The sequence below is a fragment of the Larimichthys crocea genome, chromosome X (genome assembly GCF_000972845.2).
Source record: "Larimichthys crocea isolate SSNF chromosome X, L_crocea_2.0, whole genome shotgun sequence".
Classification (NCBI taxonomy): domain Eukaryota; kingdom Metazoa; phylum Chordata; class Actinopteri; family Sciaenidae; genus Larimichthys; species Larimichthys crocea.
The window spans coordinates 26,283,987-26,394,896 of NC_040020.1; the positions used below are offsets into that span (position 1 = coordinate 26,283,987).

Sequence of the window (110,910 nt, forward strand, 5' to 3'; positions counted from 1 at the left end):
CCTTCTTTTCTCTACGAACTCTGCTCTGTCTTTCTTCTTCTTCTCCGCCCCTCCCCTCCTTTTCCCTCTTTTTTTCCTGCGTTAACACTTGTTTTTTGTCCTTACTGTTGTATACACAATATCTGAAATTATTTATATTTAACATTTAATCTTGTGTCTATACTAACCAGACCCTGAAATGTAGATGTGACATGAGGTTTTCCTGAATAAAGCCGCACTAACGTGTACATTACACGTGAACATATAGCCATTACATATATATAATTAAACTTACTATTATATTATATTATATTTATTATATTATATTACTTATATTATTATTATATTATATTATATTATATTATATTATATGAATATTAGATTATACCGATTAGATACCGAACATAGACACCAAAGGGTCGGCCCACTTCCAGCAGTTTCATAGTTTCTCCGCACACAAGATATGACCGCGCCGCAAGGGAGTCAAGCGTGGGAGCGTGGCTAATGTCGGCGATGCCTCGAACGTTCGAGGCACGCCTCGATCTGCGGCGACATTCTCCGAAAAGTTGTATAAATAGTAGCCAGTTCGCTGGATTTTGCCACCAGCGAATTTTTGCTGCGCCTGCGGACTCCGCCTTGGGAATGGCAAGAATTCCCATCGGCGGGGACGCAAGTTCGGCTGGCTGTAACCGACCATGTGCGTCAGCATACCGGCACCTGTGCCGACGCCTACAATCGCCGGTTACTGCGCGGGTGCGGCGGCGACCGCCGTGGGAATGCAAGAATCCCTCGGCGGGACGCACGTCCTGGCTGTACACCACCTACCCGGCCATGTGACGGTCGGCACAACGGCTCGTTTGGGCCGGCGCTACATCGCACGGGTACTGGCCCGGATTGCAGATGCGCCGGGGGACTATCCCCGGCGGGCATTTTTTTTTTTAAAAATCTAACTGCCTCAAATATAAATCTAAATGTTACACACACACACATATATGTATGTGTTTGGTGTGTGTATACTATATGTATGTGACACACATCACCCTACATTTGACGTAAATCTTAGTGCTCTTTATTCAGAAAAACCTCAGTGTCACATCTAATTTCAGGATCCTGGTTATTATAGCACACAGGATTACAATGTTACATAATAAAATCATTTCAATTTTATCATCACCAGAACAGTGTACCACACATTAGTAGCTGTAAACCTCTCAGCATTAGAAAAATACATACGTTGGTTGTGCTTTACTAAGGAGTAAACATTTATAATCATTCACTTAAAGTAATCAGTTGTTTTTGTGCATGCGTTGGTTCCCAGTATATTCAGTGTAGTGTGTGAATGGGTGTTAAGGAGACATTAACTTAAAGAACTGTGTAGAAAGGCGCTGTATGTGAAGTTCACTCATTTCCTGCTATTAGTTTTACGGGCAGCTATGCCTTATCCAATATGGCGGCGACGTCGACGTACGATTCAGCGTCAATGCGGGCCGTCTAAGTCTGTTTATATTTTGTCATCGCTATGGTTCCAAACCTTGTGCTAAGGTCACGAAGCGAATTTTCTTTTTTTTGTTCTTTCGCGGCTCCTGGTTCATCGGTTCGGTATCCTGTACAACGCGCCATTGACAACCAAGAACACAAGAGACAAAGATAGTCAAATGTAATAATGATGCGGCAAAGCTTTTAAAACCTACCCATGATGACGGCAAGCCACATGGACCGTCGCAGGTATTAATTATATTAACACATTAGACGAAAACCTCACTGTCTGTCCGTATACTGTCACACATCATGTGCCAGCACAAAGGCTGCACGGAGAGCCGTACCCAAGGAGACATAAGCATGAACCCATTCGACTTCAGCTGGGCCAACTGATTAAAAAAAAAAAACGAATTAAATTTTATGAGTATGGTAATGGACATTTAGGCATGTGATAAAATCTGGGACCCTATTTAGCGCATGATAAGAACTACCAAATATTATAAAAGGCTTAGCGCGGGGAAGGTTGCATAGTGTAGTTTCGGGGATGTTCAAACGTATCGGCCATGGGCGGCCAATAGGCCGCGGCCCCGGTTCTATTGTATCGGCCCCCCCGCAACTTATTTATGCCTGCTAGGATTGTCAGTTACTTGTATGGCTGCGAAGATTTGGCTTTTTTTGGTTGAATAATCCGACTTTGAACCTCTCAGGACATACCCCTGATGTTATTATATCTGCAGATGGTGAACAATATGACTTCTGGTTTTCTGAATAAAGAGCACTAACTGTACATTACACTTGAACATATATAACCTACATATAAATAATTAAATAATAAATTTATATCTATTATAGTAATATTTATATTATATTATATTATATTATATTATATTATATTATATTATATTATATACCGCGTACACATAGCACACAGAGAGGCCACTGCCGCATAGTCTCCGCCCCCAGAGGGCCCGGAAGGGCGTCAAGCCGTGGGAGGCGTGGCTAACTGTAGGCGTGGCTCGAAATCGTTCGAGTCCACGCTTCTATCTCGGGCTGCATTCTCCGAAAAGTTTATAGATAGGCGCCAGTTCGCTGAATTGCAAGCCAGCCGAAATTTTTGCTGCGCGCTGCGGACTCCGCCGTGCGGAATGCAAAGAATTCCCTCGGCGGGGACGCAATAGTCGCTGGCTGAATCCTGCCATGTAGCGTCGGCACATAACCGGCTGTGCCGACGCCTACATCGCGGTTTACTTGCGCGGGCGGACGCCGCCGTTGGGAATGCAAAGACTTCCCCTCGGCGGGGACGCACGTCCCTGGCTGGACCGGCCCATTGTAGCGTCGGCCACACGGCCGGTTATTGTGCGGCCGCTACATCGCCGGGTATGCCCGGGTGCAGCGTCCCCGGCGGCCATTTTTTTTAAAATCTACATGCTAAATCTAAAATCTATCTAAATGTGCCGTTCACCGTCACCTGCGCTTCAGTACGCCTTTGTTAGGAAATGGAGGTGCTCTTTATATACAACCCATGCTCTGTGTTTACTGTGTTCACAGCTACCACGACAATAATGCTAAAGTTGATGGTTTCAAAACCGTATAATCCTACTAGTATGTGAGCTTTATCGGTATTTAAAATGTATAATGTATCCAAACCGGACATCCTGGAGCAATGTTGGACGATATGAGTATCATAATGAGAGCTCTAGCCAAAAGGACACAACTGAAATATGAGTAGGCAAAGAAATGTAAAGGACAGAACAGTACACAGTAAAAGTTATGGATTTTGTCATGAGCAGTTTTATAGCTCTTTAAATACAGCTGGCTCTTCCAGTTACTCCGGACACATCAATAAATATAAGGGCACTGCAAAAAAAAGTCGGGCGACATCCTTTAACAGAAAACATCACTATAGTTGACATGTGCCTATCCTTTTGCAAGCTTGTTAAAAGTGAGCATTACTTTTCAACATAAATTAAATATATTCAAATTTCTTCACTGTTAGAAATGTTATTTGTGTAGCGTTTTAATTCAAATGAATGTGGTTTACAATATACCTTTTCATAGCAGCCATTTGTGACATGAATAGAAGGGTCAAAGACACAGGTGTTCCCAATGACATAATTAAAGTCCACATGTTGCAGCAGAGACTTTCCACTGAGCCAACATGTAGCACAGCAGCACCCTGACTCTGTTTGACCTGAATGGAACCAAACCTTAATTATTAGTATTGATAACTCTGTGTGTTATCCTATTTCATGCCAAATGGCTGCTGTGAATTATCTATGGTCTATGTTTACTGACATACGCCCAATTTTGGCATTAATCTCCTGGGAATGGATGGACGTTAGTGCTCTTTTTCTGAATACAGAGCACTAACGTTTACATACCGTGAACATATCCACATACATATAGTAGATCACACACACACACACACACACACACAATATATATATATCATATAGTATACACACCACACACACATATAGTATGTGTTTTGTGTGTGTGATACTATATGTATGTGACACATACACATACATTTGACGTAAACGTTAGTGCCTCTTTATTCAGAAAACCCCTCATGTCACATCTACATTTCAGGATCTGGGGTTTATTATAGACACAGATTAAATGTTAAATATAAATATTTCAATATTTATCATCACAGTAACAGTGTTACACACATTAGTAGCTGTAAACACTCAGCATTAGAAAAATACATACGTTGGTTTGGTGCTTAAGTAAGGAGTAAACATTTATAATCATCACTTTAAAAGTTACATACGTTGTTTTTGGTGCCTGTTTGTTTCCCAGATATATTAGTGTGTGTGTGAATGGGTGTATAAGAGCATTAACTTAAAGACTTTGTAGAAAGGCGCTTTATGAAGTTCAGTCCATTTCCTTGTATTAGTTTACGGGCAGACCTGCCTTACCAATATGGCGGCGACGTCGACGTACGATTCAGCGCTCAATGCGGCGTCTATGTATGTATATAGTCTATGTGTTCAAACCTTGTGTAAGGTCACGAAGGAATTTATTTTTTGTTTTTTCGCCGCGTATCATGGTATCGGTTCGGTTCATGACAACGCGCCATGACAACCAAAGAACACAAGGAGAACAAATGAGTTCACATGTACATAATGATGCCGGCAAAGCTTTTAAACCCCACTTGATGACGGCAGCACATGGACGTACGCAGGTATTTAATATATTTAACAACATTAGACGAACCTACTGTCGTCCTTTATACTGTCCACATATATGGCCAGCACAAAGGCTGACAGGAGCCGCTACAAGGAGACATTAAGCATGAACATTAGTCACTGGGCCAACTGATTTAAAAAAAAAAAAAACGAATTAATTTTATGAGATGGTAATGGACACTTAGCATGTGATAAATCGGGACCATATTAGGCATGATAGAAATACAAATATTAATGGTATAGAAAGGTTTAGCACTAGTGTAGTTCGGGGATGTTCAAATACGGCATGGGGGCCAATCACGGCCCGCGGTCATATTTCATGAGGCCCGAACATTATTTATGGCCTGCTAGGATTGTCAGATACTGTATGGCTGGAAGATTTGGCTTTTTTGGTTGACATAATCGACATTTGAACCTCTAAGGACATAACTGCTGCTGTTATATATCTGCAGATGCGACACAAAATATTATTTTTGAATGATTTTGTTAAGACAAGAGCAAGAGCGACAGTTTAAATTAATGTGAACAAACTTTGCATTACTCATAATAATCATGTTTATGAAAATAACATGAGGTTCAGATTTGTATCAACTTTATGCAAGTTTAACGTGTTCCAGACAATTTATTCTTTGTTATCAGACTGCAATGTGAAAGAAAGGAAGAAACTGTTTTTTTTTTTATAGATTGTTTCACGCCGATGGCTTGATTTGGATACATCAAATCAGAAATACTTTATTAATCCCCACAGGGAAATTGTTTTTGTTACAGCAGCTCCCAAACGGTAAGTGAGATAGTAAGTGATAGCAAGAAAACAATAGCAGAAAACAAAACTTTAACACTATACGATAATCCTATTTTAACACTATATACACATGTCTAAATAACAGTTGAATAAAACCAGTAACATTAAAAAAAACCAAGTGAAACAGTGAACTATGCAATAGGTAAGTCTAAAACCTTATAAAGAATTTAGTCTTTGAGAGACTGTACAGAGAATAGACACGATGTGTTTAAAGTGCAGTATGCAGGCGTAGGAAAATTGCACTTATTTATTGCACAAGCCAGTTTCAATAGCTGCTGGACTTGACTTGGTGTGTCGATATTTTGAGGGAGGAGTTGTAGGACAACATACATTGTCATTTAAAAAAAAAAGAAAAAAAATATCATTGTGGCAATGAAAACAAATTGTTACGAACATTTGTGTGTAACTTTTATTGTTTTTCCTTTTTTAAATGTTAGTATTAGCCCCCGGGCATGTTCACATTGTCATATCCTGTTGAAGTAATGCTCAACTTTTACCAAGGCTTTCAAAAGTATAGGCTACATGTCAACAATAGTGATTTTTCTGTTAAAGTATGTAGGCCTACTTTTTTTTGCAGTGCCCTTATTATTTATTGATGTGTCCTGAGTACTGGAAGAGCAGCTGTATTTAAAGAGCTATAAAACTGCTCATGACAAAAGCCATAAGCTGTTACTGTTACTGTTCTGTCTTTTACATTTCTTGCTTACTCAGTATTTCAGTTGTGTCCTTTTGGCTAAGAGCTCTCATTATGATACTCATATTCGTCCACTGGCTCAGGATGTCCGTTTGATACATTAAGTACATTTTACCGATAAAACTCACATACTAAGTAAATTACGGTTTTTGAACCATCACTTTAGCATTATTGTCGTTGGTAGCTGTGAACACATTAAACACAGAGCATGTTTGTATATAACAGAGCACCTCCATTTCTAACAAGGCGTACCTGAAAGCTCAGGTGACGGTGAACGCGCACATTTAGATTTTATTTAGCATTTAGATTTTAAAAAAATGCCGCCGGGGACTCTGCACCGGGCAGTACCCGGCGATGTAGCCCGGCACATAACCGGCCGTGTGCCGACGCTACATGGCCGGGTACAGCCAGGACGTGCGTCCCCGCCGAGGGAATTCTTGCATTCCCAACGGCGGCGTCCGCACCGCGCATAACCGGCGATGTAGCGTCGGCACAGGGCCGGTTATGTGCCGACGCTACCTGGCAGGTTACAGCCAGCGACTTGCGTCCCCGCCGAGGGAATTCTTGCATTCCCAACGCGAGTCCGCAGCGCCAGCAAAATTCGCTGGCTGGCAAATATCAGCGAACTGGCTCCTTTTATAAACTTTTCGGAGAATGCAGCCGCAGATCGAAGCGTGCCTCGAACGTTCGAGCCACGCCCATTTAGCCACGCCTCCCACGCTTGACTCCCTTCCGGGGCCATCTGGTGGCGGGGACTATGAACGGCAAGTGGCCGCTCTGTGTCTATGTGTACCGGTATATAATATAATATATAATAATATAATATAATATAATATAATATAATATAATATAATATAATATAAATTATTAATTAATTATTTATATGTATGTATATATGTTCACGTGTAATGTACACGTTAGTGCTCTTTATTCAGAAAACCCTCATGTCACATCTGCAGATATTAACAGCAGCAGTTATGTCTTAGAGGTTCAATGTCGATTAGTCAACCAAAAAAGCCAAATTCCAGCCATACAGTATCTGACAATCCTAGCAGGCCATATAATGTTCGGGCCTCATGAAATATGACCGCGGCCGTGATTGGCCCCCATGCCGTACTTTGAACATCCCCGAACTACAATAGTGCTAACCTTTCTATACCTTAATTTTGTATTTCTATCATGCCTAAATATGGTCCATTTATCACATGCTAAGTGTCCATTACCATCTCATAAAATTAATTCGTTTTTTTTTTTTTAATCAGTTGGCCCAGCTGAGCTAATGTTCATGCTTATGTCTCCTTGTAACGGCTCCTGTCAGCCTTTGTGCTGGCACATTATGTGGACAGTAAAAGGACAGACAGTAGGTTCGTCTAATGTTGTTAATATATTAATACCTGCGTACGTCCATGTGCTGCCGTCATCAGGGTGAGGGTTTAAAAGCTTTGCCGGCATCATTATGTACATGTGAACTCTCTTGTCTCCTTGTGTTCTTTGGTTGTCATGGCGCGTTGTCTGATACCGACCGATACCATGATACCGGGCGAAAAAACAAAAAATAAAATTCCTTCGTGACCTTACACAAAGGTTTGCCATAGACTAATAGTATACATAGACAAGACCCGCATTGAGCGCTGAATCGTACGTCGACGTGTCGCCGCCATATTGGATAAGGCAGGTCTGCCCGTACTAATACAAGGAAATGGACTGAACTTCATAAAGCGCCTTTCTACAAAGTTCTTTAAGTTAATGTCTCTTATACACCCATTCACACACACACTAATATATCTGGGAAACAAACAGGCACCAAAAACACGTATGTAACTTTTAAAGTGATGATTATAAATGTTTACTCCTTATTAAGCACCAAACCAACGTATGTATTTTTCTAATGCTGAGTGTTTACAGCTACTAATGTGTGTACACTGTTACTGTGATGATAAATATTGAAATATTTATATTTAACATTTAATCTGTGTCTATAATAACCAGTCCTGAAATGTAGATGTGACATGAGGGTTTCTGAATAAAGAGCACTAACGTTTACGTCAAATGTATGTGTGTGTGTCACATACCTCTAGTATACACACACAAACACATACATATATGTGTGTGTGTGTGTACATTTAGATTTATATTTAGCATTTAGATTTTAAAAAAAATGCCGCCGGGGATAGTCCCCGCGGTCTGCCACCGCGGCAGTACCCGGCGATGTAGCGCCGGCCAAAACGGCCGTGTGCCGACGCCTACATGGCCGGGTTACAGCCAGGGACGTGCGTCCCCGCCGAGGGAATTCTTGCATTCCCAACGGCGGCGTCGACCACCCGCAGTAACCGGCGATGTAGCGTCGGCACAGGGCCGGTTATGTGGCCGACGCTACTGGCAGGTTACAGCCAGCGACTTGCGTCCCGCCGAGGGAAATTCTTGCCTTCCCAACGGCGCGTCCGCAGCGCGCCGCAAAAATTCGCTGGTGCAAATATCAGCGAACTGGCTCCTATTTATAAACTTTTCGGAGAATGCAGCCGCAGATCGAGCGTGCCTCGAACGTTCGAGCACCTACATTAAGCCACGCCTCCCACGCTTGACTCCTTCTGGGTCATCTGGTGGCGGGACTTGAAACTGCAAGGGCCGTCTGTGGTCTATGTGTACCGGGTATATAATATATATAAAAATATAATATAATATAATATAATATAATAATATAAAGTAATATAATATAATAATATAATATAAAATATTAAATTTGTTATATATATGTATGTCTATATGTTCACGTGTAATGTACACTTAGTGCCTTCTATTCAGAAAACCCTCATGTCACATCTACATTTCAGGGTCTGGTTATTATAGACACAGATTAAATGTTAAATATATATTTCAATATGTTATTATCACCGAGACCAGTGTTACACACTATTCGTAGCCTGCTAACACTACATTAGAAAAACAAAACATACGTTGGTTTTGTGCTTAAGTAAGGAGTAAACCATTTATCATCATAACTTATTAAAAGTTACATTACGTTGTTTTGGTTGCCTGTTTGTTTCCCGATATATTAGTGTGTTGTGGTGTGTCTGTGATGGTTTTGTGTATAAGAGGCTTAACTTTAAAGAAGCTTGCTAAAGGACGCTTTATTGAAGTTCGTCCACTTTACTTGTATTATTTACGGCAGACCTGCCCATTTCCAATACGGCGACTGTTGACGTATCGCGACCAACGGACCAACCCAATCATGCGGCGCCCGTCTATGTATATATGTCTATGGTTGAACGATACGTTTATTTAATTTGACTATTCCATATAGATCAGGTGAACAGGCTGTGTGTGTGTTTGTCGCTGCCAGAGGTAGCGCTGGCCGAGCGTCTAAGGCGCTGGATTAAGGCTCCACGTTCTTCGGGGGCGTGGGTTCGAATCCCACGCTGCCAAGATTTTGTCATGAATATAAGGCTGACATGGACTGTAAGACTCTCAACAATGGCCGCTGTAATCAAGTCATAACTGTTGGAAATTGAGCTGCCAAACTCCTACGGCACTAAAACAGTACGTGAAGTTGCCAACCAGAACGAGTCAATCTCTAAGCTTCCATATTAAGTACCCAATTTTTAACGCAGAAATAAACATGTGTTACAAACAACAAACTGGCCTACAAAAACACTTTTGGGTTCTATCATTCATAATTCCTGTTCAAAGGCGCTGGTTTGCATCCTCCCACTGTCAGTATTTTATCATGACTATGTCTGAAAGAATACCAACAAGTACCAAGACATTGATCATCATAAATGTAAAGAGAATACCTTACTACTTCAAACACTATGGAAACAAGACATAGATGTGACCTGTTCAAACGGTGTCCTTTAACCCGCCAAAGTCCCGTTATAAGTCGCCATGATCAGGATATACAGTATGTTTGTGCAGAAACTTAGAGTAAGTAGCGTAACAAACAGTGGAGTAACAAAATAAAAAAACAAAAAAACAGCGGCAATCTCCATGGCTGTAAAATGAATAAAAACAAAATTAAAATTAATTCTCATTTGATTTTGTATACTGTATTTACTTGTAGTCATATATATGATTGGAAATAATTGTTTCTAGTGTTGCTTTAGTATGGTAGCGTGGCCGAGCGGTCTAGAGCGCTGGATTAATGGCTCAGTTCTTTGCGGGGCGTGGGTTCGAATCCCACCGACTGCCAGGGTTTGTCATGATAATACATGTCTGTCTTGCAGTGCTGCCTCTTGTTGACAAACAGACCAGTGGGAGTTTGGAACCTGTTTAACAATTGCTGCTTTAAACTGTGCCTAAAGTTGATATGGCACACTTATAAATGACGATTATTCTGTGTGGGCATATTGGCCTGTGGAGCATTATTCACTCACCGCTGCCTTGAATGTCGCCTGAATGATGTTGCTGCCATTTAGCAACGCACTCCAGTCTCAGACTGCTGCTTTTGTCCGCGTTGTAGGTCGTATGAAGCTGTTTATTACTGTCTCCCCCTCTCAATCTTTACCCACAGCTTACTCATGCATGTCCACACAAGATAGGCCTATCGATTTGAATATCTCTTCATTTTCTGCTACACCGCTGAGATTGTGCTTGGCAGTACCCAAACCACACTAACACTTGACCCACACTATGCTTCCGTCCAACCACATTTTGTTGTTAATACAATAGCTTATTGATTGTAAACCACGACTCATGTGACTTACCATGGGGCAAGCGCTCTTTTGGCTACTTATACACAGTCAGAGACACACAAATCAGACACAGTGAGTGGGAGACAGTTATAGAAGTTCTAATGTGTTTAATGGGGTTCGATTTTGAGTTTAGGTCACCCACAAAAAGCAGGAAGGACCGTGACAGCGACCACAGTTAACTATGTCATTCCAGATGTGTGTGTGCTCTGTGCTGTGTGTGTATTTGTGTGTGGTTTCTATTTTCTGTCTCTCTCTGCATTGGACTGCCTCGTTCATACACATATTCCTATTACTATATACAACTTCTTCACCCACACTACAGTATACTGTTAGATGTGCTATCTGTACATTAGGATAGTTTTTAGAACGACCAAGAAGAAGAGGAGCCCGAAAATATAAACTCACAATGATTGGTTCTTGTTAACTCCTTCTTTTTCATTTCTTAGAGTTGTCAACAGCACAGTTAGTACACAGATGACCAATACAACGATATTTAACTTTTGGAAGTGTTCAATCTGAGGCAACTGGGCTGCCATGAAGATGTTTCCCTATCATCCAAGAAGTTCTTCAGTTCTGACTGACGGATAGGAAAACCAGTATATAGCTCTGTTAGGATAATGAACCAGGGTCCATTTCTCTTCGTTGGTTTGTTGTGCTCCTGTCTCCTGTGCGACTGTTGTCTAAGGTTGTTACCATCAACGAGATCCTGGTGTGACACGTGTAAAGTCACCAAACTGATAACGAGTGTTAATGTAACTTGAAATCTGGTTCAAAAACACAGTTATATAATACATGGGGAAAGTGGTGTCTGAGCCCTCCTCCTTTGTTGAGGGATGGTTTCTCTACTTTTACATACGGAGAGCCTCCCATCCAAAATGTGAAATCATGTCACTAAACGGGCCCTAGTGTAAGCCCTGTGTTTTGGGGGGGGGAGCCCGCATGTAGCGGGCTCTTGGTTTACACCACTGGTATCGGGCCTGTGCACTCCTCACTGCATTGATATTGGCCTGATTACATCCCTTTAAATAATTCCCACCCGTTAATCAGCAACTGAAGAGCGCATCTTGCGGAGGAGAGGTGAAATGTCTCACAGCTAGAGAGCCTAGTCCAGCTGCCTCAATTTAATCTTCTCAAGAGAAGAAGACCTGGACGAACACTTCATCAGATTAATCATTTAGTGACTGAGAAAATAAATCTGAACCTCATTGATTATTGTTATAATCAACCACTTTTAGCTTTCTAACATTAAGTCTTGCTCTTATATCATTGTAAATTGACATATCTCTGGGTTTTGGACTGTTGGTTCAAAACAAAAACAAGCAATTTCAACTGTCATGTGGAGCTCTCTGGAAAAGTGATTGTGTTATTCACTTTTCTTGACATTTTGTCTACACGATGCCAACTATTTTGTCTACTAAAGTCTTTTCTTACTTTCTCCACTACGAAAGGGCAGAAAGGATTTCTCTTTTTTAATTTCTCCTCTCCACAAGTCACTTCTTGGTTTATCACAGTGCATCCTCCCTCCTGTACTCTCCTCTCAGGACCGGCGTGGTTCTTCTGTTGGCAGCCACAGTTCCAGAGCAGTATCTCTGGTTGTTGTTGTGAGCAACTTCGTAGTTAATCTTCTTCCAGCCATGTCATTTACCGCTCTTTGCGAGATGTGCAGGCTCTAAGTTGTAGGCATGAACTCTGAACCATCAGTCACTGATGTTGGCACACCTGCCATGAGTTTGGATTCAGTGAGATGACGGCTCTCGGTCTCGCATCAGGATGCTCGAAAGGAATGTGCAGGTTGAGTCCCCCACACGTGGTTGCTCCTGTGCTTGTATCGGACGGCTGCTGGTTCTGGTAGTTAGTAGCGGTTTGCGGTAGTAAGATGAGCTGTGCGAAGAGTCAGAGGCGGCTTTATGAGGACGAGCCGGCCTTTAGTGCGCAGCCTTTCTGTTTTTCTTGAACACGTGCATGCCAGGACACCACCATCCTCCAGCACGAACGAAGTGAAAGAGCGCCAAAAGTAAAAAGACCAAGCATAGGAGTAGCTTTCTTGTTGTTCCATCTGTGTCTGGGTCACCTGAGTTGGACTGATACTGCTAAGTACCAATGTCCCAATGATGTTACTGAGACCTGGCAACAGGTTAGAGGGATGGGTTAGCTGGATGATGATACTGTTGTAATTGGGTTTTTTGCATGGCGTTACATTTGTGTGCGTTCTATGACCTGCAGAGACAAGAGAGTATACCGCGCTGAGGATGACATTTGTAGCCGGAACTTGCTGAACTGCTGGCAGCTACTCACACACCTCCAAGAAATAAAACTCTACACTGGGATGGGGAACGAGGCTGCGGTCGTACTGCTCACTGAGGATAAGACCAGGAGAGGAAGAATGGAACGGAGGGCATCGAATAACATTTAATAAAGGCGATTTGTTTATAGTTGTTAGATCTTCGTTTTACTTGCAAAATTGTTACCCACGTAGTAATACTTCTGCAGCACTGCTCGTAGTCTGCATCCTCAGCAACAGGAATTTCAATGGTCTTTTGCCAAACACCTCGAAATGTTCCTGCAGAAAAACAAAGACGTCGTACATGGCGACAGTACAATCCAGTTTATACCTTTGTTTGGCATCTCTTTGCTCTATTAATGACATCCAGAGAGTATATTTTAGAAGTCACAGTGTCTTTGACCGGAGGCACATTTGCTTACTCTCTAAACAGTGATTTGCTGAGATTCTAAATGTGATTTCCGTCAATGGGTCTGTTGTTGTATTGGATTTCTTTGTTCCTGCTTTATATAATCTAGCTTCAAGCTTACCTGAATCTTTATCCTTACATTTTTGGCATGTCAGAGAAACACTAGGCCCGGTTGATTAAATCCAATTAGTAGTTCCAAATATTATGTTGGCCTCAAATGAATCGATACCCTTCTGTGTCGCCATCATCCACCAGGATATTGTTATTGCATTTTGAGTGGTTTGACCCTAAGACTGATTTTTATCGTCAGCACCCTTGGGCGAGTTTTAGAGGAATTAAACGTAGTCCTGATTCGTATTTAAAATAAAATGTATCATACTCACAAATTGACAATAGTTGTTTTTTACATTAAAAAAGGTTAGTGTCGCCGAGCGGTCTAAGGAGCTTGATTAAGGCTCCGTCTCTTCGGGCGGGGCGTGGTTCAAAATCCCACCACTGCCAATATTTCTCATGAAATATGCTCTGCAAGTGCATAACAGTACGCGTCACTAACTAGGAGTTGTAATCCGAGACAGAATTGTAGAACAAAACATTCATAATAGGTCCAAATACATTATGTAGGATATTGATGTTCCTCTCTGCGTTCAGATCACTTAATCCAGTGCCAGAAAACTCCTGTGGAGCTCTATTTAGCCATTCTTTCTTTCAGTCACTGTTTCGGTTTTAATTATGTCTTTAAAAATATTTTTATATCTCACTTATAAATATATTCAAATTTCTTCATTGTTAGAAATGTTATTTGTGTACGTTTTAATTCAGATAAATGTGGTTTACAATATACCTTTTTCATAGCAGCCATTTTGACATGAAATAGAAGGGTCAACAACACAGGTGTTCCCAATGATACTAATTAAAGTCCACATGTTGCAGCAGAGACTTTCCACTGAGCCAACATGTAGCACAGCAGCACCCTGACTCTGTTTGACCTGAATGGAACCAAACCTTAATTATTAGTATTGATAACGTCTGTGTTTATCCTATTTCATGCCAAATGGCTGCTGTGAATTATCTATTGTCTATTGTTTACTGACATACGCCCAATTTTTTGCATTAATCTCCTGGGAATGGATGGACGTTAGTGCTCTTTTCTGAATACAGAGCACTAACGTTTACATTACACGTGAACATATACACATACATATAGTATAGTCACACACACATCCAATATATACATATAGTACACACACACACACATATATGTATGTGTTTGTGTGTGTGTATACTATATGTATGTGACACATACACATACATTTGACGTAAACGTTAGTGCTCTTTATTCAGAAAACCCTCATGTCACATCTACATTTCAGGATCTGGTTATTAAAGACACAGATTAAATGTTAAATATAAATATTTCAATATTTATCATCACAGTAACAGTGTTACACACATTAGTAGCTGTAAACACTCAGCATTAGAAAAATACATACGTTGGTTTGGTGCTTACATAAGGAGTAAACATTTATAATCATCACTTTAAAAGTTACATACGTTGTTTTTGGTGCCTGTTTGTTTCCCAGATATATTAGTGTGTGTGTGAATGGGTGTATAAGAGGCATTAACTTAAAGAACTTTGTAGAAAGGCGCTTTATGAAGTTCAGTCCATTTCCTTGTATTAGTTTACGGGCAGATCTGCCTTATCCAATATGGCGGCGACGTCGACGTACGATTCAGCGCTCAATGCGGCGTCTATGTATATATGTCTATGGTTCAAACCCTTGTGTAAGGTCACGAAGGAATTTTATTTTTTGTTTTTTCGCCCGGTATCATGGTATCGGTTCGGTATCATGACAACGCGCCATGACAACCAAAGAACACAAGGAGACAAAGATAGTTCACATGTACATAATGATGCCGGCAAAGCTTTTAAACCCTCACCCTGATGACGGCAGCACATGGACGTACGCAGGTATTTAATATATTTAACAACATTAGACGAACCTACTGTCTGTCCTTTATACTGTCCACACATATGTGCCAGCACAAAGGCTGACAGGAGCCGTTACAAGGAGACATTAAGCATGAACATTAGCTCAGCTGGGCCAACTGATTAAAAAAAAAACGAATTAATTTTATGAGATGGTAATGGACACTTAGCATGTGATAAATCGAGACCATATTTAGGCATGATAGAAATACAAATATTAATGGTATAGAAAGGTTTAGCACTAGTGTAGTTCGGGGATGTTCAAAGTACGGCCTGGGGGCCAATCACGGCCCGCGGTCCTATTTCATGCGGCCCGAACATTATTTATGGCCTGCTAGGATTGTCAGATACTGTATGGCTGGAAGATTTGGCTTTTTTTGGTTGACATAATCGACATTTGAACCTCTAAGGACATAACTGCTGCTGTTATATATCTGCAGATGTGACACAAAATATTATTTTCTGAATGATTTTGTTAAAGACAAGAGCAAGAGTGACACGTTTTAAACTTAAATGTGAACAGACTTTGCATTACTCATAATAAGTCATGTTTAAAATGAACATAAGGTTCAGATCTGTATTAACTTCGTGCAAGTATAACATATTCCATACAATTTATTCTTTGTTATCAGACTTCAGATGTGAAAGAAAGGAAGAACTGGTTTTTAGATTTGTTCACGCCTGATTGGCTTAGATTTGGATACATCGGAATCAGAAATACTTTATTAATCCCCACAGGGAAATTGTTTTTGTTACAGCAGCTCCCAAACGGTAAATGAGATAGTAAGTGATAGCAAGAAAACAATAGCAAGAAAACAAAACTTTAACACTATACGATATCCTATTTTAACACTATATACACATGTATAAATAACAGTTGAATAAAACCAGTAACATTAAAATAAAAAACAAGTAACAGTGAACTATACAATACGTAAATCTAAAACCTTATAAAGAATTTAGTCTTTGAGAGACTGTACAGAGAATAGACACTGATTGTTTAAAGTGCAGTATGCATGCGTGAGGAAATTGCACTTATGTATTGCACAAGCCAGTTCAATAGCTGCTGGACTTGACTTGGTGTGTCTGATATTTTGAGGGAGGAGTTGTAGAGACAACATACATTGTCATTTAAAAAAAAAATCATTGTGACAATGTTACAGAACATTTGTGTGTAACTTTTATTGTTTTTCCTTTTTTAAATGTTAGTATTAGCCCCCGGGCATGTTCACATTGTCATATCAGGCCCTCTCTTTTTAAAGCAGTCTGCTGCAGTCACTCATCTTGACTCTCTGTCTACTCTTTTTAAAGACGTCTGCTGCAGTCACTCATCTTGACTCTCTGTCTACTCTTTGGAAGAAGTCTGCCGGATACATCCGGTTCCGTGCGGCGCCATTTTGATGAAACAGCGAGGAGGGCAGCAGCAGCTCGGGATAACCGAAATGGATTTTTATGGATTTAAATCGAAGATTATCTTGGATACGTAACTTTCATCGTGTCATTATGGAGCATAGCGGTGAGCCGAAGAGGAATCTTTGCGTCCTGACTGCGTAACTGGTGGATTTTTTCGTTGTTGTTGTTGTTGTTAGGCTATTCGACAGCAGCTAACATTGTTAGCCGTTAGCTTGTGTTAGCCTCGAGTTCACGTTGTGTTTGAGCGGCGAGCTAACGCTGGTGTAGCATGTTAGCCCGTAGCTACATTTAACGTTTGCACGGTAGATTACGGTTTCAGTCTATAACACCCGTGGACACGCTTCCACGCACATTTCCGTGGACTTTTTGTGGAGCTCGGTAGTGTCTTGTCTTGACTTGAATTATAAAGAACTGTTACCCAACAAAAAAACAAAAAAGGCAAAACATTACCCACACGGACTGATGCTCACGAAACCCCAGGCCCGCTGCTGCGAGCGACGCTAGCGGCCCCGGGGATTTCCACCACCACACAAGGACAATTCACGACGGACTTGGCCTCGTTTTACACCCATGTGATAGGTTTGCGGTGTGCTGCACGGACTCTTTTGGATTTGGTGGCATCCTGTTTGTGTTTTGTCGGACTGTGACGAACTGACGAGGCACACTGCGCCGCTCCATGGCGCTCTGGTCTCAAACCTCGAGTATTTTTCTTTGGCAATAACAAGGACTCTGTCGTCACCTGCGAGCTGAAACCCTTCCTTTATCCTAGTCCCTTCTTTGTCCACAGTGTTTTCAGCGTATTTAAAAATAAGGTTTACCCCATTAAAGTCACCAGATTTAGCCTCCTGTGTTCAGTGTTGACGCTGTTTTTATTTTGTTCTCATACCAGGCCTGTGTTTTTTTTTCTTTTTCTTGTTGCTTGATTTGACTTAAGTGCTTAGACTTGTTTAAAAAAAAAAAAGAAAAAAAATGTCGTGTGTTCACTATAAGTTTTCTTCCAAACTGGACTACAACACAGTCACTTTCGATGGGCTGCATATCACGCTCAGCGAGCTTAAAAGGCAGATTATGGGCCGAGAGCGCCTCAAGGCCACAGACTGCGACCTGCAGATCACCAATGCGCAGACGCGAGAAGGTACGCTATCAGCTCACACGTGACTAAATGTTTGACGAACTTGTTATTCATTATTTTATTTTTTATTTTTTTGGAAGAAACAGGAGGCGATTGGGTTTGTGGTGAAAGGAATGTCAGGGATTGGGGATTAGTCTCTGGTTGTGTTTTCATACTAAATAAATAATATTATAATAAATATGCCAGTTGTCTCTTTAAATATGTGGTGATCCTGATCTTTTAAGATGTCAGAACACATAATAATTACTTAACATGCAGTCTAACATCATTGGTAGTAACTACCCAAACTAGCAGGTCATTTAGAAAAAAAATCTGGAAATCTATGAAGGTAGGATGTGTATTGATTTATATTACCGTATGGTTACTGTTTTCACATCTTTTAGTTGGGGAAAAAAAAGAGGGTACGTTCAGACAGGATCGGGTGATAAATATTCACAGGGTTGTTCGGCAGTGTGTGTCTGTTTGTGCCGACTGTAACCGCTGTGAAACAACCAGAAAATAACTTGATCTCGCTGACTAACCAACGTTATTGATGTCAGTGCTCCCTGTCTGTGTCTCGATCTCTCTCTTTCTCAAACCAAACCCGATGCTTAAGTAGTGAGAACACAACAGGTAGAGTATCAGAGTTTAAGTCCATGAATCCACCTGGATGGTTTGGTGCGTTTGACCGGTCTGATTGGCGGCCGCTTCCAAAAGTTGGATCACGCACCACTCTGACTTAAATGAATGGAAAAACCTGTGTTTTTGCCACAGCACCAGATTCTGTCTGAATGTACTCATAGTAAGCTGCTTTACAAATTTTCCATCTAACATCTAAAGATGCCGGATTCATTCTTTTGTTGGTAGTGTTGTTTACGTGTCATTGTGTTGTGTGTTTTCCAATGAGTTGTCTGTAATGTTTTGCAGAATACACAGATGATGAAGCCCACATCCCAAAACACTCATCCGTGATCGTCCGCCGTACTCCGATTGGTGGAGTAAAACCTGCTGGCAGGACGTTCATTGTGTATGTATAAAATTACTATTATAGTCTTTATTGAGTGTTACATTGAGTATTAATTTGAAGCCATAAATAGAAACAGGCAGTTGAGGTATGTCAACAACTGATGGTTTCTCTCTGTCCTGTGTTTTCTTTCTGCAGAGATCGTTCTGACACAGCTGTGGTGGGATCTTCTAGACCCGTATGTAAAACAAACCCAAAATCAACTCTCTCTCTCCTCCTCCTCCTCCTCTCACCTCTCTCCCTCTTCCCCTCTTTCTGGCTTTAGTCACCTTTCTTGAGAACATTCTGTCAACAATAATTGAGTTGTGTGTATCTTCTGTTCACTGTGTGTTGGCTACATTTGTGTTGAGATCTCAACCTCTATATGTCATTTGATGTCTTTCTGGGGGGGTTTCCTTGAGTTACAGTTAAAATAGTTTGTTGTTTCTCTCTTTAAAAAAACCCTGGGTTTCTGTTTTTGAAATTAGCGGATTAAAGTTTGAAATTGTGGCTGAGTGAGATGAGGTTGAGAAGAGAAACAACAGACTAGCTCCGATTTGTTTTTTCAATGCTCTGAACTGACTAAATGTTGAACTGTTGCCACTTTATACCTGATTGAGAAACCATTTAAACTGTGACTGTATTTCATATTGAAATGGTTTTGTAGCCTGCTTCAGGCCAGGCAAATGTATTTTAAAGGGGTTTGTAAAAGGAAAATATGGTATTTTTGTATTATAATTCATTGTCATTTTATTTTCTGTGAAAATATTCTTATTTATGTGGTTTAAGAACCCAAATGAAGTAAAGTGTGGCTGGGATTTATTGTAATTAACTTTACAAGACGAAAGTTGTGAGTGGAAGAGACTCTATTAGTGAGTTTTATTTTGAAAAGCTTACCCTGCTAAACTTTAATTTACTCAAATCTGTTGTTCAGTAACATCTGCCAATGTCAATTGTTTTGTCCTGTACTATTTCACCATGAAGATGTTCTATTCTGCTTTGAGTATGGACTGCACATAACCCTTAAACCTTAAAGGCTCACAGGTTTCACCCTCGTGAGTTCAATGCTCAGATTCCCAAGTGTCTGTTTTTTTTACAAAGACACAGGTACTAGTTCAAAGCTAGTTTTGCTAAGTGGGATACTACTATGACTTGGCCACTGACATATAATGTTGTGACACGATCACAAAGTACTATGACACATTCTCAGTAAAGTTAATATATATTGTTAATCTCTGGAGGCCTTCCATGGTTGCTGCAGTGAGAAGTATACTGGTGTAGTGTGTCCTGTAAGCTGTAAGCTGCAGAACCTGTCAATAAAGTTGTTCAGTGGTTCAGTGTCAGAACCGCTTGCACCAGATCCCTGTGTGTTCCCTCCACAGCACTCTGCAATACCTAGTGTTTCCGCCGCTGTCTCTCTCTGTCATGCTGGACAACCCACCCTGCCTGTTTGTTTATTTACTTATAGAAAATTATTACAAGAAATAGGCAGAGCAGCCTTTTCGTTTGTCTCAAACATGACTTTCTTTTTTATTTTACTTTTTTTTTTTTATCCGTGCACAAGACTTAATTCTTATGATTCCTTGACTCCTGACCTCCATTAGAGACATCCCTCCACTTGCTTTCACCCTTCACTCTGTAGTTGTGTTTTAGGGAACAATTTGAAGGAACACCTGACAGCTCTCGTTGGTTTCTTTTTTGTTTTTCATCAGGTCTTTTCTTTAAAGAAAGAGAGCATTTGTGTCTTATCAGCTCTACATATTTGACACTTTGCAGTGTTTGCTTCTTTTTTTTTATTGAAACAGCTTGGCACCACACCGTGCTATCATTAGTTTGCAGAAAGCAGTCTTGAGCTTGTTTTGATGAGTTACTAACTCTTTTGACAAGCCCATGCAAAAACCTAAATCAGTGCGGCCTGGTGAAGGGAAACTGCATGCTAAAATTAAATGTCAGGTATTCCTTTGATAAAATTGCCCTCTTCCTACTGTAGCAGGAGAAGCCTTAGGATATTTACAGAGGGATGTGCAAGGAGTGTACATTTTGATTGTGCTGATGAAGGCCGAATAGCAAGGAAGGTCTGAAGTATTTAAACAGGTGGACGTTATCATAGCCACAATTTAATATAAGCAGATCTTGGCTTGTATATAAAAGAGTAGAAACTGGTATACGTTTGCTTTACTTGTTAAATTTTATGCTGTTTAGCAGCGTTGAAGTTCTCTAAGATTTCTATACTGGGACAAACGATCATTTCGATTTTCCAAAGAAAAAAATGCACAAGTTGCATTTTCTATATCTGCCGTAGTACTTTAATATTGTCTGGCAAGGGAGTAAACATTACCTTCAGCAGATTTTTTTTACAGTTACTTAATGGACACAAAACCGATTCTGTCTCTTTAAAGTTGCGTTATCTGTAGGTTAAATCTCCTTTTGGATCATTTCTTAATTTATTCTCCGAACAGTTCATATCTCTTCTGTATACAGTTAGGCACACAAATATTTGGACAGTGACATCGTTTTTAGGGGTTGAAATGTAATTGGACACATTTTCATAAATGTTCATTTAAAATCCTTTTGCAGACAGTGACCACTGATTGGTTGAACTTCACTGGATTCTGGGTTTTCTTCTCCTTGACGCTTTGCCAGACTTTTACCGCAGCTGTCTTTAGCTGTTTGTTCATGGGTCTTTAGATTTGTCTTCAGCAAGTCAATGCATGCTCCATCAGGTTGAGATCAGGTGATTGACTCAGCTATTGCAGAATATTCCACTTCTTACACCCTTTAAAAAAGATATTGGGATATTGTCCATCTATACGGTAAAGCACCATCCAATCAACTTTACTGAAACTGGCTCAGTATTGGCAGACAGTATGTCCCAACACACTTCATCTGCTTCTGTCACATCATCAATAAACACTAATGACCCAGTGCCATTGCACGCCCATGCTATAACACTGCCCCTACTCACCATCTTTTACAGATGATGAGCTGTCCAGGCCTTCTCTATGCTTTTTTTCCCTTCCCATTATTCTGGTACAGGTTGATCTTAATTTCATCCGTCCAAAGAATGGTATTTCTATTCTTGAGGCTTAGCAATGGTTTGCACCTTGTGGTGAACCCTCTCAATGTGCTCTTGTGAAGTCTTCTCTTTATGGTAGTCTTGGATAATGATATGCCTTCCTCCAGGAGAGTGTTCTTCACTCAGCTGGATAATATTAGGGGCTTTTTCTTTGCCACAGAAAGGATCCTGTGATCATCTGACACTTTCTTTAGTGGACTTCCAGGTCTTTCTGTGTTGCTGAGCTTAGCAGTGTGTTCTGAGTGTAGAGGAACTGATGATTAGGCTACTCTTAATGTCCTCGCTATCTTCACATGCATTGAGAACTCCTTTGACCGCAATGTTGTGGGTTCACAAATGTAAATGCAACACACGGAATCAACTCTGTGGCATGTAGCTGCTTTAATTGATAAAGAAATAGTAAAAGAATAGCCTGCACCTGTCAGCGAAACTGCTTTTGCGTCAACCGTCCAATTTCTTTTGGTCCCTTTTCAGAAAAGCGATGGCTAAAGCTGTGAACCTTTTCATCTATTTGCATGTGAATCCTGTCAAATTAAAGCTGAGACTAAATGTCACTGTCCAAATACGTATGTAACGAACTGTGAAGAGACACAACCTTAGATGACGCTTTTGCAACATTGACCTCTTAAAGGATAATGACACAGTGCTGTCAGCAGAGGGATAAACATCGAGCACAAACATAGTAAACATGTCCTGATCGTTTAACTGCATTATTTCATGCACTTCTTACTAAACAAATGTTTTAATTTCGTTGCGCTGACTTAAATAGAGACTCGGGGACTGGACACGTGGTGGGGAACTATCTGGGCTCTTATCTTCCACTGTATGTCTATTACATATTATGTTAACATCTTTAATATCTGTACTCTGATTCTCCTGCAGACCGATTCTTCTCCGTCTATGTCACTTGCCCAACTCGCCAAGGTACTGTTTGTTTACATGCCGGCTGTACTTCCAGCCGGCAAAAATATTTCTTGAGTTGAATAGGTGTGTCCTTTTTATGTATTTATTTATTGTTCTTGCTGGCTTGACGTCGTCCTCTTCTCTTTTCCCCCCTCTCTCCATGATGTGTTGTAGACTGCAAACCTGGTTGATGCAAATGCATCAGAGGAGGACAAGATTAAAGCCATGATGTCTCAGTCCAATCACGAATACGACCCGATACAGTTAGTATACACAAATTCATCTTTACTTGAGTAAAGTTGAAACTCATGAATCGGCTTACAAAACAACATTCCCTATAGTTTAAAAAAATCTATCGATCTTGTCTCTATAGTTACTCCAAAAAGGCAGTTGGACCTCCGCCTGCGCACTACACATGCTTTCGTTGTGGAAAGGCTGGCCACTACATCCGACAGTGCCCCATGCTGATGGTAACTATCGTGCATATTTTCATTTTCATAGTCAGCGTAACTGATACAGTGTAACTTCTAAGAAAGTGATGTCTGCTTTTTGGATAATTGTTTTCTTTTTTTTATCTTTTTAGGTTCAGGATAAGAGTGTGGAGGGTCCCAAACCAGTAAGGATTAGTAAGGGCATTCCTCAGAGCTTCATGGTGAAAGCAGAACCAGGCACCAAAGGAGCCATGTTGACCAGCACTGGAGAATATGCTATACCTGCTATAGATGCGTATGTGTCAAACACACTTTGTTTGTCAGGAACAATTTTGTACCCGTGTCTACAAACACATACTGCTGTTGTTTTCTATTTGTGTGTAACCTCGTCCTCAAAATGAAATGTGTTATTACAGGGAGGCGTATGCGCAAGGAAAGAAGGAGCGCCCACCGTTTGTTCCACACGACCAGTCGTCATCCGAGGACGATTCAGACCCGATCCCAGATGAACTCCTGTGTCCGATCTGCAACGACCTGATGACTGACGCTGTAGTTATACCCTGCTGTGGAAACAGTTACTGCGATGATTGTGAGTTCTCACCGTTGATGTGCATTTGTGCATTTTGCACAAGTCTTTGTCGAGCACAGAGTTATCTCAAGGGACTCTACTGTCTATATTTTGGTCTGTGTTTAAGTGTTTATTTTGCAACAACTTTCAACAGTTATTTTTTGGGACAAATCCACTGTGGAAATGGCAGAAATGTCCATTCATCCAACAGTAGCCTCTCTAGAGTACTGCAGCCCTAGGACATGCTGCATTTCTAGTAATTGGTGAATTTCTCATTCTTGATGGTTCAAATTTGTCTTGCTGTTATTTTCCACAGTATTTTGTGCTGAGTCCATGTCTCTGGGATTGTTGAAAGTCCCTGGAGAAAAAAATGCTTAGATATAGATATAGAGATATAGATATAGATAGTTTAAGCAGGTTGAGGGGAAGTCAAGAATGTGTATTGTCATAAGATATATGTATATAAAAGGTAAATTATCTCTAATTAAGGACACATTGTTTTCAGGTATCAGGACGACCTTGTTGGACTCAGAGGAACACATCTGCTTCACATGCAAACAGTCAGACGTTTCACCCGATAACCTCATCGCCAACAAGTTTCTTCGACAGGTAAACACATCAAATGCATTTTAATACGTTCCATTGTTTGGTTAATTTAGCTCGAATTAAAAGCAAAAACACATTTTTGTAAATGAATCCCATCTGTTGTCCTTCATGCAGGCTGTGAACAACTTTAAAAATGAGACTGGATACACCAAACACGTGCGCAAGCAGCTCCAAAATGCAGCCCCGCCTCCACCGCGCCCTCAGTTGGTCAGGCCTCTGCACTCGAGACAGCAGGACCCGCTGCTAGCCAATGTCACTCACCCTCCTCCTACAAGCGCACCCTCCACTGCCCCTCAAGTACAGGTGCCGCCCCCTGCACCTGCACCTGCACCTGCACCTGTTTCTGTTGCTGCTGCTGCTGCCGCTACCGCTACCGCTACTGCTACTACTGCTGCTCCCACTCCTCCTCATACTGCTGCTATCGAAGGTCAAGATAATTCGCCAGCCCCTCCACCTGTTGTCGACCACCATTCTCCTATGCAGTCCACCAGCCAGGGTGAACCACCCCCACCAGGGTAAGTTTAGTCTAAAATCCAGCATGAAACCGCATAGACAACTGAAGAGCCCTTTTTAATGGGTCATAATGTGTTTCATGTTTCAGTGAATCCGACCCAGAACCCACTGTGACAACAGACTCATCAGGAGCCTCACAAAGTGGATCACAGGTGAGTTATGCTCATGAGTGTGCCGATATTCTGCCGTCACTTATTTCTCTTTTTTGGCGACCTTAAAGAAAAGTAAATGTGTCAATACAAGCTCTGACTTTAGAGCTAAGAGTGATTAAAGTGGGAATGTCATTTTTAAGGCTTTGTTCAGGATACATTGGATCAGAAACAGAAGTCAGGTTGAGCAATGGGACCAGATGTTTTATTTTTGTAATTTTGTAAAATTAGTTTGCACCATGTTAAGCTGAAAACCATCCTCAGTCCATACCTGTGAATCCCTGAACACCAAACTGTAACCTCTCTTGGAGTAACTACATTCTTCCTCTCACTGATTTTTCCTGCAGAACTATCATTTAAATATTGTTGGCCACCCGCCACCTGCAAGGCCACCTCACCCTTCAGGTAAGAGATGAATAATTTAGGCTATTTGAGCAGATTAAGTGAGCTTGACTGAAAGACATTTAGCAACTAACAAACCGTCTCTCTGCTCTATTAGGTCACCAGTCACGGCCCCACCACTCCTCTCAGAGAGGAGGAGGCAGACACTGGGAGAGGTAAGACCCGTCTGTGGAACAATCAAAGTTAAAAAGTTTGTATTGCAATATGCGACACTCACGGTTGTTTGTGTGCCTCCCCTCTTTGTACCAGGTCTTCTTACAGAAGTAGAGGAGAGCACCCCTCCTCTCACCTCCAAACAGCTCCACCCCCTGCACCTGTTCCTCCAGTGTTCCCAGCTCCTTCTCTCTACCCACCCCCACTACAGTACCCCCCATACACGTCTGGCCCTAGTCTTATCCCGCCTCCTGCCATCAGTTACCAGCCCCAGCCTGTTTATGCCCCTGGACCACCAGTGCTCAACCCTCCCTGGGTTACCTCTGGTGCACAGCCCCCTCTTCTCCCTCTTCCACCCTCGCTCTCTCAGCCCCCCCTCTCTAAGGAAGATTTCTACAGACAGCGGCACCACCGACAGGACAAGTGAGTTGTTTCTTTTCCAGCCACATCAGCTTATGTGGAATTTACATGTAAAATGTGTTACCTGGGATTATGAAGTTTCACACTGAGTAGTTTTGAAAGTTTCAGTGTTTTGTCTGTGTCCACAGAGTCACATCCAAACTGGATGAATTCACTAAAGACTTCCACAAAGAGCTGATGAAGTACAGAAATGCACCAAAGAGACGAAGACCGTCTTATTCTAGGTAACGTCATATCAAAATTGGTATTAGTTCTTACATTAATTACATATGCATAATCCTTTAAACCATTTGTTACATATTTTGCATAATCTGCTTTCGTTCTTTCTCTCATTGTTTCCCTCTCAACCATTTCATTTTCTAGGTCCCGGTCATACAGTCGTTCTCCATTCAGCCGTTCTTACTCCCGTTCTAGATCCAGATCGAGATCCAGGTCAAGATCCAGGTCTTATTCTTACTCCCCCAGTCGATCCCGCTCCCGTTCACGCTCCCATGGCCGGTCTTATCCCCGCTCCCCTTATTCCAGACGCAACGGACGCAGCTATGGACGTTCACGGACAAGGTCCCGCTCTCGTTCGAGGTCTTATGGGTATCGGCGCTCTGGCTCACCACGGTCTCCTCTCTCCTACCGGGGAGGGGGTTGGGAAGGCGCAGAAGCAGCAGGACCTTACAGGTCAAGATCACGGTCTCGGTCCCCTGGTGGATACCGGAGCCGCAGCCCTGGTGGACGGAAACCACCTCCTCGGGAGTTAGCACCATATGAACTGAAGGGTCCGAGCCCTGGTGGCCATGAGCGCTGGGATAAGTATCGACAGTGGGAGAAGGAGTACGCAGACTGGTACAACAAGTACTACAAAGACTATGACAACCAGCATCCCTCAATGCACCACAGAGCTCGTGGCAGCAGAGACAGGGAGAGGGACAGGATGTCTCCGTTATCTAGAGATTACTCCCCCCAGGGGAGAGGAAGAAGAGGGAGAGAAGACAGAGGTGCTCCACCTCACCATCCTCCATCCTCTTCTTCATCAGGTACCAAGTCCAGTGGCAAAGTTCTGAAGACAAAGAAAGTGAAAAAGAAGAAGACCGGGGACGAATCAGAACCGTCACACCAGTCGATGGACAGAGGCGATGCTACGCCAGTCAGAGATGAACCGATGGATGAAGTCCCCTCACTTGTTAAAACGCCTCCCCTGTCCTCAAAGCCTCAAGCTGGTACCGCAACCACTAAAGCTCCAGCCAGTAAAAACACAGCTGCATCCGTTAAACCCTCAACCAAGTCGACATCAAAGACTCAGTCAGATAAAACTAAGAAAGAGAAGGGTCAAAAAGTCAAAGCCAAAGTTAAGACGGAGAGTGTCAAGGTGAAGACTGACAAGGTGAAGAAAAAGACTGCAGAAGGAGTGGTGACCAAAAAGAAGGAGTCCTCTTCCTCCTCGTCCTCTGTTACTAAACCGTTAAAGACCATAAAAGCCAAACCAGAAGATCCCCCCAACTCAACTACGCCTAAAAAGGAAAAGAGTAAAAGCTCTACAGTGAGGCCTCCCCTGCTTAAAACCCCTCCAATGTCCTCCCAGAACCTGCCTCCACATCATCCCTCTCTTCATGACGGCCCTCGACCCGGCCTCGACATGCGGGGAAGAAGAGACGGCCCACCGAGTGGTGGTCTCCTTCCCCTCCCACATCAACACGGACTCCCACTCATGCATCAACCTCCCTCCCCAGTGGACAGTCGGAGGAGGATGGGAGAGGAGGGCCGATCTTTACTTGGACCTCCTCCCGGAAAGTTAAGGAGAATAGATGGGTTAGGGGGTGGAGGTGATGGCATGTCCCACTCACACATGTCCCATCAGCCCCTGCTCCACAGACTCCAACCCTCCTCAGACAGGCCTGGTCTTCTTCCTATACCAGGGAGCCGTGACATGGGCCGAGGTGATGGTGATCGAGGATCCATCAGACCCCTAATGGACTTTCAGGTGGGTCTATTGCTAATGCAGTCCTCAGAAGGAGATGTAGATGATTCAGTTGGCTTTTCTTTCTCATTCCCAAAGATTTGTCACGATTAATTACGACCATTAATCAACTTCAGAGCTTATTGTTGCCATAAATGGGCCAAAATCTCAACGTTTTAACACCCATGTAACATTTTGTGTGTGCTTTTGTTCATATTCAGGCTAAGCCACAGACCCAGAGGAAGATCAAGTTGAACAGAGATCTGGGGAGAAAAGGCAGCATTGAGACAGCAGCCTCGGACAGAGCGGAGAGAGGAGCCTCGGACAGAGTGGAGAGAGGAGCCGACAGAGGAGCCTCGGACAGAGCGGAGAGAGGAGCCGACAGAGCGGAGAGAGGAGCTGACAGAGGAGCTTCGGACAGAGCGGAGAGAGGAGCCTCGGACAGAGCGGAGAGAGCCGACAGAGGAGCCTTGGACAGAGCGGAGAGAGGGGCCTCGGAGAGAGGGGCCTCGGAGAGAGGAGCCTCGGAGAGAGCGGACAGAGGAGCCTCGGACAGAGCGGAGAGAGCCGACAGAGGAGCCTCGGACAGAGCGGAGAGAGGGGCCTCGGAGAGAGGAGCCTCGGAGAGAGCGGACAGAGGAGCCTCGGACAGAGCAGACAGAGGAGCCTCGGACAGACCAGACAGAGGAACCTCGGACAGAACGTCTTCAGGCCCTGAGAAGACCTCAGACCGATCAGTTCCTTCTAACACCTCTGAAGGAGACCGAGCGAGCAGTACAGCAGAAGGTTCTGGAAGAAAGGAGCGGTCACTGTCGACTGAGCGGGGAGTCTCCAGAGAGAGACCAGGAAGTGCTGGAGACAGACTGCAGGGCTCTGACAGAGAGCAGAGCAGGAGCTCAGGACAGGACAGAGAGCGAGACAGACCCTCTGGATCAGACCGAGAAAGAGACAGAAGCACAACATCCGACAGAGAGAGAGACAGGGGCTCTGGGTCAAGCTCACAGAAGGTAGCAGTTACAGTGGAGAGAGACACTGAAGGTGAAAGGTCGGTGAGGACGGAGAGGACAGAGCGAAAGACCTCCGGTAGTGGAAGTGCAGGAGGGAGGTCCGTCTCTCTGGATAAAATGACCATCGGAGAGAAATCAGCCGTCACCAGGAAAGTCACGGACCATCAGGAGAAACCAACCACATCGTCTAAGGAGAGAGGGGAGGGGTCGGAAAGAGCTGCTAAATCTAAAAGGTCTGTTACACTTTTCTCCTGCTTATCAAACCACCAACCATATCTACGATATGCTATGCCTCTATATAATGGGTCTGTAAACACAGTTGTTCATTTGTGTAATTATATTCTCTTATTTCCCAGGAGTGTGTCCAAGGACAGAACAGAGAGGAGTGTCTCCTCAGGAGAGAAACCAGCTGCTTCTCACAGAGAAGGTAATTTCAATTTCTGTATGTGTGCATGTGTGAAGAGATGCTAACTTTGATTTTGTCTTGTGCCATCTAATTAGGCATTGATTAAAGCATTGTTTCCTTTCTGCTCCTCCAGCAGCGAAAGACAAAGATGGCGAGGAGTCTGTTGTAAAGAGCAAACCCAGAATCAGCCGCAAGGCCCTGACGAGCCACACCACGAGCTCCACTAGGTGAGTCCATCATGCACAATTTTAAAATATTTTATATATTTTCATCACTTTCATTTTAAACTGTCCATCGTGAGTTTTGTGCAGTGCTCTTTTAAACGTCTGTTTTTTTTCTTCAGCACTAGGTCAACTCAAGAAACAAAGCGAGATTCGGACAAAGACCCGAAGAGTCTGTCCTCAAAACCTGCAGAGCAGCCTTCATCCAGCCCTGTGAACAGCTGTGGCCGCAGCCCGAGCATCAGCCCAGCATCCAGCCCGGCCAGAGAGGAGCCGCTCATTCAGCCTCCTCCTCGCTCCAAGTGGGAGAGAGAAGACGACGAAGAAGGCCAGGAAAACGGAGTTAGTGCACCCAAGGAGCCCTCACCAGTGCCACAGCAGAGGAGCCGAGGCAGGGAGGTGCAGACTGAAGCTCCTAAACCAGTCAGGAGTGAAGGCCGGGATGCTGCAAGGGAAGAGAGGAGGGGAGTAGTGAGAGAAGAGAAGAAAGGGAGAGCGCAGAAGGAGGAGGGTAAAGGTGGCAGGACGGCACAGACGAATTCGGACAAACCAACCAAAACAAAAATTGTGAGGGAGGAGGGGAGTAGAGTGAGAGAAGAAGGGAGAGCTCCAGTGAGAGAAGAGGGGAGAAGTGGAGGAGGAGGAGGAAGAGAGGAGGGCCGAGGAGTGACAGGAAAGGAGGAGAGAGCAACAGAATCCAGAGGCGGAGGAGGAAGAGAGGAGAGTCGTGCCCCAGAGCCCAGGAGGCAGCGTTTATGTTCTGACCTGGGTCGTGAGACAGACGAGGCGGCCTTCGTGCCCGACTACAGCGAGGGCGAAGGCTCAGAGCCGGAGAGGGGGAGGAGCGGCAGCCCCGGGTCCCTTAGCCAACCCTCCCACAGCCCCACCCCGAGCAACCAGAGCAGCTCCGGAACCGCCACGGCGGACAAGAAGAAGAAGAAACACAAGAAACACAAAAAACACAAAAAGCACAAGAAGCACGGCAGCCAGGACAAAGAAGGAGAACACAAGGAGAAGGAGCACAAGCACAAACACAAGAAGAAGAAACGCAAAAAGAACAAAGACAAAGATGCGGAGGAAGAGGAGGAGGAGAAGACTGAGAGAACAGAGGAAGGGGCTCCATGCTAACAGGCGGAGGCTTTGTTAATAAGGAGATAATGATGTACCCTGAAGTATCGGCTAACACTGGCATGCTGCTCCATCTGCCACTCGTAAGGAAGAGATGAAATGTGTCTTTGACTGTCCGTGACACTGAAGAAGGGCTGTCTGGCTGTTTTTCTAACTCTTAATGTCACTGCAGGCCCCCAAACTTAGACGGTACTTCTGTTGTGCTTGGATTGCAACATTATGACCGCTGCTGTGGTTTCCTTAATGTTCAACGTGAGCCTCTTGTTGTGACTTTGTGTCGGGGAAAAAGCTCGAGAGATGCTGTGGCCACAGTATTGTGATCATCCAAGAGCCGACCAGGAAAGGACTTTCTGATACCAACTGATCACACTGCAGTCAATCTAAATGATTGGAATAACAAACACTCTACTCAGGGATGTGATTGCTTCTTTGTAGAGGAGGAATTGCCGTTTCTCTGCCTCTTGATTCATTTGTAAATAGAGATTAATTGTTCCTTTTCCCTCGGTTTATTTTGCTCACATCCCTGTGTGCTGTTCAAGGCTTAAATGCTGATTAACCATTGCTATGAGGGCCCTTGTAAGCTCTTTTTGAAGGACTGTACTTGCGGTTTTGCATGTTTTAGCATATAAACTAATTATGTGTACTTTCCATTATTGCTAACAATTTTAAAACATTGATAATCTTACGTTTACGCAGTTACAGTTCATGCCGGTATTTTTTTTTTTTGCGTTAATCAAAAAAGGCAAAACGGTTATTTTTTTATTTCTTTTTGCAAAGGGTAAATCTCTGTGAAATGAAATGCAATAGCTACCTGGAAGATTATGACTCTTTGGAAATGGTCAGCAATATATAGTATTAATTTGCTAAAATCTGCAAAATCGCCAGTATGGTCCTTGTTAAAGTTAAAACAAACAAACATATGCATCTGTGCTACACTGGATTGTATAAATCTAGGATGTGTTTAATAATAATTGCAAATCAGTGTGCATGTTTTTGTTCCAAAGGTGCAGTTAGCTGTCTTATCACATTGTCTGAGTGAGTGGATGTGTGTATTTGTGTGAAAGTGAACTGTGACAGAAATGGAACGAGTTGGAGGACTAATGTTCTTACAGAGGAGTTGTTCATTTTCTCTTTTTTTTAATTAAAATGTTTTGACCTCATTAAAGTGTCTCAGTTGTATTTTTATTAATGTTTGAACCTTAAAGTTTCCCTGGTGTTCAAGAACTTTTCACTTGGATATAGAGGTCAGATAATAAGAAGGTTATGTATAAGGTTATATGGTTTCACTATCCACACTAATATATAAAAACAGAGTTAAAATTATACTGCAAACTGTATCCTTGAGTTTTCATGTGTAGCTTACTCCACTCTCACTGAGCTGCAGCTAAAACATGTCTCACGGTCTCTTAAATAATATTTAAATTATGCCAGCATTGAAGAGCATGACCACACAACTCATCTGGGTTCACACCAGTCTCTAAACTGTGCTGGCAAACCTCTCTATAACATTTGGACAAAAAAACAAACAGCTTAAGTAATAATAAAGACGCATAGTACAATGGAATAGACCTTTTTCACAGCAGCAATTCTGACATGAAATAGTAGGGGTAGGGCGGCATGGTGGTGCAGTGGTCAGCACTGTCTCCTCACCGCAACAGCATTCCTGGTTTGAACCTCAGCTGGGTCCTTTCTGTGTGGAGCTGTGCGCGGTTACCCTGTGTCTGTGTGGGTTCTCTGCAGCTACTCCGGCTTCCCACAGTCCAAAGACTTGCACTTAATATGTTAATTGGTGACTCTAAATTGGCTGTAGGTGTGAATGTTTGTCTCTACGTGCCCTGTGATGAACTGGTAACTTGTCCAGGGTGTACCCCGCCCCAGCTAGGATAGGCTCAAGACCCCTGCAGCCCTGATGAGGATAAGCAGTTACAGAAAATGGATGGATGGACAGTCGGGTAAACACAGTCTGATTCAGGTCAAACAGAGTCAGGCTGTTGTTGTGGTGCAGGTGGAAAGTCTCCGCTGCAATGAATGAAACAGAACCTTAATCTACATTCATGTCAAAATGGCTGCCAATTACAATTACACAGCATAAATAAGCTAAGTAAGGTTAGAGTGAAACTGCTCTAAGGGTACAACAGAAGAAATCATGCTCATATTACGGGTATGTGATGAAATGATATTTCTGATGCACTCCTCTGAAGTTTTTTGGCTACTCTCTGCGCTTATGTTCCTTGTGTGCATTGAACCATTTGTGCTTTCTTAAAATTAGAATACTCACATTACTAGCTGAGACCTGAATTTAATTAGTTGTGCTGTCAATTGTGTGTAGATCATACACAGAACACTTTTTATTCCTCTGCGCTCCCACCATCGAACGATGTGTAAACACAGGTGTAATACTCTAATTAAAATGTACTATTTATATATTTGGGTTAATTAAGAAGTCAGGATGGACTAAGAAGGATGGATAATGAATTACGTGCTACTGTTGATGTTTGTCACAAGTAGAAGGGACAACTGCAGCGCATACAGAGCACATGCCGCACATATAGACGATAAAGGAACAAAGATGTACTGCAGCACATGGTCTGTCAGATATATTTGGAAATAACTGGATTAGTCCTCGAAAGCAGTTCCTCAGACACAGACACAGTGGTTGAGTTTCAGGGTTTTTGGCAGCTCATTCCTTTACAAACATGAATAATTAAAGTAAAAACGTCCCAGCAGGAAACGAGTGCAGTGAGACAGACTGAACACTGTGTGGAGCTGTAAGTCCTGCAACTTTTAACTGAGGAGAGAGACATACATTAACAATCAAAATCTTCTGTGCCTCAGCTCAAAAACACAACCCCACACGTCTGTACCTCTCCCTCTCTCCCAGAGCACACAGCAATAAGCCTCATCGTGTTTGTGTTTGCGTGTCTGTGTGTGCGTGTCATAAGTGTGTGTACCTAATCGAAGAGATGACGTGACCGGTGGATCACAAACAGGCTGAAGGCTGGAGATGGGTTCACAGACAGGGTGAGGGAACACTGAGTGGCAGATGTGTTTTTCTCTCAAACAGCAGCACATTCTCAGCTTAGTCCATGCATTGTATGTGTGTGTGTGTGTTCATGTGCATGAGTGTGCATGTGTGTGTGTGTACATATTTAAGGTCATCCATAATGGACGCAGAGATCAGTGAGACCATTAGAGAAGATTAATATATTGTAATATTATAACCCCTGGCCAGATTATCATCAACCATCCTGTAAGGTTCACTCTGCATGTGTGTGTCCACACGTGTGTGTGCGCGCATGTGTACACCTGTTATTTGTCTGTGTGTTTGTGTGTCTGCTTCTGTTTTGTCTTACAAGCGTGACATCATTTCCTGTCATCGAGGCCAAAGGTTGCTAAGCAACTTCACTTCTGCCGATTGTCAGAAAAGATGCTTCTCCGCTGAGTGGTTCACAAACCTAACTCTCTCTTATGCTCTGTCAAAAATGTAATGTCTCTGGAAGATGCTGGCTTTGTGTGCATGATTGCCCATGCGTTTATATGGACCGCTGTGCATTTATGCTTGCAAACACTCTGCAGAAAAAGCTCAGGGAGACAGAGAGAGGAGAGTGGAGTGTGGAAATGTGTCTGCTGGATTCATATGATTCCTCGAACTAATAAAAAGTCAGTAATGTTGTTGCATGGTAGAATCCCGCCAGTTGTTTGCCTAAAATACAGCAAAATATCTTTTATATCTTATTATGCTTGTGGAAAAACTTTAATTTGTAACTCTGATTCTTTCATATTGTAACACCCACTGTGTAGAAGTGTACAAAAGCAGTAACATTTGGTACACATATCAATAAACTTGATGAATGAACTTTCTGGGTATCTACAGTATGTAGAGGCACATTTAACCATCGCCAAGTGCTTTCTCATGGTGAAATTGTCGGGTGTCATGAGATAACTTTTGTTATGATTTGGCACTATATAAATCAAATTAAATTGAATTAAATTAACCCTGTGGGGTGCGACTGTAAAAGCAGTTAAGCAGGCCATTGTTGGACTCTGGAGAGTTAAGTACAATGTAAGACGTCAGGAAGCTAGGAACTAAGAGGGGAGCAACTTAAGTATGTTTTCCACAATTCAGTAATTAGAGAGTATGATAACGCTGTTACAAGATAATATGGCAGAGAACCCATTTATATCAGTGAGGGGAAAAAAAACAATTAGAAAGTCCTCTCTGTATAATGGAATACAGTTCAACAGCGCCACAAACAAAAGCAAATAAAGTTGAATCAGTCCCTCAAACGTTTTAACAAAAATATTATACGACCTTTAGGAATCTATCTATCTAGTGGCCCGGTGTGTACTTCACTACATCAACATTTTAGATTAGCATACTAACATTTCTGAGGACAGCTGAGGATAATGGGAAACCCATTAAATTTGCAGGTATTTTTGACCTACTGGTTAAAAGGTTTCAGTGATGAAATTAAACTTATAAACTATTCATCCTGAGGGGGAACATCAATATATGTACTAAATGTCATGGCAATCCATACAGTAGTTATTGAGACATTTCACTGGAAACCACAAATGTCAACCTCATGGTGGCGCTAGAGGAAAAGTCAGGGGGATGTCCAATGTCGTTAAGGTTATTTTGTCTGGAGACCAGGAGTGTCTGTACAAATTTAATTGCGATCCATCCAATAGCTGTTCCAATATCTGATTCTGGACACGAAGCGCTGGCCTGACCGACCAAAATCCCCCAAACACCACATGACAGCCAGGAATGATGTAGCTGTAAACATCTCATACATATTTTAGTGAAATTTTCCTCTTAGCAGTAAAATAAACTAAATAAAACATAAATTACCTCAGAATATTAGTGTCAACCTGTTTTTCCTACACTTCATGTTGCATGTACCCTGTATTTACTTAATATGTGGCAGGTATTTACAATATAATTTTTTTCTACATCCATCCTTACTCTATCCTTTCACACCAATAGGGACCATAAGTAATTGATTGATAGCCAGTTTGACTGTGACTACCCCATGCTTACATATGTGTAAATAAACATTAAGGTAAAGGAGGAGGGCAATTTATTGTCAACAGAGACGGATAATTACTGCTGTCCCCTTTGTCCCCCTTCTTTGAACTGGAAACTGAAACTTTAGGAAGTTGACACTGACACCACTGACCATGGCATGAGTGTGTGTGTGTGTGTGTTAACCTCTTCATATACTACTATTGTAACAAGGTCAAGTAAAGGCAGGCTCAGTGTCACACTGCTCATGTGTTTCTGCACACATGTACAGCATGTGCCCTCAGGTGGTTGTCATGGCAATTCCAATGATTGATCAGAACTATTGATCTGTAATTGAATTCCCACAGTATAGTAGAGTGTGTGTGCATTGGTAACAATGGCATGGGATAAAACACTTCCCGATATATAATGTTATGTGATGGTCACCATGGAAACACACCCAAGGGGCGCCTACCACACACTGATAATAATGTTTGGCCTAGATACCCATCCTCAAATGATAACACAGGGAATCTATTTCTGCACGTATGTGTGTGTGTGCGTTTGTGTGTGTTTGTGTGTGTGTGTGTGTGTGTGTGTGCGTATTTCAGTGACTAATGTAAACCAGCATTTGAACACACCACAGTGACAGGGCTGGAGTAAAAAATGCATGAAATGATCCCGTGGAGCAGAAAGAGTCTTGCATGAGTTACACGAGACAGTAAGTGTGAGAAGGATGAGCCGAGCTGGAAGGAGAGGCAAAAACGGATGGGAGTGGGAGTGAAAACACATTCTCGGACACCCAATAGCAACCGATTACTACCAAAACACACAGACACACACACACACATACACATACACACAGTGGCTTCCAACAATGCTCATCATTTTTCTTCTCTGGGAGAGTAAGATGTTACCCGTAGAGGTCTGCGTGAGCGTTTGTGTAGTTGAATGTGTCCTAGATATCTTAAACTCTAGCTGATACAGTAAATGTTTGATGTATGTTGTGCTGGAAGATTTATGATAGCTGCGAGGAGTCTGTCTGCTGTGGGCGGTGATTGGGTATTGCACGGTGTTTCCCTTCCTCTGAGTAAAAAATCTAATTTTAGTTTGTAGCCACACTAGTATTGAATCATTCGTTATATATAAGTCTGCAAGTCCAACACTTTGGTCCAGAGGAAAAATGTCGTAAGCATTTAGGGATGAATCTGATTGACTGATTCTAACTTCATATCGAGTACCATCAATGGACACGACACAACAAGATTCAACTGGTGGACAAATTTAAAAAACAAAACAAAGAAACAACACCATAAAGTGTCTTGGCAAAGTGTCAGGCTTCCAGGAGCCTCCAGGATACCTAGGTGCTACTTTACAAGTCTCTGAAATTCTACTTGTAGAATGAATTCCAATCTTCTGTTGTTCCCTCATTTTGTGTTTCAGGTTGGTGAAGGAGAGCAAGGTCTGACTCACAGTTTCAAAATTGTATTCAATCAAGGTCTGACTCACAGGTTCAAAATCTTATTCAAACAAGGTCTGACTCACAATTTCAAAATCTTTTTTTCAATCTTTTCGTTGTCATGAATTTGAATTTGTGTTTCTGCACTTATTTTCCCAGGTTTTTAATATGTTACCTGTCTGTACTGTAAACTAATGACCATATTTTCATCAGCCTTAGCTGTATATTGCAGTGAATGCTTACATAAGTTAAAGCTTAGCATGTTACACTAACGTGTTAAATATTACATTCTAAAACGTACAAGGTCACCAGCTACTAAACTAAGCTAAAAATGTGTTAAGTTAAGTTTACGTAAGCGTGATAAAATCAACACATAGCTTGTGACATGTCATGTAACAACCAAGCGGCAACCTCTGTAGCTGTGAAATGAAGCCAATGCGAAAGTGCCAAAAACTGCAGTTCCTCAAATTTTTATATAACTCACCTGCATCATGCTTAATTAACAGCATGGGCTCTTTGATTTGACAGGTGGGTGAACACCAAAGTGGCATTTGACCCACCTCAGGTCCACTGATGATCCATGTCTAATTTTTAGATTGGCCGGGAGGCAGTAGAAACTGAACTACCAACAATGGCCGTGGGCAGAGCTACATATTTTGAGCTTTAAAACAGCTCTTCAGAAAACTACAGGTGACATTGAACATTCTTTGTACTGTCAGTGGTAACAACATGGCTTTCCTCCAGCACAGAAAAATTAAAATGTTTGTGCTGCTAGTAGAATCTAAAGATATCAAAGTCGTTTGACTGTTTTTAATCCCTCCAAATTTCTAGCGTGTAATGAGCATTATAGCCTCTCAGAGCCTCTACCATGGGCCTCTTGTTTTCTGTCTAATAGAGTGTAAACATCAAACAAAAACATCCCCAGAACATTATTTGGAGGCTATATATAGCTATTAAAAAATTAGCAGGAGACCATTTAGGACTAATGTGCCCTCTAAGTTGTTTGCTTAGACCTACTGTATACTGTGGTTCTAATATTAGCTCCCAGAGTGGGACCCAGGGACTGTTAGGGGGCCTTTAGGGAATTGGACAGAGCCCCCAGAAAAGTGAGCAGTAGTTGTGCTTCAGCACTATTTTAGAGATGTTAAAGATGCACTGTACTGCCTTATTCACTCTGTGCCTTGTTGATATCACCTCAGACATACCGACTGTAAAGTCTAACCTTTCCTTTGATGAGGGTTCATGAGATTTGGGACAGTGCTGGAAAGCAACAAAAGTACACTCAGGTAGGCTGTGCATACACTAACCGATCTAATATTATAGCCCTGTCATGGCCAAAATATTAGAAACACCTCTCAAGTTGCAGTTTAAGACTACTGCAAACTACAACATCAATAGTAAACATAAGATTAAATTATTGTATCTAATAAACTGGCCGGTTGGTGTGTCATTTTGAAGTACTTGTACAACTTGTGTTTGAGTCTGCTTATGCCATTTTATACATACTAGCTAAGGTTACAATTTCGACCTGAAACATTTGATCAGCTTATAAGACATTACATGATGTGATACGCAACAATAAATCCACCTAGACCGGACATTTAAACACTTACATGAATGAACGAATAATAATAAACACATTATATGTATAAAAACTTTATGAAAGGGGCTATGCTGCATAACCTTTGTTTTTGTTTTTATTATTATTTTGGATATGATATGTTTTTATGTTTTGTCCTCTGAAACCTCATGTAGCATTTAAGCTGATTAAAAGGTGCTGTGTTCTGCTCTGCCACACCTTTGGGTTTAGTGAATCGACATTCCTGCTGAGTGTGACTGTGGAGCATCATCTCTCATATGACAGCAGCACCCTCCGCCCACACACACACACACACACACACACACACACACACACACACACTGGACCCTGGTGAGACAACCAGGCAGAGACAGAAAGAAAGAGGAATATTGGGATGGGGTGTACTGTGAGTGAGGAGGAGGAGGAGAGGGGGATAAGTCACATGCTCTGACTTGCTCCATCAGTGTCAAGTTATCCAATATTAAGAATAAAGTTCTCCAGTTAAAAATTTCAAAATAAAACTCTTATTGGCGACGATAGTGTGCTACATTAGGGCAAATTCACTCACCATAAGCCTGTAAGATGGGACTGGTCCACACTGGATAGAAGCTGTGAGAAAAATAAAATGCAAGAGGTAATTTTAGGATTTTAAACAATCAAAAATAAAAAGGTCAGAATTATAATAATTAGATAATTTACCTACTAAATTGCTGTTTATGGATGCTAAATAATGTGATGTAACAATGTTTAGTCTGATCTTCTGGTTGCCAAGGAAACAAAGTGCACTGCTCCTAACTGCTTGTTTTTTATTTACTCCGAGTAATTTGCTAAATTATGTTTATTATATATATATATTTTTTTATTATTAAATGAAAGCTAAGAGAAAAGTCAAAATAAAAGAGGTACACCACTGTATTCAAAGAGAAACGCTTCATAGACTTGATAGTAGCTACAAACTCGGCTGTGAGGTGTGTGTGCAGTACGTGACTAACTCCAGCCTACAAGATAAGTGTGTGTAACTGATATTTGACATAGTTTTTCCGGAGGATTAAGGTATATTGTGAGTGTAGCTTCCGGGACTAGTCTGTCTTATTTTGAAGGTAAACTCCCAGTAAGTCCGGTCCTCTCTCTGGCGAGCTTTACGCGGCTCTCCCTCTCCCCGGTGCGCCTGAACTCCGGCACCTGAAACCGCAGAGCGTGTCCAGCGGCTGAGGGGGACACAGACGCACGGGGAAGCCGCTTGGTCCTTATTTAACTTTTACTTTTCCCGGTTATTAAAACTTCTGCGTCACATTTCCTCTCTCGTTTTTAGTCTTCTCTTTTGCATCCCTCCCGACTGACGGACTGAGTTTGGATATCGGAAGGAGGGGAGGAGGCGCAGGACCAACGGGCTGCTCTCAGATGGAGCACCAGGGCTCCGGGAGCTTAGGGCGCACAGCGGACCCGGAGTGAATGACGCTAGTGGATGGACGCTGCTCCCCGGTAAGGCCAGCAGACAAAGTTTTATGTTTTTTTTGTGCAGTAATGTACTTTTTTTTATTTTGCTCTCTTGTCCCGGGCACTGCGCTGAATGAATGTCCGTGGCACAAAAGAAAAATGTCCAGACCCTGTGATGTCGCTCTTTGTCAATGGCGGTGTGTCTTCCACAAAAATGGAAAAAATAAATATATTCATAGGCAGTTATAAAGTGTCTGTGGTACTGTATAATAAGTTACTGACCTCATCATACTTTATGTTTGGCCTATATAGGCTCTTTTACATCATATTGGCTCAATATCACAAAATATTAAGACTTATTTAGTGATGTTTATGTCATTTACAGTTTATTATAGGGTTAATTAGACTGTTTTTCGTGTGAGTGCTCCAGAGTAAAGCTGGGAAATGCTATAGCCTCATGGATGTCGTCGGTATATGATACTGGTTGGCCTTTAGAAGGATGTGTGTGACTGTGTAACACTGAGAGTCAAAAGGAAATGTTGTGCATATTTGTTGTTTGCTCTGGTTTTATTGAGCATGAAGCTGATGTAAATCCCTTGTAAATATTTTGGCCCATTTATGCATTTATGATGAGTGCGCAGTGTGAATATAAAGCTTAATGGGTTTCAGTTGTCCTATAGAGATATGAATATATTTCCTTCTGGTGACTGATTGAGATTCAGTAGGATGATTTAATTTCCTCATGGCATAGGCAGGCTCATAATAAGTGCTTTAAATGTTTTGAAAGGATTCACCAGCAGCTTTTTAACTGTGCTGAATAATAGCTTTTCTTTCTCTTCAATGGTTAATTGATGTCCGCCCAACAGCTACTATTGAATCACAACAAAAAGCCTTAAACTGTGCAGCCCTGGACTCCTCACACAGTCCAGGCTATGTGCCCATGATGAAAACACACGGAACGGAGGATACTGGCAGATTCTCATCTCATTATTTTCATCAAACGCACACACACACACACACACACAGATACACTCTTTTCTACTTGCATTCCAGCTCTCCTGTTGTCCTCTCACACTGTAGGCACATTATAAATCCCTGCGTGGACTCATGGTTGGTCCAGACTTCTATTAATTCATCTCCATGTTTGTTTTCCAATTAATCCAGCTCTAGCTTCTCAAATAAATTTGCCAGAATCTCAGGGGATCGATTAGCACAGGGTGGATCAGCGAGGAGCGTTTGCCGTGTACTCGTGACAGTACATGCTCCAACTCCCATCCTTTCTTGCCAAACTCCACTGCATACTGCCCAATAAAGCGTAAAATGTGACGAGATTTAAAAAATGAATTCCGAAGCCAGGAAATGAATCCGCTCTTGTGATCACGCTCTTAATTTAAACTGAGATTATCATTCAATTTGACAGTTCCTACATGATATTCCAATGGTTCAAGAAATTCAAGTCAGTGCTCATAAGACTTAAGCACAGGCTGCTGTAGCTTGACAATATCACTGCGTTTTCATGAGATTTTATCTTAAATTATAGCTCAAGGGAAAATTATATACAGCTTACACTAACCATCGTGAGTGGAAATGTATTGTAAATGAAAAAAAAAAACATCAAAGAACTGACAATGTCAGTATCAAACCCCATACTTTATTCTCTTCATAGCAATATGAAAAAGCAGTCTAAGCTACTTTCTCTCTATATGTCCAGATTGTTTAAAGCCAGTCTGGATTAAAAACATCAGCAGTAATGGCCTGTTGTCATCGCTGAATTGCACAGCTGTAGGATTATAATGTCTTAAGTGCTTCCTCTTGTCTGTACTGACTCTGTGTAGCACCTTTGCTCATGTCTATTAGTTCATTCTGTTTGAATTTATTTCGATTTATGTTCTCTGCACAGGACCGCTTGCTCGCTGTGTTTCGTCTCCCGAAGGACGCTCATTGTCTCTGAGAAAAACAGAGAAGGATTTTTTTTTTCATGCTGCTTTACTTAGAGGGTAAAGGGTCTCGTGGTCAGGGTGGCAGGCTTGACAGTCGGCGCAGTTGTGCTGCAGGCACAGCAAAGCAGAGACATACACACACACACATTCACACAGATATGTGCACATGCATCCATATGTTCCCGTGTCTTGAACAGTCTCTCGGTGCCCCCCCCGCGCCCTCTTTTTAGGTTCAGGCTGTTCACAGCACGGCCATGACGGGCACCCAGGAGCCAGACCTGCATGAGCAGCACAGAGGACCAACGCAGGAGGAAGGGGATGAGGAGGAGGAGGGGGAGAAGGTGCATGTTTCAGTTGAGGGAGAGGAGAGGGAGCAGGATGGGGAGGAGGAGGAGGAGGAGGAGGAGGAGGAAAAGGAAGAGTTGCCGTATCCCTCTCTAGCACCAGTGGTTCTCTTGGCACTGACCCAAACCAGCCCACCCCGCTCCTGGTGCCTTCGAGCTGTCTGCCATCCATATCCTTCACTGCCGGGAGTGCACCTGAAGCACTGACCATGTGTGTGTGTGTTTCAGTTTATAATTTGAGAGAGACATTGTCTGTTTGTATTTCGGCTCTGTACTTTCTCAAAGCCGTTGTAACTACAAGGCACCTAGCGCCTAGATGTTTACTTAACGTTTAAACACAAGGGAGACAGGAAGAAGGTCGGTATCGTGCATGCCTGTGTGTGTGCGTGTGTGTGCGTGTGTGTTTGAAAGACCTCAGGTATTTCCTTGGACCCATTAGCTGTTGGAAAAGATGGCCAACATTTTTCCCTGATTGGAGGTTTCCATAGTGACAAGCCCTAATGAATCTCCAGGGTTACAGTCGCCTGTCAGTACCATTGTTACTGGCCTCCACTTATACCGCACAAGGAGTCACAAATAGTGAAAACTCACGTCACCTCCCGAACCTCGCTCTTTTTCTGTCTTCATTGTCTCACATCCCATTCCCCACCCCGTCTCTCACTCTCTATCTCAACCTCTGTTCACTTCTGCTGTAGACATGAAGGTGTTAGTGTGTAGTTATCAGTGCTGCAGCATGTGTGTGTGTGAGAAGCTATGAATACTCCGAAGCATGCATAAACGTCAGCAACACCTCAGGGATTTGTCACAGCTTTCCAAATTGAATATTTTCCAGCACTTATGACTATGTGTGTCTGCCTGTGTGTGTGTGTGCGCTTGCGAGTGCCTGTCGTATGCTTGTCTGTGAAGGTCTGCCGGTATTTGGCATCGTCAGCACTCTGTGTACTCTATAAAATATAAATACATAATTGCTGAATAAATAAAATGTACACCAAGAGAAAAAGGAAAAAAAAAAAAAAACTACAAATGCCATGAACCAAGCTCCTCTGTAGCCTGCTGTCCTGTTACCATGGTCGCATCCCAGAACATTGTACACTCACTGTGTCAGCACTAACTTACTGGACACACTTACAAACATACACTCACGATCATACGCACACACATCTGAGCTTGCACGCACGCACACACACACACACGCGAGCAAGTGAATGCCCTCACACAAACGAGGGAATCTCCCACGGAGAGGCTCTTTAGAGGAATCACCTGGTTGCTTGGCAACAGCGTAGCTCTGCCCCGACGACCCGGTTACTTCCGATTGCAGTATTTGTTTGTTTTTGTGTGCGTTTGCGTGTCTTGTCTGTCTTGCTAACAGTGCATGTCCATACAGTATGGCTCCTGTCACGTTTTTATGTTTATACAGATGTACTTCCATACTTTGCACTGACAAGCGTGTGTGTTTGCCTGTGTTTGTGTGTTACTGTGAGTGATCTGCGGGGGAAGTAATGTGGGTGGACGTTGTTCGACAGGGACATTAATGCGAGCGCACTGGGAGGGGGGGCAGTCCCCAAGAGCTGTAAGTCCCATTTTTCCTGAGGTGAGCCCTCCTCCCTTTCTGCCTTTTTTTTTTTTGCACTCAGTACATATTACAAATTAATTTCCTATCTCCCTTCCTTCCATTTCCTCCCCCTTAGAAACACAGTCACCATCCTTTGTGCCATGTTTACAGCATACTGTACATCTCTCCGCCCTACAGCACATCGAGCAATTTTATTTGGAACAACAACAAGATTGGCTTTTGCTATTATATAACATTCTCTTCCGAGCCACGCTGATTTCTTTTTATTTCGTTGGGAAGAGACGTTAGATTTATTCGTAAGTGTGGAACAAGGTGCCTACTTTGTGAAGTGCTGAGCTTTCCATGTGGCAGTCATCGCGTTCCTTTAAAGTGTAACATATATGACACACACACACACACATGTTGGGAGGTGTGGGGGCAAAGCACACACATACATTCACACACATAGATACACCACACACACACAGGACATAACTTATTCAGCAGTGCATGAAACATTCAAAGCATTTCCTTTTGTTTAAAGATGAGAAAAGCTGTATCTGTCACTCCTATACAAGTGTCTTACTATGCCTGCCTTTCTTCTTCTGCTCTTTATCTCTTTTCGTCTCTCTTTCAACCCTCTTTACTCAATATCAGTCCCATACTGTCCTATTTATTCATCACTCGTTTCCTTGTTCTAAACTGTCTCTTAATTGGGTTGAGTTGTGTGTTTGTGTGTGTGTGAGAGGGGGGGAGCGACGATAGCTTGGAGGAGGTCTTACTCAAAGCAGGGTGAGCTGTCAGAATTATTTCAGCCAATTGACATGATTCCAGCAAGTGTTTCCATGGTTACCACCTGTCACACTCGTAGGGGGTGGAGCCAGAGGACAACCTGACAGTAACTTAACCCGGCCCACCTTCGTTCCAGACACTCTTTTCCACACACACACGCATGCACGCACGCACGCACACACTCTTTGAGCTGAACTAAGTTTTGCTTAATCAAATCTGTGTGTTTGGATTCCAGAGTGTGTGTTCAAGCAGCAAAGAGCATGACGAAAGTAGTGAACAGGTTGCTCATTCATACACAATAGTTCACAGGAGGATTCACACCCAGACCACATATTTTTTAGATCAATAGCACTTTTTAGTACAGCACCCTTTAAAGGGTTTATAGTTTGTAATTAATGGGTTTAAAGGATGCATTATAGATCAGACCTCTAGCATTATTTTTTCTTATTAAATTTACAAGGATGCTAATAGAAAAACTGACTTTTTTAGTGCTTCTAACCACTTCTAACTGCACTTAATATGCAGGTCATCATCTTCTAAAATCAGGTTTCCAATTATAAATGCGAGTCATTTTTTAAAATCCTAACCATCTGATTTTGTGTCTGTGTCGAACATAAAAAAACAATCTGAAAATATGAAAGTGTAATCTGAAAGCTAAAAGTTAGTCCCAGATTTACTCTTTTTCGGCTTCTTGTTTGCTCATCAACATCAGTTTTACCAAGATCAGTGAAATAATTGGTGATGTGTGACTTAGTACTGTAAAGAATTACTTAATTCTCGTGGGTGATCATACCCGGAGGGCAAAGCTACATAATGCAAGAACAGATGTACAGGGTACACCATCTGTTTTTTTGTTTGTTTGTTTTTTTCACCTTTATTGGATAGAGTAGAGTGGCAGTCAGGAAACAAGGTGAAAGGGAAGTGCAAAACATGCAACACAGGTCCTTGACAACCAGGGTTATCACAACCATGTGGCATGCTCCCCAAGCATTCGGCCATCAGGACATTCTATATTTGGGATAGTAAAGGGGATACTTTTAAATTGAACCACTAAGGTGAACTTCATGATGATGCTAGTAAAAAGTCAGAGGATCACCAAAGTTATTAGGATTCATGCTTTGGGCACCATGGATATTGGTACTAATTTCTCAATCAGTTCAGTTTTATTTATATTATACCAATAGCTGAGTAATAACTAGGTAATAACTGAGTTCTAGTGGGGAAGTTATGTCATAACATTATACATATAAAGCAGGTCTAGTCCGTACTGTTTAGATGATTATTTACAGAGACCCAACAATTCCCACCACGACCAAGCACTTGAGGACATTGGCAAGGAAAATCTACTTTTACGAAGCAGAAAGCTCGAAGCAGAATGTGCTGTTTTAGTTCAGAGAGGAGAGAGGAGGAGGAGGAGGAGGAAAGATAGCACGAGAGAGAACAAAGATACACAGCAACAATAATAATGAGTCCTGCAGTTATACATAATAATAGAAAGATGACTACTAGTAGTAATAAAGATGATTTTAATAGTGTTTTCAGTGGATGTCAAGGAGGAGGCACAACCAGAATGGTAACCTTCGTGACGAGAAAGCACAGAAACTCCAGGGGTGAAGCTAGTAACATGCATTAACGGGACATGAATTTATACACTATACAAATGAAAGCTTGGTGCATCATGGGAAATCCCCTGGCAGTTAATCCATTTAGGAGTACAACCAATATGTAAACCAATCACCCAACCGAAAGGCATCTCCATACATGCAGGCTAATAAAAATGTACCATCTTTTAGTTAAGAAGCCATGATAAGAACGTACAGGTTTCTCACTTTGTAAAAAGTCAGAAGGTCTACAGTTATAAATGTTAGGAATTTGTGATCCACATTCATCCACATTCTCATTTTCCAGAAGGGTCCAGTGATCCACTGGAGACGTCTTCCTGATAAACATAAGACAAAGCAAATATCATGCTGGAGGAAGATTTTACACCAGCCACAGATATTTTTACAACCTGGAAACCCAGAATGTATTCTTTGTAGTGATTTGTAACTCACTGTATAAATTGTACGTAACAACTTTAACCTTTTCTAAAGGGTGTGATATGACAGAGTGGTACCACACTGGAAAATCTAAAACCCTTTTAAATATGCATGAAGAAAATCTGTCCCCATTCTCCATGTGTCCAGGCAGCCTGTGTTAACTTAAAAGGATCATGCCATGGGGATATGGTATGATCCTTTTAAGATAATGAACGTTGCATTATGAAAATGTTCCCGCACGCTGGTCGTAGTGTGTGTGAGTCCGAGCCAAGAGTGTAGGATGATGCCAGAAAGATCAGGGTGATGTGATCTGATTTGATTTATAATGTCTGCCTGACCTTTATTACCTGTGCTGGCACTCGAGGAGAGAGAGTTCATGAGGGGGAGAGCATGGGACATGAGGAGCTGGAGGAGAGGGGGAGGCGGTGGATCTTGGAGAGGGATGAAGAATGAGAAGATGAGAGGATGAGACAATTAGGGGAAAAGATAAAGCATGGGGGTGATGTAACATTTTTAGTTGTTTATACTTAAAAGCTCGATTCTTCCGGGTCCTAACCTCTCTTATCCTCGCACGACTGTGTTCTTCTCTTACTAAGCCATTTTTCTTCACCTTATCTCTAATTGCCTTCGTCTCTTGCCCCCCTCTTTTTTCACCACCACCTCTCTCTTACTGTATCCATGTATTACGTCTCCCTCTCCATCTCTCTGACAATGTTAATTATTAAGTGTAGTTGTAGTTTATCTGTTGGCCGAGACTCAAGTTTCTGACAGGGAGACTAAAGCTCCTACCCAAGGGCAGTCATATGTGATGATTGTAGAAAAGCACGGGGAAGGGTGCCAAGCTAAATGCAGTTCGGAGAGAAAGGAAAGTGTATGTGCACGAGAGAGGCAGAAAAATAAATAAATGCAAGAAATGAGACTGAATGAAGATTGGAAATTATACAGCACTATATAAAAGAAAATGGGGAGACAGAGAGCAGAGGGAGTGGAGCAAAGAGAAAAATAATTGGGCCAAAGAGAGGGGGGAAAATGTAGAGGAAAATGAGAGATGATAGAGGGAAAGGTTGAGTGTGAGGAAGGGGAGATAAAGGAAAAGCAATGGAGAGAGTAAAACCGAGAGACAGAGGAGAGGACGTTCCCCCTGTGTTTCAACACTGATGTTGAATGATGGGCCAACCATGGAAATACTCCCATCTCATCCATCACTCACACCTTGACCCTGCCCTGTCCCTTGTTTAACTATGCATGCATGTGTGTCCATGTGCCGGTGTGTGTGTGTGTGTGTGTGTGTGTGAGAGAGAGAGTGTATTTTATGGACACACAGAGTTATTTAAGCTGCTATAATTCATACGGATGGAGCAAGATTAAAGCGACCCTCCTCAGCGTTGAGGAAATGAGGGATGCTACAGCAGAAGCTGCGCTGAAGGACATCGCTTTCTGTTGCGTGCACATGTGTACGTGTGTTTGCGTGCGTGTATTAATTGTGTTCCAGACCAGACAGGATGCAAGCGGATTGTGAAACTCAGAAGTCAGTTCCCACGGTGAGATGGGAGTTCCCATGGCAACCGCAGCAAAGGGAGGACACTGGATTACCCCCTCTCTCTCTTTCTCTCTCTCTCTCCCTCTCTCTCTCTCTTTCTGTCTCAAGGGTGATAAAGGATTGTACTCTCATTAATTTTTCCGCCCTCTTGAGAGCAAAGTGTCCGGGAAGGGGACTCGGTGTGTGAGCGGTGTGTCTGCGCGCCCATGTGTCTATGTGTATGTGTCCATGTGCATGCTCCAGGCTTTTGTTATGTATGCGTCCTTGGCTCTTGAATACATCCCTGTCATCCATTCAGCAGTTTTCACATTTGCGCACAAATGCGAGTGTGTGTATGTGCATGTCAGTGTTTGCACGAAGCCAACACAATCTTTCTCTTAACTTTCTACTTCAGACTATTTTCCCCTTTAAGCCTCCCTACTTTTCACATCTGAGCCGCGCTCCATCTTCCAGCTTGACAGCTAGCAAGCAACACAGGTGCACAAACACACACCGTACACAAGTTTACACTTAAACCGACATCAAATGTCTCCGACTATTTCATGGTAGCTGTCTTGCTTTTGTACTTGTAAATATTAAACACGTCAAAATGTCCTGTCAGAAGTAACAAGTTTATATATTTAAGCTTATTATCGCAAGTTTCTACCCTCATAATTTTTTGGGAGGGTTAGTACATTCAGTTCTGTGGTTGCAAATGCAATTTTACAAGCTGCGAGGCACAAAATTCACACAAGAGTTGTGTGTGTGCTCAGAAAGATATTTGTAACTTCACTTCGGTAATGTTTTCCACACTGCGGAATAAACACGGCTGGACTTTTAATAATGTAATACCGCAGCTGTAAATATGGTCAAAAACTAGCAAGTCGACATCAAGCAAGTGCAACAACACAAGACGTAGCAACCAGCCAATATTACTTACTAGTCTAACAGCAAGAAGCCCAGCTTATTAACACCTGTACAGCAGTTTACTTACTGTCCATCAGGAAACTCTGTAAATAACACCCAAAGTTGAGGCGGAGCGGCTGAATGATAGGGAATCAGGGGGGAAAGCAAAGGAACATTTTCTTCATAAAATATGATCCAGTTTCACCAAACTGAAATAGTTGATGATGTGTGACTCAGTGCAGTAAAGCTTTACGTACTTCTCATGGATGATCACAAAATTACGTTGTGCAGAAACAGGATGTACAGCATGCAGAGTGGGAATGACAGAGGCATCATTCACCCGATTACACGTCAATGTAGCATCAAATATATCAATTTTATGGTATTCAAAAGTCTTACTATGTTGCACACCTGTCAGTTTGCTCAGGGTTTCCTCTGGGTTGTTGAAGATATTACCATTGGCTAGATACAGATGGGCGACAAATCCAAAGAAATCCCTGAATAAATGACCAGAGAAACAATACACATGCAAATGATTTAACACAGGGAACAAGCTTTCTGAATCATTTCCTATGTTCTTCACAGTCACCAGAGCTTGATGAGTGAGCCAGCTCTCTTCACTGCCATCATCAAATCACCAAATGAGGGAAAATATTTTGGAACAATGATGCTTATCATTACAGTACAGGCAGCTTGTGGTGGACCAAGACCTTACTGATGGATTTTATTATGTTGTTTTTTTCTTTAAATTGTCACCCATCTGTAATTCCAGTTGAATGTAATAGAAAAACATGGAGCTACTATCACATATTGGTTTCTGATGGTACATTTTACAGCCTGGATTTGGGTTTACAACTGTCCAACATCCTGTCAGGTACTAAAGCCAGAAAATTCAAAGGAGGACATGCGGTGGAGCTGAAGCAGGACGCGCAAGCAGCAACCTAATTTGCTTCTTGTTCTTCTTTATTGGCTGACAAATTTGCTAATGAAATGTGCTAATATGTGCTAATATTGATGTTATTGTAATCAATGTTCAAACTCTGTCGTGGTGTTGACCCTTAACCTTGTGCTACATGGTTTGAGCGTGTGAGCATTTTGGCCATCCTGCTGAACTGTGTGACTCTAGGGATGTTCCAGCCCTGTGGCCACACCTCCTTCCTGCTGCAGGTAAAGCACACACACGCACACACACACACACAGACACACACACACACACACACACAATCTGAAATTATAAACTAATTATGTTCAGCTGTGAGACTTTATTATCAAGGGTCTGAAAAGTTTTGCTTTAATTTTTTTTCCCCACTTAATCAGTTACACTAATCCTCTGGGTTTGTGTGCGTGCATGTGTGTGTGTGTGTGTGTGTGTGTGTGTGTGTGTGTGTGTGTGTGTGTGTGTGTGTGTGTGTGTGCGCACCTAGGCTCTGGATGATGGGATCTTTGTGTTTTTTGCCGGGGAAATGGTGGTGAAGATGGTGGCTCTTGGGGTCATAGGTCAGAGCGGTTACCTAGGCGACACATGGAACAGATTGGACTTCTTCATTGTTATAGTGGGGTGAGTGTTTGACAGATGCACACACCCGCATGCACATGTACATGCGCACATCTGACATTAAATACGAGCCAAAAGTGTGTGTGTATGTGTGTGTTTTGTGTAAAGCTTAGACACTTGTTTAATGCCAGTTAAATGTCAAGCGTGTGTGTGCGCGTGTTTAGACGTGTTCAGACGGAAGTGTGTGTGTGTTTGCGTGTGTATGTGTGTGTGTGTGTGACAGCTCTGTAGAATGACAATGGCATCATTCGGTCCCTGAGAGACAGAGACCTCGGTGATTGGTAGTTAAAAGGCTATGTGTCCCAGCGACAGTGCACTGCGTTCTGCTGGATTCCCTGTAGATGTTCAGGTTTTGCCAAGGTCAGGCTGATCTGGAATGCCAGTGACACAGCGTTGGCTTTCCCTCCCCACAGAATGCTGGAGTACTCGCTTGATGGACACAATGTCAGCCTATCAGCTATCAGGACTGTCCGGGTTCTCCGCCCACTACGAGCCATCAACAGAGTTCCCAGTGAGTTTTTCTCCTTTCTCCTCTATCGTCTAACACACTCTCCACTCAGAAAGTATTACGATTTTTCATTGTTTTGGCTCTGCGCTCAAGCACATTGGATTTTAAATTAAACAGTGCCTGTGAGGTTAAAGTGCTGACTTTAAACTTTTAAGAGTTTTAAAGTGTGTTCCCATCCAATTTGGGTGAACAGTATAGGACTCTCCTGTCTTTAGGACAATGCAGCAGGTCAAGGATTGTAAAGAGAGAAGAGTGAAGGCAACTAAGGGGATTTTTACGGTCTAACCGTATAACGTTCTTGACAGGACAAGTTGCTGACCTGCAGTCCAACTCATTGTGTGATTGGCTTGCTGAAGACAAGACTGAAGGCAAAAAGCAAGAAGGGAAGATGACTGCTGTACAGGCCTAGCAGAGCATCAGCAGGAAAATCTCTGCTGAGGTCTGTGGGTCGTAGACTTCACAAAGCCACTGACTGAACAAAATTTTAAATATGATGACTGTCCAAGACTTCTTTCAGGTTACGTTAACTCATCCAACCAAGTTTCTGTCGCCTATAATTGGTGGAACATGTATGAAATTGCATGCAATTCCTTTGCTGTTCATCTGATGTGGAAACACATTACCTCAGCTGAAAGTCAGCAAGCTCATTAGTCACAGCCAAGACAATGAAAAATGTGTCACTGTCCTTGTACCCTCTGACTGCACTGTAAATTCCACTTCATTTCTTTAATTTCTCAAGCTGCTCATCTATTAACAGCAGCATCTTTCCTTTTGATATACGCATGTGTAAACAAATCAGGGCACTGTGAACAAAGTCATGAAATCATTGTGATGCTCCTGTTGTTCTTAACAGCTCAATGCACAAAACTGGCCAGCCAACTTTACTACACTGTGTAACCTTGGCACAAGTCGGACTGAGTTCTCATAAAATTGGAGAGCATTTGAAGTAGCCAAGTCTAGAAGCGGTCAGGTTTTGTATTTGCTCTCTTCAGCACAGCAGAGTGGAGGCCAATTATCAGTGTTTGAACTCGAATTATTTGCCTTTTAATTAATTGCACTGCTCCAGTTTTGTGCAGAGTACAAGAGATTTCTTCTGTCTAGCCAACATTTCCTGTCACTGACATTTCTAGTCTGCAGTGTCTAGTGCGCAGTTGCTTATGGTGTTTGTGCCGTATGTGTGTGTTTCTGTGTGTGTGTGTGTTGGTAGGTATGCGTATCCTGGTGACCCTCCTCCTAGACACACTTCCCATGCTGGGCAACGTGCTGGCACTGTGCTTCTTTGTCTTCTTCATCTTTGGCATCGTTGGTGTGCAGCTGTGGGCGGGGCTGCTGAGGAACCGCTGTTTCATGGGAGAGGATGTCAAGATGTGAGTTACTATAGTAACCGGCAGATGTCATAACATTGGGAAGGACTGACCTCATTACTCTCAGAAGTTTGCTCAACACTGATTAGCTTCTTTCACGCAGCTATTATTTCTAAGAAGGGATCAATATCACAGATAGTCTGATCTTGTTTGTTCTCTAATCAGCTCTGTCTGGGAGGGAAAAAAAATGTGTTTCCTGCTGGACTTTCAGCGTTAGAGATCACAAATCAAGGGATTAACAAGGCTAAGTGAATCTTGTGTGATGTTATTCAGGGGCTCTTAGCAGCTGACAAACCTTTAGAGTTGCAGTGTCGGCCCCGTTTTCTCCTACATGATCCTTCATGTCATGCTCGATCACTGTCTAACTGACACTGTTGCACCATCACTCTCACTCTTGCTCCCACTCACATGTTCACAAACACCATCATATCATATCACATAACATGGGATAACATCACCACCTGGCCCCACATCTACTCAGCCTTTTCCGTCTTAGATAATAATCCCTGACAGAGGTATTGGGGTTACTATCGAGGAATAGTCACAGAAGCATAGACTAAAACAGTTTATAATGACTACATGTCAAAAAAGACAAAGACAGAGGCATCAGTGCTGACAAAAGTATTTACATTTGTATCTCAAGGAGTCATTTCTAACATGTATCAGGAAAGGAAGTGGCTCTTTCCTTAATTACATGTGGTCACATTAGCTAACAAATCCTTCTCTCGGTTTTAGAAATTTAGATTTTCTTCTGCTACATAAACAACAAAATGACCTTTCCTAATAAGAAGTGAAGGAGCACCGCTCCTCTGTGACCTCTCTCTACACCACAGATGATTGATTGCTTATCTTTCCTTTGCACCCTCCCTCTCTCCTTTCTTCTTTTCCCTTCATCTGTATATCTCTCTCTGTTTCCCCCTTTATCACCCTTGTGTATTTCTTACCGCGCCTTTCTGTTTTTTTGCCCAGAAAAAAAGACCTTTTGTACAGAATGTGGATAAAATGATTTATCTTCTTAAAAATTGGCCGAACCTTCACTGAAATTGTCCAGAAACACACTGTTTGCATTTAATATTCTACATTTTTATATCCAATAAAAGCATCAAAGCCAATGAATTCATATGACTAACAAGTATGCCATGTAGCTGAAGCCTGATACAGTGTATTTCTATGCCATACAGCTCCAAACTATTAAAAATACATTAGTGAGCCACATTGTTGCACTGGGTCACAGATTCCTTCATTTAAATTAACATGTCCACTGTTGTTGTAAGTACCCACCAGCATGCCAAAAGTCTATTAATCCACACCTGAAAATAGCCCCAAACAAACAGAATAGTTACTGTCTGAGTAACGATGCTACAAACTACACTGTCCAGCTGTTTTTGGACTAATAAAACTATATCTATATTTTTGTGACCCATTTTTAAGATTTAAATGTTCACAAGGCCTGAATGGGTTTAGGGCTGTGTGCCACAGATAAGAAAAAGAGGTTGAAAAGTTCTGAGAAACAGACTCATGCATCGTTGGTTTTGGTCTTCTTAGTGGATATGTTGACAGTCAGCATATTACACAGCATATGTTTATGCTTGTGTAATTAATATGAAAATTAAATATTTTCTCACTCCCCCTCTTCTTCTCCAGGAGATACAACATTTCCTTCTTGAGTGGCTACTATCGGCCAGATGGCACCGATGACCACCCCTTCATCTGCTCAACGGAAAGAGAGAACGGGATGCTTCGGTGCTCCGATGTGCCTCGCCGCCGCGTAGCTGGGACATCCTGCTTCCTGGGTGCCGAGGAGGCCCGTCCAGAAATACCTGGACCTCGAGTGGATGAACCAGTGCCATGTGTAAACTGGTACCAGTTTTACAATGAGTGTCGGGCTGGGGAAGTAAACCCGCACAAAGGAGCTATTAACTTTGATAACATTGGATATGCATGGATTGCCATTTTTCAGGTAAAGATTTAAAGTGTTTATAGACAGGGATACATCTTTAATAATATATCACACTTTACTGTGATTACTTTTGCTCTTTCAAACAGGTAATTACTCTAGAAGGTTGGGTAGACATCATGTACTATGTTATGGATGCACACTCTTTCTACAACTTCATCTACTTCATCTTCCTCATTATAGTAAGTACACACACACACACACACACACACACACACACAGCCACACACTCATGAAAACTTGCATTGTACTGTGCAGCGTGTAACACTTGTGCTGTCACAATCAGGTGGGCTCTTTCTTCATGATCAACCTGTGCCTGGTTGTCATAGCAACCCAGTTTTCTGAAACAAAGCAGAGAGAACACGCCTTAATGAAATCGGAGCAGCGTGCCCGCCAGCTCCACCAATCAGCTTCCACGATCGCCAGTGACAGCCAACCAGGCAGCTGCTACGAGGAGATCATCCGCTACCTGGCGCACCTCGGCCGCAAGGCCTGGCGACGACTGTCCCGCGGCTACGCTCAGACAAGCACGCACTTTGACTGCATGTACCTGTGCCGGAAAGACAGAGGGGGTGGAGCCGCCAGAGCTGGTGGTGTTGGGGAAATGAACGGACTTGCCCACCGGCACTCGGGCCACGTTCCCAACGATCTTTCACACCTTCATCAGCTTTATCATCAACATCACCAGCATCATCACCAGCATCATCACCAGCATCATCAGCTTCAGTCTGAGCCGGCTGTCAGCAATGGAGGGAATGGTTTTAATTATCCCTTCATATCGCCTCTCCTCACTTACTTGGATGCAAAGGGCCGCGACCAGAAGAGGCCGGTTGCCACGGAGACCATCAACAGACTGCCACAGCTAGTGGTGGAGCATGGTGAGAACGAAGGGGTGTGTGTATGAGTGTGAATGCTCCCCAAGGTCATAGCTTGTCAACCTGGGCCTTACAGGGCTGGAGGCTGTTGACAGAGACCAACATTGGGCCTGTATTCTAGCAGCGTTACCAGATTGTGTTTGTGTTAGTAAATAAAATAAATAATAAATGATCTTTGAGGGTTACAATGGAACGTCTTTTTCCATTTACCCTGAATAGAATCTAGACCTGAATTTAATTTCTCTTTTGGTGCTCAAAGTATTACAAGAAAGAAGAAAAGCTTTCATTTGCTATAATCTACACAATGTTTTTAATTCATCGACGGTCACAGACCTTGATCAGTACAAGGCAAATTGAATGCGAGAACACTGTGATGTGTTTATACATTCATGCAATTAGCCCCAAGGCAACACATCTGTGTATCCCTTATATAAGATAACACACGGGGTATTGTAGTCCCATGGTGATTCTAAACCACAAAGATGGAGAATAAGGGATATAATGTATGAAACAAAAAAAGCACACACACCGTGCCACATGCAGGTTCTGTTCCTCATCTGTGCATTATAGAAACACTTAAAAAACAAACAAAAAATAACAGCAGCATGTCTTGTCAGAGACAAACAAAAAATGTCAAAGATAGCTCCCATTGGGTCCTTGAGGATTAAAGTGTTGATTTCCCAGATGTCGAGGGTTTAAAAGAGTAGATGAGAAAACTTGACTTTGGATCATGCTCCAAAAACACCTGCAAACTCCACACCTCCCAGCTGGTAACGCAGGCTTACCATTAAAGATTTGTCGTCTACAAACCTAATCCGAAATAACTCTGATGCCATCATCAGACTGTACAAAGCTCCTCCACTCACAGAAGACATACAGCTGTTTTCAGTCGTGATAGGTAAACTGACTTTGATATTTAAAATTGGTTAAGTACAGAGAAAAGACATTTGAGTATAATTCATTAATAAATTCTAAATTTAGTAGCTGAGATTCTTCAATACACCAAAAACTGAGTAGAAATGATTCAGTATGCTGTCACATGCACGAGGGATCCTGGGCCAAAACTCTGAAAATCACAGCTCAAAGATAAGTGTTTTTTCTTTTTTTTGCGTATGCAGTGCAGATCCATCTGCAACAAAGTTTCCTTTCCTAGCTCACATTATCAATAGACACACACACCACAGAACGACTTGATTGGATTTACTACATCAGTCTCCAGTGAAACATGAATTTGTTGTAATTGTGATGACAAGTGAACTGCTCGTGGTAGATTAGTGTTTGTTGTTATGTCAATGGAGCAGTCCTCCTGAGCTGCTGGCTAATGAATTCTGCTGAAATCTTACTCCCGCTTCACTCCACGCCCCTTCCCACCAACACACACACACAGACACACACACAGACACACATACAGGCACAAACATCCCTGTTCTAATAAAAGATCTAACCCTCTGCACAAAAGCATCCCAACTGCACAGTAGCTTCCACGTTATTGAATTTTTTTCTCCCAGAAATGAAATGAAGGTCCTCTCCTTTACCGAGCAGAGAATATATTGAATGACAAGATGTGCAACGCACAGAATCAACTATTTACTATGCACATGTATGACTTTATGCGCCCTGTGTCTTTGTAACCATCTCCATCTGTCTGTGCAGGTGGGTGTGCCGGGCATTCTGCGTTACCGTTGCCAGGTGAAGTGCCAGGAGAGTCCTCAGTATGCCCGTACTGCATCTACTACAACCAAATTAGTGACAGCGAACATGTTAATGAGCAGACTGAAGACCAGCTTCATGGGTACAGCAACTCATGCCATGGCAACAGCCCGTGTCATAGTAACAGCCCATGCCACTGTAGCAGCCCATGTCATGGTGAAGCACAGGTGCCTGAGCCGAAGAAAAAGCTGTACGGGCGTTGCTGGGCGGGACTCCAAACTAAACTGGATCTCATTGTTGGGAGCAGATACTTCAACAGAGGAATCATGATTGCCATCCTTATTAACACACTGTCAATGGGCATAGAGTACCATGAACAGGTATGTTTATGCGCGTGTGTGTGTTCGTGTAAGAGGCTGCATATTTGTGTGTTCATAGCTATGTGCGTGCCTTTTTGCAGCTTGTGTGTAACTAGAGTTTGATTGAAAATGGATGTGCTAATCACTGTGTGTGGTGAAGTCAATGAACTTACCCTCCAATCAACACTTACAGCACCGAGCATATGGGATCGCAAAGTGTGTGTGTATATGTGTGTGTGGGTGTGCGCACGCGTGTATCAGGAGATGGAGAAACTCATAAGACCTGAAGTGTTAATTAAAGCGTGACCCTGGGACAGGAGAGAGAGAGAGAGAGCAGCGGTGGGGAGATGAGGCAGAGGGAGAGAGGAGAAGGAGAGCGAATGGAAGAGGAGGAGGAGGACAGATCTGACACTGTGATTGGCTGGAAGGCAGGGATAGTCGGCAGTACAAGGGGGAAGATTTCATGTGGCCCATTTCCTGAACAATATGACAGATCCTTAACTTTTTGAATGACTGATATTTAAGGATCAGGCCAGCACTATTTTATCCTTTTTTCTCTCTGAAGAGACAAAACCAACAATAAAAATGTATAAATGAATATAGTAATATATGAAAAAAAATTTTCTCGGTGCCAGAGACATCTACTGTCATGTAAAAACTTCTTAGTACAAATAAAGAGCCATACAGCTTCATGTTAGTGAACGGTTAGTTGAAGCTCCTCAGAGACTTTTTTTTTTTTTTTTTTAAGAGTAAGAATTTATTACAACAAACAAATCAGAGAATAAGTTAGGCACGGGTTACTGAGCATAGCTTCAGAGACATAGCTACAGTACTTGTTTACACTGTGTTGTTGGTTTGATGAGCTGGGAGAAATGACTGCTTGCATTCACTGCAATAAAGAAGTGCCCTGGTGTAACTCTTTTATCTGTTCAGAACCGCTCAGAAAGTTTGTAATGGCCTGGCGCAGAAGCTTGATTCGGTGCAGTCAGATGGCTGAGAGGACCACTCTGTGTCTCTGAATGGTCTTTTATGCTTTTAGGTTGGAGAAAGTCCTTTGTGGGGTTTTTTTTAAAAGAAGGTTATGTTTTCTGTACAATGGTTCAGACCGGTGATTGAAAGGGCAGGAAGAGACAGAGATCCCTCTGAGCAACAGTAGAACATAAGAAATCATTAGTCACCGGTAGAAGAAATTGGAAACTGAGTATCAAAGTCTGTGCAGATTTAAATAGGTACAGGTTCCTGTTTCAGTGTCGAGTGTACAATAACAAGATGGAATTAACAGGCGTGTTGTTTTTGCAAAGCTATCCTTCTAACATCAAAATAGAAATGGTTGATTACTCTAGGGCACTGGTTCTCAAACTGTGGTGCTTGACTTTCCTGTAGTGGTACTAATCTTTGAAACATATCGAACCATTTTGAGTAAAATGAAACCCGGGATCACTCAGCTGTAATTTAAATTAAGTTTTGCATTTCCTAAAATGTCTTATTTCAATATCAGCCTGACGGATTTATTCATGTAGTGCGCACATAGTTTCATGATCAGTTAAAATGTTACATGAAGTAGTAAGCGGAGCAAAAATGAATGGTTCAAAAACTCAATCGTGGCTTGATATAAGAAAGAGAAGACCACTTTAACATCAAATGAAATCTGGTTCTTGAACAGTAAATAATCTTCCTTTCAGGAATAAACCTGCCTCCCATGTGAACTGTCTGATTTTAATGTCTAATGTAATGTTGAGGTGGTATAAAAGGTTTGAGAAACACTGCTCTAGGGATAGCACTATTGGCACTGCTTCTGCTGAACTTACAGTACCATGGATTAAACCAGGGATGTCCAAAGTACGGCCCGCGGTCAGATTTCATGAAGCTTCATTAGCATAATTATTTATGGCCTGCTAGGATTGTCAGATACTGTATGGCTGGAAGATTTGGCTTTTTTGGTCGACATAACGAAGCATTTGAACCTCTAAGGACATAACTGCTGTTATATATCTGTAGATGTGACACAAAATATTACTTTCTGAATGATTTTGTAAAAGGAGAAGAGCAAGAGTGACACGTTTTAAACTTAAATGTTGACAGACTTTGCATTACTCATAATAAGTCATGTTAAAAATGAACATGAGGTTCAGATTTGTATCAACTTTATGCAAGTTTAACACTTTCCATACAATTTATTCTTTGTTATCTAACTTTAGATGTGAAAGAAAGGAAGAACTGTTTTTTTTAGATTTATTCACGCCTGATTGACTTATTAAAAAAAAGATAATTGTCAGAATGAAAACGAAATTATTACAGAACAGTGCATTTGTATGTAACCTTTATTGGTATTTGTTCGTGTTTAAAACAGTATTAGTATTGGCCTCACAGGCATCTTCACATCGTCAAATCTGGCCCTCTTTAAAAAAAGTTTGGACACCCCTGGTTTAATTTATGCACTGTGTAGACTGCTAGCAGCCAAAGAAAAACAGGCTCTTAAAATATTTAGGGCCCACTGTTGTGGATCGATAATGATCTAGGGTTTATTTTTTCTGGACTATAAAAAAAATTCAAAATTTAACATTTTTTTTGGAAACAGTTACAACTGTATTATGCTTCTTTTAATCATGACATTCTTTACAGCCAAAACTATTTCAAATGTAAATAATACAACTGGTGTCTGAATGACACCATTATCAATGTCAATGTTCTTATTATCAATGTTAAAATAGACATTATTGAAGGAAAGAAGATAATCAAGTGATTTTGAGCAGTAGCGTATATATTTTTAGTCAAAAACATGCTTATTTATTTATTTTGTTTACTTTTTTTTAAACTGCACTCTGAATCAATCAGCCCTTTAGATGAGCTCCAAAATATTCCTTCCAATAACATAAACAGTATTAATAATAAAAAATGCATTTCACTCCAAAGGATTGTGGGTAAAAAAAACACACCTGCAGTCACATCCTGGGGCAACTTCTCCATCTCAATATCTCAGACTTTATTCACATAAACCTTCACCGTAGGCTTGATTTGCATTGCTAACATGTTGACTCTACTGCTCTCCTCACTGCCAGTCTGTCTCTGTTTATTTGCTCATTTATCTGTGTGCCTGTCCAATATCTGTACATCAATCTGTCCCCCTTTTCTCTCCACAAACACTGCGTTTCTTCAGCCACAGGAGCTGACAGATATTTTGGAGATCAGTAACATGGTGTTCACGAGTCTGTTCGGTCTCGAGATGCTGCTGAAGCTCATGGCCCTTGGCCTCTTTGGCTACATCAAGAACCCCTACAACGGCTTCGACAGTGTCATTGTCATCATCAGGTGGGGCTCCGGGGGGGTGGTGTTTTTCTGTGTGCGTTAACTGGCAAGCCATCACTGTGAGTCAGCACTGCAGTTAGGTTTCCCAAACTGTCACGGTGATGCTGGTTTTGGCAGTGGAGCCATGGGATTGCACTCTTTAGTCCAGGGCCCCTGTATTCACTCAATTATGTAGTGCTACAAGCTAAATTATGTATCTGTGCTTGAAGGCTTTGCTTGTTTACTGTGCCAGTGCACACCGCTCACACCTTCTTTATTGGCTGGTAAGTTGTAAACAACATTGCCCCACTTCCTGTTTCAGTTGCAACAAGTAACAAAAAAAAAATGATTTAGCATTTTCCCGACCTGGAACGGAGGCTTTTGTGGGTGATACTAATGCTGACTTCAAAAGAGGCACACCTGGGGTTGAGCACATATTGATTCCTTTGAATTGAATGTGAATTTAACGTTGCATTCACACTCACGCTTGTCATTGGTGTGTGTTTTTAGTGTGTGGGAGATTGTGGGTGAGGCAGAGGGAGGCTTGTCGGTGCTGCGTACCTTCCGCCTGCTGAGAGTTTTGAAGCTGGTCCGGTTCCTTCCCGCCCTGAGGAGGCAGCTGGTGGTGCTGATGAAGACGATGGACAATGTGGCCACGTTCTGCATGTTGCTGATGCTCTTTATATTCATATTCAGGTATATTCTTTGTTTCTTTAAAGGCGATGCCGCAGGCTCACGCCAAACTGTCTTTTTCTGCTGTAATTATGCTGAATATACCTCAGAAAAATCATCATCATTACTACTGACTATTTTCTTACTCGGTTACAGGACATATTACCACATGTATCATCATCCTTTTTACAAATGCAGCATTGCTGCATCTTGTTGCACAGCATCCATATTAAATTACCATGTAATGAAAGTAATGTATTTTCTCATTGCTCCTTGTGTGTGTGTGTGTGTGTGTGCTTTTGTTTATGTTGCAGTATCTTGGGGATGCATCTGTTTGGCTGTAAATTTGGATTGCGACAAGACAGCGGAGACACTTTACCTGATAGAAAAAACTTTGACTCTCTGCTCTGGGCGACTGTCACAGTTTTTCAGGTTAGACGCACAAATACAAACATACGGACCAGCATGAGCACACAAATACATCGGCGACATTTAATTTAGAGGAACTTCCCCATCAACATAATGTCATTTTAAAATTAATTGGGATAAGATACAGGCAGCAGCTGCTGCTGTCACTAGTACTAGTACTGATGATCTTCTCCATTATTTCATTTGCTCCAATTTGGGAGTGCTCGTGCTCGACTTTTTCAACAAAACATAAAAACTCTCCCAGTGGGCAGGTAAGATACGCTTCACAAGCAGACAGGGAGGAAGAGTAATGAAACGCGCACTACACAGAAGCTCATTTAACACTGATGAGCATCATTACTGTTCAACTGACAATGAGATATTAAAGGCGGAATCCACTCTTATTATTCTGCTGACAGCAGCTATTAGCAATGTAGGTTGCGTTTCTGCTCCTTTGTTGTGTTTGACAGCGTATTGTCCTCCTACCCTCAAACGCTTGACTTCTCTCTCCGCGTCTCCTCCCATCTGCAGATCCTCACCCAGGAGGACTGGAATGCGGTGCTCTATAACGGGATGGCCTCCACCACGCCGCTGGCTGCCCTCTACTTTGTAGCCCTCATGACCTTTGGAAACTACGTCCTCTTCAACTTGCTTGTAGCCATTTTGGTTGAGGGCTTTCAAGCCGAAGTAAGGGCAAAGACGCAGTTTTATTTGAGCTACTTAGAGAATGAGGCAGAGAGAGTACGGGACTAATTGAGTTCTGTTGTGCTGATGATACCAAAGCTGCTTACAAGAGAATAATCTCTACCATCCTGCCTGTGTGGTTTCTCCCCTCTCTCTTTATCTATCACACTTTTTTACTCTTTCTTTCTCAGTTGTTCTCCCTTCCTCACTCTCTCTCTCTTTCTATCCCATTTTTATTTCTATCTGTCTTTCATTCTGACACACGTGTGCACGCACACACAATACTCTCCAGGGTAGGGATGTGTTTGATATCGCCTGCCATTCACAGCTGGTGAGCTTTTGTTGTTTAGTTTTCATCTTTTATCTCCAGCATCAGAGAGCACTTGTTCTCTCTCTCCCTCTCTCTCGCTCTCTCTCGCTCTCTTCCCATCACACACATACACACACACAGATACCCTTTGCCAAAGCTGTCTGCCTCCATCTTTCTGGCGTGAATTTTAATTAAATTCAGTAAAGCTTTATTGGCGTAACTACAGGAGATCGCTGCCAAAGCCATGAACATAACTCAACTAGAGAGCACTGGAGAACCCCTCCGTCCGTCTGCCTCCCCACTCTTTGTCCCTCAGTCTTTCCCACTCGACGTGCTCGTATATTTTTCACTTTTACGACAGTCAACAGACAGTGAGGGAAGAAAGCCGATGACGATGAAGATTATGATGATAGTGGTGATCCCACTTCTGTGTGTGTTTTTAGGGTGATGCCAACAGATCTGAGACAGATGACGAGAGACAGTCGCTCTCCTACGAGGATGAGGAGAAGTTGAGAGAGCTGTACGCTGCAGGTACAAACTGTTCGATCAACTTAAAAACCAGACATGTAAATACACACTTACCAAGCTTTAAGGATCATTTTTGTTTATTATAACGTGGGTCTTGTTGTTGTAGTTTTCTTCACTTTTCTTATTGGTAACAATAACATTGTACTTCTTCACTGTGCTAACTGAGATTTGGGAATGCAGCGACATTTTTAAAAAGAAGTCAGATGATCATACAGGTTTTTAATCAAACTTGTTTTGAAGAGAAAACTAAAATAAATTGGAAATTTATTCCCAAAACTGTCTAAACATCAATCACAGTTTACAGACCAGCTTCCTGGTACAACTTTGACCTACTCTTTCCTTTTTTTTTGTCTTGGCCTAAAATATTATAATTTCTAACAGCAATATGTCAAAATTCTTGTTAACTGTCTCTGTGTGTATCCTTAAAGGTCCAGTGTGTAGGATTTAGTGGCACCTTCTCGCAAGCGTGTAGGAAAACCTCTGTCTGTCACATAAAAAGCAAAGGGCATTTTCTAGATCAGAGTTTGGTTGTGAGTTTCAAACAGTTCAACGTGGTGGACCCCTCTCACACACAACAATTATATTATACTCAAGTTATACACTACTTTAAACTTACTAATGAATATTTTAGTTCATTCCTGCAAAGAAATACCTACTAAATTTCACACAATGGACCTTTTAATTATAAGATATAAACTGCACTTCAGGTCTTCAAATTTCCAAAACAAAACTAAACCTGTGGACATGACCTCTGTGTCTTCAATTGTAGACACAGAGGTCATGATTATAACGGATGCAAAACTACAGCGTAAAAATGTTTTTCTGTCTGTGTTTGTGTGCACAGAGCTCAAGATCCAGGCCATGATGCTGAGCCCCAATGGCCTCCTGAACCCAAAAGCCTCCATGCCCCTCCCTCCTCCTCCTCCTCTGCCGGTCATCACCCACACTGCAGCCACGCCCACCATATACTCCGGTCAATCACGGCGGCCAAGTGCCACTTCCACGGACATGAACAGCATTGAGCAGAGGTCACCGGTGAGCCTTCGACACACGCATTTACCCACAGCATATTATATCATCCCATTAACTATCAGTGATAAAGTTGATTTACAGAAGCACTCAGAGTGTAAGCAGTGCAGTGCAGAGACATGGAGACGGAGACATGACATGGACTGCTGCTCTTTTCAACCATCACTGCGTTGTGTTAATTGGTGGGCACATTTCTGTCAGTGTCTGTGTTCTCTCTATTATGGTCTGTTTTGGTTGGCTGCATATTTCAGCCTCTTGAAAATGAATAACTGCGCGTTGGATTCAGAGTCCAACATTGTGAGTAACTTTAGCATGCATACTAGAGCGCTGTGGTCTGTTGCTTTGGCTTCACAATTCTGGTAAAAATGAGAATCAGAGTTTGATTTTTTTTTTTTCCCCCACTCAGAATTAAGATCACGCTTTCTCCCATGATTCATGGGGACATGTAAGCCTAACCTTTGTAGTGTTTTTTAGCTGCTGTGAATGCTAAAGTCGTTTGTAATTTCCCTGTGGAGTTGTCTTTCCTATTTGTAACGCAGGTGGTTATACTAATTTGCGGTGTTACTTACGGTTGCATACATATGTGTTTTTCTTTGAAGCCAGTTATACACTGTACATCATTTTTCACGTATAAGCACAGCGTGGTTCTCACCCGAGGTGGATGAATATATTTTGTTATTCTGCGACTCTTCTTGCTCTTCCTCAAACACTTTTTCATCCATTGAATTTTACCTCCTCTACATGCATTAGATTTATTTATTATTTATTTATGGATGTCCTTCCCTCTCTCTTTCTCTGCACAGCTTGTCACATGGAATAACATTCACCTGTCATTTGTTGAATATAGAAACGAGGAGCATGTTTTTCATGCAATGAATCTCCCCTCTAATACAAACATGACAGAATCATTGTCACATAAAAATGAGATCACATAGAGGCCTGAAATGAGATCGTGATCATATTTTGATGAATCGTACAGCTCTAGTGTTTGTCCTTGTGTGCAGGCTGTTAGCGATACAAACAGAATCCATGATGAAAACATTACCACAGCACAGCTACTGGTCACAAACTCCACAGGGTACATTTAATCTGTGAAGAAGAAATCTTTATATGCACTTGAAAAAGCATGTGTCTTGAATCCAACCACTTGTCACTGTTGTTTGCAGTTGTCTTCACAGTCTCTGTGGGACAGCGGACCAGAGAGCCGTCGCTCCAGTTGGACGAGCATCGGTCGAGCCCCCAGCCTCCACAGGAAGAGCCAGTCGGGGGAGATGGAGTCCCTGCTGTCCGATACACACTCAAGCTCCAACCTCAGCAGCAGGGAGCAATCTCTGGACAGAGAGGCAGAGTACCTGCAGGTACCTGTGCTCCACGTGCCCGACTGCAATGGCACCACCTTTCACCTCCCTGACCACTGCTACGACGACGCTCCCCTCACCACGCATTACAACAGTGATCAGGAAGAGGACGAGATAGAGGAGGTGCAGCTCTCAGCGTTTTGTGTTATTTATTTCTTGAAATCAAAAGGAAAAGGCATTTTGATTAGTTATTAGAATTTGTTTTAGGCGTGTGTTGCTAATTATCTTCCATAAATTCCAACCTTGGCGACCTAAGTCTCTTACGTAACATTGAAAAAATTCAATTAGCTGAATTGAAATTATGGCAGGGTGGAGGAAAATTGTGAACTGTGTCCTGTAGATATACTGATACAACATGAGGCTGCCGCTTTTTTCCAAGTCTCATGATTTAATTCTGCATTATGTGTGTGTGTGTGTGTGTTCCTTCCAGAGTTTATGTAAGAAGGTGAAAAAGCTGTTGGAGCCATATGAGCCTCAGTGGTGCCTGGAGCACGAAGAGTGGTCTCTCTATCTGTTTGCGCCGCACAACCGGTAAAGACACACTACACAGACACACACATGCACACACACCTACACAGCCCCTGATATCCTCCTGAGTGGCCTGGATGGCTTAGACCAAATGTGTGAAAATTCACAGTTAAAGTGTGAAGGGTAAAGCTATGGCTTAGTAATACAATTTTCTGTTTTATCAATTAAATGTGGCCAAGTCAAGTGATGATCATGTGTGATAAAGACAAATCATATGAAAAACAATTATCCGATGACGCTCTTTCTCCTCTTCTGTGTCGTTCACACAGGTTCAGGTTGTGGTGTCAGAGAGTCATAGGTCACAAGATGTTTGATCACATCATCCTCCTCTTCATCTTCCTTAACTGTATCACCATCGCACAGGAGAGACCTGACATACAGTCCAACAGCATGGTAACACACACACACACACGCACGCACGCACACACACACACACACACACACACACACACACACACACACACACATTCACATGTTTTTTTTTTCTCTCTACTTGTGAGGACATAATGCAACATGTCTATCCTCTAACCTGAACGTGGTTGGAATTTTCCTGTTGTGTCTTTGTGTAGTTTAGTGGTATTATGTGTTTCTTATTATGTTATTCTGTTACAGATAATATTTCCATCTTCATTAGTCGTTTTTCTATTAATGTATTTGATGCTCTTTTTCAAGTATTGCATTTGAAACCTCGCTAATATCCTTAATAGAGTGAGGTCATGGGAACAAACAGAGCTCTGTACATGGCAGGAGGATGGTGGGTGGGGTTTTCCTGAGGCACAGGGGAAAAACACAATTAGTAAAAGAAAAAGCAAAAAAAAGTTACAAAAGAACACAAAAGAGTTTGCCGTGGTGCTTGTTACTACTAGGGAGACGACACAATCTGGCAGAGTCTGGAAGCTTAAGCTGAGATTTAGCTTTGATTCTGGACTCAAGTTAACAGCAATTGATTGTGAAGAAGGAACAGGAGGTGAGGCAGGTGAGAGGGAAATTAGAGGCCACGCCTAGCGACACACACACACACACAGATAGAAGATAAAAATAAAAGAGGAGGGGAAAATCACAGGGAAGGAAAGAGGCAAACAACGTCTTCTTAACACAGGTTGATGTCCAAATGGCGCTTTTCAAACCAACCTAAACCTCAAACAGCCTTTAAAGAAGTGAGAACAGAGCCAAAATGTCCTCAGTGTAAAACTGAATTTCAGTCTTAAAAGAGGACACACATACACACATATACAACACAACACAAGCTGTCGACTACAGTTGAGTTAATCTGGGAGAAATTATAAGAACACGTGCTGTTCTCAGTATGTTTTTATTATATTTTTACTACAGTCGTAATGGATTTGTTTTCAGCTCATTATGTACCACGGCGCTGAAGCTAAAGCTACTGGGACAGAAACTGTTAGATTAAACACTCTGCTTTTCTGTCTCTAACGTATATATCTATATATGTGTGTGTGTGTGACAGGAGCGCGTGTTCCTCAGTGTGTCCAATTACATCTTCACTGTGATCTTCGTGGGTGAAATGATGATCAAGGTAACTATAACAAGACACATTTTCTGAATGAGCACTTCAATCCAAAGTCATTTTCTCATCTTACTTATAAAAGGGCAATTTTCTCCCTGGGTGGGGATCAGAATTGCTTTCAGCCTCATTTTATACCTCATATTATTCTATTATTTGAGTAATTTTACTGATTGCGTGTGTGTGTGTTAAGGTGGTAGCGATGGGCCTGTACTTTGGACAAGGTGTGTACCTGCAGAGTAGCTGGAATGTCTTAGACGGACTGCTGGTGTTCGTGTCACTTGTGGACATCCTCGTCTCCATTGCATCAGCAAGTGGTAATCGAATCTTAGGAATCCTCCGTGTGCTGCGTCTGCTCCGTACACTGCGGCCACTCAGGTGGGAGTACAGAATCTTTTTTCCTGTGTTTACTACATTAATTGTATCTGGTGTACTTATGTAGCACAAATGTGTGTGTGTGTGTGTGTGTGTGTGTGTGTGTGTGTGTGTCGCAGGGTGATAAGTCGAGCTCCTGGTCTAAAACTGGTGGTGGAGACTCTGATCACATCCCTCAGACCCATTGGAAATATCGTCCTCATCTGCTGTGCTTTCTTCATCGTGTTTGGAATCCTGGGAGTCCAGGTGAACATTTATATTCTTATATTATGTATATTTATATATGTATTCACTGTTTATCCTCTGTCGAGTGAAGAAGAGAAGCCTCATTATTTTGTGTTTTTTTTTGCAGATTTTCAATAAAATATTCCTTTAAACTTATTTTCACCCAGTTTTATACGCCTGTAACCGTAATTGTGGTCTACCTAACAACGCCAAAATATCCAAACTTTGTATTTCCTGCTGCAAGAAGACACTGATCACTGTGGTATAAAATAAATGAGGTATAGCCCAGAAAACGCTTCAGGTAGTAAAAAGTGAAGAGAAAAATTGGAAGGAAATGCAAATGAGCTGCTGATTATGCGGTCCCTGGAAGTAATTAAAAAAACAATGGCTCAACTACAGAGGGATTCTGCTGAGAATTTTTTATTTAATTAAATTTTAATTTAACTTTGTATTATTAATTTCATTATTAATTAATGAAATGAGAATGAAATTTATTTGTTTTAGGCATTTTCTTTATCAGTGTCTTCAAAACGAAAAAGATAAATTGGGTTTTTAATAACAACCCCCCCCCCGTTGGATATAAAAGGGAAGATCAATACGTTTATCATGTTGTAAAAGTGGTTCCCAGTCTGTGGGCCGGGAACCCTCATGGGGTCCCAAGATAAATCTGTGGAGTCCCAAATTATTAAAGACAAAAATATATTTATTTTACTACTTCTTTAATTAGTAATTGCTATTTGTTTGTTTCTTCTCAAATACAAAATTGTTTGACCTTCTTAAAAACACAGCACAACATACATAGGAAACATACCACTTGATTATCCCCTAATGAGAACACTTCATGCTGTAGTGCTTCTGTGCTTGTAATGACTCGACCAGATGGTCCCTGGATAGCTTAGCTGGAACATGCTGTTGGCCTCTTAGCGATAATTTACTGTATACATCTTATCTTGATTTGTGAAGCTTTGTTTACATTACCTTGAGGTTAAAGTGTTCCCGTGTGCTTTCGTGTCTGTGTGCACACATCTGTCTGTGCATGCAGCTGTTTAAAGGAAAGTTCTTCTACTGCGACGGGCTCGATGTGAGTCACATCACCAATAAAACACAGTGTCTGGAGGCAGGATACCGCTGGGCTCGAAGGAAATACAACTTTGACAACCTGGGACAGGTTTGTCTCACACATTTACACACACTCGCTCAAGCACACACACACACACACACACACACACACACACGCACGCACACAGGACTGACATCTGCTCTTACAAACTGACTGACAGCATAATGATGATATATACTCAGACGTGTCTCAATCTTCCAGGCGCTGATGTCACTATTTGTGCTGTCATGTAAAGACGGCTGGGTCAGCATTATGTATGACGGCCTGGATGCTGTCGGAGTGGACCAGCAGGTGATGAGAGACACACACACACACACACACACACACACACACACACACACACACACACACTTATAGTGCAAGAGAGAGGTCATCGGAAGTAAAAAATGAGGAGGAGTCATACAAACCTTTCAGCCAGTGTATATTGTAATTCACTGTGTTTTGGTTCTGTTTTGTGTCAGTCTCAGGCACCATTTGATCTTGTTTGTTTCAAGCAGAAAGGGGAAATATTTCAGGAGAGGAGGGAGGTGTAAGGAATGAAAAAGGGCAGACGGATAAATAGATGTGAGTTGACAGTGCTTGCAGTTTCACTGCTGACTCAGGATTTACATTGTCTTCTTGTTTATCCTCTCTCCTCTTCTTCCTCTCCACCCGTCCTCACCCTCTTTTGTCACTCTTTGGCCCTCTTCTTTCTCTCTCTCTCTCTTTTTGTCCCCGTGCTTCCTCTCCTCCTCTCTTCTCTAAATTCTCTCTCTGTATCTCTCTGCAGCCAATAAGAAACAACAACCCTTGGATGCTGCTGTTTTTTATCTCTTTCCTCCTCATCGTCAGCTTCTTTGTGCTCAACATGTTTGTCGGCGTGGTGGTGGAAAACTTTCACAAGTGTCGCCAGCAGCAGGAGGAGGAGGAGGCGAGGCTGAGGGAGGAGAAACGGCAGAGACGGTTGGAGAAGAGGAGGAGAAGTGAGAGAGGGGGGGTGCAAAACATACAGTATATGGCCATAAGTCTGTGGACACCTGAACATTACACACGTGTGCTTATTAAATATGTTATTCCAAACGAACTGGCACTAAAATGGTGCTGTGATAACCTCCACTCTTCTAGAAAGGCAGGTGTTTGCATTCATTCAGCCACAGTCATATTACTCCCAGTGTCCAATTTGTTCTGGTTATGTTGCAGCTGCAAGAGACAATCAACTGGACTTGTGACTAGGGCATTTCACTCATAACTTATGTATGGCTTATCTCTCTGCTCTGCTATCTTTTCACATAGGCTCTATTTTTGCAGATCTCTGAAGCGTAAAATTCAATTTTAAATGTGCATAAATGCTTTTATTCATTGACAGTTGACATTCATTTGAGATGTTATAATACCTATATTTGTTATTTGTCTTTACAGACTCATAGAAGAATTAGTTCTTGTTTGTTTATGTCGAACAGAGCAGAACATTTAGCATTTAATTGCTTCCAATGGATATTTGAAAAGTGATGAGGATGTGTCGTAGCTGTGGCACAAACGGATGTGATGCAGCTTCATCCAGGGTTAGTGTGGTCTGGCACTGATGTTGGGTGATAAGGTCGGGCTCTCAGTCATCCCAAAAATGTTGGACGGGGTTGAGATCAGGACTCTGAGCAGGACAGTCACGTTCTCCCACACCAACTTGGGAAACCATTTCTGTTTAGACCTTGCTTTGTGCACCTGGACATTGTCATGTTGAAATATGAACATTGGAAGTACGCTACTGTCTAAACTATCCTTGAATGCAGCATTAACATTTTCAGACCAAACATACTAAAGACAGCGGGTCCACATACTTGCGGTCATATATGTTAGATGGACTATTACACACACGAATGATAAAGCTGCATACTTACTGTTTGAGTACATACATAATATTCCTCACACTTCACAGTCCTGCAAACACACTTTTCTTTCTCTCTATTGCACTACCTCAGTTCTGTCTCACTCTGTCCTTCTGTCTCTGCAGTGTAATCTCTAGTAGTGCTTTCCTTTTAGACAGTTAACTGTCTGGCAGCAGACAGCGAGGGTTTCTGCCCAAAGACACCTTGAGGTGCCATGAAATGTGTGTGCGTGCGTGATGGATAGGATTGAATTCCTGAGGTGGCACTTTTAGTCTATACACACACACACACATATGCACACTCACACACGCGCAGTAGTGAGCCACTTGGCATCAGCTATATAAGTGACTTCATAGACTACATTATATTTTTCTTTCAGAAGCATTTTAATGACCGTGCTTGTGTGTGTGTGTGTGTGTGTGTGTGTGTGTGTGTGTGTGTGAGACACAGGGGCCCAAGAGAAGCCATATTACGCTGACTACTCCCCACTGCGCCGAACCATCCACACCGTGTGCACCAGCAACTACCTGGATCTCTTCATCACCATCATCATCTTCACAAACCTCATCACAATGAGCATGGAGCACTACAATCAGCCTCGGGTAACCATGGCAACAATGTCTACCACCTGCCCTAGAACCATAGTAATGAAGCGGTGTGTGTGTGAGGTGGTACGGTACAGCCACAGCTGGGTTTTGAAGTGTGTGTCTTGTCTGTGTGTCCTGCAGTATTTCGAGGAGATACTGAAGTACTGCAATTACGTCTTCACGGTGGTTTTTGTCATCGAGTCGATTCTCAAACTCATCGCTTTTGGTCTGCGGCGCTTTTTCAAAGAGAGGTATTTAAGCTCTCACGTAAATACATACAGCTCCATCCTTAGAAAAACTACAATTGTGTGTGTGTGTGTGTGTGTCAAGGTGGAACCAGCTGGACCTCGCCATTGTGTTGTTGTCCATCATGGGAATCACTCTTGAGGAAATAGACCTGAATGCCTCCCTCCCTATTAACCCCACCATCATACGCATCATGAGAGTCCTAAGGATAACAAGAGGTACACACACACACACACGCAACGCGCAGTGATAACACAAAAACAAAAGCACGCAAATCATATGTGGCTGATGCGAGTTGACACATTGCGATGTTTCAGTGCTGAAGCTGTTGAAGATGGCTACAGGAATGAGATCTCTGTTGGACACAGTGATTCAAGCTCTGCCTCAGGTAAGAGGCAGCACTCACGCTATAAAATATAAGATGTCTCTTCAACTGTTATTCTGTTTTCCAGATCTGAAGAATTGCAGACAGCTTGTTTTATTTAGCAATTTATCAAGGCCGGCACCCACATGATTTATCAACAGTGCTGATTTCCTCAACAGTCTGTTTAGTCTTAAAGTAAATGACACCCGATACCCACCAAACAAGCATTTAACTAAAGGCTAATGACTGATTCTTTAAAGATTATTTTTTTGGCCTTTTATGATAGGACAGCTGAAGATAGACAGGAAGCAGGGGCCAGAGAGAGGGGGCGGCTGCTTAACCCACTACGCTACCGACCGCCACCTAATGACTGATTCTTAAATGTACCAATGTGGTTAATGAATCACCAATTATGTTAGAACTCTGCGACTGCTTCGGTACGATTGTATCTGTGAGAAGATAAAATATGAACCAGAAGGTCTCGTCTGGAAGCTTATCGCACACAAAGCAATTTATTCCACTTTGAGGCAAGATTGTTAAACTCTGTCAAGTTATCACAGCAGCAGTATATTTCTCCCGTGTTAATGCTTCCGAGGTTAAGAGTAGAATAAACTCAATGCTAGAAGCTACACACAGCCAAAATATACTACCAGTTCACTAGCAAGGACCACACCATCAACAAGATATGTTTTTTTATTGTGGGGAAGGTTCGGTAGGGTATCTGCTGGAGCAACCGGGCATGACGGACTCTATGGAGAGCAGGCAGGAGGGCAAGAAATGGGCTGGGGTGCAGAATGCAAGAGTGAAAGAGGAGATGAGGCACGGTTGAGGTGTGGTCATTCTCCTGAAGCTCTGCTAATACTTTCAACTGTGGATAATCACTCATATCTGATGGGCCGGAGTATATCTGGATGACTTTGCTCTGAAATGCAGCCTGGTGCAAGATTCTTGTGCTGGAGCACTTGTCTCATTGAGGATTCTGTGTTTTTGATGCAGCTTCAGTGTAGCTGTGAATGAGACATTCACAAGCAAGAACTAAAATGTCAACTGAGATGCACATGTAACTGTCTTTAGATGCGGTAGTGGTTTGGCTCCAGGGGATGGCAATGTCAGTTGATTGCACCGCTACTTTAGTACAGACAGAAATATCTAACTGTTGGATGACTTATCATGAGATACTGCAAAGATATTCACGTTCTCCGTGTTTGTGGTTTTGAAATTAAATGTCTTCGAAACTCCTGGATGGATTGCCGTGAAATTCCTGTGTCCCATCAGGTCAAAAATGATACTCAAGTAATACTTTGTTTTATATAATTCCTGCAAAATGTATGACATTTTCATCAGCCTCAGTTGATTTTGTGTCCAATGCTAACAAGTGGATGTTAGAACATGTTAGAAACATGGTAGCCACTAGTGTGGCTGTAGACTATGAGTGAATAGTGATTGGGGAATGAGAATGGTGGACCAGGATGATGGCTCTGTTGCAGGAAAGATCCACCACAGCTCCTATAGACTTCAGTGGAACCTCAGGGGACCCAACCAGAAAGAGAGAGTAGAGAGAGAAAGGGGGGAGGGTCGGTGGTGCAGGGTAAATGAGAACAAGCAGTGCAAGTACACGTTTATAAATTGCTTGTGTTCCTGAAATGTAGATAAATTCTAACCTTTTTTTTTTCCTCCCAAATTTGAATGTGTAATCCAAAAATCCCTCCTAGATACCTCCCTGTTTGTCTATGCATGTGTTCCAGCAAACACAGTAGGGATCTCTAACTCACTGCCTTCCCACCCACGATTAATATCAATTGCCTTTGAAGTGACAGATCATTGCCGGGGATTGAACCCAGGTCTTTGCAGTGGTGTCCGAGAGTTTTTTCCCCTGCACTTCATCAATAGGTTTATCCGTAATATAATTAGACATATCCATGCCTCCTACAACGGGGGAAAGCAAGCCAAGTTCCTGTAAATTGTTTTATAATTAGAATAATCTGACAAGTTTGTGATTCATGAGGATCCAGGCTATGAACGTGCACCCCCCCTCTGAAAACTGAGAAATGATGCAACTCCAGGTACCATGATGGCTCCTAATAGTTTTTAAGATGTAGTAAACGTGAATAAGGCCTCTCTGTCTCCGGCCTCTTTCTCTCTGTGTGCATGTTTGCGTCTCTCTCGATGTATGCTGTACATGTCTTTTTTTCTGTGTATCATATATTGTATATATCTGTGTGTGTGCGTGTAATATGTCTGTCTAGGTGGGGAATCTGGGTCTGCTCTTCATGTTGCTGTTCTTCATCTATGCAGCTCTGGGAGTTGAGCTCTTTGGAAAACTGGGTTAGTGTGTGTGTGCGTGTACGTGCATGCATGTGCTCGTGAGTTTGTGCGCGCGCAGGCACGAGTGTGTGCATGCATATAAATCTGTGCTGGTGTGTGTGTGTGTGTGTGTGTGTCAACTGACACTGGTGAGATATGGGTGGATTACGTAACATGCATACATTTTATGTTACATACATTAAATATGTCAATTTAGAATCAGTGTTCTAATCTACATACTATTCTCTTTCTTCTCTCCCCTCGCCTTCCTTTCCTCTCTCACTCTTACTATCTCTAACGCTCTTTTCCTCTTCTCATCCTCCTCCAGAGTGTTCGGACGAAAACCCATGTGAAGGTCTTAGCCGCCACGCCACCTTTGACAACTTTGGCATGGCTTTCCTCACGCTCTTCAGGGTGTCTACCGGCGACAACTGGAATGGGATTATGAAGGTTATTCTTCTTTCTCCTCCTCTGCTCTGTGAGAGTTTGTAAGAAGATGGAGAGACGACAAATTCCATGTTGGTGCATGTGAGGTTATGAGACAGGCGTGGCAGTAAGAGGAGAGAAGGATCACTGTTTTTATGACAGACTAAGAGCTGCTGACATTAGAGGGGGGTTAGGAGAGTCTTTCTTCTGAGTCTTTTCACACCCAGAGCAACATCTCCTTCTGTTGGAGAAGAAAGGAAGTACACTGTAGTACATTAAAATATCTGAATATAATCTTACGTCCCTTTATCTGTAATCACTTTTCTTCATTGCTGCATAATCTCTATCCTCTTACCCTTGTCGTCCAGGACACATTGCGAGAGTGTCGCCCGCAGGATCGCCACTGCCTCACCTACCTTCCCCTGGTCTCTCCCGTTTACTTCGTCACCTTCGTCCTAACGGCTCAGTTTGTGCTGGTCAATGTGGTCGTAGCCGTTCTCATGAAGCACCTGGAGGACAGCAACAAGGAGGCCGCGCTGGAGGAGATGGAGGAGAGGGAGGAGAAGAGGGAAATGGAGGAGAGGAGGGAGAGGGAGGAGGCCAACCGACGCTCCAGCACTGCATCTGCGGGCGGGGACCTGGGGCCAAACGTGGACGCACCTGCACAGGTAACGGACAGAGCGTGTGCTCAGCACGTGTCGGAGGGGAGGGTGTGGAGGTGACGGTAACGATGACAGCGGTGATGATCTCATGTGGCAGGTGCAGTTTGAGGATGAGGAGTGTTCCCATGGCAACCTGCTGAGCATGGGACGCATGCTGTCTCTCCCCAGCGACAGCTACGTTCAGCCACTCAGATGCTCCCCTTATCCTCCCATTGGCCATGAGGTCTACTCCGGGTACAGCTACTCAGGTAATTTGGATCTTCATAGCCAGTTAAATCAGAGAACAGTTTTAAATGTGCTATAATCACTAAACGATTGCTGTAAAGATTATTGCTCCCATAAATAGCATAGAAGGCAATAGAGATGTGATGTGGTAGAACAAGCGGCGCCGTTATTATAGACCTTATTATTATGAGGGAGATATTTCTTTAATATTAGTGATAAATTGGAGTAGTGCATGCTGCTGGTAGAAGCACATGGGTGACCTTTTTTCCCACTTGTAACAACACAATGGGAACCAATTTAAAGCAGCTTTAAAGAAACTGGAAATTTAGTTTTATTTATTTATTTTATTTAAGTTAAAATCAGATAAATGACCAAAAATAACAATCTCAAGTGACACATAGAGAGCATGAATCATATAAAACAGTACTCACAATCACAAACACATTATGTGTGGTTCATGACATAAAAAAAACAACGTAATTATTATAAAACACAGACTGACTTTTGAAACATCATTTTTATGACATTTATACTTTTATTATCAGCAAACCCCATGACATTTTTTAAATGTCACAAATATACTTTCAAATATAAAAAAAAAAAGTCCCCAAGACAGCAGGACACTGTAGACTTTAGCAAATGTTCAAACAGGAGTTGTATTTGTTGGGATTTATTTTCAGCTGCAGATTAATACAAACTGGGTACTCCAGTCTGTATTTATAGCAGCTGGTCAGTGTATGTGGGGATGAGTCAAAATAAACCGTGTTTATGCTCATGGTAATGAAGGAACATGTCGCCCAGTGTGGCTCTCTGATGTGTTTTCAATAAAATGGAGATCTATGCCTCAGAGGAACAAGCTATATTAGGCTTCGGATATACAGACAATACTTGTTAGTTGGCTTTTCTTAACGTAGGACCCGTATGTCTTATTGAAAATTGACCTCTGCTAATTAATTGAGTCAGAGTGAATCTGTTCTTTAGTTTGAAAACCAATCATCTTTCCCTTCTGTGTAATATGTGACCTAACACATCAGTACACATCATCAGTTTTACCAGTCATTACAAAAAAGTCAGGCTGCTGTGTAAAAGAACACGATGTCCATGACTTCCATAAACAGTCAGAAATGTGGAGAACACAGCTCACTTTTCCACTTTCCGTTAGTCCATCTAAAATGAGCTCTGGTGTTTCTGCATGTTTTTGATGTTGATATCTGTCTTAACTCACATTTTCAGATACAGTGATGAACTGTGTTTACAGATAACGTTGTTTTTTTTACGTGTTCCTGAGCGCATGTGGCGATGTCCTCTATACGGTCATGCTGGTTTTTATGCAGTGCGGCCCGAAGGGTTAAAGGTCACAGTCATTCATCATTGGTTTTCAGCCTTGTCCTTTATGTGAAGAGATTTCTCCAGATTCCCTGAAGCTTTTAAAGATATCGTGTATTGTAGAGGGTGAAATCCATAAATTCAATGAAACCGTGTGTTGAGAAACGTTCTTTAACTGTTGGATTAAATGCAGTTTTTCACAAATCGGTAAGCCTCGTCTCTCCCCGCATCATTGCTTTGAGCCTTCCAGAGATGCCCCTTTCATACCCAGTCATGATAGTATTACCTGTTAAAACCAGTTTACCTGTGGGATGATACAAACAGGTTTTTTTACCCACGCTTTTGTTGCCTTTATTAGTATTAGTTTGAAGATGAAATGTCTTTGTACGTTATTCAATTAAATGTAGGTTGAAAATAATTTGAAAATTATTACATTATGTTTTTATTTATGATTTTTTTTTTGGAATTGAGGAGCATGGGTATGAGGAGAACCAGCTTCATATTTTACTGCTTCTTAAATAATATCTCTATCAGCAAAATCCATCTGAATTTGAGGCAGTTCTTGTTTTCAACCATAAGTCCTTCATTATTTTCTGCAGGCTCCATGTCATCTCTGGGCTCCAGTGGAGGCGGATCACTGCTGCAGGTTCCAGGAGCTCTGCCGGTCATCAGCCACGCTTCACTGGGGTCTGGACGCAGCTCCAGGCCAAAGATTTGCCTCAGCACCTCACAGAGCATCGACCGGCACTCCCCACACAGACTCAGTCCAGCTGAGAGTATAGAGGGATACAAGTTTAGTCCGGCTCACAGAATCAACAGACACAGACTCAACTCAGCTCACAGTATCGATGGATACAAGTTCAGCCCGGCCCATCGAATAAACAGACACAGACTCAGCTCTACTCACAGTATGGATGGATACAGGCTCAATCCAGACCACAACACAGACAGACCTAAACTCATGTCCAGCCACAGTATAGACAGACATCCCTCACTCAGACTGAGTCCCACCCGCAGCGCCAGCAGACGTCCTTCTCAGTGGCTCATTCCTCAAGACAGTTTAGACAGAAACAAGCTGAGTCCCTCCTATGTTCCCGATAGTTCAGTCCTCAAGAGACCAGCGTCCCTCCGAACTGCAAGCAGACAGTTACGGAGACAGGTGTGTTATTATCTCCTCTCCTCTCCTCTCCTCCAAAATTATCATTTTTACTGTCATTTTATTCATCCATTGATTTCCATATATTTTGAATTCTATTAGCAGACTATTTCATATGAAGAACATTGAATATGCAATGTGCAACGTGTGTCACACTGTCACAAGTAACATTATCTTTGTGTGGTAATCGGGTGCAGACTTCAGCCCGCAGTAAAACTGTATTAATACACAATGATGAAATAGCTTTCACACTGATTTATGCAGACTTTATGTTCACTGTGATGGATGGAGTCTGCTAATGGATTATCATACTGTATGTTAATGAAGGGAAGCAGGAAGAGTGATGCTTGGACCGACATCCAAAGACCTAAAAACAAAACGTATGCTAAATCTTTAGCTCTGATGAAGGTACATGTATACACAACGAGTATATTTCTTAAAGCTTTATGAGGCATTCAAGTCCATCTGAATGTGACACTTACATGCCTTTATGTTAGTGTTTGCTGTAATTGTTTTTACGCTCCATACTGACTGTGAAGAGATCCCTTCCTGTGATGATACCTTTCTGTATTCATAATGCATTCTCGAAGCTAATGCGAGGCTTCAGCAGCAGGAGAGTTATCTTCCAAAATGAGTCTATTTAGTATGAAATGCCTCTTTTATGTTTTATGTTACCTTGTTTGGCTCACATGGAGGAATATCTCCTTGTATTCATGTAAGTGTATATATTTAAGAAAAAGCTTCATAGCTCATAGCTTTGAAATATATTAAAAATACAGGGCAGGACTGTAGATTTTCTGTTTAGTCGCTCTAGGAAGTGATTACTTCATGATCGGTACGGACAGGAGCAATGATTACAGCGACCAACCAACTTTAAATGCAGTTGACCTGGTTGTGTACTGGATAATAAACTCTTAAAGTCCAAAAAAAGTAAAGGCAATTTTGCTGAAAACATGTGAAAAGACTTTGAATGTTATATTTCTGAAATGTGGTGTTAGAGGTTAAAACAGTTTTTCACCAGTTCTCAGTCCAGGATTTTTTTTGGGGCGGTCCTAAAGGGTGGCTCGATGACACACTGAGGCCACCCTGAGCATACCCCTGCACCCCTAACAGAGAGATAGAGATGAATTCAAAGTCAGTCATGTCATTTACTGAACTCATCTAAAAAGTTTCAGTCGCTTCAAAATTGCTGCTTGACTGCTTTTACAAGTGGGCGTGGCTTTAGCACATTCAGAGGACACGCCCCCACAGTTCTGGAGCTGAGAATACTGCTACTGCAAATTTTTACCTGATTTTGACACCTAATTTCATAAACTTGTCGATATTTTTAATCATTTAAATTTAGCTGGATGGTTAATAACACTTCTTTGAGAAGTATTATCTGAGAAACTCAGAACACATATTTATTCTTACTTTACACGGACTTTAACAAAATTGTACTTCTGCACAGGAAGTATCATTTTTTGTGTATAATGACAGTTTTAAAAAAATTGTTGTCACTGTTTTGCAATTGTTTTGATCGATGCATGCATGCACTTTTGTTTAACTACATCAAAATTGTAACAACCTCTTTTTGCTTTTGCCAAGTTATCTCGTGTATTTTAAAATTAACTTACTCATGCAAGCCAACATTTTAATGAAAACTGTGTTGTGTGTGTCTGCAGGAGGCTGTGCACTCTGACTCTCTGGATCAGAGCGGATCAGCTGATGATCTGGCAGAGAATCTTCTCACTGTGCCCGCCATCTCTTCCACACCACCACGGCAGCGATCGTCCAGTGTACACACACTGAAATATAAACACCCCCAAAGGGTCATTTCATGCAGGAGCCACAGCCGGAGCCACAGCGAAACCACTGGGCAAGAACATGTACCTGAGCAGGCCATCTGTGGCTCGCAGCCAGAAACAGATGTCGAGAAGCGGCCTGTGAGCCCACAGAGCTTGTCCAGTTTGAAGGTCCCCAGTGGTGAGTCCACCCTCTCAGCACCACCCTGTAGCTCCAGAACAGCCAGCCCAGGCCCCGGCTCTGACCCCAGCCCCCTGTTGGATGACGCAGACGAGGAAGTCAGCCGCATTAACAGTTCTGTTCACGCACACTCACACACACAACTTCCACCCAGCTCGTCACACAAAAGCAGACACCTCTCCCCGAGCCCTGGCGAGCACAGGAGCCGCCTCAGCCAATCAGTGTCTCCTGTGTCGGGCAGGAACAGGAAGCAGAGGATGAGCCCGCCGCCAGGAGAGGAGCCAGTAACTATGGCAACCCAGCTGATGGACAGCAGTGTCGAGCTGAGAAGGCGGACTCTGTCATTTGATGCCACAACTCTCTCTCCTAATCAACCTGAGGGAAGTTCTGTGGATGACTAAACAAACTCTGGACAACAAAGAAACAAACATACGCTGGATTGGTTGTTCTCTGATGTGGAGGAGCCTGATGTGCTGCTGAAGCACATGAGAGGGGCGGCAGCCGCAATCCAAAACACGAGGGATACCTGTTTCCTGTTTTGGGCCCCGTCCCCTCGCCTCGTCCCATCCAATCACAACAGATTTTCACAGGGTGTTTGAGCAGAACTCTTTAGGACTGTGTGTGTATGAGTGTGTATGTATTCAAAGACCCTTTGTGCTATTTGCACACAAGATGCACACGAGAAGACGTTTCCTTTCCTTCTATCATAGTCCTAGCTTTAGTTCAGACATAGTAGTCACTCCCCTGCGATATTTACTCAAACTCTAACCTTCCCCTTGCTTGCTCTCCTCCTCCTGCCCGCACTCTCATCCTTTTCCTTGCACCTCAAGCCTTGGTCAGAGTACAACACAAAAATTACCCGAAAGGTGCAGCACAGATTAAGTTACTGGCTGATCTGCTCTCGATAAATCACGTAATCTTTTGGTCTATAAATCATCAGAAATAATAGTGACGTCTTCATATTGCTTTTTTTCCACCAAGCATGAGTTCAAAATCCAAAGATATTGACTATAATGTTAGACAAGGAGAAGCCATAAGTCTTCATTCAAGTCACATTTGAGAGGCTTGAACATCAAATATTTGGCATTTTTGCTTGAAAACTGATTAATCAATTATCAAAGGAGTTCATTTTCTGTTTAACGCCACACACGGCATCTCGTTCAGTCTTGTGATAATTTTCTGATTTGCCAGAACTTGTTTACTTTAAGCAAAATTCACAAATTTCTTGCTCTGTGGTGCAGAAATTACAGTTTATGTTTACAAGAGAAATTGATTTTTAAGTGATAAACTGACAAAAATTAAAGTTGACGAAGAATTTTATATGTAAACGCTTAATTTGTAATTGCACGCTTATATAAATCACTGCAGGCACATTTTATTAGAGACTTCTTCCTCCAATAAATAAAAACAAATTGTACAGCGGCTTGTTACAAGTGGAGCAAAATGAGAATCTTATATCTAACCGAGTTTTGTTTTTTAATGACTAATCTTCCTATTTTTCGTACATCTTAATCTACCGTAAACTGCCACTGGACGTTGCTTGACTCTTTTCAGATTGCAGATTTCTTTCCCGGAAAATCAAACAAGGACATGTTTGTGATGTTTCAGAAACTGTTCCCGCCTGAATCCATCCGACCCTGACAGTTAGAAAAATCAATTTGCGCTCTAAGTTAAAACCGTGTAGTGTGACCTCAGCTTTAGTAGTTTCTACCTCGCTTTTTCCTAATCCCACCCATTTGAATATTCAGTCAGCTTAGTTTCTCATACACTTTCCTTTTTCTCTGTCTTAGTATTCTCAGGGTAGAGTTAGTTCAGACGCAGGTGAGCATGAAGCATGTGATCAGAGGTCTGCAGAGTTAGATTGCCCCCTGCTGTCTGAAGCTGGAGCTGGCCCGTCTCTCCTGAAGACATTATATACTGTACGGGTGCAGAGTGACATTTAGAAAGAAGCTGATGTACAGAAGGGCTTATTCAGGTGATATAACAGTGTGTAAACCTTTGTAGGCCAAGATTATATTTTATTAACACAGCAGGGATGATGTGAGAACTACAAAGGCGAATTTCTACATTTTTGATTGTTAATTTATCTGCTGGTGCTGGTGCTGGTGATGATGAGGAATGATGATGGATGATAATGATGTCAGAGTTATAGGATGCTGATTATAATGATGATGATGATGATGACTCTAGAAGATGCAAATGTTCATAATATTGTATAATGTTCACGCAGGGAATGACATACAGTAAGCTCACCTGCAGTTACATTATTGGACAGTGCTGGAATAAAACCACTTCCTGTCTGACTTTCATTTGACTCCGTAACCTTGTGTCTAAATCTGTTCCTCCATCCTATATAAAGAGGTTTAAAAAAAAAAAAAAAACACACAGTTTGAGGGGCTGCAGTCCTTCAACGTGAGCCGCTTCATCCAAAAATAAAGCTAACACACAGCTGCTGCCTGCTGCTGCTAATGAATTCAACATAACTCGAGTACTCTGTCTAATTACAGTCCTCCAGCAGATGTTGATTAATATGCCTAACACATCCTCGGATCTTGGTCTCAATACATGATTATATTAAAAAAAGAGTTTCTCACATTGCAAGAAGCAAAGGGGACATTATTTAAAGATGAACAAAGGCAGACTCAAAGCTCTGATAGTAGTGGTGTTGGACAGAATTTATTTTTTTTGTTCATTTTTTTCACTTCAGCATATCACAATAAAATATTTAATCACATGAATATTTCACACGGAAACACTACAGCATTCAGAATGCATTAAGCTGTCCTGCCTTTATTTCCTTGCCAAGAAAATGTACCAATTTCTACAAGTTCTGCCACCCTCACTCGTTTCCTCGCAATCTATTGGTCAAGCTGCCTCTCTCTCTGTCTCAATTTCATCCAATGGGAAGCCACAGGTCTGCCGGGCAGCTTGTGATTGGTCAGACTGACTGAGGGCAAACAGAAGACGATAATTGGAGCTACACAGCTTCAGTGTCCTCCATGTTTCCTTCACTAAAGACCTTGTATCCCCTTAATAAGGCAGATGGAGCATCATCACTGATCTACATCTATGTTAATCTGCACCTCACCATATGAACATGCAGTCAAAGTGTGTGTGTATGTGTGTGTGTGTGTGTGAACTTCCAGGTGTATATACATGTGTGTCCAGGTGTACATGTATATCTGTTTCCAGGTGTGATTACAGCTGTGTTTGCGTGTGTTTGAGTGAGTGTGTGTGCATGAGCAGAAGACGGTATTCTTGACACAGAGAGTTACAACTAACTAAGCTGAGCCAGCAGTTGCCATGGTGAAAATAGATCATACATCATACATGACCCAAAATCCCACCAATCCCAGGAGAGGATGGAAAGCCGCTAATCAGCGAGGCAGGAAGTCGTCCGTGCCACGCGTCCTTTGCAGTGTTGTTCAACTCACATCTCTTTCTGTCTGTCTGTCTGTCTGCCTGTCGGCCTGCCTGTCTGTCTCTAGAAGGCCGGAGCCATGGGTCTCTGCTGTGTGAGTTTCTGCGGGTCCAGGGTTTCAGTGAAGGGCGGGGCTTGATAGGGGTTGGTGGTTACGATGGTAGCTCCATTGGCGATGGGGTAAGGTGTAGCTCGGGCGTTGCTGGGGGCCGGTTCCAGATGTTGCCATGTGAACAAGTTTGTGTTGCTGCCGGTTAAGAAGCGCCTCAGGGCGCTCAGCGTCAGTACAGCCTGTTAGTAACACACACACACACACACACAAACACGTGTTAGAAGAGGTTGTTAGTTACACACAGGTTCGAACCACATGACTACTATTACAGTGTGATCAGATTTGATCTGATGATTGCAGGAGATCAACAGTCAAGTTGGAAGGATCCATCCTCTGGAGACCATGAATGCATCTACAACCTTTCATGCCAATCCTCTGTTATACCTCATTGTCTCAAGCACTTTCGTTCTCCATTGTTCTTCTTTGTTTAAGTACTGGCTGTTGTATTTGATACATTCAGTGGTCAGAGGGTTACTGTAGTTGTATTAGTTGAAGTCATTCTAGATGTGATGTAAGCACACATCTCTTAGCTCAATCAAAGTCGGCAGCGCTGCCAGCAACTCCTGAAAGACGAGACGAAACTGAGTTCGTCTCCCAAAAAAATGTTACGCACACACATGCACACATGCACAGTTTGGTTATAGGCACTATTCATTAAAACAGAAAGAAAAGGAGGACTGAAGAAACCAGAGGAGTACAAAAGGTTTGGGTCACTGTGTAGAACTCTAAGAAGAACAGCAATTTACCATTGTACTGTCAGAAACTTGGGGGGACTCACAAGAGACACTAAAGAATAGACAAAATCAATGCAGCAGTGGCCTGACTTCCTGACATTCAGATCTTTTAGATCTTAGTGCCTTCCCAGTTTCTAAGGCAGATTTTTGGTTGAAATAGCCTCAAACTGAAGCTGAATCATCTCTCACGACATCACACACGGGTCATTTTAAGACATGTAACTGTTTTCACAGGCTGAGTTGACTTGAAATTTTCATTAATGTGTGAAATTAGTTCGCTAAACTGTAAAGAAGTCAAAAGAATTGATTTTGTCACATGGTATATAAGAATACTGGAATCATTTAACACTATTGAGGGAAGAAATGACTTGAAAGACTAAAAAAGACCTTTTGTAACATACTGTACAGCCTTGACAAAGTTATAAATTAACCTCCACACACCCTCTGACAGTGAAATGAATGGCTGCTATAGGTTGGTTGGTACGACTGTTTTCACAGGATTTCAATAGATGATGAATCAGTCTTTGTCTGTCTGGCAATGTATTCTGACATGGCATTTTTCTAAGCACTGAGAGCGTCTCTTTTTCAGGAACACCATGTTCACACTCCCACAGTTAGACACATTCACACCTGGAAACTGTACAGTGGAGCCACAGTCTGACCCGAGCAGCTCAAATGGAGCAGTTGTGGGTTAAGAGCCTTTGCTCAAGGTCACTTTAATGGTTTTAGGACATGCAAGCACTGCTCTTTTTGGATTTATCCTGCTGGTCAGTGTATCAAAGGGTATAATCTTCAGGCCATACCACAAATTAATTGCAGTTTTAGTAAAAATAGAGTAACCACAAACAAATTCATGAGAAGGCCAAATTAATTAATCGAAGCAAACTGTGATTAAAACGTTTTTGCCGTTTTTATGAGGAGCTTCGTCTGAAATCGGCTTACTGCATTACGCACCAATTTGATGACCTTTAATGTGATTTGTTACATAGATTTCCCATGTAGTGATACATATATACACTATATTTTGTCATAAGAGCTTCAACTATGCTACAAATCCCTACTCTGCAAATTCAACTACAAACCTAGTATCTTTAGGCTAAACTTGACCCTACATGACAGACGTCTCCTTAATCAACCAGTAATACACATGTAATATAAAAATAAGTGTGTGTGTGTTAGACTAGAGAGAGTGTGGGAGGGCTCCTAGGCAGGAGCCGCTGCTTGTCCTCCATGAAGGAAATGCTCTTAAACCTGTTCATTGCCAGCAGACACTGATAACACTGGAATACACACACACACACACACACACACACACACACACACACACACACACACACACAAACGTGATGATGAACACATGAATGAATGCACAGACAGGTTTACACACATACATATAAAAACATACAGACCCAGGTAAGGATGGAGAAGAAGCAGAAAGCGATGGTGGCTCGGGCGGCATCGGAGCCCTGGGCCAATGGCAGCTCATCTGCAGAGGTAGCCTGCCACTGATTGGCCAGAAAACAGAAGCCAACAAACCACAGGAAGCTGGCAAGACCTGGAGGCAGGACACAGAGGAGTCATGAAGTCAATGTTAATTTTTTAAATCACTTCTTAAAACGCAACTTTAAGAGTGCTTTATAGAATATTATTTGGATCTAATTATCTTTTATTTCTTATAGATTTTAATTGAGCAACTTAGTCCAGATGCAGATTGTTTTAATTGTTGTTAATGATTTCCAAACTACAGGTGAAGACTAATCAACCATGCTGGCTTCTTTGTGAGGCTGGTGTGACTGCACTTGAATTGAGACAACGCTACCCTGCAGAATTCAGGGCACTTCACCACGAAGTACACAGTGTACACAGATAGCACGTTATGTTTGTTCAGTAACATCTGCTAATTAGCGTTAAGCACAAAGTACAGCTGAATCTAAGAAGAATGTCATTAGTTTTGGTTTGTAATTAACTAAAGTATTGTAAAAAAAAAATGTAATTGATGATGGTGCTAGATGAAAATTTCAGAGGGTCACTAGATTTATCCTGTGGGGATCATGAATGTTTGAACAACACACCAAGTGAGATTTCAGAAAGTTACTGTATCCATCCAAATAATAGTATCCCCAAATAAGACCATATTATGTTGTTTTTACACTTTGGTTTTCAGCTGGATTAAACAGATCAGACATATGTCGTAGTTTGTGAGTTCTAAATGTTAGGTGGCTTTTGATACTGTTGGACAGATCCAGTCCATTCAAGATATCTGCTGAATATGTACCAGAGAAGACGAGGTCCAGCAGGACAGCGCGTCTTCTGTCCCTGACGCTGCTGATGGAGGGAAAGTAAATGTCCAAGATGAGGAAAAAGATGCTGCCGAGGAAACAGGCCACACCCACGGTAACCCCATAGTTACAGGCATCAGCGTTGTTGTTGAAGACGCAGAGCAAGCGCTCACTGCCGATGTTGATGTAGCCTTCGTTCACGATGCAGCTGAACACCACCATGGAGAAAACCTGCAGGGAGAGAGACGCACAGGCTGGTTTATTATCTAACAGGCAGAAGAGAATGAACTCACGCTGGTGTGTGAATGCCGTTCATTCCTCATACATGTCACACAAAGACACACCGGCACATGCAAACATACTTCTCTTCTGTGAGCATGTGATCGTTGTAAAGGGTTAGTTCACACAAATTTGAAAGAAAACATGCTTTCCCAATTATCCCCGTCGATACATGTCTAGCTATGTGGATATATATTTTTTGTTTTATATTTATCTGGCAACATTTTACTAATTTGTAATAATATTCAGTGTTATAGTAATAAATTGTTTGTTAAAGTGGGGATCAACTTAATTAAAGGGTCAGTTCACCCAAATAACTAAAAAATCTTTTGTTTTTTTTGGCAGAGGGTTCAGGTGAGAAAAGCTGAAGGGCAGTGTGTCTCTCCAGAGGTCTGGTTACTGTGGATAATCTAAAGACCTCGCTGTCAGCAGATATTATAAACAGTCTTCTGTATATGGTAGAAAACACAGGAAACTATGCACACTGTTTCTGAGAGGACTCACCAGGACCAGATTTACCCTACAGGGGGCCCTCAGGTTAGTCCTGTTACCATTTGATAAAATGTAAATTTATTTAAGAGACTACGTGAGCATAATATTAAACTTTAATTCTGACACAAGACGCCTCTCAGAGCTTCCATAAGGTCTCTGTTTATTAGAGCTGAAGCAGTGATTCATTTAATTCACAGACTATTCTGTTGATTGATTACTTCAGTCATTTATTCAAGCAAAAAAATGTCACAGATTCATCAGTTACATTGGTTTATTCTGCTTTTCTCTCTTAATGTCATTGTGGATTGAATATTTTTGTATTTTTGACTGTCGACCTGACAAAACAAGATAACATCAATTAGCAATAATTGATAATATTCTGGCAGTTTATAGAGTTTACAGTTAGTGAATTAACTGAGAGATTAATCAGCAGATTATTGTTGATTTTAGTCCTTGTTTTAGCTGCTTTTCTTTGTGTCATGTGATAGTAAACTGATCTTTGGACTGTCAAAAAGCTATTTGAGGACATCACCTTTGGATTTAGGACATTTTTGATGGACATTTTCACTATCATCTCACATTTTTTTGAACAAACAATGAATCTATAAATTGAGAAAATAATTATCAGATTAATTGACAGCTGTAATCCCTGTCTACGGCATTTTATTTTAAGGTCTACACATCATTTATTGTCCTGACCTGCAAGAAGTACTCAGATCTTTGACTTACGTCAAAGTTCTACTACACATGGTGAAAATACTCTGTTATGAGTAGTCCTGTATTACATTACGAGTCCTGCAAGTGCAAAAACATCCAAATATACTTAGATCACATATACTGGTGAGGTTCATTTCAACAACTTTATACACTGCTGGATATTTTTTAATCAATAATAATACACTTAATATAATAATGTATTCTTTAAACCTGCAAAATAAGTATGCTAGTGTCAAATAAATGAGTAAAAAGTACAAATTTGAGAATATAGTGAAGTAGAAGTATAAAGTAGTATAAAATGGATCTTGGCTTGATTTTGTCTTTACTCCTATGGTTTGATGTGCTTTGTTTTAAGAAGCTCTGGCAAATTGATTATGACAAATCATGTTGATCTACATTAAGTTACTCGCTGCAGACACAGACAGACATAAAGAGAAGGTTTAACTCGCTATCCTTCCTTTTAAAAGCACACAGTGCACATCAGATGCTGTGTGTGGTGACTCAGTTTGCACATCATCGCATCAGAGAGACGACAGAGAGGTGTTACATTCTGGTTAGCGGGCATTTAAATCCAATGCATGCAGCTGAATCTAGACACAAAGAGGCTCCATACAGATAAACATATGGTAATCAGACGCTGGTGTTGGAGCTCCAGCCAGAAGCTGCATCAGAGAAATGGTTTCTGTGCTGAAATGAATAGCCCAGCAGAGATTTAACTCTCAGAGGCTTTATTAAAAAACATTGATTTATGTTAATCCTCATAAAAGTCACATTAGAAAACAGCGAGAGAGGGACAATGTGAATGGGAGAGAGACAGAGAGAGAGGGAGGGGTTGGGGGGAGTGCAGGTAGGCCTGTCCATTGATGCCAACCCGCGCGTTGCAGAGGAGGCTTACCCACGACATTAGTCTGAGGATGGTCCGGGGATGCGTGAAGAAGGCGACCGGATCGAAGTTGAAGCTCCCGGCCTTTCCGGCGCCGTACGCGCCCGCTGACTCCATCCCTCCGGCTTTTCTGCTGCCTGACGCCCGCTGAGAGAACGAGAGGAGACGGTCAGAGAGCTGCGCGGAGCGGCGGCGTCCTCCTCCAACCTCCGTGTGAAGTCACAGCGCGTCACTGGGAGCTGATCACTGGCTGCACCGCAGGATTCACTGCCAGTGCTCGTTGTGGCTTTAAAAATGTGTTCAACCTCGATTTATTTTATATTATGGACATTTTATTTTATTTTATTTTTTTAATTTTTTAAATCTAAATTCGCTATATTTGCTATAATTTAGGATTATGAGACAAAATTCTGTTGTTCAGCCTAAAGATTTAAAGCAGCATTGTAATTAAAAAGATATTAAAGTTTGAGTTTTACACACATAAAGCGTTTTGTGCAGTGAATTAGCATCACAGATGTAGCCAGGATTGGTGTTGTGTTATTGCTGCAGCCACACTGCCAGGAACAATTAACCTTGGTGGGGAAATAGTGAATATTCTGTTATCAATATATACTTTTACGTATATAAAATACTGGAATAAGCCTATAGAATATTAACCATGTGTATTTTTCTATAAACTCCCCTTGTGTTACTAAAACCTTGCTAAAAAATACAGGACATCTGTTGTAAATGATAGTGAATGCAGCACTACATGACAGTGGAACACAGGGCCATAATTTGGCACATAATATTGATATTGGAAAATATTAAACTATGTTAGATATATGTCTAGCTGTATATCAATAGCATATTTATCTACAATGAGTTAATTGTTTGTTTTTTTGCATATTTACTCATCTGTGGTACAAAAGTGAGATAGTGCTGACATTTAAGAGTGCTTATTCTAATGATACATCAGATGTGAAGGATATCCAACATTGTTGTTGGTGTCAACAAATCCTGTGAAAAGATCAAAAGACTTTCTGATTAATTCAATTCAGATTTATTTATAAAATCATAACAGAAGTTATCTCATGACGCTTCCCTCTTTATAAAATTATTTACAGAAACTCAATGATTCCCTCCTTGTGCAAGCTCTTGGTGACAGTGGCAAGGAAAAACTTCCTTTAAGAGGCAGAGCCTGACTCGTGGTGGATTGGGTTCAGCCCAAATATATAAATCATAAATGGATCAAATATCTAGATATTTTGGAAATACTTTAGTTAACTAAAGTATTTCCAAAATATCTAGATTTCAGCAAATGTTCATTTGTTGTGGATTATTTTCATCTGCGGATTAATACACATTTGATGCTCTATTGAATATTTTCAGTACCATAAAGATACATGAATGTTCCAGTGAATGTGTGACTTACTCAAAATAAAACTACAGTGCCTGTGTTCATTGCAATGAAGGAACATGTCAGTTCAACAATGTTTCTCACTGATGTGTTTTTAATAGTGGTGATGAATTCATGCCTGGCTAGGCATAACCCTGGGGGGGGGGGGAGAGTCCCCCTGCATTCTAATCCTATGGCAGCATAACTAAGGGATGACCTGAGCCAGCCCTAACTATAAGCTCTATCAAAAAGGAAAGTCTTACGTCTACTCTTAAAAGTGTTGACCGTGTCTGCCTCCTGAACCCAGAATGGTAGTTTGTTCCACACAAGAGCAGCCTGATAGCTGAAAGCTCTGGCTCCCAATCTACTTTTGGAGACTATAGGAATCACAAGGAACCCAGCATCCTGAGAGCGCAGTGTTCTAGAGGGGTAGTAAGGTTTTATGAGCTCTTTTAGATATGATGGTGCCTGACCACGGAGAGCTTTGTAAGTAAGGAGAACAATTTTAAATTCTATTCTAGATTTAATAGGTAGCCAATGCAAGGCTCTACATTACTTATTATCAGTCTTCTCTGTTAAGGATCTTTTGGTTTAGCTGAAGTTAACATCAAGTCAGCATCAGCATCGACACAAAGACCAAGGTTAGATGAATAAAAAGTCTTGCAACCGTCAGAGTTTTTAAATGAAGACTTTAATGGATTTGATTTGACAGGAGATTCATGACAGCTTGGTTGAGTAGATAAAACCAGATCCGTGTTTTGGGAGTACTGACTGAAAGGTATCACACACACACACACACACACACACACACACACACACACACACACACACACACACACACACACACACCCACACCCACACACACACACACACTCTGTACCCTCTCTCTCTTTGGATCAAAGCTCGTCTTTGGATTCGTTGGCTTTTTTTGCCTCTTCAGCTTTTACAGCCTCGATGTACTTCCTCCTGTCTTCATCCTCCTGGAGACAAAAAGTTTATTTTTAACACACACACAGTCAAACAAAGTGCAGTCGTGTCGCTGTATCTGGAGCAGAGTAATGAAGGAGATAATTTACCTTAACCCTGTATTTTTTGGCCTTCTCCATCTCTTTATCTAGAAATTTAATCAGGTCCTTCACCTTCCTCTTACCGGGATAAACCACCATCTGACAGGAACACAGACATCACATACTGAACATTATTACCTCCATTTATGTCAAATGTCACACATGAATAACACATGTAATGCAAGTTTTTCAGCAGTCGTTTGACAGTAATTAGCTTCTTTATCACATTAGACTCACAGGAGTATATTTTTCACATCTTTATATATATATATATATAAGTCGAATCACATGCAAAAACAGAAAATATTGATGGTACCCTTTCAGCATATAGAGCAGGGAACAGGCAGAGCGATGGGTAGGAGCCGTGCATTGACAAGTTGATGTCGTTGGCTGAGGCATCGATGCGAGCGACGACCACGTCCTCTCGCTCCTTCAAGGCCTCGGCTAACTCCTCCCAAAGTGGAAACAGAGCACGGGACTCCTGACTGTATGGAAGATCTGAAATACACATTTAATGTAGATTTTTAAAGTGCAGGCGAAGAGAAGCAACATCAAGATTGGAATGCTAAGAGTGGACAAACAAAACAACGAGAGCAGTCAAAAGCAATGTGACTCAGGGAGCGTGGATTTGTTGATTTGAAGGTTTGCTTGTCTAAGTTAGATTTTTAGTTGAGGGCGAACAAGACAAGCTGAAAACACAAGATGTTATATAGATGTGATATATTATCATCTTGTGGCAAATGTGTTAGCAAGCAGTTCTCTATTTACACATCCAGCAGACATTGAGGCTATGGAGTGAATTTTCTAGAGTTAAATGTGAAAGATGCCTGGAAATAATATTACAGCACTGTAGCATAGTGGCTCTAAATAATGTCTGCAACACTGCAACAACCAGCCACACGGCTGACCGTGATAACAAATGCAAACTCCACCACCACACTTTAAACAAAACGATACTTATTGCATGATTAGACACGTCAGTGGTGATTGCACATTTGAAGCTGCAGCCTGCCTAACTTTAAAAACAGCTTTGACACCTTTCTCAGTGCTGAAGATCTGAATAAAATTCAGACAAAAAACAACTATTTGAGCTCGCTGTCAAATCACCATAAAATTAAAAAAGAAAAACAGACAGCTGTATAAAAAAAACATCTGTAACTCATATTTCCACCACCAATTGAACCTACTATGAGGAGAGGCTGCAGGGGAACTGCAGAGCCAGGTAATAAATCTCTGTGGATTTACTATGAGCAACACCCAGCCATTGTATCAATATGAAATATTGATTACTGCAGCTTTTATTTGCTGTGGAAACAGTTTTCAGTCAAATTTAACTCAGTATTAACATCATCACTCCAGTGATGTCTTGTTATCTCCAAATGTACAAATCCAAGCTAACTGGGTAGTTTTTAAATAAAGAATACATTTACATACAGAACAGAACAAAAACCGTCTTGTTGGGGTTAAAGACGACCTTCTCCAGAGTCATTCCCACCAGCTGCTTCACCGGCTGTGTGTCCCATCCGTCAGGTATCGGCTCACTCTGCATCTTAGGCTAAGTGCACACAAATACATCATTTATATCAGGACAAGCTGTTTTTCACTTTCTGGTTTATATCACACACTAGACAAGAGTGAATATTACCTTAGCCTTGCCCTCAAGGTAGGACTGGCAGAATTTCTTTATGGTTTCTACATCCAGAGTGTCAGAGGGCAGGTGATAGGTCACATGGTCTGTCAGGTTGACCAGTCGAATGATAGGAGCCTCGAAGGCCCCAACCCGGAAGTACTCCATTATTCTGCCGTTCCGAGGCTCATCCACGTTCACCCACACAAACAGGATCTGAATACACAGAATATGATTACGTTGTTTTATTACGCGGCTGTGTGAAGTAACTAGTGTGTATGTGTGTGTGTGTTTAGTCCATACCTTCAACCTGAATGCATTTGCAGCAGTGTTAAATGCTGAGTAGATGTCTTTAAAGTCAGCAGAGCTTTTGTTGACGAACAGGAGGGCGTGATTTAACACAGGTGCTGTTAATATCTGAGTCGCTGTCTGCAAGAGAGAGAATAACATGAAAACATCTCCAGGTTATGAGGCTCCAAAAAGCTGTTTGTGTTTGTGTGTTGTCAAAATGTCAATGTACAATCACTCTATAGGAGACCTATAGTTGTCAACATCAATATAATACAATATGTTGTGATGTGAAACAACGCAATACTCCAGCCGAGTAATATTAGCCGGCTGCTATTTCTCGTGTCATTGTACTTGCTTGATGTTTGGCTGTTAGATTTGATCATAAGTAATATAAACATAACTAATTCACGTGTACAGCTGTCCATATTTTTGACAGTGGTATTGTACTCTGAAACTGGGGGCACTAAATCTTAAAAATACCAATTACTACTTAATGCTGCTTTAAGTATAAGAACACAATGAAGTGAGATGTTAGTCTTAACATGCAGGAAAACCTCTTATTGTTCATATACAAGAGCAAAGCAGTATTTAAGCCAAAAGATGGCAGCTGAAATTAAAACACAAACTAACAAATACCATGTAAAGTCTTCAATGTATTGTAGTGGAGTAACAAATCTCAAGGAGTTCATATAAAAAAAATTAAAAAAACGCAAAACCTTTCCAAACATGTGAGTACAGCAGAAAGTGTGTATTTTACCTTTCCAGTGTACTCAGTGACTGGGTCCATCTGGTAGACTGTGACAAAAATGATCAGCTCCTCTTTGGATGTCTGAGGCATCATTTTATAAGCCTGAATGAGCTTAGACTGCAGCAGACATGCAAACAGACACACACAAACAACAACAGGACAAGACAGAAAATGTCAGTACTACACAGACACATACAGTACACAGATATGTACAGCCATCTGTCAGAGGTGTGTCTGTATGTTGTATTCAAATACCTTTTTGAGCAGCAGTACAACATCGTATGTGAGACCATATTTGTTGATAACTTCGTTGTCTTGAGTCACAACAAAGGTGACATCAGGGAGGTCAATCGCTGCAGCGTAGAACACCCCGACGTACTCGCTGTTCAGCTCCTACACACATAAAAACACACAGAAATGGTTATTCAGACACAGATTTAACACAGTCAGTGAAAAGCTGGAAAATCAAACAATTTGTATTTTACCTGAAAGAATCCAACCACCGTCAGTTCTTCTGAGGCGTCTAATTGGCTCAGATCAGATATGATGAGGTCAGCAGCAGACCCCGCCCTCCTTCCCAGCCAGGTCAAGATGGAGGCCGAGCTCTGAGGAGCTTAACCACAAACAAACCATCAATATTTCATCCAAATGAAATAAGTTTCAACAGCTATGTTAATAAGAAAAAGTTCAACATTCAGGGAAATTTGCTTATGTTATTACTACTACTAACTACTGAACTAGAGCCAGGAGGTGATTAGATTAGTTTAGGATGAAGCCTCGAAACATGAGGAAACAATAAACTTTGCTCTGAAAAATAATCTAGCTACGCTAAAATAATTATCACCAAGGTTTTGTTTACTCAGTGCTGAAAAAAGTATCTTGGCAAGAAAATCAGCAAAGAGTTCAGCCTGATTTGGTCTCTTACAGTTTTTTCTGTGGGAAGAGGATTTGATTTTGCTGTAACTAATAGTGACATACGTGCAGCTGCATCATTCATAGTTGACACTTGGGATAAGTTCAGCACTTGGCTTGTAAAATAAGCAATAACACACAATGAGGTGTGTTACAGTAATATATGAGAGAGAGAGTCAAGATGATAAAGCAATAGCAAAGAGTTAGCGGATGCAGAATCAGAACACAGATTATATTATATGTAAAATGTATGTAAACATGGAAGCTTAACAACAAAATGCCAGGCTAATTAATTAGATGGTCGAAATATCATCATCGGGTACAGACAGGCCCGGTTCGTGTCTAACCAGGAATGAACTGAACATGAATTGAACTTCTGCTATCTCTACATGTACATAAAAATTATATTATCTGTTAGTTGCACATACCAGGACAGTCCACAGGATTGTCTTTATCTCCAGATAGGTACAGTCGGATTGAGGGGAGACCTGTCGCATTGAGTTCTTTAACCAGGTCCTTCTCCTTCGTCACATCAATCACTGCCAGTTTGAAATCTGACCCCTGAAGCTCTGCAGCAGCACCTTCGAACGCCTCTGTGATTCGATGGCCTTCTGCAGACAGAGGAGCATCTGCACACACAGAAAAAGACACACAGTAAGTATGAGTAAGAGCATTAACACGTGGGTCAAGACCACGTTGTGTCATTTTTTTTGTGTAACTTACAGAAGTGCACCAGCAGCTGCTTGTGTTTTCTAAGTGCCCTTCTGAAATTTCCTTTCTTCAGCTGTAAAATCCCATCCTTCTCGGGGGATGATTCATCTGCCTGTCGGTCAGCTTGTTTGTCAGCGGCAACAAACACGCAGAGACACAAGGCCGTCACCCCCAGCAGCAACAGTGTCCTCATGACGGCTCAACCGCAGACTGTCAAACCTGACACTGGAACAAGCTTGAAGAGGAAGTATGGAGGGAGTGGTGAAAGGAAAGGCTGATATATGTGTGTGTGAGAGAGTGTATCAGTGCTAAGCTGGTAGTTTTGAATGCTTTTGTTATCTGCATACTAGGCCCACCAGTCTGTAGCTGATTAACTTTTCCTATCTGAGCCTCGCTGTATCTCTGCTATTGGCTGCCGTTCATATCAAGTATATCACTAATATCTTAATGCCCTTTTGTCTAACACTGTTAGCCTCGACAAGGTCAAAATGGAAGCACAAAAGCACACACACACACATTATCACACATATGCATGCTAAAACACCTCCACAGCTCTGTCAAGAGACTAATTTTATTTTCTGATCAACGCGACAGAACAATAAATAAAGAACATTTTAAACAACATTTTGATCAAGAAAAAAATAATAAAAAGTTCAACTTGGCAGGAATATTGAGTGTCACAACGACGACAGGTAAAGCAGGAGCATCAATCAGTCAGTGTATTGAAGTGCAAAGACTCAGCAGCACATATATCCGTCATCCACAACCTTCACCTTCATACTTACAGCAGGTCTATATCACAGTGTGTATCATTAGTTCAGCATTTTGAGAAACAAGTAGGTCAGATGAGAAGGTTGATATATTACTCTCACTCATACGGCATCTGTCTGGCAGCATGAAGATAAAGCTAGGAGATGGTTATCTTAGCATATAGAATGGAAACATTACCCTGACCTTGTCCAAAGGTAACAAAGTCTGCCTACCAGCTTCTCTAAAGCTCACTATTTATGACGTTATATCTTGTGCAAAAACCTTGTGTATATCTCATGTAAAACAGGGGTTGCCTGGTTTACGCCATATTGTTTGGAGTGTAATTATAAGCTGTAAAAATCCATTTCTGAGGGTGATGATGTCATCCATTTGGTGAAAAGAATTAACACAAGTGTCAACAAACATGGCTGCAAAACCTCCAACAAAGGTAGTCACATATATTAGAATCTATTTAATACACAAAATAAACTCACACTTTTACAATCTGTTCATGTAATTCAAATTGAGCTATACACTCCTGGTAGCTGCCTTCATCTTTTAACAAATATCTAACACAAAAGTAGGACAACCATCCCGGAGTCTCCACTGGTTCCCTGAGGTGGTAGAAGTTTGTCTTCCTGGCTTTCTGCCAGAAAGACTTAAGAAAGTCAGGTGACATAATATAAAGAGGGACAAAGTCCATGTAGGGAGGAGACTGTGGTGGATGGCTCAAACGGAGGACTTTCACCAAGGAGACCAGAGTTTGTGTGAAATCAATCAAATCAAATCAATAAAAGTCAACGTTGACTTATTTTTAGATATGTAGTTAGGTAATAAAACTACTTACGGTTAGGTTTAGGCTAGTCTGACTCACAGTAAGCTGATGGTCTAAGTTTGGCCTTATTGCCTAAGACAAGAGTGTTTTTTTCCCCCAGCCCTGGCACAGCACAAAAACAAAGTGTGGAGACCTTTAGGAACCAAAACTATTTGGTTATATTTAGGAACAGATCATAGCTCAGGTTCAAATAGATCCATGTGTTGGAAAGCCCTGAAAACAAACTTCTCCCATATACATCGTCTGGCAACCTCAACAGTGAAGACTTTAGGAAGATACTGCTAGCTTGCCCCACTTTATCCAAAACTAAGACGATAATCTATATTCCCCAAAATGTCAAACTGCTCTATGTCTTTAAGATGAATTAAAATAAGAAAAGGTCAACTACATAGATTCTGACATCTAGTCATGGTGGTTATTTTAGCTTTGGAAAGTACCGGTAATGCAGAAGAAAATTCACGACAAAAAAAAAAGTATAAAACACACACACTTTCACATCATCATATTTTTTTACATGATACATTTTTGGCACAGTAAACAGAATTAAAATGAAACTTTAAATCATAGATTACAAATCACACTTTTGTGTTTCTCAACTCATCATAATTAAATTTATAAACCAGTTTGACTCCAATATGAGTAAACTTGACTAATGTAAACATTTTTTTCCAGCAACCAGAAACATTATTATTGTCTTGTGGACCTCTTTGTACCTCTGTTAAAGGCCATACACACACTCACAGGTGTCCATGAGTAATTAAGACTGTACATAAATATGATAAAGGTGTTATCGGCTGAACAGGTGCAACAAAGCTAACAGAGGAGTCAGACACAGTCTGAGAAAAGGCCTAATCCATCAAAATGATTAAAGTCACCCGTGTGGGTGTACCTCAGATGTGCAGGGCCTTTAAAGCATGAATTATGCAGAAACATAAATTACAGCATGTTATGTCAGTGTGTTTTCCGTCAGGCTTTGTTCACTTTAACAAAAGAAATCATGTCTGACATTCAAGCCTGAACAAGTTCCCTCCTTCATCATTAAAGTAAACATGTACATTCACTCTGTCTGCATTAGGAAGAGAAAGATTTTGTTCCTTCAGTATTTAAATATATAATTATCTAAATAATGAAAAACAAAATTAAGAACTTGTTCCTCTGTTCCCTTCCTCTCTTTTGTCTCTCGTCTAGACTCATTAATGTTGTAAAGCATCCTGCACACACGTGGTAAAATTAGTGCTGAATGCACACAGAGGAACGGGTTTAGTATTTCCTTCCTCCTCATTAATTTCCCCCAAAATATTAAATCGTACAAAAGGTCAAAAGTGCAAAACTTATTTTTGCCTGGTTTTCTTCTATGTAATAGAAATACTTGTCTGCTTGTAAAGAATGCCTAAAAATATGTAAACAGAGAGATCACGTTAAAGGCTAGAAATTAAACCTTTTTGGTATCATTTACACACCCATTGTAGCTGTTGATGGGAAAAGATGAGAGTTTTGTCCTTCATGGTGAGTTTGAATTTCCAAAAATCGTACAAAAACATCCGGAAACATTTTTCAAACAGCTCCTACTTCACTGTAGCTTGGACAGTGAGCTGTTTACATTACAGGAAACAGTTTATATCCATAAAGTGACAAATATGCTCTGCGTGTCATGAGTCTGGGTGGGCTGAGGAACCATATTAATCCCGACAGTGTCATCTTTTGTATATGTGCAGATGGTTTCCACACTGTGGGCAGGAATGATGTACATCTTGTAGTGAATTCATCATGAACGGGATCAGACAGAAACCACAGATCAACCTGAAACACAGACAGCATGAAGGTTTTATTAAAGCTCAGATTAGCTGTCAGCGTTAAATACTCATGCATGTGTGTGTTTGTGTCTCACCCCATCAGTGAGAGGAGGACACACATGCACCAGGCAGCCCTTCCAGGCAGGTATGTGACTTCACTGGTGACAGTGTGGTGGCAGTTTGGGCAACGGACCAGACCAGGGGAGTCTGCCAGATATGTCACTGAGATAGGAACAGGAGCCGGCTGGGTCACTACAACTGGCTGAGTTTGTGTTCTACTGACAGGTGGTGTTACACCAACTGAAATTCAGAGGAAACAGGAAGGAAGAGCAAAAAAAATGATTATTTTCATCTGACCAGTTGGCTTGTATGTATGCTATTTAGAACAATAGTAAAGATGAAGCGTTAATACTTTGTGTTGGAGGATGGATTATGACCCCAGCGTTTTGTGAAGGTGATGTCACATCAGTCGGTGGAGTCAAGACAGGAAAAGGGTCTTGCTGGATTGTAACTAGAAAAAAAGAAATACAGAGAATATCCACATTAGGCTGGTTAAATTTCTAAATCCATCCCCACGTCACAACCATGAATTAAAGCTAACAGCAGAGTTTCAGGAGCAGGACCATGCCTCAACCATGCCACTTCCGACATTCTTATGAATACCCTCCTAAGTCATTCCTCCTCTTTCATTCTTGTATTGTGCACCTCTCCCCCCATCCCAGTTCTTACTCCTATTTATACATCTCCTTCCTAACCTCCTGAACAGGTCCATTGAGCCGGGGTGCAATGGCGGATTCCCTACAATGCAGTAACAGGCCAAAGAAGTACAGAAGTTCAAGATTTAATCCGTTCTCAGACTTTCTGGACTACAGAACGAAGGAAACCAAATAAAGTTTTTACATTTCCCCCAAAAAACGGGACAAATTGTGTCCCGGTAGAGATTTTTTTTTTCCCAGGACAGCTGATGAAAAAAGAGACCTATTCTGGGAAAAATGGGACGAGTGGCAACACTAGACTCAAATATAACACCATAAAGCAGTTCTTCCTCTGTTTCATGGCGGGTGACAACAAATGACCACTTTGTTACGTGCTCAGAAACGTAGGTGCTGATTGGCCGAAGAGGCGTCCTGTGTATCTGTGCTCAATTGCTCTGCCTCAGCTACCCGGATGTTTGTCACAGGAAATTGAATTTGAATTTTGAGAACTGAATGTTCAGTTCAAAACTAATAAATTCAATTTCAAATTACAATTCAGATTCATTTTTTTAATGCAATTATTCAAGTTAAGCAATTCAAATCCAAATATAAATGATTCAGTTTCTGGTGGCACATATTTCAGCCCATACAGCAGGACAGACTGGTTTTGTGTTAAGTTAGTTCTGATTCTGCTGTCAGAGATTTCATCACAGGGCATGAATGCTACCTGTTAGGCAGGTGAACAGTATTTTATACACTGAGATGTCAACAAAATCATATCAGATTATTGGCAGCAGCTGCAATGTGTGATTGGATATATTGACATTTTAATTGAGTGATTGCAGAGGAAATTAGAGGCAACAGAAAGATGCCTTCATTACTGTGCTGCAGTGTTTTAAACTATAGTTACACTTTAAAACATAGCAGCTGCCACCATAAAACAATTTCTTGCCCCCCGCATTTTATACTCTCAGTTTGTTAATCCCCACAATACCCGGTGCCAAACTTTCAAAGTGTCAAAACCAAATTTATGTACATATTTGCGCTCGCAATCTGCATGAAATTAGCGCCTGACAGCCTCACAGCAAGCATTTTCAGCTGTGTCCAAACTTTCAGGTGAGAAAATCTTTGTATAGATGTATTTTCAGTACTACCTGACGGGCTGTGGAAGAAATCAGAAAAGATGAACCAATGAGTGTTTATCTTACCTGCTTCTCCATAGGTGGGAGGGGGTGTTGAGGGGGACGACAGGGAGGCGTCGTAGGAAGGGGGAGGAAGGATGTTGAATCCTTGTGGGCTCAGAGCAGGAGGGTGGTGACGGGCCTCCTCATATGAAGGGGGTTCCATCAGGAGATCATCTAATCAAACAGGAAGCTGGTGACGAACAGGAGACAGCAGGAAATTCTCATGTGATGCAAACACAAAGACACATGCTCGTATTTAGTTAAATAAATCCTGCATTTTCTTTTTTTGCGTTGCACCTTGTCTTAGTGTTTTCTAGCTCTGTCAGCCATATCTCACAGCCTTTGTCAGTAGATGTGCTTTGTTTAGTTTAGTCACTGAAATCATGAAGACCAGGATCAGACAATGTCAACTGTCTGTGAACAATGGACCAAAACAGGTCAGAGCATCCACTGGGACAGAGTTGAGGTGTCAGTGAACGGCTGAAGAAAGACATCCTCAACGACCAGAGACCACATTCTGCCCTGATACACACCCACCTGTTGATTTACTTGATACTTAAAATAGTTCACGTGTTTATTGTCAGCTGAAGTTGAGACTGTGATGTAGATCCAGACTTAGTGATATTAAATAGTAGAAATAAGTACTTTACTTCTGGACTGTACTTCCATTTTGTGCAACCACAAAGTGTATCGTCACAAAGCTGAAATCAGGCTCATGAAAAGTTGACTTTTTAGACATACGTGACAGTGACCCTACAAACACATGAAGATCTTATAGGTCATGATGCATTGTTGTAAATTAAGTCAGCCAACAGTATATAAAGGAGTCACAAAAGACCAACCGTTAAAAATCTAGAGCAGTAAAATGCAACACACACATTAATGCAGCGGTAATATTAATTTCAAACATCAGCTATAAAAGTAAAACACTGACAGGGAGATCATCTGGCTGCATAATGAGTTTCTTCAGGTGTTTAACTAGTAGTGGGTTATTTCTCCAATGTGAGATTATTGTTTTTTCTTTAGCAAATTATCTGAATACTTCCTCTGAATACTTCCTCCACCATTGTTGATTATCACTACCATCTCTAACTGGCAACACTGCTTCTGTTTATCAGCCGAACGTAGTCAAAGAGTTTCTATATACAGTAGTTACTGTGAACATTTCAGTCTCTCTGTACTTCAAACTGTGTGATGTTCACACTGCTGCAGCTCTGACTTTGTTGTGGGAGTTGTCGGTATCATCTCCTCCCTCTAGTACAACATGTTAGACAATAGAGAGGTACGCATAAGATCGCTGGTTTGAACTTTCACCATAGTAGCAGAGGTTTAAAGTGTCAAAACAAAGCACACACACACATGCGCGCGCACACACACACACACACACACACAAAGACAGCATAGATATCCTGTAAATTAGAGAGTAGTGATACTATAGTATTCTCAATTCCTACATCTCCTTGTGTGGTTATTGTATAAAATAAGTAAATTTATAAAATCCGGAGCACTATACAGTAAAAATATATATTAATAAATACTTTGTATATTCAAAGGGATTTTTTGTACTCTTATGATCAGCTAACCACAGTTTAAATACTCATCTTAACACTTACTACTAAGTTCAAAATTGAAAAAACATGCTGTCATTATAGTATGCAACACTAAACTCATGTAATCCTGAATGATGTGATCCCACTTCACTGTTTTTTTTTCCACAAGACGTGTCTTCATGCCAAGACGTCACCTGAAACCAACTGTATCAGACATTAAATATACCTGCTGCCAGGTAGTTCTAGATCTGCAGGACTCCTCTCTTATGTAAACATGATACATCCAAGCCCGAGTATCAGATTCCAACAGGCACTGACCTGACTCCACCATAAGCAAACTCCAAATACTGCCTGCAAAGAGTAGTACATGTCCTCCTTTACTAATTTAAACTGTGTGGTGTGTGAGATATGTCGGAGCAGTGGTCTTACCTTGGGCAAATGAGGAAGCTTGTCTGACAGGAGGAAATGCGTACCATGTTGCCTGCAGTCGTGACATCACAGCCTGTTGAACCTGTTTCTCTCTGGAATTAGAAACATTTTGCGTACCGCAGACTGAAAACCAACCCTCCTTACCTGTTTCCCTTGTTCACAGGTTGATCACAGGTAATTGCAAAGTCATTCTCTGGTAGCACAGCAATTTCCATGACACAGTACGGGGATATCTGCACTAATTATGCTGTTACCATAGATTGTTTTTATGATTTGTTACACTAAAGCCATTCATTTATTCAATCTTTATTTATACAAAGTGGTCCAATGGAAGTAGTTCACATTCTTTTGCATGGTGAAAGTTAACATCAACTCTCCATAAGCCCCCATGTTAAAAGGTCCAGCTTCACAGCAGAAATAAACAGCCTGGTATAAAATCTGTACTGAGTCTGAATTTTTCTTAAAATTATGCATAATTAACAGTGTGGCCGCTTTAACTGACAGGCAGATGTTGTTACAGGCGGCTTGTTTGAGCAGCTAGGCATTATTCAGCATGTTGTTACAGGCGGCTTGTTTGAGCAGCTAGGCATTATTCAGCCCGCCTCAGGTCCACCAATGATCCACGTCTTTGCCCATTTTTTATTTTTTAATTACATTCACACATATTATGACTGTATGTTATTCTGCATCTCTTGTTTCTTCTCAGTTTGTTTATGTTCTGAACCATGTTCTCAGAAAACTGCACCGGTGCGCCTCCTTTGATCAGCCCACACATATTTACGACGCTTGTCAGTCTGTCTTGTCACTTGTCATGTTACTGAGGAATGAGAAACATGACTTTATCTCTGTCTTCAAATCTACATACTGTGTGTTGTCACTCTGACGACTATAAATCTTTCTTTCAGCTCCACAGAGCTCTACTGGCACTCTCTTGGGGTCCAAGCAATCAACAGCAAAAGCAGTTGATATGGACCCCAGAACATTAAATCTCCCCCTCTTAATTGTTTGATTGTGTATTATATCAGTGTTAATACATTTATTTATCAGATAACTATCTTGTAGATTAACCTTTATATGTTTTAGTTACAGTATGTTTTCTGTCACACTGAAAAAAGACTGATTGTTACGTAAAGGTGTCTTGAATTCATGAGACATTTAGAAATTAATTGAAAGTTACATTTATCTACAGTGACTATTATGTCAGAAAATCAGATTGTGAATCAAATTAAATATTAAGACAGATATAAACAGTGTTCAAAGCAGTCATAAGTACACAACATGTCTGTTTGTAACCCAAATTCATTTTATTAAGAAAAATTGAAAGATGCTAGGTCGATCCGCATTGGTCAGAAACCAAAATGATGTCACAGCTCATCTTTAGATTTGTCGGCTGGTACCTCTGCAGACTTATCAGTCTCCTGAAAGAGAGAAACCGCCATGAGTGCCGTAGATTTATATTTCAAAGAAAAACAGTAAAGTACCAGTTAAAATACAAACCTTGCTATCATCATCATCGTCGTCGTCGTCTTCTTTATCATCCTCGTCGTCCTCATCATCCTCCTCAGCCGCTTCCTCAGGCATCACTCCACCATCATCCAGAAACTTAGACATGGACTCCAGATCTCTGTTTCCACTGTAATCGACGGCCTACAGGACAACAAAGCAGGACGGGAAGATCAGGAGAGAGTCTATACAAATAATGTGTCTGTAAAGGTGACACGTGTAAGCGTGGTTACCTCTTTGCCACCAGCTGGGAAGTATTTGAGTGTTGGGAATCCTTGAATGGCAAGAGACTCAACCTCGTTGGTCGTGGCATCCATCTTGGCTATGATGATGTCATCACTCTCTGCGTACTTTTCACCCAGCTTGTCCCAGATCGGAGCCAGTTCCTTACAGTGTCCACACCACGGAGCATCTGCACACAAACAGAAAATGTTAGATACTGTTAGAAGACGAAAGGGAACATCTGACATCTAGTTTTACATCGGTGGAAGTCTACACTGTGAAACATTTCAAGTTATTTCAAAGAGAGAGAAGTTATTCTGCAGGATCTTAGACCAGTTATAACACGAAGCTGTCAAGCTCACAATGTCATTAATTTAATGATGACACATCCAGCGACAAAGCCAAAAGGTGTGTCTCAATTTGTATTCTTCTGTTAGTCCAATTATATGTACTGTAGTACACTGTGTACACTATGTACTTCCCAGCCTTGTGTGCTAATCTCAGTGTAGCGTTGTCTCAATTTGAGTACGGCTGTTGTGCGTTCTTACCAGAAATGACAAGCCTTTCCATTAAATAGCCAAAATGGCGACCATTGAGAGCAAGAAGCGTCCAGCATTTCACACTGAACTTTTTGGCTTTTGTGAGTGCACCACGAGTACTCACAGTACACTGCATTTTACCACAGATCTGAACGCACATGTGTAGTATGGCAGCACACAAATTGAGACACAGCTAAATGATTTTTGTTTCACTGAATTCCAATTTTGTTTTTACAGTGCAGACTCACAAAACTCCACAAAGACGTTTTTGGTCGGGTCCAAAGCGACAGACTCAAAATTCTTCCCCACCAGTACTTTGACTGGTCCCTTGTTCCAGTCCTCTGGGATGTCCTCAGACCGATAATAGGGCTGCACCACAAAACAAGACAAGTTACTGGGTTTCATGCTGCTGTGTGATTGAATATGAAACATGCAAATGTGTGTGTGTGTGTGCGTGTGTGTGTGTGTTACCTTGGCAGTGCCATCCACAACCTCCTGACACAACTGTGTCAGAGACTCTGGTGTGAGGTCCTCGGTAGGGATGTTGAACTTCTTTCCTGACTCCATGTTGATGATGCGTGCAGTGGGGGCGTCGCTCGGGGACACGCCGAAGTATGACAGCACATGAGAGAGGGATTCTGTCACATCGATCACGATGAAGAGCATCTACACACACCAGACATAAAAAAACAAAGACTGAATGAAGTTTTATGTCTTTATCTTACTCCCAGACACACACACACACACATTGGACTGTTACCTTGCCCTTGAACTGTTTGGCGACAGGCCTGGAATCTTCCAGCAGAGCTGTCTGACTCTTCACAGAGGAGTTGATGAACAGCAGGCTGTGCAGGAGGATGGTGGAGGTGAAGATCTTATCTGCAGTCTGGAAACACACACACGCACGCGCACACACACGCACACGCACACACACACACACACACAGTATCATTTGAATATCATTTTACATGTTATTTTCATTTTTGCAATCATGCATGTGTGTTTGTGCACAGGTGTGTGTTACCTCCTGTTTGAATGGGATGATCAGCTCCAGGCTGTTTTGCTTGATGAAGGAGGTGAAGTTTGTTTTGTCCAGCTTCCCGTCTTCTGACAACGCAAAGTCTGCCCTGCCGTCATCAAACTAGCAAACAAACACACATAAGTCGATGTCATTCTACAGATAATTAACCAACAACACATTTGATAATAGCTTAAATGTATAATTCATGCATCGTGTCTAACAGTTGTTGGTTTCAGCTTCTCATTTGTGAGGATCTTCAGCTTTTCTCTGTGTTGTATCAATGAAAATTCAACATCTTCAGCCCTCATTTGATTTGATGTTGTCATAAATAACAACAACAACATTTGTCCAAGTTAACACAAAATAGAACAAAAATTGTTAGTAGAGCTAATCCAACATGTCACTGAAACCACATTTATTTCCATAGCGGTCCTGGCACTATTGTGATGGGCTTTTCCTCATACTTTCTGACACTTTATCGACTAAACAATCAGACGTTCAATAAATAATACCTGACAGATTAATCCATCATAAAAAATAATCATTGCAGTAGTTCCTCTATCTTCTGTTATATGGCCAGATGCATAAATCTAACTTAAGCCTTTGTCATATTCTGGACTAATCTAAAATTGGAAATATATTTATAGATATCAGAATCAGCAAAATATCCTCACTTTTCTATCCTTGTGAGGACATTCTGCCCTCAATAAGGAGCATACTGTATACACATATTCACTCTAGGTGCTAGATGGCAGCAAAGCTAACATCACTACAGCTTGTGACTGTGTCTTTCACTAAGTCTTATATCATGTTTGTACCTTTTTGAAGAGCACGGCTGAGTTGGCTTTTACTTCATACTTCTGGAAAACCTCAGGACTCGATGACAGAGCAAACTCAGTGTCGGTCTCATCCAAAACAACTTCCTTGAACACCTTGGCCGCCTCACCTTCCAGATCCTAATATAAATACAGACATGAATATGATTATGAATAAAAAATGTGTGACTTTATTATTTCAAAGTAAGGATAGATAAACATACGTCAAAGAATCCAACAACAGCGATCTTGTGGGAATCAATGAACTGAGCTGCAGAGTCTGGAGAGTCAAGCACTAGAGCACCGGGGCCTGAACGACGCTTCATCCACTCGATTATTCCCTCGACTGTCCTCTTACCTGGAAAACACACAAACACGTCAAGTCATGTCAGAGTCAACACACCAAAAAGCTTAAACTAACCAAATCATAAACGTGTGAAAATGATGTTGATTCAGACACACATGTAAACGAACACACACATCCTGTACTATGCTCAAAAATGTCTGTTAAGGTCACGATCAGGTTTACCAATAAGATACTACAGCAGTAGGTACATATTGCTGTGAAATAGATCAATCGTCTCACCTAATTCTTAAAATATAACAAATAAATGTTTGTTTTTTTAAAAACAGAAATATTTCTTCAACCAGATGTCAAAATAAAACTTAAAATAAACAATTTAAAACCGTTTATTCACATAATCATCATTAAACACAGTTGAAAACAGTTAAACACAGTTTAAAAAAATAAAAATAAATAATGATGGACAGGTTTGGTCAGGTAAGTAAACACACACATGAACAAACACACACACACCTCAGATGTAGCTGCTCAGGTTACCCTCAGGTTTAGTGATGACGTTACTGCTACATATCTGTGTGTGTGTGTGTGTGTGTGTGTGTGTGTGTGTGTATGTTTACCAGTGTAGTCAACGGGCTGCTTGCGGTCTCCGTTCATGAACAGTTTCAGAGTGGGGAAACTTCCAACATCAAACTCCTCTGCCAGCTCTCTCTCTTCTGTGGCTTCCACTTTGGCCAAACGCATCCTTGGCTCCTCCGTCTTCAGCTTCCCAGCTGCCTCTGCGTAAAGTGGCTCCAGCTTTTTACAGTGTCCACACCAGGGTGCATCTGCACATACACACACACAAAAACACACATATAGATTTGACATTTTTCATAGCATGGAGTTGTGTTCACAGCAGACATGCAGCAGACTCCACAGGCCTCTGGTTTATCCAGTTTTTTGTTGCTATCAGCAGCAAATGCAGAGATACACATGGAAATAAGCTGCTGATAGCAGCAGTGGCAGTTGGGCTCAGGCTTTATCCCCTCTTTCTTGTCATGGCCTCATGACCTCATCTGTGGGAGAGTTGAACCGAGAGAGCATCTGGACAAGTAAGGCCACGTTTGTGTGATAACGCCTCAGAGGTGGAAAACTCAGAAAATTTCACATTTATACTGTCATTAAAATCTAAATCTCTAAATTAAACGTCCAATTAGTCATTTATTCTTGAAGCTTTTGATCTTATCCCACTGCCTTCTTCAGCATTATTTTAATATTTGTGTTTCAAAGGTCAAGAATGAACCTCAATGTTCATTTAACTCTTTAAACTTTATGTTACACCACAAGATATGTGTGTCTTCTTTAAGAAATAACACCTTGTGACACAAAACTAGTCAGTGATAATCCATTTTAACCCAACATATGTTGCTCTGAAAACAGAAGTCATATATATTGTCTCTTTGTAACAGATTAATGATGCCTATTAGGCACAAAAAAGTTACAAACATTGATAATGATCATGTTACTGCTTAGATATCAGTCAGTACTCACAGAATTCGACCAGTAAATACTTGTTTTCACTGAGAGCTCTTTCAAAGTTGCTGATGTGGAGGACCATCACATCTTTCTCCTCCTCTATCTCAGTTGTTTTCTCTTTCTTTGGTGCCTCTTTGGTTTCATCCTCCTCATCTTCCATCTTTCCTAAAGTCTCCTCTGTTGATGTGTCTTCTTGTGTTTCTGTCTGGTTGTCAGCGCTGGCGTCTGCGTCTTCAGCCTGGATGGAGGAGACCCACAGCAGCAGGCCCAGCAGAGTTATGGACAAGAGCGTGCGTGTCCTCATGTTGCCGTTTTCTGTCTGAGCTGCTCTGGTATCTCCACTCAGGTATGGGCATTCAACACGTGTCACAGAGAGTTTGAACCTTTTATGTGTCTGAGATGGAGAGTGTGTGTCAACATTTTACTGGCCTTCCTGCTTGTCCAATCAGACGGCACACCTGTGGGAGACTCTTTCCAGTCTAAACCAATCAAATGGTGCCCTGTACATTCAGAATTGGCTATCCACTGTTAAGATTTCATCACTTGGACACGTCTTTATCTTTCTCTGCTCCCTTTTCTAGAAAAAAAATTACTTATTTAAAATTATTTTCTTTATTGTGTCTTTAGATTTCAGACCCCATCAGCCACCAGATGGTAGCATTTTAACGCCTCTCTCTGGGCCTTATCAGAGCTTCATTTGCATAAAGGTCAGTCATAAAATAATTATGCAGATTTTTAACTCTCTCCTTTTTTTAATGTCGCTATCTATGTTTACTTGAACAAACTCTCTCACTCCTCTCTCCAGCTCCACTTTAAATATTTCTTAACTGTTTAACAGAAGAGACAAACCGGTTTGGCAAAAACAAAATCCAGACCTTCAGGCTACTTAGAACTGAATAAACTGTTAATATTAATAAACTAAACATGTTATTGTAAACAAGTTAAATAACATGTGTTGGCTCAGGATTGGCTGGATAGTATAACCAAGTTTAAGAGGCTGGTTCACACAGATTATGCAGATAGTTTTGGTTTTATTGGATGAGCCGAGGCTTTCAGGTAACAGAAATGATTTCAATTGGCACTCCTCTAAACTTAAAACCAGAAAATGATTTTAGAAAAT

At 41.7% G+C, this 110,910-nt stretch overlaps 7 protein-coding genes across 9 annotated transcripts; 3 read left to right on the top strand and 4 right to left on the bottom strand.

Moving 5' to 3' along the window:
• Nucleotides 1–15,371: 15,371 nt before the first annotated feature.
• LOC104939998 (E3 ubiquitin-protein ligase RBBP6-like) lies at nt 15,372–20,107 on the top strand. Its single transcript, XM_010756554.3, has 4 exons — nt 15,372–15,495; nt 16,825–18,061; nt 18,965–19,064; nt 19,200–20,107. Exons 2-4 carry the CDS (start codon nt 17,896–17,898, stop codon nt 19,324–19,326), a joined length of 393 nt encoding a protein of 130 aa, XP_010754856.2. The 5' UTR covers nt 15,372–15,495; nt 16,825–17,895; the 3' UTR covers nt 19,327–20,107.
• Nucleotides 20,108–22,597: 2,490 nt separating this feature from the next.
• Nucleotides 22,598–32,131, top strand: LOC104939999 (E3 ubiquitin-protein ligase RBBP6-like). Its single transcript, XM_027282647.1, has 19 exons — nt 22,598–22,609; nt 22,999–23,040; nt 23,194–23,282; nt 23,393–23,489; nt 23,603–23,745; nt 23,867–24,039; nt 24,524–24,627; nt 24,739–24,921; nt 25,108–25,139; nt 25,226–25,289; nt 25,634–25,691; nt 25,786–25,843; nt 25,938–26,264; nt 26,390–26,485; nt 26,676–28,233; nt 28,431–29,449; nt 29,573–29,643; nt 29,756–29,849; nt 29,966–32,131. The coding sequence occupies exons 1-19, from the start codon at nt 22,598–22,600 to the stop codon at nt 30,969–30,971; spliced, it is 5,226 nt and encodes a 1,741-aa protein (XP_027138448.1). The 3' UTR covers nt 30,972–32,131.
• A 7,818-nt stretch (nt 32,132–39,949) lies between these two features.
• On the top strand, nt 39,950–83,319 carry LOC104934738 (voltage-dependent T-type calcium channel subunit alpha-1I). Its single transcript, XM_027283588.1, has 36 exons — nt 39,950–40,117; nt 40,330–40,499; nt 42,625–42,908; nt 50,620–50,713; nt 50,971–51,104; nt 51,515–51,612; nt 52,817–52,976; nt 54,618–54,933; nt 55,020–55,112; nt 55,217–55,808; nt 57,459–57,835; nt 60,972–61,123; nt 61,610–61,795; nt 62,086–62,203; nt 62,711–62,866; nt 63,617–63,704; nt 64,546–64,736; nt 65,897–66,211; nt 66,519–66,619; nt 66,886–67,009; nt 68,085–68,153; nt 68,335–68,519; nt 68,636–68,762; nt 69,784–69,909; nt 70,063–70,152; nt 70,631–70,823; nt 72,174–72,325; nt 72,452–72,561; nt 72,641–72,774; nt 72,874–72,944; nt 75,167–75,245; nt 75,553–75,674; nt 76,019–76,318; nt 76,410–76,560; nt 78,463–79,022; nt 80,684–83,319. The coding sequence occupies exons 2-36, from the start codon at nt 40,470–40,472 to the stop codon at nt 81,383–81,385; spliced, it is 6,780 nt and encodes a 2,259-aa protein (XP_027139389.1). The 5' UTR covers nt 39,950–40,117; nt 40,330–40,469; the 3' UTR covers nt 81,386–83,319.
• A 307-nt stretch (nt 83,320–83,626) lies between these two features.
• On the bottom strand, nt 83,627–90,168 carry LOC104934734 (synaptogyrin-3). The gene is made up of 4 exons (XM_027282518.1): nt 89,914–90,168; nt 87,527–87,761; nt 86,661–86,806; nt 83,627–84,696 (listed from the first exon to the last, which is right to left on the bottom strand). The coding sequence occupies exons 1-4, from the start codon at nt 90,016–90,018 to the stop codon at nt 84,469–84,471; spliced, it is 714 nt and encodes a 237-aa protein (XP_027138319.1). The 5' UTR covers nt 90,019–90,168; the 3' UTR covers nt 83,627–84,468.
• Nucleotides 90,169–91,953: 1,785 nt separating this feature from the next.
• On the bottom strand, nt 91,954–96,954 carry zgc:136472 (protein disulfide-isomerase). The gene is made up of 11 exons (XM_010750464.3): nt 96,648–96,954; nt 96,353–96,553; nt 95,498–95,625; nt 95,268–95,405; nt 95,022–95,129; nt 94,277–94,402; nt 93,992–94,189; nt 93,781–93,901; nt 92,663–92,844; nt 92,356–92,445; nt 91,954–92,259 (listed from the first exon to the last, which is right to left on the bottom strand). Exons 1-11 carry the CDS (start codon nt 96,826–96,828, stop codon nt 92,176–92,178), a joined length of 1,557 nt encoding a protein of 518 aa, XP_010748766.1. The 5' UTR covers nt 96,829–96,954; the 3' UTR covers nt 91,954–92,175.
• A 675-nt stretch (nt 96,955–97,629) lies between these two features.
• Nucleotides 97,630–103,834, bottom strand: LOC109142159 (lipopolysaccharide-induced tumor necrosis factor-alpha factor-like). Of its 3 annotated transcripts, none has more exons than XM_027282549.1 (5): nt 103,761–103,834; nt 101,917–102,082; nt 100,426–100,524; nt 100,109–100,313; nt 97,630–100,020 (listed from the first exon to the last, which is right to left on the bottom strand). In XM_027282549.1, exons 2-5 carry the CDS (start codon nt 102,053–102,055, stop codon nt 99,915–99,917), a joined length of 549 nt encoding a protein of 182 aa, XP_027138350.1. In that variant the 5' UTR covers nt 102,056–102,082; nt 103,761–103,834; the 3' UTR covers nt 97,630–99,914. The 3 variants fall into 3 exon arrangements, with proteins under 3 accessions (XP_027138350.1, XP_027138352.1, XP_027138353.1); XM_027282551.1 differs by lacking the exon at nt 103,761–103,834 and adding an exon at nt 103,669–103,742; XM_027282552.1 differs by lacking the exon at nt 103,761–103,834 and adding an exon at nt 103,669–103,693 and having other exon boundaries at nt 101,917–102,066.
• A 1,318-nt stretch (nt 103,835–105,152) lies between these two features.
• On the bottom strand, nt 105,153–110,160 carry pdia2 (protein disulfide isomerase family A, member 2). Its single transcript, XM_010750465.3, has 11 exons — nt 109,806–110,160; nt 108,893–109,099; nt 108,196–108,329; nt 107,975–108,112; nt 107,160–107,276; nt 106,896–107,021; nt 106,607–106,801; nt 106,384–106,504; nt 105,608–105,786; nt 105,369–105,518; nt 105,153–105,289 (listed from the first exon to the last, which is right to left on the bottom strand). The coding sequence occupies exons 1-11, from the start codon at nt 110,092–110,094 to the stop codon at nt 105,236–105,238; spliced, it is 1,710 nt and encodes a 569-aa protein (XP_010748767.3). The 5' UTR covers nt 110,095–110,160; the 3' UTR covers nt 105,153–105,235.
• Between the last annotated feature and the right edge of the window lie 750 nt (nt 110,161–110,910).

Excerpts from the sequence above, each read along its gene's own strand:
- LOC104934734 (XM_027282518.1), bottom strand. The coding sequence starts at position 90,018 with ATGGAGTCAGCGGGCGCGTACGGCGCCGGAAAGGCCGGGAGCTTCAAC. Across the intron at positions 87,762-89,913 it reads TCCTCAGACTAATGTCGTGG|GTTTTCTCCATGGTGGTGTT; the intron begins GTAAGCCTCCTC and ends CTCTCCCTGCAG. Across the intron at positions 84,697-86,660 it reads TCTTCTCCATCCTTACCTGG|GCTGTACTGACGCTGAGCGC; the intron begins GTCTGTATGTTT and ends TGTTACTAACAG.
- LOC104939999 (XM_027282647.1), top strand. Across the intron at positions 25,140-25,225 it reads GGTGAACCACCCCCACCAGG|TGAATCCGACCCAGAACCCA; the intron begins GTAAGTTTAGTC and ends TTCATGTTTCAG. Across the intron at positions 29,644-29,755 it reads AGCTGCTTCTCACAGAGAAG|CAGCGAAAGACAAAGATGGC; the intron begins GTAATTTCAATT and ends CTGCTCCTCCAG.
- pdia2 (XM_010750465.3), bottom strand. The coding sequence starts at position 110,094 with ATGAGGACACGCACGCTCTTGTCCATAACTCTGCTGGGCCTGCTGCTG. Across the intron at positions 107,022-107,159 it reads TCATCCCATTCAAACAGGAG|ACTGCAGATAAGATCTTCAC; the intron begins GTAACACACACC and ends GTGTGTTTCCAG. Across the intron at positions 106,505-106,606 it reads TTGTGGATGGCACTGCCAAG|CCCTATTATCGGTCTGAGGA; the intron begins GTAACACACACA and ends TTTGTGGTGCAG.
- LOC109142159 (XM_027282549.1), bottom strand. The coding sequence starts at position 102,055 with ATGGAACCCCCTTCATATGAGGAGGCCCGTCACCACCCTCCTGCTCTG. Across the intron at positions 100,314-100,425 it reads AATCCATCCTCCAACACAAA|TTGGTGTAACACCACCTGTC; the intron begins GTATTAACGCTT and ends TCTGAATTTCAG. Across the intron at positions 100,021-100,108 it reads GTCCTCCTCTCACTGATGGG|GTTGATCTGTGGTTTCTGTC; the intron begins GTGAGACACAAA and ends TCTGTGTTTCAG.
- LOC104934738 (XM_027283588.1), top strand. The coding sequence starts at position 40,470 with ATGACGCTAGTGGATGGACGCTGCTCCCCG. Across the intron at positions 64,737-65,896 it reads GCATTGAGCAGAGGTCACCG|TTGTCTTCACAGTCTCTGTG; the intron begins GTGAGCCTTCGA and ends TGTTGTTTGCAG. Across the intron at positions 72,945-75,166 it reads TGATTCAAGCTCTGCCTCAG|GTGGGGAATCTGGGTCTGCT; the intron begins GTAAGAGGCAGC and ends ATGTCTGTCTAG.
- zgc:136472 (XM_010750464.3), bottom strand. The coding sequence starts at position 96,828 with ATGAGGACACTGTTGCTGCTGGGGGTGACGGCCTTGTGTCTCTGCGTG. Across the intron at positions 93,902-93,991 it reads ACCTTGAGGGCAAGGCTAAG|CCTAAGATGCAGAGTGAGCC; the intron begins GTAATATTCACT and ends GTGTGCACTTAG. Across the intron at positions 92,260-92,355 it reads CCAAAAAATACAGGGTTAAG|GAGGATGAAGACAGGAGGAA; the intron begins GTAAATTATCTC and ends TTTTGTCTCCAG.
- LOC104939998 (XM_010756554.3), top strand. The coding sequence starts at position 17,896 with ATGTCGTGTGTTCACTATAAGTTTTCTTCCAAACTGGACTACAACACA. Across the intron at positions 18,062-18,964 it reads CAATGCGCAGACGCGAGAAG|AATACACAGATGATGAAGCC; the intron begins GTACGCTATCAG and ends AATGTTTTGCAG. Across the intron at positions 19,065-19,199 it reads GCTGGCAGGACGTTCATTGT|AGATCGTTCTGACACAGCTG; the intron begins GTATGTATAAAA and ends TTCTTTCTGCAG.